Source organism: Liolophura sinensis, chromosome 1, assembly GCF_032854445.1.
Source record: "Liolophura sinensis isolate JHLJ2023 chromosome 1, CUHK_Ljap_v2, whole genome shotgun sequence".
Lineage (NCBI taxonomy): Eukaryota > Metazoa > Mollusca > Polyplacophora > Chitonida > Chitonidae > Liolophura > Liolophura sinensis.
This window is the reverse complement of record NC_088295.1, coordinates 22,481,812-22,610,662: the sequence shown is the minus strand read 5'-3', so window position 1 is coordinate 22,610,662 and position 128,851 is coordinate 22,481,812. Positions and strand designations below refer to the sequence as shown.

The window sequence follows — 128,851 nt, the reverse complement described above, 5'->3', positions numbered from 1 at the left end:
TAATGCTGGTCGCCGTCATATAAGTGAAATATTCTTGAGTACGGCGTAAAACACCAATCAAAAAAAAAAAAAAAAAAAAAAAAAATCTCTCGTGTATGAGTTGGGTACTGGTGTACATGTAGGCATCTTTTGTGTATGAGTTGGGAACAGGTGTACATGTGGGCATCTTTCGTTTATGGAATGTATACTGCTGTACATGTATACAGCTTGTGTGCATGAGATACTATCAGTGTAAGCACTATCTACCTCTGCGCGTGGGTGGGAATAAGATAGTCTAGGAGTTGTCTATCGTAATCCCAGGTCTAATCTTTGGTCTAGTGGAAAGAGCGCAGCTCACATCCCAATATGGTCGTCTTGTTGCCTCTGGTACTGCAAACTAAGTGTGGTGAGGAACCTTAAGACAAAGTACAGCCTTGGATGCTTTGGAGAGTAACTGTGGGCTATTCACAGCCCTTGTCATGAGGACATGACAGGCTGGAGGATCGAGTGGGCGAATGTAACAGGGTAATTTAAGCGCTATCTCGGAGTTACGGGGAATTTACCTTTAGGGTAGTGATAGGAGTGACTCGAAACTTAGGTTGATGGCTCAAACCCCAACAGGGTCATCCCATCATAACTCATAACACCATTTTATTTATTTATTTATGTAAATGAGGGGGGAGGGTTGCATATTGCGATTGCTTTTCCCGTGCATGCTTCCTTCCGTCCGTCCCTTTCAAATTTGTGCAGAGCATATCTCGGCACAAAGTCTGCGAAAGTTGTGCATTAAGCTTATTTTTTCACATTTCAATCGGTTTTAGGAGTTATTTGTCCTTGTGCATATTTTCCGGTCCAGTGATTGGCAGATTTGTGGTGGACATATTTTAACTACTATATGGGATATGACTCTGGTATCATATGGCACGTGTTTCTTAAACTCACACAAATTGTGCAAGATAACCAGAAGTTATGCATTGTCAGATTATTTTTTCACCTTTTGATTTTTTTGAGCAGTGGTCTGCACTTGCCCATGCGGCAGAATATACTTGTATTTGGGGTATGATATGACATACATGTAGGATTCTCAATATTACATATTTTGACCCCCTGTAGCCGAGTGGTCTAAAGCTCTCCTCTGACGATTGCTGTATTTATTTATTTGGTTTGTGTTTTACATCGTACTCAAGAATATTTCACTTATACGACAGCGCCCAGCATTATGGTGGGAGGAAATGGGGCACCATCTGCAGATTGCTGAAAGACCTTCCCATGCACAGCCGGAGTGGAAGCCAGCATGAGATAGACTTGAAGTCAAAGTGACCGCAACGGTGAGAGGCCCCTGGGTCATTGCGTCGCGCTGGCATATTAACCACCTTGTTCACAGGATTCCTTATTTATTTATTTATTTCACTTATACTTATTTCACTTATATGGTGACAGGGCACGTTAAGGTGGGAAGAATCAGGGCTTAACTCACGAACATCCGCAAGTTGCTGGTAGACCTTCTCACGTGCAACCAGAGAGGAAGCCAACATGAGCTGGACTTCAACTCCCAGCCATCACAACTGCATGAGGCTCCTGGGCCGTTTTACTGTGCTAGCACGCTAACCACTCAGCTATGTAAGCCCTACACATCATATTAAGTGTAGGAGTTTGGTTGATTTTCCATCAGTACTAATTAATTGGTAGCACAGTTCTAGGTTACTGTTTTGGTTTTACAACTGTGTGAATCACGTGTGAAATTTTCTCAAATGAATAAATTCTGAGGATATATTAAAGGAGAGATGTTCTTTTTTCAGCCCTTTCTGAAGCTTCCCAAAATTTGGACATCTGCAATATTGAAGACGCCAATAGGTCACCTTAGTTAAAAAAAAGCACTGACCCACTTCCTTTTCTTTTTATACAAACAAAAATCATTGCTGGGTCACCCAACATGCCTCATTACGAGAACTTTTTTCCACTACAGATTCTTCTCAAACTTGAAAATCTTCAACCTATTGGATCTTTCAAGCTTCGTGGAGCTTGCAATGCCATTGAGCAGTTATCTGCTGCTGAGCTTGTAGATGGTGTGTATACAGCAAGTGCAGGTAACTTTGCTCAGGGTCTTTCCTGGAATGCCAGACAACGCCACCTGCCTTGTCAAGTCATAGTTCCAGAGACTGCCCCAGCAGCCAAACTGGATGCTATCTCTAGGCTTGGAGGGATAATAACCAAGGTTCCTTTTGACAGATGGTGGAAGATCATCCAAGACAAACACATGGAAGGCATGATGGGACACTTCATACATCCAGTGGTGGATCCACACGTCATGGCAGGTATGCCCACATTTGTTTGTCTGAACTTTTTCATTGACTGATCGAGTAACACTATAAATCATGCAGAAATCAGACACTGTATGATACGATGATATTTCAGCTGGTTAATTTAACACTCAGTATGTAATACACAACATTTCAAAAGTTAAACTTCCCATATAAACTTTTAAATTCTTACATTAACCCTTTCCTTGTTACACAAAGTGAAGTCAGCCAGGTGGTAGCTCAAGTGACGTGGCAATCCATCCTATATTTTCCAGGTAATGGCACAGTAGGACTTGAAATACTGGAGGATGTCCATGGCGTGGATGCCGTACTAATTCCATATGGGGGAGGCGCTCTGTGTGCTGGCATAGCCACTGTTGTCAAGGCCATCAGTCCCAAGACTAAGGTGTTTGCTTGTGAGGTAGAGACTGCTGCTCCCCTGAAGGCTGCCCTTATAGCTGGTCAGGTCATTGAATGTGACTACTCACGCAGCTTTGTTGACGGAATAGGCAGTAAGAGCGTCTTGTCAGACATGTGGCCTATTGTCCAGGACCTGCTGGACGACTCTCTGGTGGTGAGCCTAGAGCAAATATCTGAGGCTATCAAACTATTGGTAGAGAGGAATCATATAGTGGCTGAGGGTGCTGGAGCAGCCCCTGTGGCTGCAGCTCTGGCTGGTCTTGCAGGCCATGGAAAAATTGTCTGTGTTGTATCTGGCGGTAATATTAACTCTGGTCATCTCATCAAGATTTTACAAGGGCAATTACCAAACTAGGCAAAACTTAAGTATTTATTCAGTGACTGTTAGAATCAATTAAAACTCCTTTGATTCAGCCAGACGTTTGCTGAACTAAAAACAGATGTAAAGATGAGAGCGACTCAAAAATCTCTGAATTAAAGGAAACTGTTGAGACATCGAATGAGGAGACAAATGAAGACGCACAAGTAAGAGGGGTATTATTTCCTGTCTATGGGAAAGAGGACGGCAACAAAGGGGAGACAACCAAAGAGACCATTTAGAAAATAATGGAGAATACTTCAGGATAAACTATACTTTGCAAATAAATGCATCTGATGTTGACACTGCTCACAGGCTGGGCTCCTATACCCCAGTCTGGGCCCCTATACCCCAGCCAGGGCCCCTATACTCAGGAGAGTAAATTCATGACGGTTAATGAAAAGACTGAAACCACCTGAAGGAGAAAATGCTGCAGGGATCGATTTGGAATTGTGATCAAAGAACTGACAGGACAGAATCGCCATCTTTTGAAAAATGCCATATCACACAGCCTGGCTGATTCACCATGGTCCAATGGAAGAACAGTCTGGGGCCAGATCACGCATTATTTGTTATTTGTTTTTGTCTTTCTTTTCTGCTCTGAAAAATAATTGAACTCTCTGTGGACTTTTTCATGTGATATAAAGCTTCAGATATTAGTGTGATATTGTTTTACAGAAACAATAAAGACAGTCTATACCGAGTACAGAAACACTGTAGTTTAATTCCCTGGAATAAATACCAGGATAAGACTTAAGTTTTATTTCTGGCCATTTCTCTCTTATACGAAAGATATATATCTGCACATTTTCTGACAAATGTCACATATACATATCCCTAACATTCAATTCTGGTGGTGTTGAAGGAGGAGAAAATCATATTGTGCAAAAATTACCCGAAGCATTTATTCTATAATCATTCTCTTCTTTACAAGTAACAACGTCAAGCCAGATAGATATCAGGAAAGCTTGATTGTATAAAGACATTGCTGTGTACTAATGTTTGAGTCAGATATGCATGTTTCATCACACATACGTGCACCCATCCATACACACATACATACCATGCATACATACACCCACCCATACACACATACATATCATGCATACATACACTCACCCATACGTGCACCCACCCATACACACATATATATCATGCATACATACACCCATCCATACACACATACATATCATACATACATGTACCCACCTGTACATACATACATACATACATATCATACATACATGCACCCACCTGTACATTCATACATATCATGCATACGCACACCCACCCGTACATGCAATGATGCATACATGCACCAACCCGTACATACATATATCATACATACATGTACCCATGCATACATACATACATATCATACATCCATGCACCCACCCGTACATACATATCACACATACATGAACACACCCGTACATGCATACATATCATACATCAACCCATACATACATATCATGCATACACGCACCCACCTGTACATACATACATACATACATATCATACATACATGCATCTACCTGTACATTCATACATATCACGCATACATGCACCAACCCTATATACATATATCATACATACATGTACCCATGCATACATACCCACATATCATACATACATGCATCCACCCGTACATACATATATCATATCATACATACGTGCACCCACCCATACGTGTATACACATCATGCATATGTGCACTTACCCGTACATACATATCATATCAGTTATACGTGCACCTACCCGTACATACATACATATCATACAGATATGCACCCACTCGTACATACACTGTATATTTGACCTGTGCTATACACTAATCCAGAAGGCCGCCAAGACAAATAAATGTGTTCCCGGTGAGCCAAAGATGATTAAAATATGTGTGGAACTAAACCATTTACATTCTGTCCAATCCATTCATTCAATCTGATCTGTTTTCTTTTCTGCTTCTCCAACTATCTGAACTATCCCACTGGGTCATGAGGTCAAAGTGAATGAATGTTGTGGAAAATGCATCTTGCACAGCTGTAGACGGGTTTAAACTGGTTTCTCCAAAGCTAACTCATTTTATTGTGGCCTAATTTGGTCGTCATGGATTAAGTATTTGGTCTCTCACCAGTGAACTAAATGTAAATAGTGTGGTGCTGAACACAGGTTGAAAAACGTTCTGACAGGTATTTCAAATGCCTGAACTACAACTTCTTTCAGTTTAGGCCAGCGGCCTAATGTGTTTGAATGTATGGCAGGGTCATTGCATTGGTAACATTCTTGGGTGTGTATACATGTATTTCTGCATCTGCACTTGGTGCGGTATACTGCCAGTTTTTGAGTACCGAGGTGACGAAGTAGCAAGGTAGCAATGCGAGGCAGTATTTCAGTACTAGGCAGTGACAGGAATCTGATATTTGATTTGTTCTTTATTTAAATAAATTTATTTATTTATTTACTTAATTGTTGCTTTATGCTGTACTCAAGGGCATTTCACTTATACCACAGTAGCCAACATTATGGTGGAAGGAAACCAGACAGAGTCCTCGGAAAGCCGACGACCACCCGCAAGTTGCTAACAGACCTTTTGAGTGACGTACAGTAGTTGTGTTGCGTGATGTAATACTTAATAAGGCACCAGGGTTGCTTATAGTCATATATTGACAGGTCTCCACAATGATGAGCACTGGTAAATTCATGAAGTTCCTGATTGTGTTCGTTGGGTGCCGAGGCAGCAGAGCAACATGGCAGCGAAACGAGATAACGAGGCAGTGATATCTTACTTTGCCGCCTCACTATCTCGCCACCTCACAGACTTGCTACCATGCTGTGCTGCTTCGCTGTTTTGTTGCCACATTACCTCGCTTCAAAACCTCTCTGCCTTGCCCGTTAAAAGAAAGATCAAGGTAGCGAGGTAACAAGATGTCCTCTATCAGCTTCCATACTTTATTTTGAGTGTTTTCTTCATGCTTTGAACCTTGGATTATCTAGTCTATTCTAGATCATATTATCACCAAATAAGGTTTTAGAAAATAACCCCTCTTCCCATGCAGTACTGGGGCCTCCGTGGCTCAGTTGATTAGCGCGCTAGCTCAGCGTAATGACCCAGGAGTCTCTCACCAATGCGGTTGCTGTGAGTTCAAGTCCAGCTTATGCCGGCTTCCTCTCCGGTCGTAAGTGGGAAGGTCCGTCAGCAACCTGCGGATGGTCGTGGGTTTCCCCCGGGCTCTGCCCGGTTTCCTCCCACCATAATGCTAGCCGCCGTCGTACAAGTGAAATATTCTTGAGTACGGCGTAAAACACCAATCAAATAAATAAATAAATAACCCATGCAGTACCCTGTTCTAATATATTTGGAGTATGTCTCCCAATGTACAAAATCGTAATGTGTCTATAAAACAGTCATCGACACCCCTTATAAAGATTGTTAGCTGTTCTTTGCGTGAACTGTCCGAACATTCATCACTTGTTAAAAACAGAATGGAAAAAACCTCAGCTCTTACAGAAGTGATGACTTCACGCAGAACTACTAACCCTGCACACTCAAAAAAGTAATCTGTTCATTTTAACAGAAAGTTTATGGTGTGAGAGTGATCAATGCTAGCATGTATTATGTTATTATGACAAAATACTATGTTAAGCTCAAAATATCTTGTTGGTCTAACACAATCTTAATGTTGAATTAACAGAAACTGTGTGCTACATTTAACCGGATAATATACTGCAATAACAGAATACATTCTAGTGTCTCTTAGACAACAGACTTTCTGGTAAAGTTGATACATTATCAAAATTATTGTTATTGTTATTGTTAAAATTTCGCTTTATGTACAGCTACATGACATGCTTCCGTTACATAACACATGTTCACAACACATGTTCATAACACTGTGTGGTTAGACTGAATGTTAAGCAGCCATGGAAAAAGAGATCATTATCGAAAATTTTGACAAATCTTGTCTATAGGCATATTACATGTTGTGATACGAAGCACAGAAGGGGTTATATATATATATATATGCGACAGGGAAGAGCGCGTAGGTTCTCTGTGTTCTCATGTGTTCTCTGCAGACATTTTGAAATTCAGCTTTAAGTGTATTTGACAGATCATGGTGTGATAATCAAAAGCATCATGGAACTATATAGTTTGCTATATATAGTAAGACTGTGGCGACAAAATGTTTGCCTTATGTGCATGTAGGCATATATTAATAACATAGAAGAATCTAAAAGTTCATAAATACACTTTTGCTGAGAAGTATGGAATGTAAAATTAGATGCAGTTGTTATTTTGAATTCAGGTTAGGCTTATACAGTTTTTGGTAATCTGTGGTAGAAGAAACTCATCCTACCCACGTATGACAATGAAATGCCACTAAGCATCGTCTTGCATGGAGATTGTAACAAGTTGTTTCCATGTGGTAAGCATTCTAAACTGCCTTCCGTGGGTCCTTCGATCCTTGGACTTGGCTTCACAAAGACGTGGAATTTGACTCCTTGCACAGGGGAGCCTACCTGCTATTATCATCTGTTGAATTTCAGCTACATTGCCGATTAGGCCCCTGTCTGTAGAAAATATTTTTTTGCAGACCAATTGTATATCTGCACAAGTCAGTCTTTGTACAGTTTTGAACAACACTGGTTATTCCACAGAGAAATTTCAACGGCTACGTTTACCGAGATGTGTGCATTCTCCATACAAAATCCGTCCACCAAGATGACAGTGCAGGGCTCAATGGCCCAGAATAATCAACAATTTCTTGGAAACATTGGGATGTGATCTACGCGTATATATTAGTCCACGGGGCAGATCTGATATTTATACCACCTGAGGTGGCCACACCTAATGGATACTGAGATTCTTACGGCCTCAGCAGAAGTAAATTAAGATACCTTTCGACAATGGTAGCTTTATCACGTATTTTGAGAAAGTGAAAAATCATCATTTTTGTTGTTGCGTAAATTAGGAAAATCAAGAGGAGCACCATATATCTCGCATTCTCGGTCAATAAAAAACTAAGGTAATGTCAAGAAAGCTGGTTTGCATTGTTTATGACGTAAACTTAACAATCTACTTTTTTTTCATAAAGAGTATATTAATATGAGCTGTTGGCAAACTATGGGTGTGGGTGGTACCTTTACAAGTAAAATCTGCGAGTTTTTCAGATCGTTTGGTGCAATTTGACGGGCTAGCCAAAGCTATGTACTTCTTTCCCTTACAGCTATAATTATTTAGGTTTTGATTAGCTCAAGTAAGCAAATGGTGACGTTATTGTCATAATATGACATAAAACATTTTTATGTTTGCCTTTGGATTCAAAGACAAACAAAATACTAACGTATATAATATATAACCTATAAATTGTATGAAAGGTCATTAAAAATTGTCCCTGAATAGTAAAACCAAGTAAAATACTGCATTCTGCAGTGACATGCATGATAGCCGTTTTGACTACATATATATTGAAACAAGTGACGTCACATCAGGTTTTTACTACTGCTATACTTCTGCATTCAAAATGTGTAGAAACATACAGCTATGAATGCATAATGAAGTATTTCAAGCAGAACATATGGATGTGCCGTCAATGATATAAACTGGGTCTCGGCAACATTTTACTGGTTGGGGAAAATGTAACAAGAAAAAATAATGACTAGTGATGTTCTGACTCCTAGGTATCGATGAGTGGAGTATGTCGAAAGCACTTCAACAGCAATGGTGATCAGACAACATATGCCCCACTTCTAGATGTAGCCAAGAGATTATAAGATTAACAAATTACAACAATGTAATTTCTCCTTCTGAAAGACTTGATTCTTTCAAACGGGGGCCGTTGGTGAACCTTCCACACACAACATTGCTTGATATGTCCCAAAATATCTGCCCCATCGTAATGAAATTTTGCTACACGTACAGATGAGAGTATATAAAATTATGTAGAGCAGCAAGACAATTAATGAATCCTTGCCCTAGTGAACAATTGGGCAGAGACGGAGTGATCAGAATCTGTCACTGTGCCTTATGACCGTGTCTAGTTCCGCTTAAGCTAGGACAAGGGCCGTATCTTCATCCTGTTCAACAAGATTTCCACGTTGGATTTACAAACAGTTGCATTCCAAGCGGAGCTGAAATACATGTGTTGATTAACAAATCCTAAGGCCTGTATTCATTCGTCTAGAACATTCCTTATGACTTTCCATCTTTATTGAAAACTGGACTATGCTTCTCTTTGCATGAGCCCGTCCTGATTTCTTACTTCATGACAACCTGATACAGAAACTGTATCATTTTTCGTTTTGTCATTTTCGGAATATTGCTAACGAATGTATAAGCGACCCTGTCCCTCTGGCAGAGTCAAAAGGTGATCTGCTGTTTGCTATTTCCTGTGGAATGATTGATTCTGTCCGCCATTTGAAATATGCGCGGGGGAATATTTTAATTTTATTTTCAGGTGTATGCTTGAAAAAAAACTAGAACAGAACGATTTATGTCACTTCGTGATCTGCCTTGATTTGACGGACACGCGATAGTCTTCTGAAAGGACCATCATAATCATTCCATCAGATATTTACTTGCGCTGGAGGCAAATAATTTATTCAAATAAAAATTTCAGGTGTATGTAGAGGCATGTAGTAACAACACTTAAATACATTGCGTCGGGCCAGGCGGAGGCAATCCTATGCTCTAGGAAGTATTTTTACAATTTGTCTATCTCCATCACTAAGGAAACTATTTTTTTGGATACCTTCATACTCATTAATATTCATCAGCTATAGGTTACTCCTAACTGTCAGGTACATGCGAAGTGTCTGACGATAAAATAAAGATGCATTTAAGGGGAAATGTTCCAGGTTACGGCTCCTCCCTCACCATCTCTCTTCGAAGTGAAGACCGGCCCCGATGGCTCAGCTGGTAGAGCGTCCGTTTCCGGGGCGGTAGAACAAGGGGTGGTCCTTGGCCAGGAAGTTGTAGCTCCTTCGCTTGGTATGCAGCATGAAGAGGATAGTGCAACGACTGGGTGAATGTGGGGCGCCTTTGGTAAGTGCGGTGGAAATCCGTACTGCAAAAAGGAGGCACATCATACACGCACAGGCACTCTAAGGATTCTTTCGTCGCCATATATCTTAAAAATTGATAAGTACGACGTTAAACCCCAAGCACTCGCCCACTCACTCCAAGTCAAGAAAGGCATTGAGCTCCATCAACAAAACTTATTCCATTACGTTTGACACGAACTGCTTGCATTAGTTGAGGAAGTATTCCAAAAGGTAAGAACATGGTTTCTGAGTTGACTGAGGATTTACAGAGCGATGTTATTGCGATGGATTTACCAAAAATTGACTCAACACATTGCCAACAAGGCCTACAGTGTGTGCATTAAAGGTGAGACAATCCCTACAAAGGTACCTCTTTACCAAGGTTATCATATATATAAATATGAACTAAAGACGTGTACCAAGTTAAAATAGCAAGGAGAATTTGCCACTTTTGGTGGCACCTATATGTGACCATATCGGATAACCTTCAAATTGCATATCATATTAACCCAATCAATTATAGAACGTTCTGATTGAAACTATAATTGTGCACTGGCAACCTGCGGATGGTCGTGGGTTTTCCCCGGGCTGTGCCCGGTTTCTTCCCACCATAATGCTGACCGCCGTCGAATAAGTGAAATATTCTTGAGGACGGCACCAAAACACCAATCAAATAAATAAATAAAAATAATTGTGCACTGTGTGACTCACCTGGCGGGAGGAATGCGACGCTTAAAACTACTCTTCAAAAAAGTCTTCCACCTTATTAACGGTGTATCTACCGCATTATATCCGTAGGCCTACACCTTACTAACCATTCTTTGGAACACTTAAATTATATCTCAAAAAATAGAAAAAAAATGTACGTTAGGACTGAGAATTTCATAAAACTGCGAATGAGCTGGCGATGGGGCACATTGCAGGCAGGTTCAGGATGCATTTTGTTTTCTATAAATTGTATAAACATAACCGCAAGATACTGGCATTTTCAGGATTATTTAACACCTCTTAACCCTTAGATAAAATGCTTTATGATGTTTGACAGAGAAATCTGTAAGAAAAATTATCTTCGGATAGCAGCCTGCTTACCCGTAGATCGTATACTTGCGCAGTCAGTTTGAGCATACTGCGCATATTTAATCTATATAAAGTAGGCCTCAATAAACTTCATTTTTAATACAATAAAGTTGAAATGACCGAGCGAATATGTCCTCTTCTGGTCTTTATGCGATACACTTACATGTAGCATTCTGCGTGCGTTGAGCCTACTTAGGTATATACAACAGCATGAAAGACGGGAGAACTTTACGCAAATTTATTAATTCCAAACAGAAGCTATAGTGGAGTTCTTGATTATCTAATCTAATGGATGAGGTATAAAAATTGACAAGTTTCAAGCCGGCCACACCGCATATCGGCTTGAGGCACAGCGGTTCAAGGGAGGCCACTCTTCAATGCACAAAGCAAATCGTTGCGCACTGAAATGCTGTCGTAGAAAGCATTCGAGTTACTCATTCGTAATTAAGCTATGTATTTTCGGTTTAGATGCATGTTAATGGTCCACATTATACAAAGCACTACACTGCAAAATGATTAACATTAATATGAACTAAGGTTTATAGACCGATATATATTTATGATGATGCAAGTAAATCTTAATTCGGTCATTCAATAACCTTATTACAGTAGACATACAGGCCTACTGAGGCACATGACAATTAAGCTGCATAATTGCCAGTATAAATGCACAAGACTGTTTATTCGGGCCATAAACCGGTCATTCTCGACTATTTCTCCTTGTGGAACTAAAATCGATCCCAGTACACCGTCATATTTATAGTGCTGTGCCAAATATGCCTCACTGAAACCTGGTTATCTTCACATCGTCTGAAAAGTTTGTTGACCATGTCTCTTTAAGCCATATATTTATTTAGCAGACATCTTTGCGAAAAAATCGATCGGCTCAGATCCTACAGAATTTTTGCTATCATTTTAGCATAATTTAAAGAATTTCACAAATTATCAGCTTTGTATACAATTCAGTAATAAATTTCGTAAAAGTTATGAAGTGGGTAGCATTTTAACGTTTTCAAACTTTAGATACGGTAAGTTAAACACTATATCAATAGTACAGGTACGAGTATGACACAGTATTTACTGAAAGGCAATGATTTGAGCTGTTCTTGGTGAATACAGAAAATTTGATTAGCGATTCGTATAAGCGCTAAAACACTTTTTTGACCGCCTGTAAAGATTCAGCTCTTCCAGGAAGGTTTTCATTAAGTATAGAGGAATACCCTATCCTGCATAGCATACAATAACGTAACACACATATACATACATACCCCGAAAATGTCCGTAAACCATGATCATTCATACATACGCCACTCGGCAAACTACATGTATACAGGAATAGACCAAAAGGCGGACATTTTTTTTTGATTGAGATTTGTGCATGTTGCCAAACAATAGCCACATAAAACTAGGTTTTCCAGCTGCATCCCAGACGTCATAACCGATGGTAATCTATGGAAGATGCACTATATGGGTATTTTTTTTATTATTCATATTTTTGTTACTAAACACTCGCCGCGTAACACTAGCTGAATCTCCCAGCTATAGCCCAAATATAAATCCTTCAAACCAATCAACGAAAAGCTATTAAAATATCCGTTCATGCATTCCTTTCCTGATTTCAGGAATTACACACTAATGCAATGTCATTATTTCGAGGAAGTGATGTTCACGGCTATATATATACGGTGTCCATTTAGAAAAAGAAAAGCACTAAAGAGATTCGCTTGTCTTGAAATGCCAGTCACATCCAAAATAGATTAATATAGTTTTTCTAGTTTTTCCTGCAGTTTTCGGTTCATATACTCAAATAAAAGGAATCCATGTTTACATGTAACGATTGAATCTGGCCCAACTGAATAGATGTATATGCTATAATCTACCTTGCACAGATCTTATTGTTTATTAATATCCAGGCCTGTATAGTTTAATGGTCACCTCCACAGTGGCAAGACGCAAGGCCTTTGATCCATCGAGTATTGTGTTCGAATCCAGGTCTCGCTAACTCAGCTGAAGAAGACCAGGAATGAAATGTTGGTCACCATGCATAGGCCTGTATAAGCCTATATAAATGAACTTGGCAATGCTTCACAATAAACGGAAATATTCTTGAGTAGCGAGCAAAGCCACAATCAATGAAATAGGCCCTAAATAAAAAAATTCGATCTTCTTCAAAAGATAATTCATTTCTACTCATTCAATTCACTTACGGTAGCCTATAAAGTTGTACACATAGTAAGTTATCTGTTTGGCTAGATCCTTGAACATAGCCCATTATCCGATCGATATTGGATAGAAAGAAAAGGTGACGGTCTTCACAAATTCGTGACACTTAAAACACATACCGGGGTAGCTCGATAAATTTAAATTTGACGTCCAAATTTATAAATTACCAGTTCTGGGTGGTTGCGCGCTCCAGTCGTAATTAGATTTAAGTTAATAATCATATTATCTCAAGTTTGGAAGGCAATTCACCACAGCTCTCGCTTAATGCACTCTCTATATATACCTGTCTGTCAATTTATGGCGTGCAAGGCGTCTCGTACGTCTTGCTTTGGAGATAAACAGAGATGTTTTGTGTTCTGATTTGCTATTTGACGTTGGGGAAGCCCTCTCAGCTGCAAACTGTCGGGGAAACCCTAGCACGTGACCGATCTGTCCAATCACATAATTGGCAATTCCCCTTGCGCAGTCAACATGCGCATGAGTCCCATATTGACAACAAAAATGCCGTCGGAGGCATTATCACTTCCATTACAGACGGAAAAACCACATCATTACATGTGAGTAACCTTTTTTCGCCAACAGCTTATGATTCTAAGTGTTTGAACATACGTTGTCAATGACAGTACTATGAAAATAACTGACATTTTTTCGTTTCTTGCAGGTACTTGAAGGAGTTTAGGACACAGCAATGTCCGCTGTTTTTACAACACAAATGCACTCAGCATCGTCCCTTCACGTGTTTTCACTGGCATTTTATGAATCAAAGACGGAGAAGACCTATACGAAAGCGTGATGGAACTTTCAATTATAGTCCTGATGTATACTGTACAAAATATGACGAGACAACAGGCCTCTGTCCAGAGGGAGACGAGTGAGTATTGCGCCACTGTGCTTCAATCCATTCAAATTTTGGTGGGAAAACACCATACGGGTATTTGACCACTTGCAAGAACTAAGAATCAAGTTTTAAGTTTATTTAAAGGACGATGCGTATTGTACATAGAATTTAGTTGGAAGTTTTGTTGTCTGTCTTTAGTTTATGGTGATCAAATAGTCTCAAAAAGTTTAATGATTGTCTGAGGATCGTTTTGACATCTTGTAAACAAAAATGGCGGCCATTCTAGTTCTATTTACATCTCCATGTTGGATTGTTAAGTGGCCGCCGATTTTGGCGGCAGTATCGACATGCTTATACTCATTACCAAGCAGAGATTACTCATTTGAACTATATAATTTTGTTGAGGCCCGTTGAGATCTAACTTGGTTTTCGCCATACCTTCAAATGGCGACGTTTCTACTTTGAGACGTTGTCTTGAACTTGCACGTAGTCTCAGCTGTCAGTGAGGCGCTTGACCTACTTTCTGCCCACTGGGTTTCTTTTTGCACCGCCTAAGCTTTTTCATCCTAATTCTCGTTCATGTGCATTTTCGATGGGGTGAGACATTACCACCTGTTCTTCTGCAATTGTTGGGCAGATTAATGATAAATGTTACCGGTACTTCAAAACTTGACAATCGTAAAAATATAGTGTCAAGTTGACATGACTGTCCTTGACCCAAGCTGTGTTGCCTGTGTGTGTGTATATATATATATATATCCAAGTTACAGTATATGTAGGTTGTGTTACATTAGGTGTAACTGTTATGATTGCATTTGATAGCTGCTACTTGTAATGTTAACAACATGTTGAATTCCAGAAATAATTGTATGTATTACAAACAAAGAAATGGCAAACATTTAAAGTTGTTCTACTACGGTGATCCAGATCTTTCTGGGTGGTAGTATTCATCTAAATTTCCTCACAGGAATATATAGGGCCAGTGAAAAGTTATTTAGTATTATTATTATTATTATTTTGTCATGGTTGTTGTGAAGGGTTTCGTGTTGTAGAGTAGTATGCAATATTCATGATTTTAGATGTTTGTATATACTTTTCTGAATTAAGTTAATTTGTGAATCTGTATTCTGTAAGACAGACGGAAGTTAGAGGCCTCCTCTAGTAACAAACTGTGTGTAAAGAAAATGGTCCTCCCAACGTTATTGCATAGGAAAATACCTATTTTTGTATCGCTGTCAGTTATATTGTATCCATTGGATTTGTGTAATTTTCAGCTTTTTAGATAGTCTGAGTATTTCTACTGAGCTTTTGTGATGTTATTTTTCACAACTAGTCCTTACTGTCCACTAGTGAAGTGGCAAAGAGTGAAAAAAAGTTCCCTTATGCTTTAACATTGGGCGACCATTTTGTTTTAGACACGAAAGGGTGGTCACGTGAGCCCCAACTTCTAACCCGTCTTCCAGAATGTAGTACCCAAACATTTAGGCAGCAGTAATATGAATTGTAGCAATGACTGAAATATGTATGAATATGTATGACGCATTCACACGTCTGAGCTATGGCAGCTGTTGTGAATATTCACTTTTTTTGTATGTTTTTTTTTCTGTTTTGAATAAGCAACATGATAATGAAAGTGTTTTTTGACAAATTACTCCTAACATTTTTACCATGGAACCTACCATTTTACTACTTTATTCCAATGATAGATAAAATTTGATAATGTAAATGTTTACATGGTCAGTATGTGATACAAAGAGGGAATTTGATTAAGGTTAGACACAGAACAGATTTATTTATTTGATTTGTGTTTTATGCTGTACTCAAGAATATTTCACACTTATAAAACAGTGGCCAGCTTTATGATGGGAGGAAACCAGACACATCCTGGGAGAAACCCACAGCCATCCAGAGGTTGCTGTTAGACCTTTCCACGTACGACTGGAGAGGAAGCCAGCATTGGTGAAAGGCTCCAGAGTTAATGCTCTGGCACATAACTGCTAACCACTCGTCCATGGAGGCCCCATCACAGGAAAGAGTGGGTTAAATGGGGCAAAAATTCCAATGTTGACAAACATGGTAAAATTATATAAGCTTGAATAAATACATGTATTAAGGCCAGTATACATTGAGCCCTTTGCTGTGACCTCCCCCGACTCAACTGTAGTCTTTGCAAGTCGGTTGGAGCCATGTCTAATTGCTGGTAGGTGTACACTGGGTAGCGGGATGTATACACTAGCGAGTGACGTGCCCAGTTGTCCTTGGCTATTAGGGACCGAATATAATTTCTGGATGGTGCTGCGCATGTTCCATTTGTTTTCGACTACCTTCGTTTACCCGCAAACAAATATTTCCTGACTGCACATACGTCTCTTCGCGAGTCACAGATTCAGCGCATAATAGCAATATCCAATGTTTTGCAGCTATTGCAGCAATCTGTATTATTCTTCTCAGAAGACGCTGTCAGAGACAGCCAGTCAGGAGTTGCTGGGTAAAGATGTGGCTACGGGGCTTTTCACAAGGTTCATCACTCCAAAGCTCGTTGAGCTTGACTTCTCCTCTGTCGTCCATTTGAACTCCGTGGGTGCCAACTTTTTGAATACCAACTTTTTGAATGTCGTGTGACTCTGCTCCCAGTTCTGATTGGCTGAAGGCTGAAGACTATCACTTACGATAGTCGTAGGAGTGGATACAGTAGTGGGAAGATGTAATAAATGAGAAATAACATTACTGTATCACTCAGATATCAATAGTTGCTCTGAATTTTGGTGGGTTGAACATGATATTGAAAGCATATAACTAGAAATATTCTTCATATGTATACTGTGGTTATGAGGTTGCGAATTTTCGCTTGCACAAATGCCTATGACTTTATGATGGTGCATGTAACCATTTTGTTGTCGTTTCACCATGTGCTTGTAGTTGAATTTGACAGATGATACAGTCCCATTTTAGAATAAAGAATCTAGGTCTGAAACTGTGTTTGGGACCATAAAAAAGTTTGTAAAAATTCAATGTCGTCATTTTGATCAAAATATACCCTACCCACAAATTAGCCCAGGTCGAGGCTGATACAATTTAATGGGCACCAATTTATATCCCGTCAGATACATGTATAGGAACAGATAGTTCTATTCAATATCATGGTATGGTATAATTCAACAGGGTAGTACAGCTTTTTATTGAATATAATGAACTGTGATAAAGCAACAAAATTTGAAAGACTTCATTAAAAATAAATGTAACTGTCAGCAATCTCAGGGAAATGTTGATAAACAAGCTGCAGAAACTATATGTAGCAGCAGTATGGAAGAGTAACTTGTCAAAGTGGGACCGGACGAAGACAAAGTGACAACAGCAACATATGTAAAAAAACATCTAGGTGAAAAGACGGGAATATCTACCGGTTCCAGAAAGTCAAAAAAAGTGACAGAATTGGGCTTAGATCTGATGACGAAGTGAACAAAATGCTATTTCACAATGTTATCACTTCACTGTATCGTGTGTGCATATAGAAATTGTGCCATGCATGGAGTTTAGATATTTGGATGTGCAATTTGCATGTACAAAAATTATCTGAATTTCATACCCCGATTGTCATTTAAATGTTATATTGTTCTGCAAGGGTCATTCTGATTTAGATGATTTGTATGACTTGAGTCAAGAAAATGCACATTTTACAATGTCCAAACATTTTGATAAAGTTTTTGTTTTTGCTTTGAATAGGTGCCCATATTTACACCGGACAGCTGGGGATACCGAAAGAAGATACCACTTAAGATATTACAAGACTGGTACTTGCGTCCATGAAACTGATTCCAAAGGACATTGTGTCAAAAATGGCCCTCATTGTGCCTTTGCACATGGTGCAGATGATTTGAGACCCCCAGTGTATGATGTGAGGGAACTTCAAGCTATGGAAACTACTGAGAAAACAAGTAACTTAGCTACTCCCAGCAGCTTAGAAAAGGAACGTATATTAAATGAAGACCCTAGGTGGAATGGTAAGTAAGGCTTTAACACATGTCTGTTTCCATCAAGGTTAAAATAGAGATCAGCACTCTTGAACAGGAGGCTGCATAAACATCACATATGTTTTTACTTTTCTCCAGATTTGCTCTTTGAAAGAGAAGAAAACTGTTGGATGAGTTACTCTGGAAATTAAATTACACTGCCTATACTCCCTGTAAGAAAAAGTCTTTTTCGTGATTATTGTATTATTATACCTCACCCCCATGGGCTGCAGGGTATGGCGAACTGGTAAAAGTCCTTCCCACCTGTAATAAAGCAGACAAAGCTAAGAACACTTTTGTTCTTTACTTTATGATGTCACAATTGTCAGTGTATGTGTGCTCATAAAACACCTAGGTACATGTGGTGCAGGAGCACAACAATGTCACAAAAGAAAATATGTTCTGCTGCGATTTGAAACCTTTTGTGTAGCTTGTCCCTGAGTCCCCCATTGTCATGACCCTGCCCCATTTTTGTCACAGCCATATCTGAGCATAATGAAAAGAAATTCATGATCTTTTGCTGAGATGATACATTTGCCCATTGGCCTTTTCAGATCATTTCTGATGTTAATTTGCATTCTTGAGTTTGATATTAAACAACAATCAAATAAATGAATAGATTAATTTACAAGTTAATCATTAAGAGGAATGCTATAAACTTGGTCAATCAGCACCACAGCGATGAAACGGGTGTTTATATGTATCATGTGTTTGCAACTAAACTTTAGCCAACAGAAAGCTGAAAATGGCAGTTTAGTATTTGATAAGACTAAAAATGTATTCATGACTTTTGCATGAAGATGTTCCACTTCAGTGTCCACATCAAATGTCTGCCACGTGTGTGGTGTGCACAAATGTAGTGGCACAGGGAAAGTTCCTCAGCAACTTCTTCCACCCTTAAAAGAAACCACTATCATGTTAAGTAAAGAAGTTTGGAGCATTACATTAAACATCAATGAAATAAATAAATAAATCACTCAAATGCAGTGCTTGTGGGATTGCCTGTTGCTTTGTGTCAGGAATATTTTTATCAACCTGGCCCAGGACAGTGGTTACTGTTATGTTTTACTGTGTTTCCTGTTATGTTTTACTGTGTTTCCTGTCCCAAATAACATGACTACTGTCTTAAAAGTGAAATACTCTTGGTCTTGAGTTTGGCTTAAAAAATCAAATCAGCTAAGTAGATGTTAAATTTAACATATGCATGTACTGTTACACATGCACAGTTCATGGATTCCTAAATAAAAGGACATATATGACTTGTATTTAAGTCATTTGGTGGAAAATGATGTACTGAAGTTTCAACAAACATCATCAACTCTTACTGACTTTTGTAAAACTGTAATACATTTTTTTTTTTCAGATACAAATTATGTTTTAGCTAATTATAAAACAGAACAATGCAAACGCCCTCCAAGGCTATGTCGGCAAGGCTATGCATGTCCACAGTATCACAATTCAAGAGACAGAAGAAGAAGCCCAAAGAAATTTAAATATAGGTATGAAAATATCCTCTTGTGTTGTGTGTTAACAGTGTTGAATTTCGTAACAATAATTATAAAAAAAACAAAGAGCTGTGTGACCTTTTGGGTTTGGGGAAATTCTTGTTTTGAACTATGAATGTAGTTCAAGTGTACATGTCAATTGAGGTGCTTTAAATTGTTATTTATGCCTCACACATGAAAAGAGAGGGTAGGTAGATTGTGGTCTAGATTGATGCCATTGATGCTATCAGTATTTGAGTGTAACTCATTTGTTCATTTTTCCCATTAATAGCAGTTGTGTATATGGACATGAATTTTTCATACTTCAGACAGTAAAAACTTGCCTATTATGGTACAGACATAATTGTTTTTCTTCTTTGATATGCTTTAGTAGTCCATTTGTTCCAAATCTTCTTTCAAGGTCTACGCCTTGCCCAAATGTCAAACATGGGGATGAATGGGGAGATCCAACACACTGTGAGAATGGGGATAATTGTGCATATTGTCACACTAGAACAGAACAGCAGTTTCACCCAGAAGTAAGTTGCAGATTGACATTATCAAGTTGAGATCACTGCTGACAGAATGCACTTGTGGCTTCTGCTGTAAATGCACATAGCCAAGTTAGCGATTCAAATCCAAGTGTGTTATAAGTTTGTCCGTTACCCAGGAGATATTATGTTCCATGGGGCTCTGCTTGGTTTCATGAATCAGAATCATGATCACTGTCATGTAAGTTTAATATTTTGGATTGTACTTTTGTAGTGTAAAACAATAACTGTATTTAGATAAGATCATGAAGACGTGCGTATAGTTATAGTTTGTGTGTTGCGTGCAAATGTTTTTCTTGAAAGATGATTGTGACTACTTGTCTACATGGATACCAAGCTAGCAATTAAGTATTTAGTACTGCTGCAGTACATTTTGTATACTAATAGATTCTTTTCTTGATGATTCAAAGACAAATTTATGTTTAAAGACATAGTCAAGATAACAGTTTATTAATTATTTTTTCTGTAAAATGTAAACATTTTTTTCAGATCTACAAGTCAACCAAGTGTAATGACATGGTGCAGACCAGCTATTGTCCCAGGGGGCCATTTTGTGCCTTTGCTCATGTTGAACGTAAGCATTTTGACCAGCCTCTTTTGTTTATCAAGCAGATACATACTGCATTAGATATTGCATTCATGTAGAAGCTGTGTAAGTAAATCAGACACAGAACTTTAGTAGAGAAAATACTAATGCCTAACTACATAGTCAGAGTAAAATAGTGAATCGCTGATACTACTGAAGGTAGCTTTGTCTTGGAGACTTTTTGTTAAATACTGAGGGCACATGTGGTGACAACTGTTTATTGCCTTTGAATAGCCAGAAAGCTAAATTGTTGTTTGAAGGGTTGAAACGAATTCCCAGTGTTGTGTTTGTCACGGAGACCGATGATAGTTTTTTTTCAGTTCACATGTTGGATCCCAGAACAAACAAGAATATTTGACTTTGGTGTGTGTGTGTGTGTGCTAGGTCATACAACAAAAGTGTTATCAATGTTAGTGACAAATAGTGTACCCTTAATAATTCCATTGTAGTCAGTATTGGTAGTGTGGCTGGAGATGCCTGAACAAATGTCTAAAGACTTAGAACCATGGAGTCTAGCCAGAACTATCATTGTTGTGAATGGGAAGTTTAGCCTCGTTAAAATTGATACAGCAGTATCTACACTTTTGTTTACCTAGAATCCATCTATATATTTACATTGTTTTGACAGGAGCTTCAAGATTAATATAAACCAACCAGATAATGGCTGTTAAATGGGTACTTAGTGGCTGATTAGAGATTGGCCAGAGCTGTAAATCTGTTTTTTTACTCGATTTATAAATTCACTGTATTTTGTTTCTGACAAGCCCTCCCAGATATATCATGTTTAAACATTTTCAAATCTTTGTAACATTGCCAAGTACCTGTATGTGAGCACTTCCTTTTTCAAGAAGTAATGTGATGGCTACAATTGACCGCTGGCATTTCATGACCCTTTTTGTTACTTCCTGTTCCTGGATCTCTTTTCTGAGGGTTTTTTTTGGCTGTGGCCTGCTCTTTACTGTATCTGTTATAGGTTATGTGCATTATGCATCATAGTCATAAATGTATGTCAAAACGAGGTGCCACTAGGGAGTGGGATAAACTGTACTATCCAAATGCATATATTTTAACTCCTGGAATATGATAACAATATTAACGGGGAAACACTTTTTTTGACATTGTGTGTTAGGGTGGAAATGATCAAATAACACTACTCAGATTCCCATAGACCAAAGTACACTCAGTTGACATCTAAGAGACCATTTTGAAGGACAAAGAAACATCTGAAGTAAGACACTTAATACCGAAAACACATTTGTAGGTATTGATTTTATGAATGTCAGTAACCTCAGAAATCACTGTATAGTCTCTCTGGGTGTCAGATGGGTTTACTTGGCTGTCGTTGACAGCTTGTTCTCAAATGTAGCAGATGGTCTGCTTTCCCAAGTCAAACAACTGTTATGTGACCTTTATTGCACGCAACCTGTGGAAGATGAGAATTATTCAAAACATGGTAAAACATGGCAGCTGTTATCAATATGTATAAATGAGGTGGTTGTATGAGTGCTATGCAGATGTGGTTTTCTTACATTTGAAAAGATATTTGTACTGTATGCATGTACATGTTATGTAACTAGATTGGGTTTTTGGCTGTCGTTGAATTACAAGTGTTTGGGGTGAGTGGCCTCGTAAAAATTACCTTGTGTAAGTCTGTCAAGTGCACACCTCTATTACATGTCTAACCTAAAGATAAATTGATAGAGAATTTGGTTAGGACAACTGAATGAAAGAGCATGAGGTTATTTTGTTGTGCTATGATTTAAGGAAGTATTTAAATCTTGACTACAATGTTGTTTTACAGATGAGATGACAACACAGAGGGAGCTGTCTACAAGTTCTGAGAATTCCCTGGCAGCTTTTGTTACAAATGCTCTACCACAATCAAATAATAGCAACAATAGTCCCTCACATATAGGCAGCTTTGACAGCAATACAGCTCAGCTTAATGAGGAAGTCAAGGTAAAGGTCTTTCAGTACAAGGAAAACTAATTTTATCTTGGTATTAAACAGTGAACTTAAAGACACTTTCTTGCAGGCCATGGCTATAATACTCACAATGCTAGGAAAATCTGGACAGAGAAAAGAAACTGCTAGAGAAAACTCATTAATTACAGATTTCAAGTACTTTTATTATTTTGCTGCAAACAAGTATTTTCAAGTTTTATGCCAAGAGTTATACATATTAATGTTGCTTCATGTGACTTCGTCTCTGGAAGGTTTGCCAGCAACCTGCGGAGGGTCGTCGGTTCTCCCAGGCTGTGTCTAGTTTCCTCCTACCATATTGCTGGCCACCATGTAACGTACCAATCAAATAAATAAGTAAATAATGTAGCTTGATTTGATCATGGTGATTTTGGTTGGTATAATGATGTCCAAGACCTTTACTTGGAGAGGAAACCTGGGCCCAAAGATGTCGTACATTTACAACAATTGCACATATAGGACAATAATGCGGTAGTAATGGCGTACAAAATACCATAAATGTCATACACCTCTTTGCGAAGCTGGCCTAGGCTCTATGTAAAGGCATTATTTACAGTTCTTCATAACATCAGACCCAATCACAGCATTATATACATGTATGTGTAATATTTAGAAGTATACTTGCTCTATTCCTCATTTACAACTGACCCTTCTGTGGTTTCTAATCAAGTTTCATGTGTGTTGAAAGGCATATTGTCTAGTTGGCAAACAAACTTTGGTTGATGCCATCATTTTGTTTATCATGTATATAGCAAAAGAAGTGAAAATGTATTTATGAACTATTTCTACTCCGCCAATGAGTCCACTATTTGGACATGAACGGTAAACTGCAGATGTCTATAAAACTAAGGAAGAAAATGAAGCCTGGATTATCTATTTTTCAAGAATTCAGAGGGTTCCAGATAATGAAGATTTAGGATAAAATTCATTATTGACAGTAACCAAAAACCATCTGTGTTAGAAAGGCTGAGATGACTTGTTTTCTTAAAAGAGGGGAAAGTCATCTCAAATCAGTATATATGGCGTTCTCTTCCCCCCCCCCCCCCCCCCCAACAAAACACTTCCATCAGATTGTAGGTAAGCAACGCAGCTGTTTTTAAGGAGGTATTAGTTTTTCTTGTTCTCATAGTGCTGTGTAAGCATCCTCCTGAATCTATGAGTGATGTAAATATAATGTCTGCAATGAGTGCCAAAACTTCACAAAATATCTGGTGAAAATGGTTTCTGTACCTGTTTATTTTGTTTTCAGGAATATATGGTTGGGGCTGATGTTAATAACAGATCATTAGGGCATGTGGGAAAGGAAAGATCAAATAGCATGTCTGGACCATATGTGAGTACAGGTTTATCATAGTTAAAGCATGTCAGAGTTACATGATGTGAGTTGAAAAATAAATAACATCTGGTGATTACATGATATATTTAAATTGTCAGCCTTTTATTTGAATTGTTGGCCTAGTGGACATTCTTACAAGTGCAAATGACTAGTGTATGTCAGAACACCCTTCTAAAGAACACTGAGAAAAGTTCTCCTGACAGCTGCATTTGAATGCCTGAGACTTGACGGCATATTATTATATGTACATTTGTTTCTTTCTGCAGACAAATCATTTGGGAAACAATTTGAACAGTAACCATAACAGTAACTCTGTGTTCCCGGAGCCAATAGGAAAGGGGCGATCCAGTTCCACATCCAGTAGTATTACATCTGATCCCAGCAGTTTCTATCAGCGGGCACCCGGCTCGGAGAGAGAAGACTCTCAGGTAACTGATCAGTCTTTCTGTCAGTCATTTTGTTAAAAAAGAATTCTCAAATGACGCCACACTACCCACAGTAAAATTTTTGAAGCTCTCGGTGGCTTTCTTCATTCTTCGTTTACATTGGACATGATGACAGTAGGTGAAGGAAGATCGAAGTCAACAATACTGCACAAATCTTGAGAATTTTATCCAATCAAACGCGTTGCTAAACTGTGATGTAGCCTTTACCCATTCACTCCATGAAGTGACATATGATAACACAAAACTACAGCATGAGACATCATTTTGGGATCGTTTATAACGATTTAGTTATTTGTAGCTGAAGGGCCATTTCACAAAGTGGTATGTGGCAGGTGTGTATCATTTACGGACCACCACAGAAGTAAAATCAGTTGATTTACAAGCTGTTTAATATTCAACGATGGCATCACAAATTATGTCAGACAGCGTACCGTCTCGGGCCAAACCGCATTCATCTCCCCAAATACAATTTTGTCGTTCATTTTAGCATTTAGTCAGCAGTTTCCAAATAACAAATATCAGAGTCCGTGCAATATTCATTTGGTTTATGTCATAGGTTTACGGGAATGAGAAGACAGCATCTCTCTGGACAGTGCATAAAATTAATTAAAAATCTTGTGATATAATTTTTTTTTCTCTGAATTTATTACAACTGAAGAATTTAAATTTTGCTCCTTTGTCTTTCTCACATACAAGGGATGTTTTTTTTCTGTTTTCTTTTATAAAATAGAGTAAAATTATTAAAACGCTGTGTTCAAGCCAAGGTGCTTTCTCTGACATCCACGATAACTAGGTCAGCACTGCCTTCAAGCCCCAAATACCTTTATGGAAAATACCTTTGACGTTAGAGACCTAGAGTAAACGTTACGTCGCCTTGCCCTCAATAATGGAGACGTGCTGAAGCTGTGTTAAGACAAAGATTCACTAAGCTTTTACTGGGTTGAAAAAAATTTTTAAAAAATATTTGATGCCGGTTTAAGACACTTTGAAAGGTAGTCTTTCAGTGGTCAAAAACAATATTCAGGTGCTGTCTTTCATTTTAAGCCGAATAAGACTGTAAACATACATTGAGTTTTTTCTTGATTACAGGTGAAACTTAGACAACAACTTCAAGCTATTGAAAATGACCCTACGCTTGACACAACAGAACGGGCAAAGCGGAAACAAAACTTGATACTGCTGCACAACCTTAACATTGGTGTCCCTCAGTGCGGTGTTCAGCTGGTCCCCTCACCCTCATCAGTCTCCTCCTCCTCCATGTCTCCTCTGGCACCCTCCTTCTATCCTCCAGGGGACACGGTCGAGTCTGTCGTTGGTGAGCAATTTTTTTATCTGTGATAAATAATGGAAACAGAAATGCATGTACATGTATTGTTTGTTTCCCAAGCAGGATTTCACTCTTGCCTTTAGATGATTGACATGTTTTATTACACAACTGTCAAATGCAGTGTGACACAGATGAATTTCCTGTGATACAATGCAGAACTTTGCTTAAGTTTGAATGACACAGATTGTTACAGAATTTCAGTTACAGATTTTATATATCTGTATCTCATTGCAGGAAATGCTCTGGATGACCTTTGCCTGGAAGACTTTGACATATCCAGCATAGACAGGGAACTGGATCGTGATAATGACACCAACTCAGTCAGCAGTTCGTTGAGTGCAGGTCTGTCAGCCTCAGGTAATAAGGCTGCTGGTATGAACAAACTTTTATTATCTCAATACTGTGAATGAATGAACGAATGATTATGGCTTAACACCATCTCTGCAATATTGCAGCCATATCATAGTGACTCAGTGACTCTATATTATAAATCCACTGGTACAAGCTTAGTTACCTAAGATGAATAAATGAATTACTGAGTTTTTTAAACCAGTATAATCTTTCATTCTTTCTCGAAGTTGGAAAAGTTTGAATTTTAATTTACGAAATCCAACAATTTAAACATGTATTACAAGCAGTGCCAGTGTGATAAATGTGGTCCCATTTTGCAGTGTTCTAAAACAGATAATTGTCAGTAAATAAAGGCAAGAAATAAATTCTGCAGGGCAGCAAAATATTTGAGTGACTCTTGAAAAGGCAAATATCATTTGTCTTCAGTCACATTGTATTTGACCAAGATGTTTGTTTTGTTTGTCTTCTTCAGGCTGCTTTGGTAGTGTTTCTGGACCGGTGAGTATTCCTCACAGTGGGGGCAGCATACAGCGCGGTAGTGTAGGCAGTCTGTCTCAGTCCCCACCCTCACCATTAGGCAGCTTTCATCACCCTCAGTATTTGGCTCTGCAAATCCAACAGCCCCCTGCACACCAGCAACATCATAAACAAGAACAGCAGTTAGAACAGGTACCTTCACAGTGTTGTCACAGGTTCTTCTGTTACACCTGTTTCTGATGAATCTGTTGCATACCCCCATAGTGTTTTTATTATCAGTTTTGGATGGTAACTTGTCAAAAATCTGTTTTGTCTTGCAAAATGTGGATCGCCCAAAATCAGATATGGTGACAGTATGTGGACATACTGATCATGCTTCAGCTGGATTAACATGAAGGATGTGATCAAACTACATGGCAGTGTTGAGTTACTGTAGGTTTACTGTAAAATTATGAATACTGTTTTGTGGTGCCTTATCTTTAATATATCTCTTAGGGAAAAAACAGATATTCTCAAACTTGATTTCAGTTTAGAAAAAAAGGCTGATTTTTTTTCTGAGTGAGAACAGATTTAGAGTTATGTGTCCAGCAGTGAACAATTGTGATGCTTCTGGTCTGAAAATAATATAACTGTCCCTATCTGGGCTTAAATTGACTTGTAGGAACTGTGAATAACTCTGTTAGATCCCTTTTGGTGGTGTGGATCTGGTGTTCCTCAAGAAACATTACCCAGTTGATGAGTGTGAGACTGTTGTTTTCACACTGTATCATGTCAAGGTTTTCAGCTTCATGCAAAACATTATACATGTAGTTGATAGGAGAGAAAATTGGCCATTTCATAATTTTCACTTTGAAGTCATTTATCAAAGAACATCAGGACAATAATAGTCTTGGATTTTAATGTTCTAAACTAGGGCCAAAATTGAAATATTGTTTGTTTGATGTTACAAGCCCTTTATAACAAAAGAGGCTAGGTTGGTGGGGTTTTTTTGTAGCAGAAGGGAAAAGCAATTGTAGAATCCTGTTCAAATGATTGATTGCCGTTAAACTTTCTCAACATTGATCAGAACACAATACTAAATTATATCATTCAATATTTGGCAATTCTCAAAATAAATATTCTTAGATCATTATTCCATCAATTATGTGAGCAACACAGCTAGACCGCTTGACTTGAAATTTTGCCGTAAATTTCCCCAAGGCCTGAAGTTGTTCACTGATTGTCTGATTTTTTTATGTCGTGGTTTGGCGACTATATTGGATTTTATATAAAATTGTTTAAGCATCTTCTTCTCAAGAATCACTGAACCGATTGTTTTGTAATTTGGTATGGAAATAGAATGTTGATAGTTACAATAAGTTTGAGAAAATCATTGACTTCCGGTAAAAACTTTGGAAGCTCGCCATTGGTCCAAGTTTTGACATCACAATTAGTTTTGAAATTTCTATTTTTTTTTTACATATTCTTGTATATTTCAAACCGCTGCTTTTATTTTTTGCATATCTTTGTAAGTTTTTGAGATATAGTCAAAAAACTAAAATTTAGTTTCATAATTTCAATGACGTGTAACTTGAGAACTATGGGAGCTATAAATGTGAAACTTGCACAAAATTGTAGCCCAAGACATGCTTTTTCTGTAGTATGCCAATGGATTTGAGCTACGATTAATGGTTTTCTCGTTAGAAGCATTTATGCGCCAACACTGTTTTTTCTTTTACGAATAGATGTTAATCCTATTGCCTTAACATGGAGTTAGATGGGAACTGGACTAGGTTTGTGGTATATGACTTAATGCTTTCTGCTGCACTGTCCATAATTTCCCAAAACGGTTGTGGGATTATATATATCTATGGTTTCCCCTGTTTGATGTCGTAGAATGATAACTACGACAACAGTGGACCCCGGCCAAAACTGCTTTGCAGTTCTAGTTTTAATTATGCCTAAACTTTGTGAGATTTTGGGGATTCTTCCTTCATGTGAAGGATCAAACATTTCATCATTGTCATTGTCTAAAAGTATGAAGAGTGTAAGCACCCAAGTGAGCCTCAGCTCAGATCACCAGCTTTGACAAGTTTAACAGTCCAAAACATTTATACATGAAGAAGAGGAGAGACATAATCATGTTGTGTTGCATAAAGGTTAAAGGATGCAACATAACAGCTTTGTATGTGAATTTCCCTGTATCCATTTAGAAATGCACCTCCCCTTTCCAGTGTCACTACCATTGTTTCCACTTCACAACAATGTAGCAGATACAGTTTCTATCCACCAAAGTTTTCTCAGCACCTGGCAATGGTGGTCTCAGTGACAGTTCAGGAAATTATACCAATATATTCCCAGCTACATGCTCCCTAGCATAGAGTTCTGACTGGGAAAAAGGTGTCCACATTCCTGACCAACCTTTTTTTAAAAAATTGTATGATATCCCAAAGGGGCTCACATGGGGGCCCCTGACACATGTGAAATGAGAGTAACGCAGTGGTGAATGCCAACAAAACAGGGTCTCTGTTGAGGGTTTTTTGATAACATAGGTTTTATAACAAAAATCATCTTTTTGATCATGTTTCAGCAGATATTCTGGTGTAAGGTTTTGATTTGTCACAATGATTATACCAATCCGTGACTGAATTAATTTGAATGACAAAAAATAGGGATTTATGCAATTCTCAGCAATTCATTTTCACAAGATTAGGTGTATTTTCAAGGGATAGCGTGGCAAAAAGGATTGGATCATGGAGAAGTTTAGGCCTATATCTTGCCGTCGAAAGATGCTGACAACTGCGATGTTTACTTTCTTTAAACATCTTACAATTATTATCTCACAAAATGAGTAATTAATTTGAAATTTTCACTCCCTATGGATAACAAGGACACAAGTCATCAGTTATATATATGTGTCCCCCCAAAATATGGCAACGCTATTTTACGGGTATCCAAATGGATATGGGTGAAAACACTTCACAGGTATTTCGATCTTCAGGTAACGTCTACCTGTCGAAGCGCTATAAGGCTGGCATTGTTCAGTAGCGGGAGAGAGAAATTGTTAGCCGAGAAATCGGTTGTGAACTTTTAATATAGGGCAAGGTCCAGTTCAGCTGAGAAGCTGTATATAGTAAAATATAAATTTGGGAACAGAGCCTTTCGCCCACTTTCTCGGAGGAACAGAAATATGAGAAAACACTTGTGTGTCCTCAGCAAAAGTCAAGTGAATTAGGCAAACATTGGCCGACGTCTTCGTGGGCTTCTGGACAAATTTTATCTCATTCTGTGGCGTATGCGAGTGGTAATTCAATAATATCTCGCTTTTCAACTCACAAACGTGCAGCTATTGTTTTTGTGTGTGGCACATGTGGTTGACGTTTAGTTGGTACAAAAAAAAAATTGCAGTCACAGTATCAATTTCTTGTCATTTTAAAAGCATCTGGCTCATCATACTTCTACTTCACAATAAGCTTTCAAAACAACATTGTTGTCCACCTTTTCGTGCTGAGCAATTCTCTACCTTGGAATACTTAAAAAACATTCTGGTATTTTTACATGATTGACGTACCAATTTAGGTCAGTCGGGTAGACAGCATCACACAGTGAGTAGCTCCAAGCAGACCTTATTTTTGAATTCGACAGATTTTCTGCGGAAATATCAAATAAAGGTCAGTGTCAGTGGTTGCAAAAGGTGCATAAATGTCTTAGCTTGTGGATAGACCATGTATTACGTGGATTTGGATATTAAGTATTGCGTAAGTAGTGAGCTGTTGGAGTACATTGTCATAATTGAGTGCACAAGTCGTCCGGGCTAAAGAGATTTTTGGGGTAAGGAAATTGTATGTCTCGAAAGAGTGCCTGTCACCTGTATAAACAGTGACATTTCAAACCATTGGCGAAAAAAAAAAAAATGAAATAAGGTAAACATGAAACATGAAAAACATCAAAAAAGAATTTCAGTTAGGGGCCTTTTGAAGCGTCGGTCGCGTAACATTAAATTTTAATTTTGGCCTAGTCAAAGCACATTTCAAGGGTAAATTAGTTATCTGCACTGTCGTCTGGAAATAAATTTTCATTTTAGTCTTGATTTTCTTCAGGATCCACTAGCATTTTTTTCGCTGCTTTAAGCAAAAAAAAAGCCATGAGATATTAACTAGCTTACACACAGAATCTGTTTAATCAGCCATTCCTTTGATATTTAAATGTGCATAGAGGTGGTAATGTGCAGGTCCAGTAAGCTTTTTGAAATGTTATTAGTTAGGAATTATGAAGCTGCAAGACTTTGATTGCCTAATCTGTCTGGTCAGGAAGTAGTGGATTCATAGGAGTTTAATATATATTTACTTCAGCTGCTAAGAAACTTCGTGTTTCTCAGTGTTTCATTGATCAGTGTTGCTTGAATCTGATTTATTCCTCCACCCTAAAGAGTATTTTAAAACTTGTGTGTTGGCATCAAATAAATTATTTTAAAAACTTAGTGCTTCTGAAAGTCTAGTAAACTGGTAAAGGTGAAGTGTAGTATTCAATTGTGTACAAATTCTAAATTCTTACCCCCAGGAGTCTCTCACCAATGCGGTCGCTGTGAGTTCAAGTCCAGCTCATGCTGGCTTCCTCTCCGGCTGTATGTTGATCAACCCAATCAATTATAGCATGTTCTGGTTGAAACTATAATTGTGCACTGGCAACCTGCGGATGGTCGTGGGTTTTCCCCAGGCTGTGCCCGGTTTCCACCCACCGTAATGCTATCTGCCGTCGTAGAAGTGAAATATTCTTGAGTATGGCGTAAGACACCAATCAAACAAATAAATACTAAATCCTTACCACTCCAGCCGTATGTGGGAAAGCCTGGCAGCAACCTTCGGAAGGTTGTGGATTTCCCCCAGGCTTTGCCGAGTTTCGTCCCTCCATAATGCTGGCCACTGTCGTAGAAGTGAAATATTCTTGAGTACGACATAAAACACTATCCAAATTAAAGCTGTTATCCAACAGCATTGCCGGAATCCACACCACTAGTCTTTTACAACTTTTGGTAGCCTCGTGTCTATACTGTTCATGATAATGGGGAAAAAACATGAAAAAAAAAATGTACCAGATTTGAACCCTAGACTGCTAGACGTCATTTACAATTGGCCAAGTACTGAAGACTAGCATAGAGATAAGGGAGATTTGATCTTCAGCTGCTGGCCCAGGACAAAAGACAGAAAGATTGCATTGTTGCAGAACTGTTGCCCATTCCCACCCTAAACTGCAGTCAGTGGTTTCATGCAGTCTAGCACGAAGCTCCCGTGTTATTTACATGGGCCAGTTTTATCAAATTTTTGTTGGTTTATTGGTGACAAGGTGAAAACAACATAAAGTACAAAAAAAATTCTTGCAGATCTGTAATCGTGACATCAGGGGGCACCAGATAGGGTGTGTGTTGTTAATTGACTTACTTTTGAGCCAAGTTCATTGGTCAGTTTTGGCCTGATTTGCATACCAAACTAAAAGCTTTTTACAATATGGGTAGGGCGATCCACCTAAAAACTGTAATTTGAAGTATCTCGATAGGATAAGCCGTTTAGAGAAGATGTTTTTAGCTTACCAATAAAATTCAAAATGGTTGCTAAATCATGTGACTGGTAAAACAGCACAAAATGTCAAAAGTTGCTTCATACGTTCCTCAGTAAGTCTCCAAGGTTTGGTTTTCTACCTTTACCAGTTTTCAAGATACTGAAGTATTGGAAAGATATTTTACGAGTTCACGAAGAATAACAATAATTCAAACGATTTCAAGAGGTGTCCCGCTAGGATACTTACATGGACCCCTATTAAATAAATATATTTTTACCAGTGTTTGAATTATTCTGTGTACCTCATTTTGAAGTACATCTTCTATTCAAGTTACTCAGCTTGGAGAGTTCTTCAGATTTAGCTGAGAAATGTAAAATTACACCAAAATATTGAATGCAACAAGCCTCAAGGCTGTCTTGGGGATTGGTGTCTGTATAATCTCCGGCTCTAGATCTTTGCTATTATGTCGTCGTTATGTTGCCACAAAGGCTTTAAAGTTTTCAAGGCTTCAAACAGATCCTATCTCGTATTGTGAGCTTAATAGCCGGTAATCTTTCATCCCAGATCCACAGACTACATGTTATAAAAACTAGGTCTTAAGCGTCATTAGATAATTAATTTATGTGCTTTTTGTTTTGTGTTTTGTTATTTCACAGGCACATGCAGCTTTTCTAAGTCAGGCAAACCCAGGCAAATTCTCAGTCCCAGCTTGCTCTGAGGGTAATTCAATGTCACCACGAAGTGGAGGTCCCCATTCACCTCTATACTCTGCCTCTAATCAGGGGATTCAAGAAGAATTAAACATGTACAAGAAGAAGCTAGCCTCTTGGGAAGATGGGTACTCACAAGCAAAAAGTGTAAGTCATCCAAGTACAAGTATATTCTTGTTAACCATATTAATGTAAGAGTTGGTAATTTTTCTTTACCGTTCGCTGGCATTTATTCAAACATTGTTGGTGATGACCTTTAATTTATTAGTTTGATTATTGTTAGCTTTTGTTATGTTAAGTACATCTGTTTACAGGCATGTGATGCTTGGAAGAAAGAGGCAGAAGAGTCAGTCAGAAAAGCTAAAGCTGCTGAGGAGGAGAAGCAACAAATTCTTAGGCAACGAGATGAGGTTAGTAGTTTACACATTTATTGATAAAGCTTGCAAGTAGCTTCTTGCTCATTCCTATCTTGTATAATATTAGTACATTTTAGGAGGGGCCCTCACTAGTTCAGTTGGTTAAAGCTCTGGCTTGCCATGACTGAGGGACTTAAGTAATGAGGTCACATATGATGTACTTGAATTCACCCTTTCTGCTTTGGCAGCCAAATCCAAGAGGTTTGTTGGGTAACTGGCCAAGGGTGACTTTACTCTTGGCTCACAAAACTTGTTAGATCGGTTTTTCATAACTTTCTTGTATATCACATCGCCTTATGGCGCTTTAACCCAGATCACGTCATTTATGAACATTTTTTGGAAGTGACCCGTGGTTTCCTCTACCCATAATTCCAACAGCCAGTATATAAATGAATTCTTACATTTTGGAAAGGATAAAAAAGAACGGCACTATAGAGACAGGAGAAAGGACATGTTATTTATGTTCCACAATGAATTATGTCCACTGTTAGCGGCGTCTTGGTGGAAGTAAGTTTATGGTGCTTGTGTCGCAGTGTAGGTGCATACATGCAGTTTGTTGGAGCTCACCAACATATGTTCAGTGTTACTTGGAAAATTTGTCAGTCACTTGCTAAAGGCTGATCATTGACTCTGCACACATTATTTTCCTTCAGTGGCCACCATCAAATGAGTGAAAAATTCTCAGGTTCGTCATAAAACCCCCATTGAATGGTATTAAAGTGTTTTGGGATAAGATTTTTTTCAAACATCACTATCATCTTTCCTTGATTAACAGGCTTTAAACCAGTTAAAGAAGGTTGAAGGAAGCTCATCTTTAAGGTCTCTACACTCAATGAAAGAATTAGAAAACTTGCCTTTGCCTGAACTAAGACATCTACAACAACAACTAAGAGTAGATTTGGAACGCGTAGAAAAGGTAATGTTTAACACATACGTGAGCAGTTTAGCTTGAGACAAGAGACCTGAATCAAGGAAAGTGTTTTATCCATGTGTCCATTTGCCAAGGATATTATTTATTTGACTGTTTAACTGTGTGTGTAATCAAGCTATCTGTAATGGTCATAAATATTATGCTCTGTTGAATAATTCTGAAGTATGTCCTGGGCATAGACTGCATGATCAGTACTCCCTAAAACTTGGTTACATATGGCTACAATCTTATAATAGCACACGAAATTCCTTAAGGTACACATATCATAGTGAAGTAAAGGAATTACATTTTATTTATTCTTAATTTACTGGGCTGCCCTATTATCAGAGCTTTGCGCCTAAGACTTTTTCTGATGTTAAAATTAAAAACATCCATTAAAAAGATCAAAAATTTTATGGAACATACTGTATGCTTCAGCGGTCTTTAATGTTCCATGAATTTGATACATTGCATTGATCAATTATAAAGGTTAACCAGTCGAAAAATTCTCATTGAGATGTTTCTCTTTTTGTTGTGTGCAGTTTTTATTTATTTACTGTATATGATACTATAGCCTGCATACCACCATGTACATGTCTTCAGGTAATTTATAAACTGTTTTTTATTTCAGATTGTGTTCCAACATGCAGCAAGAAAGTGTTTAATATGCCAAGATCAGAATCGCAATGTTGTCCTTATGCCATGTAGCCATTATGTGGTGTGTGATAGTTGTGCTGGGAACTGTACTAAATGCCCTTTCTGTCAGGTTCCTGTCACACAGAGGTCCAGTCTGCTCATGCCGCCCATGTGACTCTGGTCCTATCTTAGTGCTCCAACAAATCCAGACAGCAGTGCTAACATGTGTATACTCCAACACCTGTTCAATACTTAATGATTTATAGCTCAATTCTTATTTAAATAATATTTTTTTTTCAATTTGATGGACCATACTGTTAAATCAAAATTCATTGGCACCTGATTTGGAGATGCCTTACTGCTGTAAGGTGAAGTGAGGGTGTCCTACACTGTGATAACCACCCTCTCTAGTCTTGTGGCTGGTCATGGCTGTACAAGTGCACTTGGCTTTTACTGAGGACCAATTTGTTTTAGCTAGCACTGATCAGAGACTGAAAGATTGCCAGGATTTACTGTTGACTGAAAACTGCAGGTTAGAGTGTAGAATGGATTCCCATACACTTTACACCTACTAAAAATTTTGGTCAAAGGTACTATTGGTTGTTGTTATTAAAAATTTCTAAAATAGCCACTGAACATTTGTGTGCTTTTTCTTGCCGAAAGTAGTCTTAAATTGTAGGGTGTGGGGGAAGACACTCAAAAGGTCATATCTGTTGTTAGCTTAGTGGTTTGGTTCAAATTTCTGGTCTTTTAGCAGTTGTAAGTTTTTCTACTGAATCTTTGTTACCATTTACGTTCAAAGGAGCCATGATGGTGAAAAAAATTTTTAGAGTGTCATTCAGGATGTGCCATCATGTATCTGAATGTGGTTATTAATGTAATGAAATACTAAACATTTCTCAGTTCAATGAAGTGATTAAATTATGTAATAAAAGCTAAGATAGCCAAATTGTAGCAAGAAATTGAAATCATGTTAAATTATGTGTTTAGGTGTAATGTTTCATTAATACATGTATTAGAAACTTTCAGACTGCACACAAAGTTTCAAAGCCCTTAACTGTAGGGTTTACTACATTTTATAAATTAGTGCCCACATACTTATCAGAAATATATGTAGACTGAGTGACAAGTATGAGGATTGGAATACAAGTCTTAGTTTACTATGATAGTGCTGTTACTGATCACAATCTAGATAAATAATGATTGTATTAAATTTCCATTGTATTTTACCTTGAACATGTTTTCTAGATCTGCTCATTCTGTGTGTCTGTTGATATATGAGTTTATTTTTCTTTATACCACACAAATCTGAAATTTCTGAAGAAATATTAGAATCACTGTTGTTACTATTGTTTGGCTTGTTACCACCCATGATTCTTTTGAATAATGTTTACAAATTAACACATTGTTAATATTTCGACCCCCTTGTTACGCATATGTAACAGTTTGTATCGGTTTTATCAGCACTTGAGGAGCCAACCCAGTGGATGGCTCCCTTGACTTCTCCCGAGAACTTGTCAGTGATTCCACATAAAAAATGTTACAGATTTAGATCTGTTATTGGTAAAATGAAATGGATTTTTCAAAGTTCTATTTCATTTTAACGTGTGCTCTTCATAATCATTGTAATCTTCTGTTGAAAATGCATTTCAAACTATATTGATCAAATTTCTGTGCTGATTGTTTTTTACTTGGATCCCTTGTGGGAATGGTTTTAAATTGCATCAATGTTGAGCTTTTGGTGTAACTGTTAAGTGCTTCTGTGTGGCAACGTATTGTTTGTGTTTTTATTGTCTAGCGAGTAATCTTGTACTGCTGTCATGTTTGTTTTGACTGACTTTCTAATCTGAAACTTGTCAGTAGATCTGGCATGATGACTGATGGTAAAATAGATACATGTATTTGTTTTTTGGATCTGGGTAATTCCCACACTGAAAAAGGTATACTTTTTGGTTTCCTTTTATATTTCTAATTAATGGTGAATATATAGTCAACCTCTGATCAGTGTTCTGAAGATAGTAAATTTGTGACAGAATCTTAAAAACAGTTTAAATGGATGATTTAACTCAGGGCCATTTTTTTTCTCTGCCCTTGTCTCTTCAGAAACTTATTCCTAGTCTTGCTTATAAATTAAGCCTTTTACCCCATGTAGTGAATGAACACACCAGAGATATCCATGGATGGAGAAAGTCTCTTATCAGGTAGTTTGTACTGTTGTACACTATACAGTGCTGTGGAATGTGAATGGCCAGACCTGTAGACACAGTGGTTATTTTTATGGAGAAAAGTCTGAAGGAGCAGCTACAATGCATATATAGTTTTTATTGGCTGGAGGGCCAGTCACTTGGTGTTTATCACAGTATTTTCAGTATGGAAGAGAAACAAGCGTGTGGGGTACTTCACGTAAAGTGTCCATGGGTGTAAAAAGACTTTAAACATCTTTTGAGACCCCCCCCCCCTCCAAATGTATATAAGATTCACTTCACTAGACAGTATTTTAATGGTTCAACAATGCTTTGGACTGATATCAATTGTATAGCAACTTCATATGAATATTCACATGTAAAGATAAAATATAGTATAGTCTATATCTGTATCAAACCTGGTCTTTGGGTATTGTTTCTTTCCGGCTTTTTAAACCAAGGGTGGTGTTTGTTTAGTTCAAACTCTTTGCAAGCTTAGCACTTAAAAAACTGCTTCTGATAATTCTCCTGAACCCATGCACTTATTTATTTATTTTTTTTTTTTGATTGTTGTTAAAGGCATGTGCTGTGCTCAAGAATTTTCTCTTAATGCAACTTTTATGGATGGAAGAAACTGGGATCAACCATTGACCTTTACATCATCATTTCCGGTTGGCCCAATACTTCTTCGAGATATTTTCCTTTACTATCTGTTTCTCTAAAAGCAGAGTATTTTTGCTCAATGACAAAAGCAATGAAATAGGTTATAGTGAGTTGCAGGGCAAAAGTTTTGGAGTGTGGACATTGAGATTCTTACCACTGGCAAAGGGTAGTAGTTTACTCTCGTCTGGGTATTAAACACTAAACACAAAAAAAAAATAATAACGACATAAGGAGAATTCAGACTGTTAAATTCAGTTTTATAGCTGGTCCAATATGTATTTCATTTAACCGGTTTAAGCCAACAAAAAACAATTATTCTATAATATCTGGGGGACCTCTGGCTAACGTGGCGCACTCGGGAGCTTCTCACCAATGTGGTTGCTGCGCGTGCAAGTCAAGCTTGTGCTGGTTTCCTCTCCAGGCCTATGTGGGAAGGTCTGCAGATGGTTGTGGGTTTCCCCGGGCTCTGCCCAGTTTCCTCCTGCCATAAAGCTGGCAGCCTTATATATGAAATATTCGAGCGTAACATAGAACACCAGTCAAATAAATAAATGATCTATTACAGCCTTTCGACTTAAAATTCCCAACTCCCCCCCCCCCCCCCCCAAAAAAAAGTGAAAGTAGAACACGTGTTAAATTATCACTGGTGCCCCTGCCGCCGGCGGGGACTGTCCGTTCAGTGGGCTTGAAACAATACATTTCGTTCTAAAAACTGTGATCTAGATTTTATTTATTTATTTATTTTTTTTGGTCGAATACAACTTATATAAAGGGCAGAGAAAACCGGGGTGTCCCGGGAAAAACAACCAGTGGCAAGTAGCTGACAAACATTCACTGAGGTTGCAACACGCCAGTATCGTATGTCTACCGACTTTGACATAAAATTTTGTCTTTAATCAAGGCACTCATTAGCCTGGTTCTGAGAGTTTCACATTTTCTCTAGCCACTTTCAACCAGTACAATCTGAACTTGTCGATAGTAAATGTCTCACAGTCCAGTGGTTTATAGTCCGCCAAACATTCACTAGCTGTAGTGGGGGATAATGAGCCGTATGCAGTATGGCAAACCATAACAAATAGAACATGGCAAAAGGATAACCCTGAAGAATGATAGTAAATAACTTAGTAGTAGCCCCGACCGATACATAAAATAGACCCTATGCATCTCTGTGATTCGATACACAATTCTAAGTAAAAGTACATCATCGAGCAATCGAGACGTGCAGAGTCTAACAAAAACAAATGGGGATTGAGAGTATCATCGAATGAACGTGACTGCTATTGACAGCAACCAATCGAAACGCCAGGAAACTAACCAATGGAATTTATCAGAGCTGGCGGAATTTGACCAATGAACTACCAATAATTTGGACCAACCGTTTAACTAGGCTTTGTGTCGAATCTACCAATCAAATGTCATGAATGCTGTTACGTTGCTCCTCTTTTGCATACAAAATTGATTCATATCCAGGGTTCGTTGCGAATAGTGCGGTAAATTGTGAATCGCCTACGTTGAAATAGTAAGTAAATCGGGGTTTCCTCGTAGATTTGCCAATATGTTATGTCTCTACATGAGACACAAATATCTTTTAATGGTGTAAGAAAACAACACCAAGTAATCATGTAGAAGCAAACACCATATCTAGATAGAAACATCTTCTTTCGTTTCTCTCTTCACTGAGAAATACAGCCATGTTTTCAGTTCGTTGATTTGACCCATTTTCACACCCGGAAGTTGTCAGCAGTCAGGAAATTCCCTAATTTTACCTGTTAGACCTAGATCACCATTGTCTCCAAGACAACCATATCACCTTAACTTACTGTGGATGAAAATAAGTGTTGGCTTCTTGAGACTTCATTTCAGTATATGATAGGGGGCCTATAAAATCTATTCAGAGACCATAGGATTAACTGTAGAACTGAGAGTAGCTCCTATGTTCATAACATTAACCCTCTTTCTTTTTTTTTTTAAACGCATTCCCCAACGATCGCACTGAATATTTCCTAGGCACAGTATTTCTGCAATGATTTTCTGTCAACTGCCTTTCAAAGAATCTTACGTCTACTAGTTCTATTTTAAAAAATCCATTAAAATTGAACCTTCTGCCCATCTTGTCGACCGTGAAGCCCTGACTGGGTGACGTCATGCCAGTAAGACCAGCTTATGATTATGTTGATTCGTTAGGCCTACCCACTGTATGCTTTCCAGAAGCCATCGTATGACTTAATCTATAATTACCCGTATGTGTGCTCCTCTTAATTAGCACCCTGGAAATCATATAATTAAGACAGTTGTACAGCCAATATTTTGAAAAATAGGCTACCGGAGTTGTATTAGATCCTTGAAAAGTGTGTACAGCTTAGTGATTGTGTGATATGATGACGAATTTTTGCTGACATACACAAATGTGTTCCCGTCTGGTTTGTCTAATTGGACACAGCAATTGGACAATAATGGTATTATGGTGGTATCTGTGGAGAATTTGGCATGGTTTTTTAGTCCACTATAAATTTTTATAGCCAAGACAAGCAATGCCAGCTGCGACACGAGGATCCATGCAATCCGGCCAGGAGATTGTGAGTTGCAGTGAGTCTGTCACTAACACCTGTGAGAGTAATAATGGAGCTAATTGTTTATGTTTCAAAAAACTATCACCCGTATGTCTATCACCCGTATAAACTATCACAACTTTTACTTTCTTTGAGTGAAAATTCTGATGTCTTTTCTTTTTTGTTTGTTTTTTGGAGGGGGGGGGGAGGTGGGGTATTATAAGAATTGTTTTTCATCCTTTTCTTTCAGATGGTATGGCTCATACAGCTACGATTGATTTTGATCGAAATGAAATGGTGTTTTTAATGAGATCTGGTTCATATTTTGTCAGTCTGTGGCATTTTTAGACCATGTATGTAACTTCACAGTATCCTGCCTTGTGTTATTGGAGTTGTAAGCCACACATGGACATGGAATAATCTCAAAATTAGCTGCAAAAGTATAGCTATTGTCTGTTGTCCTCTGTGTTGCACACTTTGCGGAGACTCAGATGCCTGTAGCAAATGTACGGCTGTGACATCATAAGATCAATTGGGGCAGCACTGGGGATCTACCTTAAGATGTTCTGCTAAGCATGTTGATTCCGTCAGCTTTTTCTGATGTTAAACTTCGGGAAATGCGAAAATATTCTCAGTGCGCAGCATCAACCTACAACTTAAAATTACACTTTACACTCTAATACACTCTTAATTTAAGAGAGCTGGAATCAGTTGGTTGTCAGTCCTAACATGATGAATTTTCCATGGGGCATGTAAAAGATAGATCCACTGGGTTCTTTCATGTTCAAAAACAGGTAAATATATTTCCATATTTACTGGCTACTAAAGTGCGTGTTCTGACAGTTCTTGCTCGGGATGTCTAAAGCAACGTTTTGGAAAGAAGTAGTTTCCAATAACTGCAATACAAAATAAGGAAAACAGCTAACGTTTGTGTAAGTGATTGGCTTTGAAGTTATCTCCCTTAATTGCACACAGAGCTGTGCAGTATAGCAAACTGATGTCAGATTGCTAGATGGTGTTGTATCCAGCATAAATTGTAGGAAGCAGCCTTAAGTGTTTTTTATATGTTGAGCAAAAATAAGCTGAACTCCCTGCTCTACATTTGGCCGAGAATATTTCACCAGGCTATGGTGGAGGAGTTCAAACTAGGTGGGGCTAGTCAACGTTCATAGTAGTGTTTCAAAGGCATATAAGATTCCTGTGCTCTTTGATAATGATGAAACCTTTTTTACATTATACTGTCAGAGTTTAAGGGCTGACCGATACACATCACGTTCCTTTTAATTCATTAGGCTACTTTCTGTCGTTACCTGACTTAATCATCGTATTTGTGAAGAACATAATGTGTAGAAAATGATGTCCAAGACCTGAATTTGTGTATTTATTAAATTGGTGTTTTACCCTGTGCTCAATAATATTTCACTTATACGATGACGGGTGACCTGAATTTAGGCCATTGCAGTGGCCAAAATCAAGCCAGTTTTTAAATGAAAGTAATTTTCAGATGAATTTGTCACACAAGATTCTTTTTGATATTTTGGTCATTGTTCTCTTTCTCTTTTTCAGACAGTCTAGTGGTGTTGGTTTATTTCTGGCTCATGTGGCTGAATACAAATTTTAAGGATATTCATGAAAGAATATCAAAGTTTCCAAATGTTTAACTGTGATTTATCACTCAGAAAAGTTATATAAAAAAAATCTGTTGGATCATGTTTAGCTCAACTTAGCTGTGAGGTTGGTTGGTTGTGTTAGCAACGTAGCTTCCACATTAACCGTTCTAAATCGTTACATTCACCAACCTGAAACTCAGTCCTCTCGTCTGCTCTGTCCTCAAAGTGCCAACATTACACCACAAAAAGAGGTGTCCCGTGATTTGAGAGTAATTCTGAATTCATATCACCTCATTATGCGGAAATAATAAAGACCATAATGTTGCAATTAACACGATTGTAACTGACCCATCCGTGGGAGGGCATCAGAACTTTGCAACGGCCATTTTCAAATCATGTGATTATTATGCTATGGTGGACAGCTGCTTTTTGAAAAATTAGATCATTTCCTTTTTTCACTAGTTGATTGTAGTTCGTTCTGTTATTTATTAGCATGCACTGCCACACAGATTAAAGTTCAATAAACAAGATGTCAGTTGCCCTTTTAATGGTGTACATATTCTTGGTTTCGATCCAATAATTCCACAAGTTTATGTTTTGCCGGATGATAAGTGTGGCTGACTCGAATTGATAATGGCAGCTAGCAAAGTTTGGCCGGTGCGCCAGGTACAATAATGTGATTTGTTATAAATGTGACAAGCCATAAAATGAACAGCACAAGACCACCTCAGGAAGACTAAAAAGCACCTTTGATTTGAAATTTAGTATCACAGTTTACTAAATGTCTGAACTATCTATAATGAACAACACGTGGAAAGAAGATAATTTATGTACAGATTAATATGCAATGCAAACTGATAATTTAATTTTAATATCTGCTCCAGTTTTTGTACAAAATGTTGAATTTCAAAAATGAGAATATTGCTTTTAGGTGTGGTGACCAATGAAAGAAGAAAAAATGTGTTCTGGTCTCAGAGACATGTAAATGTGAAACCAGGTGCTTGTTTTTAAGACTTGAGGTATGTGAATTACAACATGACCAGACAATGACTGATTCATTGCTTGCAGAGATAAGTTTGTAGCTTCACAGATGTTGGTTATTTATGTTATTTATTCTCAGATAAAGGATGGCTCGTACAAAACAGACAGCGCGTAAGTCAACTGGTGGAAAGGCCCCAAGGAAGCAGCTTGCAACAAAAGCTGCCAGAAAAAGTGCCCCCTCCACAGGAGGTGTTAAGAAGCCACATCGTTACAGGCCTGGTACAGTTGCCTTGAGAGAAATCCGTCGTTACCAGAAATCAACTGAATTGCTGATCCGAAAGTTACCATTCCAGAGGTTGGTGAGAGAAATCGCTCAGGATTTCAAGACTGACCTGAGGTTTCAGAGTGCAGCAATTGGAGCCCTTCAGGTAAAGATTGTACACTACGTGTGAACAGTTTTTCGTGAAACTTCATTTTCCTTTATCCTCAACATAAATTCACCAATGCCTAATGGACTAACATTCCTAAAAATGTCAAAATTTGTATCTTCAATTTGAACTTCAACTTTTATGCATTTTGCCCATGTTCGCTTGGAGAACAATTGCTTTTATGTGATTCATGATACATTCAAAGTGCCCAATATTTCTCAAATTACTGATTACTGACGTCATTTAGAAACATCAGACCTTAATATAAAATCCACCTTGGCTGCGTTGGACGGCTTTTCTTTCAAGGCAGGATGTCTCCTCAACCCGAAAATGTGGCAACTATCCTGATACATTCTTGAGTATGGTATTCAACACTAATAAAACAAGGCAATCTGTTTCGAGTTAAACACTGTCTTTGTGAATGACAATGTTTATTTGTCACTAAACAAGTAATGGCGTGGTGCTTCAGTTCCAAGGAAATACATGTACCGGGTATTTAAATAAAATCATGTGAATTGATTTCTGGTACAACTAATATCCACATTGTCATCCCAAATGATGTACCTGTGCTTATGGGGGACAATGTTTACAGATGTGAGTAGTTTTGAAGTGTTCAGTCAAATTTAGATGTGTGTATGTCATTCTTATTATACAAACTGTGGAAATGTTGGTGTTCTTGTCTTGCAGGAAGCCAGTGAAGCTTACCTTGTTGGACTGTTTGAAGATACAAACTTGTGTGCAATTCATGCCAAGAGAGTGACCATTATGCCCAAGGATATACAACTGGCCAGGAGGATTCGTGGTGAACGTGCATAGGCACAACATTGACCTGTCCATTTCAGATGCATTGTGCAACTCCAATATGAGCATAACAAAATCATTTAACATCTTTAAAGTTCTTTCGGTTGTGAAGGTGTCCAAGATACTCCCAATACAGATAATTTTATACATGTAGTTAAAAGTGATGCAAATGTCCATGGTTTGTGTATCTTTTTAGCTGTCTTTTTTTTTTTTAACTTATGTCCTATCACTGTATGCATCTATGTTTTTAGTTTTTCATAAAAGGGTTTTCATAAAATTAATATTGTGCTTGTTCTTAAAATAACCATGTCCTGTGCAAGCTGCATAATCTGAATGAAGATTATATTGGAAGACTTATACACGTGACAGTGTGACCAAATTTTCTAACATGTTATCAAACAAAACTAATAAAAAACTGAATGACTGCCTTTTCTGAATATACTTGAAAGTTTTATGTTAATTTTTTTTCCCCTGGATCAGCAAAACTGTAGATAGATAGTCCCAAAAAATGATCCTGATCATTTAAAGCGGAATGAAAACCATAGAATTTGATGATGGGACATTACAAAATGTACTTAAATATAGTGCCTCTCCAGCCCTACGTGGGAAGGTCTGCCAGTAACCTTCAAATGGTCATGGGTTTCCCCTGGGCTCTGCCCAGTTTCCTCCCTCCGTAGTGCTGGCTGCTTTCATATAAAATGCATTGTTCTTGAATATGACTTAAAACAACAATCAAATGAATGAATATAGTGACCTTGTGATGTCGCAGTGACATGTTCATGGCAGGCCTATGATTTGGGTTATATAGACAAAAAAAGCCCACAGGACATTTTTACAGCTAATTTCGACATTGTGCAAAGTCCATATGATTGAGCAACTGATTGAGAGTATAATCAACCAGATTTTCTTGAAACAGGCATAGGTTAAGGTTAACGAACGACAACAAACTTTATTAGTAGCTCCTAGCTAAATTGTGAGGATGAGTTTTCTGCCACAATAATTTAAAAGTAAAGCAAAAAGACCAGGAACTCCAGCCTTTCCCTACCAGAGGGCAGAAGTTAGTTGATTGATGTTCTATGCTGCACTTGAGAATATTTCACTTTATATGATGGCGATCGGGAGGAACCTACAGTCATCCGCAGGTTGCTGCAGACCTTTACAGGTACAGATGTTCTTAAATGCACTTGGATGTTTAAAACAACCATGATGGCTGTATGTTGTGCCACTGAACATGCATCTTTATACAAATATAACACCTGTTGTAATTGTCAACGGTCTATTATTGGTCCTGAAGACTTTCACCTGAGGAACAGTGATCAGTGCATGTCCTTTAAGACTGCTAACAAATAAGCTTGCTTGGCTTTTCAGACTGTCAGTAGCTGGTCTGCTGAAGATGACCATTTATTGTCTGAGTGACGTGGGGTTGTAAATGTCCATTCTCATTATGAAGACAGCTACAATAGTGTTCTCTGAAGCAGAAGTCATTTATTTACGAGATCAAAGACCACATGCACATAAATCCCCTGAACAACATAGTTCACAAATGGTGGGTATTTGGAGTGGCTTCACTGAATGAGTGAGAAACAACTTTCTTCCTAACATAAAGCTGGCTGCTGTTGTATAAGTGAAATATTTTTGAGTATGTTGTAAAACTCCCATCAAATAACTATCATCAGGTCAGATCAGAAAGTTTGTTGGGTACCTGGTGAAGGTCAGTGGTGTACTCCAAGTACTCCTGTTTACACTCCATCATAGGGTAAAGTGGCAATTGCATTCATCTACATGTCACAAGGTTTAACATGTTTCAGGTGACACTCTGATTGACCTAGGGTGCTTTTGTGGAATTTTACTGACAAACCTTTCTGTATATGCTGTACAAATACACACACCATATTGTTTGAAGACGAGGTTTTCATGAAACAAAGTCTTCAAATTGTATTGTTTCTGTAATCTATTGTCACTCATATTCAATTAGACGTAGTACCATCATTATTATTTTTAAAATTTTATCCAACCCCTGTTTATTTCAATAAAAAAAAACTTTCTTAGACAAAATGTGTAATCCTTGGATTCAACAAGGATAAATTCATAAAAGCTGTAACAACCTAAAAATCAAAAAGTTTTGTCATCTGGCAATCAGGCACCTTGTAAAATGAATGCTTCATGTTAGATTTCAGAAACCTGAATGACCGCAGTCACTGAGTGTATAGCATGTTCACTCAGTGTCGGATGTAGTTTGGACTGCTAGCATTCAAAAATGGATCTGTCCTTTCAGTAGCCTGGACAACGGACCTGTTATGGTTGGGGAATCAGCCCCAGTGCAAAAACTGGACACCTCAAGAAGCAAAACATACTATAGATGCTGGCACCTTTGTGGGGTCACTTCTTTTCTCGGTTCTTTTTTTACTCCTCTTTCCCTGTTATAGGGAAGTGTGCTAGTTATAAGGCTCCAAACATGCACTGAAGCAAGTCTTTATCCGTGACGGCGATGTATAGGTCATAAAATCAAAACATGGTAGCCTGCTTTTGTCACACTGAAATATCTTTTTTTTTTCTGTTACACACTGTAGAGTGAAGATCACTGTGTCAGAAATGAAACTTTCTGAATAATTCTTGAGCACGCCATTAAACATCAGTCAAAATAAATATATGAAAAGTGTAACTTTCAGCCTTAATTTCGCTTCATATTACGTGTGAAAGGTTTCGTCAGTAGTATATGTATAGTCATCCACCAGTATCACAGAGAGCACTCGCAGTACTGCCTGATTTCATTCCAATCCGTACCACATTCCTAGGTCCGTAGTGTAAAGAGATGCCTGTTAGTTTCACACCCACTACTTATAGAATGTTCAGTGTGATAGTAAAGTTCTTCGCTAGTAGCTGTCTTATGTGAAAGGCGGTTAAATTGGCTGAATCTCCCCGTTTCCTTGTGGCTACGATATAAAGTATGGACATTGACGGTTTTCTAACTTCTTCGTGTTATTGGTGCGATGTCCTTGTAAGCACACGAATTAGCGTTAAGGCAGATTGCGTTGAATACTTCGTTCGTGATGGATTTCAGTATTTCTTATTGTACGCAGAATTCTAGCAGTCAACTCAGCATTACTATGTGACAAAAACTGAACACTCCATCAGATATGAATGTAAAGTGTTCCCGTGCATTTTTCGATGAACTTTCTTTTGTGAACGCAATGGAGTGTAAATACTTCCTTTAAGAATTTTCTGAGATACTGGTAGTTATATTGAAGCCATCAGGTGTGTTTTATATGGATTGCACACACATTTGTTAGGGAAATAGGAGTAAGCATTGTCAAACAGTATTACCGTGAATATCAGTATTATATGGTTTGTGGAGTGTATGGAGTATTTCCTGTTTGTTCACTCTAAAAGATGTGTGAAAGGAATTGCGGCTTCTATATGTATCTAAGTTAAAATATAGGAATAATATGTCGCCAAGGCACAGTTAATTACTCTTGCGATAATTGTTGTATTGCTCCATACGTCCATAACCATAGGATATGTTTCATCAAGATATACACAATGTATGATGGAATAACACTTCACTGCAGTGAATGACAGTATTTTTTTTCTGATAATGGACGGATGTATGCTAGGATGTGTGTAGTGGTTAACTGATAAAGGATGTCGTATTATCTTGTTTGTAGTATACTGTAATAAAGTACCAGTACCAAATGTTTTTTTTTTTTTACAGGTAGTTATCTTCCCTGTTTTTTTTCTCCTCATCAAGTCAGTCTTCGAGGTCAAGCATTGAATATGGCATTCCTGTGACAAAACACGCTATGTCTGCTGTGTCTTTTAATATGGCCGCCCTCACATACGCATAGCATTACAAGTTAATGACCACCACGTGATCTGCAACAGGATTCACTTTCAATTTCAGTCTAGTTGCCACTTGTTATATATTAAACTACCTTATCTATTAGCGATTCTATTTCATGATAACCCACAATTTGGCCTATATCTTTGCTGAAGTAAATGTATGTTTCCAAAAACAAAAAAAAAGAAAGAAAGAAAAGATTTAAACTCTATTTCAAAGTGCTACCTGTTCTTCACAGTGACTCCGATAGTTTGCTGTACTATGAAGTATGCCACATAGACTTCAGCTGAAATATGGATTCTGAAGTTGCCAAAATATGGCAAAACTGATCACAAAATAAAGATTATATTTTACATATTAAGACAAATGTTAAGCAAAACAAAACTATGTCAGCAGGCAGAAATACATAGGTGTCAAAGTTTCAGTAAAAATATTTTTCTGATTAATGTTGGTCTTTGAACCAAAAACTGGTGTTTTTGATTGAGAGTTTATTTTTGATGGGTAATAACTAAGCAACTATGTCTTTTATGGCTATGTGACTTTTATTGGTGCCTTGACCAAGTTTTATACTTTTGATTCCAAAATTTACAGAATAGTTGAGGTTTTGAAATTTGCACTGTCTTATTGTACCTGTCTGGAGCTGCTTACGCTCAAATAAGCTCAAATTCTGAACTTTTTGACCCCACTCCCCCACTGTATGCATCTTGTACAAAATGAATTGACCCCCCTACCCTCATGTACGCAGCACATAGATGCATGCAGATTTACAAAATGTAGATAGCGACCACATAACAGTGATGCAGTCAATAGCATTATATCACGGCTGGCATACACCCGTGACAATTCTAATTGCTCAACCTTTTCGCATATGAAAAAGCAACTTTCATTGCAATTTATGCACATTTATAATCAGACTTTGGAGACAAAACTACATTGGTTGGAATGGCCAATTTCAGGGCTTCACAAAACGTATAATTTTAGCATTCTACACAGAATAATGTCTTCAGAATATGTCTGAATAAACACCTTGCAAACATGCCAAAAGATGTTTTCCAGTTCTAGTCAGCCATGACTAAGAGTTTGGCTACACAGACCACATGCTATTCACTGACAAGCATCAGCGACACCTATCTTTTTGGGGGTGTTGCTGTACAGTGTATGGCGAATATTAGTACAATAGCTCATTTCTTATCTATACATTCACATTTTTCTTTTTTTCGTATCTTTAATGACAACACAAAACAAAATGGATGTCAAATCACTGACAAAACATTTTTAATGGAAAGTAATGAGGCATGCCAAAAAATTCAAGTCTAAGATTTTATTCTGTTTCAAATTTATTATAGTGTCACACATTTATAACATATATCACTGTTTCGCACTTGTCTGCAGCTCAGCTAACCTGGCTTCAAGCTCGTTGGTTGGTTTCCCATGCTCTTTGTTATACTTAATACTCAACTCAATCTGCTTTTGTTCCAGTCCTGGAATTCTGTCATACAGACTTCTGTTCAATCCCTCATCAAGATCATTTTCTTCTCGAAGGTATAAGAAGTATACCAGAAACACAATCAGACTGATGCCAACAAAGAAGGGCTGATATACTGGTACATCTCTCCGTGGTGTTGCATAGCTCTTGGAACTATTCCAGCTACCGGCTTTACTTGTAGAGAATTTGACAGGCTTATCCATTTCTGTGTCAAGATCTTCCGCTGATCTTCGCTGGAGCACAGTGCAGCATGTTAAATGAACACGTGCTCTCGAGGAACTGTAAAAAATTGAGAAGAGAGTTGCAAGATTTCTTGAGGTTCAACACATTACTGCAAACCTTATGACATACATGTACTTAATTTGTTCCACAGTGTCCACAAATTTCAGCTTCATTGCACTTAGCATTCTGAGCACAATTTACTTGTTAAATCAGTAAATGTTATTGGTCGGCCTGTCATTGAAAGTTTAAATTAAAGTGAAATTTTGGTCAACGCATAGGTAGCAACCTCAAACTGATCACTCAGCATGAAGGGGATAGTGCAACGACTTGTTGACCCGTATCAGTATAATGGCTCAGGCGGACCGCTTACTTGCCTTCGGTAAGGCGTCTCAGAGAAGCAGCACTAGATAAAAGAGTGGTGGAAATCCTGCAACAGGGAGGCACATTACATACACTCTGAGGATTTCTTCGTCGTCATATGACTGAATAATTGTTAAGCACGACGTTGAACCCCAAGCACTCGCTCACTCAACTGATCGCCAACAGAGCATGCACTCGATCTCTAACATTCACTCAATACATTCCACTGCAAGAACAAAACAAGTAATATATACCGTAGATGAACAAATTCCAATATTATCTTACATCAATGCCTGTTTGTGAGCCAAGAATCTTGTTAAAGGTCGATGGCTATATTGACCGATCGGTTTCGTAATAAAAAATGTCATCTTTCGTCAATACAGAAAAACAGCACAAGTACGGTTTGTGCCTGTACCCGCTCACACCTAACTTGGCAAAGGTTTGATAATGTTCGAATCTACACAGCAATGGCTAGTACTATGGTGGTTTACAACTGACAGAATATGTTTCAGGATAGAGCATTAGCTCGGAGCTGGAAAGCCTTCTAAAAATGAGCGATCCAACACTCTTACATCATAGAGTTGAAAAATGTATGATCTGGAAGGACTACGGAAAGCAGTGAGTGTTCACCGAAGTGCCTCACACAACGTGAATGGTGCTGATATATTTTAAAAAGAAGAAACTATCAAAAAAGAAGATTATCAAAAAGATTGCCACTGAGTTTTAATGATTCAATGTGTCTGCCAAGAGCGATAAATGTCAATGAACTGATTAACGTCCGTTTTCATTTAAATAATAGTTTCTAAAATTGAATCTTTTCTAACGCGCTGCTAACACCACAAAAAATGGCGGCAAATATTCTACTTCATGGAAGTCTTCATGATACATTATTTTAATTTAAGCGTAAATTCATTGTCAGGTATTTCTTTATTTTATATAAACGATGGATTTTGGAATCAAGTAGCAATGTGTAGGTTACATGCATTATTACCGTAATATACGCCTGCTGAGCGCAGCAGTTCGCTCGGAAAAAATGGTGCGAGTTTTAAACGTCGCCGAGAAAAACGACGCAGCCAAGTGCTTGGCTGAAGTCTTGTCACGAGGCAGTGTGAGAAAGGTAAAGTGTAACAAGTGAAGACCCATCCCCTTGCCACACAGAAACGCCATTAGCTTTGTTCTAGCTCCACGATAAAAATCCAAAGGCTCCCAGCTTCTCCATTCTTTCAAGTCCTCTTCATCTTGCCAAACACAAGTGTACCTAACTGCACTAACTTCACGTAATTGACACTGACAGCTTAATTAGGCCTTAAGTTTTAAAACAGCCTAGTGATTAGAGAACCTCTCTTATTTAGTAATCGTGGAATTGAAATAAAATAAGAGTTACCATATTCCTTCAAATTTATAGCTGACCCAGCTGTAGGTCAGATTGCACTGAAGCACTTGCAGCGCCCCGTTGAAGTTTTAGGGAAACTTAAATGCTGGTTGGTCGTTGGCCTACCGTGTTAGAAAGAAACCTGAAGATAAACATTAAAATTCTGACTGGATGTTTTCCTGGACTGCCATGTTTGGCTTTCTTTTGATGTCAGTATATCTACTTAAGGAAAACGTCAAATTCTACCACCTCCTACCATTTTACCAGACTGTCATATGCCCTGTCACAATTGGAATTCTATGGAAAGTCATGATGAGCAGTGAAATCTGCTAGAGCATGTTGTGCTGTATATTTGAAACATTTGTTCCAGGAGTAGAAATCTGCTAGAGTAAGTTGTGCTCTATATTTAAAACATTTGTTCCAGGAGTAGAATTCAGTCAACGTTTGCCTGGAGTAAATGTATAGACGTAAAAATGAAGTCATAGTAGAGGAGGATATCGTTAGAGTTTTGATGTGTATTTTTTTTTTTAACAAGGTACATGTTGACCAACAACCAAATCGCATTTAAGTTTTACTAAAAATACATATAAGAACACTTGGAGCATAACTTTAATAAAGAGCTGCAAGCGTTTCAGTGCAATCTCACCCACTGCTATGTTAAAGCCTAGCAAGGTGGTAAGGCTAGGCTGAAGACTAAGTAGTTTAATCCAGGCCTTGCACAGGTTGGGGTTTCAGGATTCCTTCATTATTACTGTTCTTGGGTGCGTAGTAACAATATGAAATGGTTAACAGACTTCTCTTCATTAAAGACATCAGTAGGCCATTCATGTCTCGTGCATATGGTACAATAATTGGTCAGTAACTTGCCAAAGGTTTCCCCTGGGCACCCTAATGTCCTCCATTCATAAAATTGACTGTCATCATGTGAATGGAAAATTTTTGTTAAACAACCATGAGTCAGTCAATCAGTGTATTAGTGTGGATGGCATGAGCCTTTCTGATGTCTACATTGGTGTCAGAAAATTTTTCAAGTTGTGGGAGCTTAAACAAGCTTGGCCTCCACACCAATACTTTTTTATGTGCCAGGATGGATTTGACATTGTAGGAAATACAAAGCATATTGTAAGGTCACAACCATGTCATGCATTTAAAGTCGGTGCCCTGATCAGGATAGAAAGACCCAACAGTTTGCCAGAGACGCCCTTCTGTTGGTGTTTACAAACTCAAGTCCTGATTTTTAACTTAAAGTCGCGACTACCCTGATTCTTCTAAATGTGGGACAGATGTATGTAGTCTTGGTAGTAGAATGTTACACTTTTTAATAGCCTTTTGGAAAAGTAAAGATATGAGGATTTTGTTCATTAGATGGTCTAACCATGTGAGAAAAAAGGAACTCAATATTCCGGCTAGAATTAGATATATCTTGGCTAAAATGAGCAGACCAGATGTCCCAAATTGTAGAAGAAATAGGGTAACTTGGGTCCCAATATTTAATCTTCTGAAGTTTTTTCTCAAAGTGTCACTTTTAAAGTTCTATACTCTTTACAGCCCATGTCTCACTGCCCCAATGGCTGAGAACGCTTCCAAGGCAATTTAGGCTCAGAGAGTGTAAAGATTAATGCCTTGTGTTTGTGCTGATAAATCTCAAATGACTTCTGTGTTACAGAGAGAAGGTTTCTCCAGGTTTAACAAAATTTACGAATTCGAGTATGTTTTGATGGGACAAAATGTTACCATGACGATGACTTCGGTGTCAGGTCACCTTCTGGCACACGAGTTCACAGGACAGTATAAAAAGTGGTGAGTGATATACCGGGTAAATATGTGTTTGTGGCTGATGTAAGCTTGATGAAAGATTTCATGAGTTGGGAGAATTAACAATTGTACATCTCATGCCTGAAGAAAGTTATGGTTTTAATTACAGATATGATGATGTTCTCGTTCTATCTTTTCTTTTATTAGACTTCAACATATAGCTATAGTTAGTGAGTTTCATACACCTCAGTGAGATTTTTATGACAGTAATGATTGCAAAGTCTAATTGAAAATGTTTTTTTCTATACCACCAGGTATGGCTGTAACCCAGTATCTTTGTTTGATGCACAGGTCATCAAATATTGTCCAGACAACTACAAAGATATCAGAGTGAGTATAGTTTATTCCAAAATCAGTGATGAAACTTGCAGGTTGAGCCATGTTCTTAATTAGCTTTAAACATTCAAAATGTGGTTAAATTAAAAGCTGCTCGTTGTAATATTTTCCAGCGGACATTAGAGCGAGAGGCCCGGGGTTGTCAAAAGCTGGTCATCTGGACTGACGGTGATAGAGAAGGGGAAAATATTGGCTTTGAAATCATAGATGTTTGTAAAGCAGGTATACACATTGTAGCTGTATGTTATATTTTAGGACTTTGTTTGACCACACTTTCAAAACAATCTTTGATACATTTTTTTGACATTTTAATCCATTGTAATCTCTTTATAAAGACACATTAAACCAGTTACAACAACTTGCCATCATGGATTAGAAATTGAAATTAATACAGTTGTGTTTTTATTATTTTTTCACATTAATGTAAAAATAATTTGAAATAAAATTCAACGAGACAAACAGTTTATTATCGTAAATGATCTAAAGCTTCGCGTATTTGTCTGAGTTGGTGACAGGAATCTGAGAGAAGGTAATTAGTAACCAACCAAACACCACGAGTTTTAATACCCTGCAAGTCAGCTCAGGTTGCTATTTCATACCACATGTCCAGTTATTGACAGGGAAGCTTGGTGATTTTCTGATCAGTCACAGGTTAATTTTTGCCTATGAATTATTTCAAAAGAAATAATAAGTTATGAGGCTGCCCTAGCTATACAATATCCATGGAAAATTGTTTTTCAATCATTGCTGTCAAAGATAAATGTAACAGATCAGCTTGCAAATGTATAGCACAGATTTCAGTGATGAGAATCTGTTATCAGCCTCCTGTAAATCACTGATGAAGTTTGCCACTCTCAACAATCCTTACAATTGAATGGAACAGTTCTGTTTTTTGTCCAGAGCCTTCGTTATAATAAATAAAACATATTCAGGGCAAGGTTTCCAAAACTACCACATGTTCAAACCTAAAATCTCACATTGTGGCAGCTGATTGTCATGCGTTTATGTCAGTAAATTTTCATCAAAGACTTCTGTTTTAGTTTATTTGAAAGTTACATTTGGTGGTTTTGAAAACACAAGGCTATTACACAACTATTACTGAGCTCTACCTTATGCTTGATGTACATGTAGGGCTAATATTAAACTGGATGGATAGGCTGTCTGTTGTAAATGGCTTGTGTCTTGACAGAGAATTTCTCTCGGAATGATCAATGACTGAAATGGCTGGTTATGGCTAATATAAGTGTAAAGCTGTTGCTTTTGTCATCTTTTGAAAACTTCCTGGTAGTTTACTGGTTGTTACTTTTGTCATGGATTTTCAGTGTGTTAATTGTCTTTACTATGGCACTTTACATGGATTTGTCCTGCTAGCTTAGAACCACAACAGCATGCAAAGAATCATGAGACAGTCTTGTTATAATTCAGGTTGAAACTATAGGTGGAAACTTTACCACCTTGTAAACCTTATGCATTTGGTAATCCCTTTTTTTGTTATTTTCAGTGAAAGAAAAAATTCAGGTCTTTCGAGCAAGATTTTCGGAAATTACTCCAAGGTACTGTAATTGCATGTGACATAGTGTGACATACACTGATATCTTCAAAGGTCGAGTAAACTGTTGAGGAAATTGTATTACGGTTGGTGGTCAGGTTATCTAGCTTGAGTGGAGGTGGCGGTTCAGCCCCTCTTTCAGGCAAGTGGGACATGCCCATAGTGCATAATTCTTATATAATTTTCAAATCACATTACTCCTATCAAAATTCATTTCTGTATAATTCACTTGTATTAAATTTAATTAGAAATTCATATTAATTGTTTATTCAGTGTCGGATTTAATCTTATTCTAAAGATTATGTCTTTTTATTAAACTGTCAAAAATATGGCCTTAGTCGACTCATCTCCATTGTTATCTCCCTTTATTTGTTAATGCGTGGAACACAAATTGTATTATGGTTGGTTGTATTTTCTTCTGGAATCACCTTGTATGGAAATGGTGCATTACCACTGTGAGATAATTTCATGCGTCACATCTTAAATATTTATTATTTTATTGATGTTCTATGCAGTATGCCAAAGCATCTGTCACATTTTTTATGAAGGAAAACTACACTGTCCTAAAGAAATTTTCTTCCCCTTCATTTGTTACCTTACCAGCTTCCTGACCTAAAAACGAGGCTGATCTTAAACCGACCTCTTTAATCGGGGTTAGCCACCATTCCAAAGAACCTGTGGATGTCTCAGCTGTTGAGGGCTCTCACCCTTTAAATACCACAATTTCTCAACATTTTTTTATGTGAAAGGGCAACTTTCAATAGATCAGTGTGATTTATCCAACTTTTAAATTTGATTTTTAATATAAAACTACATTTAGATCGGTTGAGTTGGCCAATTCCAAGTCTTCACAAAATGCATAATTGTATATGTGGACAACACAGAATAATGATCTCACAATATGCTTGAATAAACATCTTATGAGCATTTGAAAAGGTCGAAGACTTACAGTAGTGAGTACAACCTGGTTATTATTTGTTATGCCATGATATTTGTAGTGGAGGTAGGCCAAAAGTAGCCAGTTTAGTTTAGTTAAGATTGTACATGTATCAAGTTAATTTGAGAGGTTAAAAGTTTACTGTCATGTGCGTTAATTCTTCAGGTCTGTGGAGCAGGCTTGTCGAAACCTTCAGCAACCTGATCGTAATGTGAGCGATGCTGTGGATGTGCGCTCAGAACTGGATCTAAGGATAGGTGAGTGTTTAATAAACTTATCCAGCCTGATCAGTTTTGTATGTTACACATATTTCAGTCCTGGGAATTGAAGAAAAGTATATAGTTGTCAGCCCTCACTATGAGTTCTATGTTCAAAATTTGAAAATGTCATTGAGATCTTTAAGTCATTCTATGTGATTGTAGATAGGTCACATGTAAGAGGTGCTCAACATGGGATAATGTTCAACATTAATTAGGTCAAACTGAAACAACAAAGGGCGTCAGTTATATCATTAAACACGTTTACTTTTTTTTGTCTAGTTCACATGAATACAATTTATCTGAAACTGCAAAAGGATGAGTTCTTTGACTAGATATTACTTTGTATCTTCAGGAGCATCATTTACACGTTTCCAGACATTACGCCTACAGAAGAAGTTCCCAGAGTTACTTGCAGATCAACTGATCAGTTATGGAAGCTGCCAGTTTCCAACTCTAGGCTTTGTTGTTGAACGTTATAAACAGATCCAGGCTTTTGTGCCAGAACCCTTTTGGAAAATCAAAGGTTTGCTTCATGATGTTCGTGTCACAGGAGTGGTTAGCTTTATAACTTACAAATCAATATCAGTACCCCGTGTGTGAATTTTCACACAGGTGGTATGTGGAGCTACTTTCTTAGCTTTTTTTGCTGTTTGTCGCAATTGTTTTTTTCTTTCAATCTCATGAATTTGAATTGTTGTTATAACATAATTTTTAATTTAAAACATTTAGTGGCATCAAATCATTTCTTTAAAATCAATTGTGTTTCCACTGTGATTTTCAGTTTTACATTGTGTTGAGGATACACACGTTGAATTTTCATGGAAAAGGTAACTACTAAACATTCAGTAATTTGAAGCTCTTAATTTTATATCATTTCTTTTGTAAATTTAATGTCGTGGTATTTTTTTATATCTATGAAAGAAGTATAATTCAGATGAATGGTAGATCTCTAAGAAATGTAAATTTTCACAACTGACATAGAACTCATCTTACATTGAAGAATAATTGATAGAAAAAATGGTGCATCAAATATAACCTGTATAATGTATTTGTTCTTGGGATCCTCACTGGCATAGGTGCAAAACCCGTTATTCATGAAGGCTGTTAGCCTTTGAAGTAACACATGTTGATGATATGACACAGGTATTGTCTCCTTTCACAAACCAGTCAGATAATTGAAATAAATAAATCTGTTCTGATGATGTAACAGTGTGCATCTTTCTGCAGAAAGTAGTACGGTCAGCCTAACTACCCAGATATATAAGCACCATACTTCAGCCTGACTGATTTCATACTAGTCATATGTTCTGTTCTACTTTTTGTAATAGTAATTAAACGAATGCATTTATTATAGACTTGACTTGTCTCTTTGAAACAGGAACCGATTGTTTAACGAGCTGGCTTGTTTGGTTCTGTATGAACATTGTATTGAGGTAAGTAATGATTGAAAGGTTCATTAAGTCAGAACCCCCTTTCCTTAGCTTACAGGCTTAATAGGATGGTAAGAGTGTAGTCTTTTCTGAAAGAATTAATGGCTGAAGTTGCAGTGATTTGGCATGTTTGAATCCCGATCGTGCTGACTTGGCATTGGTCTTTGAAGAATACTTGTGTACTTTGAGAAGCATGAAGATCTCCTTCTTGCTCTGTTCGGTTTTCTTCATCCAATATTGCTGTCATGTAAATGAAAAATGAATGAGTACCAATAAAGTTATTGAATAAAACGTAGCATGGGATTCAGTCTATTAAAGCAAAGAAGTTATAAACATTGTGTCCAATGTCTTATCTGTCAGGTGCTTATTTCATATATTCCAGCTGTGTCATACCAGAGTAAATGTATTATATTTATGCCAACCTTAATGAAATTTGAAATTCAGGGTAGATGTTCTTTTAAATATTTTCATTGTTTTATTTTTAAGAACCCCCTTGCTAAAGTAGTGGATGTAAGAAGTAAAACAAAAAGCAAATGGAGACCCCAGCCTTTAGATACTGTGGTAAGTAAAAGTAAAATCACTACCAAAATTCTGGAGTAAAGATTTGGCAGATTTTATAACAAACATGATAATTGTATTTCTCATGATGTTTCAAGGATGATATACCAGTTAGGTTAAATTTCAGTGTTTCTTTTTTCACTGCCCACCTTTTGGCTTCATGAATGTCTGGTGAATCTAATCTTACCTGCATCACCCTCCAACAAGTTGTTTGTAAGTCACGTTGCTGACCGCTATCTGCCATGGTAGTACTACATAGCCCATTAATATTGTGATTGTGGTTCTCTTTACCTTATCCTGGGATATGGTTTTGTATTGCCCCATTAGCATGATTAGGCTCTGAAGACCTTTCATTTATTGCTTTTTAGAGATAATAATGCATTTTTTCCTTTCCCTTATCCTGAATTTTATGAACTCTTAGTACAAAGCTATATGTAAATCACCATTCAAAGACTACTGAAGATCTCTGTTTGTATTTGTTCATGCTGCTGTTTAATTTTGTTTTTTCAATTTTAAATGCTGCTATTTAAATTAAGCACTTTTACTGACCATTGCTATTTGTATGTCACGATCTTAAGAACTCATGATTGGTGCCATTGAACATATCTTTGTTGATTGATATTCTGAAACACTTCTGTGTGTGTTTATTCATAGCATAGCTTTTGACCACCGGGACACAAGGTATCATAGCTATGGGCTATGTTTTGTATGTGTCATTCATTGCCAGTGCTATATCATCCTTGACAAGCAATGTAACCAAATGAAATCTGAAATCTCTGCATGCACATTTATGACCACAAAGGTGCTCTTCTGTCTCAAAAACAGAGAGAAGTTTGGTTATAGCCGAGTAAAACTGAGAGATTTTCATGGCATTTTGTCTGTCATTCTCCTATAGTTACATGTATTAGCATTCTACCAGAGGCATGGATTTTCAGAAGCTAGATTGTTTGCTCCCATGGCAATAGCTGTCGGCACACTGACTATTCAAGTTGACTTTAGTGTTGGACTAGTCATGCTCCATGTCAAAGGATTGAGTGTGTGGGGAAATACAGTCGGAAGCGAGCTAAGCATATTGATGCTGATACCTTTTGCCATGACATCCCTGTGTTTGAGTTACACTTCTGTCTGTATTTATTGATATCCTGGAACGCCTTTGTCAGTACTTACCTAAAACCTGGAAGACTTCCGTTTGTATTTATTAATAGACTAGAACATGTTTGTTCGTATTTATTGATAGCCCGGAAGACTTTCGTTTGTATTTATTGATAGATTGGAACACTTCTGTCTGTATTTTTGGCTGTTATTTTGCAGGAACTAGAAAAGTTGGCTTCCAGGAAGTTAAAAATTAATGCCAAGGAGACAATGAAGATTGCTGAAAAACTGTACACCCAGGGCTATATAAGCTATCCCAGAACAGAAACAAACATGTTTGCAAAGGACATACACTTGGCCTCCCTTGTTCAGCTGCAGACAAATGATCCCAACTGGGGAGGTAAGGTACTTGCTAGGGCACAGAAGCTGTATACCAGGCTATTTAATCTTGTGTTTCATTATCACAGGCCATGTACATGTGGCGTTCTTTTCCTGTGCAGTACTGGCATATTTCAGTGCAGACAAGTTTTTGGCAGCAAAGAAGATTTGCATAAACTGCATGTGAAATGGAGTTTTTTGGCCCATCATCAACATGCCCATTTGTAAATTCAGTTATGTTTATTTTTAACTGTTTGAAAGTTTGCCAGGATATTTCATCTGAAGATTGTACTTGAGCAGCTAAAACATTCAGATGCACATGTGTTTGAGATTATGATTATTCACAATTTTGTTTTATCAGCTTTTGCCGGCCGCGTTTTAGAACATGGGCCAAACCCTAGAAATGGGAACAAGACTGATAATGCCCATCCTCCAATACACCCCATCAAGTATGCAGCAAATTTACAGGTTGGTAAAGGGTTGATAGTTAAAGTATTTTATTACAGCTGATGCTGTCTTTGAAATTTGCTTACCAAATTGTTATTGTTTTGTGTTGAAAGTTCTGCCTGTTGAAGTATCAGCTGCTAAAAGTACATGACCAAAAACTTAAATGTTGCAAAATCTGCACATCACAGTGAAACAGTTTCTTTGTTTTCAAGGTGTCATTGATTTTTAAAAGATCTTGTAAACTTAGAACTGACTGGGGACCTCCGTGGCTGAGGTTGTTAGCACGCCAGCATGGGGCATTGACCCAAGAGCCTCCTATCAATACGGTCGCTGTGAATTCAGGTCCATCTTATGTTTGCAACCTACGGATGGTCGTGGCTTTCCCCCAGGCTTTGCCTGGTTTATTCCAACCATAATGCTGGCCACCATCGTATAATTGAAGTATTCTTGAGTACAGCGTAAACACCAATCAAATAAATAAATGAAATAGAACTGACGGTGGTAACATTGATTTGGCAACAGGGTAATGAACAGCGTGTATACGAGTTTGTTGTCCGTCACTTCCTGGCGACCTGTTCCCAGGATGCTCAAGGACATGAGACCACAGTGGAAATAGATGTGGCTGAGGAGAAGGTCAGTGAGGCTTTATTTTAACCAATCCTGTAGCTCATATATGTAGCTTAGTCTGACTACCCTGGGCAATGTATGGAAACTTCAAAATACTATCCTGAGCTTGTGTTTTGGATTAGCATGTTATTGTAGTCTTCTGTAATAAGTAATTTTACAAGAAAAAAGATTCTTGTAAAATTATTTTATATTTACTGATAAAATGGATGATAAAAGCTAATACATAATGCCTTCGGTCATCTGTAATTACTAGAAATCCAGATATCTGATTCTCAGATATTTTGGGTAAAGAAATAGTAAATCAAAAAAAATAAAAGAAAGATGTGAATCTGATTGAAGAATTCAGTATTTATCTCTAACACAGCCCAAATATATGCCTTGAGAAAAAGGTTTTAAGAACATCTTGAATATATGAGAAGCCCATATTGGATTCCTGTGAGACAAACTTACTGGAATCCGTTTGATTTCTGGCAAAATTTGACAAAAAAATGAGCCCTGCAGTTAAGGAGATACAGATTCGACACTGATTGACTGACATTTGACATAAACCTTACTCGCTTAAACCTTGCGGCTCTGGTCACACTTGAATAAATCTGCCATACCTAAAATTCAAGTTAGGCTGGGCATTGCCTGGACTTGCCTATCTTACACTCAAGCCAAGATTCTGTATCCCTTTAATGGTTGAATCAAAGTTTATGATATGCGCTTGTATTATAACAAACATACATTTTATATATTAGAAAATTATTTCTGGCATTTGTAGTTCAACACCTGTAACATTAGTGTGTTAACTTAGTTTTCAGCCCAAGGGTTAATGATAGTGGCACGTAACTACCTGGACGTGTATCCATATGACCGGTGGAATGCTAAGGTAAGAGCAGGTGCATGGTTCACACAACATTTGTAACTACCACATTGACATGATGCCTGTGGTATTAGCCTTTTGACCAGAGTTACATAAAGTGAATTAGGCTACACTTTCTTGATATGATTCCCAATCCATGACCTCCAATACAATCACAGGTACAACCTTCCTCATGGTTTTTGGTGTCTGCGAGCATGGGGGCATTTGTAAGCATGTCAAAATTATCACCAACTTACCGAAGTAGTTCCACAGAGTGTACTGCAGCGGGGTGTTTTAACGTCTCCATAAGGTTTTTTTGTATTTGGGTATGTAAACCTGACTAGAGCATCGTTATTGTGAATCACAATGCTTAGCTCATTAAATACTGCTCAAATTATGCTGCTTTACAATAACAATTTAGTGTTGTCTGTCCACACTGTTCAACTGATACAAAATGGTTGTATTTCCAGTGATTCATCCAGGCCATGATTAAAAAAAAATGTTTTTTTTGTGGGTTATGACAGACCTTGTGGCGAGTCAAATAGCTGCTGGTTCTCTTTGGCTAAGAAATATTTTGGTAGGAGTACATGTTGTAAACAAGTGTATCTCTTTCACTAAACTATTAAGATTCTTTTATTAGGCGAAGTGTATTATGTTATGGTGATTTTGCCTGTCCGTCTGTGCATCGGTGTTTGTGTGCGAGCTATATCTCTAGTTATTTTCCACTGAGAGTTTGAATTTTTGGTGGTTACATAGATACACAGATGTATCCCTACTCACATTTGTCCATTTTCGTGGTTGTCTTGGTAAACAGATAGCCGTTTTCCTTTTATATACTATATAAATACATATGATTTGGTATCCGGACTACTGTTTGTCCTTCTTTTGGTGGACACATTTGTCCACTTGCGGGGTTGTCATGGTAACCTGTTATCAACACCCATAAAGATTTCGCTCGGGTTACTCACACCACAGTGCTGCTGATATTCTTTTATACATTTAAAACAGATGCATTTGTTGAGGTGTATGTTGTGTTCACCTGAACTTTTGTTGTGAGCTTGTATATTTTTCAAGGAAGTGTTCATCAGTAGGCATCCCTCGCCCTGCCGAAAGTCGTACACTAGGCTGTCCTCATACCTTGTGTAGAAAATATATATGGGTAATGACCATTAAGCTTTTATCAAGGTACGACGCTGTCTAGTCGTAGGCTTCTGGCTTGCTGTTGCTGAAGCTGTGCTGCAGTGTTGGCCCTACTTCGGTTGTCCCAACAGCACGATTTGCAAAGTCTGAGTAAAATTACATGTGGCGTTTTATTTATTTATCAGAGGGGGAGGGAGAAGTTATTTACAACAGGAGCATAAGTGTCAGTAGGACAATGTGACAGGGTAGATCGCACATGATCATTTAGTATGATGATCAATGTTATGCGGTGTCTGTGTTTGGCATGCTTTCAATTTCTCTTTGAAAGCTGAATATAAACTTCCACTCCAACTTCGTTATTGCCGAGATCATCATTTGTTGCTGGTTTCAATAACATTGAATTACAATTGTGTACCCCAGTCTTAGGTCAGGTCAAGTGGCTGCTGGCTCAGTCAACTCAGCAGTTTCCAGAGTTGGATAGAGGACACACCCATCAAACCATTACACTGTTTCTCTTGGGTACATTGAAATTTTTATGTATGACACACATACAGTTGACCTAAATTGATTTACAGGTGTATCTCAAGCGATATTTGAATTCAGTTCTATCCATGAGTAATCAAAATTGTTAATTACAAAAGAAAAGTGCAAAACTGTATGCATAGAGGCCTACTAGGCCTACACGTACTTTGGTGTATAAATCGAAGTGAAATTTTAGGCTAGTGAAATTTGATGAGTCACTGTAAGTCTCAGGGTCACCTTAACTTGCCAAATCACCACTTGCCAAATCACCACTTAACAAACCCACCAACTCTTCCCTGGTGTCAAGACAGCCCGATGAAGTGTGGTTTGACTGTTAGATGCAAAACCAATATGAAAAATTATTTCCCATAATTCCTTGTTATCTCGTCATGTAATTTTATTAAAGTTATCTGTGACATGTCTATGACTTGACGGAGGTACCAAAATGCAATGTAGCAGAGTGACATACTCCTGTTTACTTACATACTTCTGGTATGATCTAACAAGACCATATCAAACTGTTCCACAGCCTGGAGCATAGTACCATATCAGGACAACATAGATTGTGTAGCTCAGTTCAGAATAATAATAAATATCCAAAGCGCATGTGACATATTTAATTTTTTTTTTTTAGATTTATTTTTTAGATTATTTTAGATTTAGATTGTGCTCTTTTTAGATTATTCCAGTGTACAATAAAGGGGACTCTTTCCAGCCAAACTCAATACAGGTAGGTTTTTGCTCCTTCCCTGTTCATATATCTATTTCATATTTTTTAATAAGCTTTGTAGTTTCTAATGGAAAAAAAATATTTCTAAATGAAGACCTGACTCAGACCACACTGCAAATGTATTGTTTCATTGATGCACTATAAAAGAATAGATTTGATTGATTGGCTCTGGTGCATCCATGAATTCTTGACTTCTTTACAGAACATTGATCATATTTGAGATAAAGCGGTAAATCTGCAGAGCCAGGAGGAATCTAAACTTAATGCATAACCAAGAGATGATATTTTAACAGTATCTCCTTTCTTTGCAAACTGAAAATAAATGTATTTTGATGTTGTGTTTACACAAACATACCTCACGCATGTGCATAGTTTTTGTTTCTAGATTTCACCCCAGTTATGTATGGGAAGAGTGATTGTGGTTGTGCTGTGTTTGATGTGTCCATTGGCATTTACCATCTCAGTTTAATTAGATTGAAACTGCAGGCTTTTGTTAATCAAGTAGCATTTCTACCAATATGTGTCTCTCCTTATTTTTAAAAGTGCCTTTTGCTTTTGCATTTACTGACTTGAGCATGTGACGTGCACAGTACCATAGAACAATCAGATTCGTGCAGGAGCCCCACATATATCTTTGTCCCCAAACTTTCCTTATAGTGCACCTTGTGTTTCCAGCTGAAGCATGCATGATGACATGTGTATATGGTTGTGTCAGGAGACATTACATTGTACAAACATCACGCTGGTTTTATTTCAGATAAATGCAGGAGAAACGTCTGCCCCTCCCTTACTGACTGAAGCAGATCTTATTGCCCTTATGGAAAAACATGGAATAGGTAGATTTCCCGACCAGTATTAATATAATCAATTATGTCATGATACACATCTGTGTTAATTCTAGGAGATTTTATTCATGATGTCACTCATGATCAGCATGAGTATGTGTGTCGTTTTCAAAACATCATATAACAGTATTGATTTTTAAAACCAATCACATACATATACATGCATTTGTATGTGCCCCCGCTGTTTGTGGGGCCTTCGTGACAGTAAGCTGTTTGTGCAGTTTAACTTTCAGTGTTGTTGGAAGACCATGAGTCTTCCACCCATGCGATATATACATCTATACATCACACTTTGGGGATTACGTCTGTGGTTTAATTTGGTCAGTCCAGTTTCCTGCACCCATAAAACTGACTACCAATGAACATGGCGCTGATCAACAATAAAATAAATGCATGATTTATGGCTGTGTGAGTGTTTAGTTTGTAAATATAAAATATGCTAAATTTATGCCACAGAAATCATTATACTGCCTTTGTGACCATTCATGAATTGAAGTTATAATTTCAAATTATATATATATATATAGATATTATTTGAATTCTAAACTAATGGTAACAGTTAACCTCTAACCACATTCTAGTTTACCAAAACAATTGTTTTGTGCTTTTTTCTCTCTCTCTTGGACAGGAACTGATGCAACTCATGCTGAACATATTGAAACTATAAAATCCAGGATGTATGTGGGTGTAAGGCCTGATGGGAAATTTGTGCCTGGTCAGTTGGGAATGGGGTTGGTAGAGGGTGAGTCTGTGACATCTGAAATATAAGATTGTACCCCATGAATTTATATAAGCATCTGCTTTAGTTGATGAGTTTAACTTTCTCAAAGTGCATGTAATGTTATTTCTTTGTGGTAGAAACATCCCAAGAAAGAATCACACTTCAACTGTCTATAATGTATCACTTTGGAAATTATCAATGACTGCTCATTCCAAAGTAGTGAGCTGACATACCCATCTACACCAAAAGATGGGGAAGAATAAAAATGGAAAATGAAAGAAAATGCATTTAAAACAAAACTGTGAGTAAAAAATTCTATAGCCATTTCTACTTATTTTATGTTTGTCCAATACAATACAGTATAAAAGAATGTGTTCTCTTATTGACATGGAATTGGTTGCAAAGGTTATGATGCCATGGGGTACGAAATGTCCAAGCCACATCTGAGAGCAGAACTTGAGGCTGATCTTAAAAGGTAAGTAGCAGATCTGTTCATCTCACATGGGAAATTGTCCTGCATATCACAGGATTTACGTAGATGTTATAATAATCCTGATTGATTCAGAAATAGACACTAAAACTGAGGGAATGTCAAGCAATGAGCCACATGCATTTCGGGATGAGCACCACTACCCTCTCCACAACTGAGCGTTTGTGGTCAACTAAACACCCACTCGCGGACAGTGGCCTTTGAAGTTTGAGGCTGCAGCTGCTATTCACAGCCAATAAATGGCATCATTTCAAAGTAACTCGTTCTACTTGGCATTTTCAGTTTCTCCATTGTTTTTACTGCAAGTTACTGGGAATATGGACGCAATTTTAAATGCAGAATTTCAACGAAACAGACATCTAATGTAGTAAGCATGTCCCTGCTGCATGAAACCATAGACTGTTGAGTGCAAATTAGCTCCCAGCTTCCGTGTGCTGTGGCATCTCTGTGAATAAAAGTGGTGGCTGTCTGACAAGTGAATTTAACATATAAGTATATATGTATCTTATAGATCAAACATTGGTAACTACTCTGTTTAATTTCATTGAACACTCTTCTGTTTTGACAGTTAAATTGATTTGTATCCATAATTTCTAAGTTACACTTGACATAGGGTTAAAAGGAATAATGCCTAATAATGGCGATGTCCTGTAATTAATTTTCAATCAGAACACAATAAATCATATTCTTTTGTCTACATGTAAAACCAGTCTAACTGTAAGTGATGCTTACAGGCTCATTAAGCTGTAGCGTTCCTCTCACAGCAGCTAATCAACCTGAGGGCAATAAGGCCAAGTGGTGCATGTTCTCTGAATTTCATCCCCTTTGTATGGATAAAATATTTTTGAGACCAGGGTTGTCAGCCTCAACTAAATAAGTAAACACACCTACGGAAATTCTTCAACCTTTTCGCATGATTGCAAAGTGTTTATTCAACTCTTTATTATTGTTTGTAGCCTGTTAAAGTTATACTTTTTGCACATATGGTTGACATAATGGAAGTGAAAAAAAAAAGAAAAAATCCCAGTCCGTTTCAATTTGTTGTCATTTTAAAAGCATCTGGCACTTCACACTTCCACTTTACCCTAGTATAAGCTTTCAAAACAACATTGTTGTCCACCTTTGCATACTGAGGTGTTGGAATACTTAAATAAAGTTGTGACATATTTTTACGCGATGTCAGATTCTTATCTTGCTGTACCAATTTATATAGGGTAGTCAGCATCACGTCTTGATCAGCACAAGACGGAACTTCTTTTTCCACTGAGATTTTCTCAGGAAATATCCAAAAAAGGTCAGTGTCAATGGTTGCAAAAGGTGCATCAATGTCTCAGCTTGCAGACAGATCATGAATTAAGTGGATTTAGATGTTAAGTATCGCATGAGGAGCTAGTTTTGCCGAGGGGGTAGCTAAATACAGATACAATGTCACGATCATGTGTATGCGGAGGTCGAGTTAAATATAGCGGCGATCTTCCTTTATTTGTAAGTATAAGCTATCATTAGACCAGATTTTCAGGCTAGTTTAGGGCCTATTATGGCCGCTAAAATTTTTTGCTCAACCTAGTGTATGACAATCAGGATATTGATTGGTAGAGAATGAGAAAGAGCTAAAATTTATGTTTTAAGATAGTATACAAAAGGTTTCATTGTAGTAAGCCTTGTATTTGACCCTTGCTAAATTATACATGGATGACATCTAAGTCAAAAAAGTTAACAAGTATGGAAGGAAAAAAAGATTAAAGCTCTTTGGAATTGTATATATAGGCTTTTATTAGCAATTGTATAATTCTCAACAATGAAGCAGACATAACAGTGAACAAATCTGCTAGAAATGTAAATTACAAATGCACATTGTTTGAGAAGGCACTAAATTGATGTGTACAAAAAACAGTCATTAAAGAGCTATGGGTGTATGTTCCATTGCACCGTTACTTCTCGGCTGTGAAGCAAGAAAAGCAGCCAGTTCAAGAGAGTCTCTCAAACGACAGAGAAGATCATAATTTTCCTGTCCACGCACGGTGAGAGTAAAGACGTCACTGTCTGGCTTGGATTGCTTCCTTCTCTTAGTGTGCATGAGAGAAGTGTCCTGGTTTAGGGGGCGTTTGCACTGGGCTCTTTTTGTCACTGTAGAATTAGAAGACAGAGAGTTTTCATCCACCCTTTTGTCGCGACCGGGGCATGCACAAATTCTGACATCAACGGCTGCTCGGCCCAGCACTGTGTGTTCATACTCCAGTGTGAAGACGATTTGCATTGGCCGTCTGTTTGGACCTCCTACGCAGGAACCCAGACACATGAACTGGTAGAGGTTAACTGTCCATTCTGAACCCACCTGCGCTGTTTGATGGGGGATGACCACGCTGTGCCTGTTGGTAAAGGGGTCTTCGACATAGGCAGCCAGAGGATGGTCAGAGCGAATGAGATGACTGGGTGCAGGGTGACTCTCATTGTGTTGCAGACAGCTTGCATGGTTAGGACATCTTGTGACAACATGTTGAATGTGCTGTGGCTCCTTGTAGATGGCTGTTGCTCTGATGAGGGTGCCAGAAGGTGGTGGTGAGGCGGTTTTGAATTGGATAGGGCAAGAAGTGGCCATGCGAACATAGAGCTTGTTGAAACTGTTGGAGTATGTCCAAGTGGTAGATTTGGTGTCCTTTTTTGGCGGTGAAAACGCTATCTGAAATCCGTAGTGGCCAGGATAGTGGGTAGAGGATGGAACAGAATGAGGATTAGTCTGCCTGAGAGGTGGACTTGGTGAGGCCAGTGGACTGTGCTGCTGAGAGAGATTGTCGTCAATCAAGCACTCGAGACTAGAGTTTCCGGTACTGCTTTCTTCGTCACTTTGGTAGTGATGGACAAGGTCCTCAAGACTTGCCCACAGGCTGTCAAATGATTGGCCTGCATTTTGTAATGAGTTTTCAGCCATGGCAGGATAGGAAAGGAACATGTTGTCAGACATGGTTGTTGTGGTGGTTAACCGAGAGAATGAAGACATCTGAGAAAATGGAGTCCTTTTATTGCCCGCAGATTAACTGTGCAGTATGGTAAATGAGGAAAGTAGTGCTCACTTTAGTGGGGGGTCCTGTTTGATGTATCTCCTGTTGATTGTTTGACCAGTGCTCTACCCAAGCTGATATTTCCGAGTGGGATAATTAGTTTTTGTATGAATGTGTTAATCAGTTTGGATCCCTGTGGTGTAAAGAGTAAGCTGAATGTAGAAGTTGTTGATAGTAGCTGGTAATTGATTGGTACATAATGACAAAGAGCTGTTTTGTGCAAGAGATGATGTTTGATGTTGAGACAGGGAGGTGTTTTCAGAACATCAACTATGAGGAAATGTAGTCTTTGTGTTTAGCTTATTCAAATCAGATGAAATGAATATGTAGCTTTAGAAAGGCAAACAAGAAAATAAATGTTTTGAACTTGTGCATAATAAGTGGAAGAGCATCATGAACAAGGGGATTATTTCTTTGTGATGGTTTGGGTAACAGAAAGCTGTAAGACAAAGCAGCCTGTACATCTTGAGATATAGAGTAGTGTTTGTGTAGGCTTTGATAAAGAGATTTTGAAGTACTCCATGAAAGTGAATCATGCCTTCATCAAGCATTTTCTGTAATCGAGTTTGGTAATAAGACAAAAGACAAACTGTGAGGAGTACTACTTATTTTATTGTGTAATCAGTTGGCGGTACATTTAAATGTGTTTTTCTTGACAATCCAAGAAAAAATGGCAACCTAAGCTCATTGTAATTAATATGTTGGCACAAATCAGTACAGGGCCAGTCAGCACATCATTGAGTTGGCAAAATTTATATTTCACACAAAGGAAAGAGAAGAAATAAACAATTGGTTTGTTTGTGGTATTGCTTTGAATTTGAGCCTTGCTAAGTTATAGGTGTATGAGACCGGTGTGAAAAAAATCGATGGGCATTATCGCAGTGATTCTGAAAGAAAGCATCCACTCTGAATGGTAGTGCAGAAAGAATAGCCTTCATGTCAGACACATCATAGACAGGGTAACTTTCACTGTTTTGCAAAACGTTGCCTTTTTTTCTTTTTCTCATGTATGGGAAGAAAGAAAGATTAAGAATTTTTGGAATTGTATATATATAGGCTTTTATTATCAGTTGTATAGTTTTCAGCAATGTAGCAGACATAACAGTGAACAAATTTGCTTACATTGTTTCACAAGTGTACACAAAAAGATCATGGAAGAGCCATGGGTGTATGTTCCATTGCAGAACGACCTAATCTCAGCTTAATACATGGGTACATATCCATACTGGACCAGTAAGCTCAAGGTTGAGTTTGCAAAATTTATATTTTTTGAAAGTAAACAAAAGAAAGTAAACAATTGGTTTCATTGTAATACTCCTTGTATTTGATCTTTGTGAAATTATAGGTGTATGACACCTGTGTGAAAAAAAGTTAATAAGCATTATCGCAGTGATGCTGAAAGAAAGCATCCACTCTGAATGGTAGTGCAGAAAGAATAGCCTTCATGTCAGACACATCATAGACAGGGTAACTTTCATTGTTTTCAGAAACATTGCCTGTAGTTTCTTTTTCTCAAGTATAGGAAGAAAGAAAGATTAAGAATTTTTGGAATTGTATATATAGGCTTTTATTAGCAATTGTGTAATTCTCAATGAAGCAGACATAACAGTGAACAAATCTGCTAGAAATGTAAATTACAAATGCACATTGTTTGAGAAGGCACTAAATTGATGTGTACAAAAAACAGTCATTAAAGAGCTATGGGTGTATGTTCCATTGCACCGTTACTTGTTGGCTGTGAAGCAAGAAAAGCAGCCAGTTCAAGAGAGTCTCTCAAACGACAGAGAAGATCATAATTTTCCTGTCCACGCACGGTGAGAGTAAAGACGTCACTGTCTGGCTTGGATTGCTTCCTTCTCTTAGTGTGCATGAGAGAAGTGTCCTGGTTTAGGGGGCGTTTGCACTGGGTTCTTTTTGTCACTGTAGAATTAGAAGACAGATAGTTTTCATCCACCCTTTTGTCGCGACCGGGGCATGCACAAATTCTGACATCAACGGCTGCTCGACCCAGCACTGTGTGTTCATACTCCAGTGTGAAGACGATTTGCATTGGCCGTCTGTTTGGACCTCCTACGCAGGAACCCAGACACATGAACTGGTAGAGGTTAACAGTCCATTCTGAACCCACCTGCGCTGTTTGATGGGGGATGACCACGCTGTGCCTGTTGGTAAAGGGGTCTTCGACATAGGCAGCCAGAGGATGGTCAGAGTGTATGAGATGACTGGGTGCAGGGTGGTTCTCATTGTGTTGCAGACAGCTTGCATGGTTAGGACATCTTGTGACAACATGTTGAATGTGCTGTGGCTCCTTGTAGATGGCTGTTGCTCTGATGAGGGTGCCAGAAGGTGGTGGTGAGGCGGTTTTGAATTGGATAGGGCAAGAAGTGGCCATGCGAACATAGAGCTTGTTGAAACTGCTGGAATATGTCCAAGTGGTAGATTTGGTGTCCTTTTTTGGCGGTGAAAACGCTATCTGAAATCCGTAGTGGCCAGGGTAGTGGATGGAGGATGGAACAGAATGAGGATTAGTCTGCCTGAGAGGTGGACTTGGTGAGGCCAGTGGACTGTGCTGCTGAGAGAGATTGTCGTCAATCGAGCACTCGAGACTAGAGTTTCCAGTACTGCTTTCTTCGTCACTTTGGTAGTGATGGACAAGGTCCTCAAGACTTGCCCACAGGCTATCAAATGATTGGCCTGCATTTTGTAATGAGTTTTCAGCCATGGCAGGATAGGAAAATAACATGTTGTCAGACATGGTTGTTGTGGTGGTTAACCGAGAGAATGAAGACGTCTGAGAAAATGGAGTCCTTTTATTGCCCGCAGATTAACTGTGCAGTATGGTAAATGAGGAAAGTAGTGCTCACTTTAGTGGGGGGTCCTGTTTGATATATCTCCTGTTGATTGTTTGACCAGTGCTCTACCCAAGCTGATATTTCCCAGTGGGATAATTAGTTTTTGTATGAATGTGTTAATCAGTTTGGATCCCTGTGGTGTAAAGAGTAAGCTGAATGTAGAAGTTGTTGATAGTAGCTGGTAATTGATTGGTACATAATGATAAAGAGCTGTTTTGTGCAAGAGATGATCTTTGATGTTGAGACAGGGAGGTGTTTTCAGAACATCAACTATGAGGAAATGTAGTCTTTGTGTTTAGCTTATTCAAATCAGATGAAATGAATATGTAGCTTTAGAAAGTCAAACAAGAAAAATAAATGTTGTGAACTTGTGCATAATAAGTGGAAGAGCATCATGAACAAGGGGATTGTTTCTTTGTGATGGTTTGGGTAACAGAAAGCTGTAAGACAAAGCAGCCTGTACATTTTGAGATATAGAGTAGTGTTTGTGTAGGCTTTGATAAAGAGATTTTGAAGTACTCCATGAAAGTGAATCATGCCTTCATCAAGCATTTTCTGTAATCGAGTTTGGTAATAAGACAAAAGACAAACTGTGAGGAGTACTACTTATTTTATTGTGTAATCAGTTGGCTGTACATTTAAATGTGTTTTTCTTGACAATCCAAGAAAAAATGGCAACCTAAGCTCATTGTAATTAATATGTTGGCACAAATCAGTACAGGGCCAGTCAGCACATCATTGAGTTGGCAAAATTTATATTTCACACAAAGGAAAGAGAAGAAATAAACAATTGGTTTGTTTGTGGTATTGCTTTGAATTTGAGCCTTGCTAAGTTATAGGTGTATGAGACCGGTATGAAAAAAATCGATGGGCATTATCGCAGTGATTCTGAAAGAAAGCATCCACTCTGAATGGTAGTGCAGAAAGAATAGCCTTCATGTCAGACACATCATAGACAGGGTAACTTTCACTGTTTTGCAAAACGTTGCCTTTTTTTCTTTTTCTCTTGTATGGGAAGAAAGAAAGATTAAGAATTTTTGGAATTGTATATATATAGGCTTTTATTATCAGTTGTATAGTTTTCAGCAATGTAGCAGACATAACAGTGAACAAATTTGCTTACATTGTTTCACAAGTGTACACAAAAAGATCATGGAAGAGCCATGGGTGTATGTTCCATTGCAGAACGACCTATTCTCAGCTTAATACATGGGTGCATATCCATACTGGACCAGTAAGCTCAAGGTTGAGTTTGCAAAATTTATATTTTTTGAAAGTAAACAAAAGAAAGTAAACAATTGGTTTCATTGTAATACTCCTTGTATTTGATCTTTGTGAAATTATAGGTGTATGACATCTGTGTGAAAAAAGTTAATAAGCATTATCGCAGTGATGCTGAAAGAAAGCATCCACTCTGAATGGTAGTGCAGAAAGAATAGCCAACATGTCAGACACATCATAGATAGGGTAACTTTCGTTGTTTTGAGAAACATTGCCTATATATTTTTTTCTCAAGTATGGGAAGAAAGAAAGATTAAGAATTTTTGGAATTGTATATATAGGCTTTTATTAGCAATTGTATAATTCTCAATGAAGCAGACATAACAGTGAACAAATCTGCTAGAAATGTAAATTACAAATGCACATTGTTTGAGAAGGCACTAAATTGATGTGTACAAAAAACAGTCATTAAAGAGCTATGGGTGTATGTTCCATTGCACCGTTACTTGTCGGCTGTGAAAGTAAGAAAAGCAGCCAGTTCAAGAGAGTCTCTCAAACGACAGAGAAGATCATAATTTTCCTGTCCACGCACGGTGAGAGTAAAGACGTCACTGTCTGGCTTGGATTGCTTCCTTCTCTTAGTGTGCATGAGAGAAGTGTCCTGGTTTAGGGGGCGTTTGCACTGGGTTCTTTTTGTCACTGTAGGATTAGAAGACAGAGAGTTTTCATCCACCCTTTTGTCGCGACCGGGGCATGCACAAATTCTGACATCAACGGCTGCTCGGCCCAGCACTGTGTGTTCATACTCCAGTGTGAAGACGATTTGCATTGGCCGTCTGTTTGGACCTCCTACGCAGGAACCCAGACACATGAACTGGTAGAGGTTAACTGTCCATTCTGAACCCACCTGCGCTGTTTGATGGGGGATGACCACGCTGTGCCTGTTGGTAAAGGGGTCTTCGACATAGGCAGCCAGAGGATGGTCAGAGCGTATGAGATGACTGGGTGCAGGGTGGCTCTCATTGTGTTGCAGACAGCTTGCATGGTTAGGACATCTTGTGACAACATGTTGAATGTGCTGTGGCTCCTTGTAGATGGCTGTTGCTCTGATGAGGGTGCCAGAAGGTGGTGGTGAGGCGGTTTTGAATTGGATAGGGCAAGAAGTGGCCATGCGAACATAGAGCTTGTTGAAACTGCTGGAATATGTCCAAGTGGTAGATTTGGTGTCTTTTTTTGGCGGTGAAAACGCTATCTGAAATCCGTAGTGGCCAGGATAGTGGGTAGAGGATGGAACAGAATGAGGATTAGTCTGCCTGAGAGGTGGACTTGGTGAGGCCAGTGGACTGTGCTGCTGAGAGAGATTGTCGTCAATCGAGCACTCGAGACTAGAGTTTCCAGTACTGCTTTCTTCGTCACTTTGGTAGTGATGGACAAGGTCCTCAAGACTTGCCCACAGGCTATCAAATGATTGGCCTGCATTTTGTAACGAGTTTTCAGCCATGGCAGGATAGGAAAGGAACATGTTGTCAGACATGGTTGTTGTGGTGGTTAACCGAGAGAATGAAGACATCTGAGAAAATGGAGTCCTTTTATTGCCTGCAGATTAACTGTGCAGTATGGTAAATGAGGAAAGTAGTGCTCACTTTAGTGGGGGGTCCTGTTTGATGTATCTCCTGTTGATTGTTTGACCAGTGCTCTACCCAAGCTGATATTTCCCAGTGGGATAATTAGTTTTTGTATGAATGTGTTAATCAGTTTGGATCCCTGTGGTGTAAAGAGTAAGCTGAATGTAGAAGTTGTTGATAGTAGCTGGTAATTGATTGGTACATAGTGACAAAGAGCTAAGATGTTTTGTGTAAGAGATGATCTTTGATGTTGAGACAGGGAGGTGTTTTCAGAACATCAACTATGAGGAAATGTAGTCTTTGTGTTTAGCTTATTCAAATCAGATGAAATGAATATGTAGCTTTAGAAAGGCAAACAAGAAAATAAATGTTGTGAACTTGTGCATAATAAGTGTAAGAGCATCATGAACAAGGGGATTGTTTTTTTTGTGATGGTTTGGGTAACAAAAAGCTGTAAGACAAAGCAGCCTGTACATCTTGAGATATAGAGTAGTGTTTGTGTAGGCTTTGATAAAGAGATTTTGAAGTACTCCATGAAAGTGAATCATGCCTTCATCAAGCATTTTATGTAATCGAGTTTGGTAATAAGACAAAAGAGAAACTGTGTGAGGAGTACTACTTATTTTATTGTGTAATCAGTTGGCGTTACATTTAAATGTGTTTTTCTTGACAATCCAAGAAAAAATGGCAACCTAAGCTCATTGTAATTAATATGTTGGCACAAATCAGTACAGGGCCAGTCAGCACATCATTGAGTTGGCAAAATTTATATTTCACACAAAGGAAAGAGAAGAAATAAACAATTGGTTTGTTTGTGGTATTGCTTTGAATTTGAGCCTTGCTAAGTTATAGGTGTATGAGACCGGTGTGAAAAAAATCGATGGGCATTATCGCAGTGATTCTGAAAGAAAGCATCCACTCTGAATGGTAGTGCAGAAAGAATAGCCTTCATGTCAGACACATCATAGACAGGGTAACTTTCACTGTTTTACAAAACGTTGCCTTTTTTTCTTTTTCTCTTGTATGGGAAGAAAGAAAGATTAAGAATTTTTGGAATTGTATATATATAGGCTTTTATTATCAGTTGTATAGTTTTCAGCAATGTAGCAGACATAACAGTGAACAAATTTGCTTACATTGTTTCACAAGTGTACACAAAAAGATCATGGAAGAGCCATGGGTGTATGTTCCATTGCAGAACGACCTAATCTCAGCTTAATACATGGGTGCATATCCATACTGGACCAGTAAGCTCAAGGTTGAGTTTGTGAAATTTATATTTTTTGAAAGTAAACAATTGGTTTCATTGTAATACTCTGTGTATTTGATCTTTGTGAAATTATAGGTGTATGACATCTGTGTGAAAAAAAGTTAATAAGCATTATCGCAGTGATGCTGAAAGAAAGCATCCACTCTGAATGGTAGTGCAGAAAGAATAGCCAACATGTCAGACACATCATAGATAGGGTAACTTTCGTTGTTTTGAGAAACATTGCCTATATATTTTTTTCTCAAGTATGGGAAGAAAGAAAGATTAAGAATTTTTGGAATTGTATATATAGGCTTTTATTAGCAATTGTATAATTCTCAATGAAGCAGACATAACAGTGAACAAATCTGCTAGAAATGTAAATTACAAATGCACATTGTTTGAGAAGGCACTAAATTGATGTGTACAAAAAACAGTCATTAAAGAGCTATGGGTGTATGTTCCATTGCACCGTTACTTGTCGGCTGTGAAAGTAAGAAAAGCAGCCAGTTCAAGAGAGTCTCTCAAACGACAGAGAAGATCATAATTTTCCTGTCCACGCACGGTGAGAGTAAAGACGTCACTGTCTGGCTTGGATTGCTTCCTTCTCTTAGTGTGCATGAGAGAAGTGTCCTGGTTTAGGGGGCGTTTGCACTGGGTTCTTTTTGTCACTGTAGGATTAGAAGACAGAGAGTTTTCATCCACCCTTTTGTCGCGACCGGGGCATGCACAAATTCTGACATCAACGGCTGCTCGGCCCAGCACTGTGTGTTCATACTCCAGTGTGAAGACGATTTGCATTGGCCGTCTGTTTGGACCTCCTACGCAGGAACCCAGACACATGAACTGGTAGAGGTTAACTGTCCATTCTGAACCCACCTGCGCTGTTTGATGGGGGATGACCACGCTGTGCCTGTTGGTAAAGGGGTCTTCGACATAGGCAGCCAGAGGATGGTCAGAGCGTATGAGATGACTGGGTGCAGGGTGGCTCTCATTGTGTTGCAGACAGCTTGCATGGTTAGGACATCTTGTGACAACATGTTGAATGTGCTGTGGCTCCTTGTAGATGGCTGTTGCTCTGATGAGGGTGCCAGAAGGTGGTGGTGAGGCGGTTTTGAATTGGATAGGGCAAGAAGTGGCCATGCGAACATAGAGCTTGTTGAAACTGCTGGAATATGTCCAAGTGGTAGATTTGGTGTCTTTTTTTGGCGGTGAAAACGCTATCTGAAATCCGTAGTGGCCAGGATAGTGGGTAGAGGATGGAACAGAATGAGGATTAGTCTGCCTGAGAGGTGGACTTGGTGAGGCCAGTGGACTGTGCTGCTGAGAGAGATTGTCGTCAATCGAGCACTCGAGACTAGAGTTTCCAGTACTGCTTTCTTCGTCACTTTGGTAGTGATGGACAAGGTCCTCAAGACTTGCCCACAGGCTATCAAATGATTGGCCTGCATTTTGTAACGAGTTTTCAGCCATGGCAGGATAGGAAAGGAACATGTTGTCAGACATGGTTGTTGTGGTGGTTAACCGAGAGAATGAAGACATCTGAGAAAATGGAGTCCTTTTATTGCCTGCAGATTAACTGTGCAGTATGGTAAATGAGGAAAGTAGTGCTCACTTTAGTGGGGGGTCCTGTTTGATGTATCTCCTGTTGATTGTTTGACCAGTGCTCTACCCAAGCTGATATTTCCCAGTGGGATAATTAGTTTTTGTATGAATGTGTTAATCAGTTTGGATCCCTGTGGTGTAAAGAGTAAGCTGAATGTAGAAGTTGTTGATAGTAGCTGGTAATTGATTGGTACATAGTGACAAAGAGCTAAGATGTTTTGTGTAAGAGATGATCTTTGATGTTGAGACAGGGAGGTGTTTTCAGAACATCAACTATGAGGAAATGTAGTCTTTGTGTTTAGCTTATTCAAATCAGATGAAATGAATATGTAGCTTTAGAAAGGCAAACAAGAAAATAAATGTTGTGAACTTGTGCATAATAAGTGTAAGAGCATCATGAACAAGGGGATTGTTTTTTTTGTGATGGTTTGGGTAACAAAAAGCTGTAAGACAAAGCAGCCTGTACATCTTGAGATATAGAGTAGTGTTTGTGTAGGCTTTGATAAAGAGATTTTGAAGTACTCCATGAAAGTGAATCATGCCTTCATCAAGCATTTTATGTAATCGAGTTTGGTAATAAGACAAAAGAGAAACTGTGTGAGGAGTACTACTTATTTTATTGTGTAATCAGTTGGCGTTACATTTAAATGTGTTTTTCTTGACAATCCAAGAAAAAATGGCAACCTAAGCTCATTGTAATTAATATGTTGGCACAAATCAGTACAGGGCCAGTCAGCACATCATTGAGTTGGCAAAATTTATATTTCACACAAAGGAAAGAGAAGAAATAAACAATTGGTTTGTTTGTGGTATTGCTTTGAATTTGAGCCTTGCTAAGTTATAGGTGTATGAGACCGGTGTGAAAAAAATCGATGGGCATTATCGCAGTGATTCTGAAAGAAAGCATCCACTCTGAATGGTAGTGCAGAAAGAATAGCCTTCATGTCAGACACATCATAGACAGGGTAACTTTCACTGTTTTACAAAACGTTGCCTTTTTTTCTTTTTCTCTTGTATGGGAAGAAAGAAAGATTAAGAATTTTTGGAATTGTATATATATAGGCTTTTATTATCAGTTGTATAGTTTTCAGCAATGTAGCAGACATAACAGTGAACAAATTTGCTTACATTGTTTCACAAGTGTACACAAAAAGATCATGGAAGAGCCATGGGTGTATGTTCCATTGCAGAACGACCTAATCTCAGCTTAATACATGGGTGCATATCCATACTGGACCAGTAAGCTCAAGGTTGAGTTTGTGAAATTTATATTTTTTGAAAGTAAACAATTGGTTTCATTGTAATACTCTGTGTATTTGATCTTTGTGAAATTATAGGTGTATGACATCTGTGTGAAAAAAAGTTAATAAGCATTATCGCAGTGATGCTGAAAGAAAGCATCCACTCTGAATGGTAGTGCAGAAAGAATAGCCAACATGTCAGACACATCATAGATAGGGTAACTTTCGTTGTTTTGAGAAACATTGCCTATATATTTTTTTCTCAAGTATGGGAAGAAAGAAAGATTAAGAATTTTTGGAATTGTATATATAGGCTTTTATTAGCAATTGTATAATTCTCAATGAAGCAGACATAACAGTGAACAAATCTGCTAGAAATGTAAATTACAAATGCACATTGTTTGAGAAGGCACTAAATTGATGTGTACAAAAAACAGTCATTAAAGAGCTATGGGTGTATGTTCCATTGCACCGTTACTTGTCGGCTGTGAAAGTAAGAAAAGCAGCCAGTTCAAGAGAGTCTCTCAAACGACAGAGAAGATCATAATTTTCCTGTCCACGCACGGTGAGAGTAAAGACGTCACTGTCTGGCTTGGATTGCTTCCTTCTCTTAGTGTGCATGAGAGAAGTGTCCTGGTTTAGGGGGCGTTTGCACTGGGTTCTTTTTGTCACTGTAGGATTAGAAGACAGAGAGTTTTCATCCACCCTTTTGTCGCGACCGGGGCATGCACAAATTCTGACATCAACGGCTGCTCGGCCCAGCACTGTGTGTTCATACTCCAGTGTGAAGACGATTTGCATTGGCCGTCTGTTTGGACCTCCTACGCAGGAACCCAGACACATGAACTGGTAGAGGTTAACTGTCCATTCTGAACCCACCTGCGCTGTTTGATGGGGGATGACCACGCTGTGCCTGTTGGTAAAGGGGTCTTCGACATAGGCAGCCAGAGGATGGTCAGAGCGTATGAGATGACTGGGTGCAGGGTGGCTCTCATTGTGTTGCAGACAGCTTGCATGGTTAGGACATCTTGTGACAACATGTTGAATGTGCTGTGGCTCCTTGTAGATGGCTGTTGCTCTGATGAGGGTGCCAGAAGGTGGTGGTGAGGCGGTTTTGAATTGGATAGGGCAAGAAGTGGCCATGCGAACATAGAGCTTGTTGAAACTGCTGGAATATGTCCAAGTGGTAGATTTGGTGTCTTTTTTTGGCGGTGAAAACGCTATCTGAAATCCGTAGTGGCCAGGATAGTGGGTAGAGGATGGAACAGAATGAGGATTAGTCTGCCTGAGAGGTGGACTTGGTGAGGCCAGTGGACTGTGCTGCTGAGAGAGATTGTCGTCAATCGAGCACTCGAGACTAGAGTTTCCAGTACTGCTTTCTTCGTCACTTTGGTAGTGATGGACAAGGTCCTCAAGACTTGCCCACAGGCTATCAAATGATTGGCCTGCATTTTGTAACGAGTTTTCAGCCATGGCAGGATAGGAAAGGAACATGTTGTCAGACATGGTTGTTGTGGTGGTTAACCGAGAGAATGAAGACATCTGAGAAAATGGAGTCCTTTTATTGCCTGCAGATTAACTGTGCAGTATGGTAAATGAGGAAAGTAGTGCTCACTTTAGTGGGGGGTCCTGTTTGATGTATCTCCTGTTGATTGTTTGACCAGTGCTCTACCCAAGCTGATATTTCCCAGTGGGATAATTAGTTTTTGTATGAATGTGTTAATCAGTTTGGATCCCTGTGGTGTAAAGAGTAAGCTGAATGTAGAAGTTGTTGATAGTAGCTGGTAATTGATTGGTACATAGTGACAAAGAGCTAAGATGTTTTGTGTAAGAGATGATCTTTGATGTTGAGACAGGGAGGTGTTTTCAGAACATCAACTATGAGGAAATGTAGTCTTTGTGTTTAGCTTATTCAAATCAGATGAAATGAATATGTAGCTTTAGAAAGGCAAACAAGAAAATAAATGTTGTGAACTTGTGCATAATAAGTGTAAGAGCATCATGAACAAGGGGATTGTTTTTTTTGTGATGGTTTGGGTAACAAAAAGCTGTAAGACAAAGCAGCCTGTACATCTTGAGATATAGAGTAGTGTTTGTGTAGGCTTTGATAAAGAGATTTTGAAGTACTCCATGAAAGTGAATCATGCCTTCATCAAGCATTTTATGTAATCGAGTTTGGTAATAGGACAAAAGAGAAACTGTGTGAGGAGTACTACTTATTTTATTGTGTAATCAGTTGGCGTTACATTTAAATGTGTTTTTCTTGACAATCCAAGAAAAAATGGCAACCTAAGCTCATTGTAATTAATATGTTGGCACAAATCAGTACAGGGCCAGTCAGCACATCATTGAGTTGGCAAAATTTATATTTCACACAAAGGAAAGAGAAGAAATAAACAATTGGTTTGTTTGTGGTATTGCTTTGAATTTGAGCCTTGCTAAGTTATAGGTGTATGAGACCGGTGTGAAAAAAATCGATGGGCATTATCGCAGTGATTCTGAAAGAAAGCATCCACTCTGAATGGTAGTGCAGAAAGAATAGCCTTCATGTCAGACACATCATAGACAGGGTAACTTTCACTGTTTTACAAAACGTTGCCTTTTTTTCTTTTTCTCTTGTATGGGAAGAAAGAAAGATTAAGAATTTTTGGAATTGTATATATATAGGCTTTTATTATCAGTTGTATAGTTTTCAGCAATGTAGCAGACATAACAGTGAACAAATTTGCTTACATTGTTTCACAAGTGTACACAAAAAGATCATGGAAGAGCCATGGGTGTATGTTCCATTGCAGAACGACCTAATCTCAGCTTAATACATGGGTGCATATCCATACTGGACCAGTAAGCTCAAGGTTGAGTTTGTGAAATTTATATTTTTTGAAAGTAAACAAAAGAAAGTAAACAATTGGTTTCATTGTAATACTCTGTGTATTTGATCTTTGTGAAATTATAGGTGTATGACATCTGTGTGAAAAAAAGTTAATAAGCATTATCGCAGTGATGCTGAAAGAAAGCATCCACTCTGAATGGTAGTGCAGAAAGAATAGCCAACATGTCAGACACATCATAGATAGGGTAACTTTCGTTGTTTTGAGAAACATTGCCTATATATTTTTTTCTCAAGTATGGGAAGAAAGAAAGATTAAGAATTTTTGGAATTGTATATATAGGCTTTTATTAGCAATTGTATAATTCTCAATGAAGCAGACATAACAGTGAACAAATCTGCTAGAAATGTAAATTACAAATGCACATTGTTTGAGAAGGCACTAAATTGATGTGTACAAAAAACAGTCATTAAAGAGCTATGGGTGTATGTTCCATTGCACCGTTACTTGTCGGCTGTGAAAGTAAGAAAAGCAGCCAGTTCAAGAGAGTCTCTCAAACGACAGAGAAGATCATAATTTTCCTGTCCACGCACGGTGAGAGTAAAGACGTCACTGTCTGGCTTGGATTGCTTCCTTCTCTTAGTGTGCATGAGAGAAGTGTCCTGGTTTAGGGGGCGTTTGCACTGGGTTCTTTTTGTCACTGTAGGATTAGAAGACAGAGAGTTTTCATCCACCCTTTTGTCGCGACCGGGGCATGCACAAATTCTGACATCAACGGCTGCTCGGCCCAGCACTGTGTGTTCATACTCCAGTGTGAAGACGATTTGCATTGGCCGTCTGTTTGGACCTCCTACGCAGGAACCCAGACACATGAACTGGTAGAGGTTAACTGTCCATTCTGAACCCACCTGCGCTGTTTGATGGGGGATGACCACGCTGTGCCTGTTGGTAAAGGGGTCTTCGACATAGGCAGCCAGAGGATGGTCAGAGCGAATGAGATGACTGGGTGCAGGGTGACTCTCATTGTGTTGCAGACAGCTTGCATGGTTAGGACATCTTGTGACAACATGTTGAATGTGCTGTGGCTCCTTGTAGATGGCTGTTGCTCTGATGAGGGTGCCGGAAGGTGGTGGTGAGGCGGTTTTGAATTGGATAGGGCAAGAAGTGGCCATGCGAACATAGAGCTTGTTGAAACTGTTGGAGTATGTCCAAGTGGTAGATTTGGTGTCCTTTTTTGGCGGTGAAAATGCTATCTGAAATCCGTAGTGGCCAGGATAGTGGGTAGAGGATGGAACAGAATGAGGATTAGTCTGCCTGAGAGGTGGACTTGGTGAGGCCAGTGGACTGTGCTGCTGAGAGAGATTGTCGTCAATCGAGCACTCGAGACTAGAGTTTCCAGTACTGCTTTCTTCGTCACTTTGGTAGTGATGGACAAGGTCCTCAAGACTTGCCCACAGGCTATCAAATGATTGGCCTGCATTTTGTAATGAGTTTTCAGCCATGGCAGGATAGGAAAGGAACATGTTGTCAGACATGGTTGTTGTGGTGGTTAACCGAGAGAATGAAGACATCTGAGAAAATGGAGTCCTTTTATTGCCCGCAGATTAACTGTGCAGTATGGTAAATGAGGAAAGTAGTGCTCACTTTAGTGGGGGGTCCTGTTTGATGTATCTCCTGTTGATTGTTTGACCAGTGCTCTACCCAAGCTGATATTTCCCAGTGGGATAATTAGTTTTTGTATGAATGTGTTAATCAGTTTGGATCCCTGTGGTGTAAAGAGTAAGCTGAATGTAGAAGTTGTTGATAGTAGCTGGTAATTGATTGGTACATAGTGACAAAGAGCTAAGATGTTTTGTGTAAGAGATGATCTTTGATGTTGAGACAGGGAGGTGTTTTCAGAACATCAACTATGAGGAAATGTAGTCTTTGTGTTTAGCTTATTCAAATCAGATGAAATGAATATGTAGCTTTAGAAAGGCAAACAAGAAAATAAATGTTTTGAACTTGTGCATAATAAGTGTAAGAGCATCATGAACAAGGGGATTATTTCTTTGTGATGGTTTGGGTAACAGAAAGCTGTAAGACAAAGCAGCCTGTACATCTTGAGATATAGAGTAGTGTTTGTGTAGGCTTTGATAAAGAGATTTTGAAGTACTCCATGAAAGTGAATCATGCCTTCATCAAGCATTTTCTGTAATCGAGTTTGGTAATAAGACAAAAGACAAACTGTGAGGAGTACTACTTATTTTATTGTGTAATCAGTTGGCGGTACATTTAAATGTGTTTTTCTTGACAATCCAAGAAAAAATGGCAACCTAAGCTCATTGTAATTAATATGTTGGCACAAATCAGTACAGGGCCAGTCAGCACATCATTGAGTTGGCAAAATTTATATTTCACACAAAGGAAAGAGAAGAAATAAACAATTGGTTTGTTTGTGGTATTGCTTTGAATTTGAGCCTTGCTAAGTTATAGGTGTATGAGACCGGTGTGAAAAAAATCGATGGGCATTATCGCAGTGATTCTGAAAGAAAGCATCCACTCTGAATTGTAGTGCAGAAAGAATAGCCTTCATGTCAGACACATCATAGACAGGGTAACTTTCACTGTTTTGCAAAACGTTGCCTTTTTTTCTTTTTCTCTTGTATGGGAAGAATGGAAGATTAAGAATTTTTGGAATTGTATGTATATAGGCTTTTATTAGCAGTTGTATAGTTTTCAGCAATGTAGCAGACATAACAGTGAACAAATTTGCTTACATTGTTTCACAAGTGTACACAAAAAGGTCATGGAAGAGCCATGGGTGTATGTTCCATTGCAGAACGACCTAATCTCAGCTTAATACATGGGTGCATATCCATACTGGACCAGTAAGCTCAAGGTTGAGTTTGTGAAATTTATATTTTTTGAAAGTAAACAAAAGAAAGTAAACAATTGGTTTCATTGTAATACTCTGTGTATTTGATCTTTGTGAAATTATAGGTGTATGACATCTGTGTGAAAAAAAGTTAATAAGCATTATCGCAGTGATGCTGAAAGAAAGCATCCACTCTGAATGGTAGTGCAGAAAGAATAGCCAACATGTCAGACACATCATAGATAGGGTAACTTTCGTTGTTTTGAGAAACATTGCCTATATTTTTTTTTCTCAAGTATGGGAAGAAAGAAAGATTAAGAATTTTTGGAATTGTATATATAGGCTTTTATTAGCAATTGTATAATTCTCAATGAAGCAGACATAACAGTGAACAAATCTGCTAGAAATGTAAATTACAAATGCACATTGTTTGAGAAGGCACTAAATTGATGTGTACAAAAAACAGTCATTAAAGAGCTATGGGTGTATGTTCCATTGCACCGTTACTTGTCGGCTGTGAAAGTAAGAAAAGCAGCCAGTTCAAGAGAGTCTCTCAAACGACAGAGAAGATCATAATTTTCCTGTCCACGCACGGTGAGAGTAAAGACGTCACTGTCTGGCTTGGATTGCTTCCTTCTCTTAGTGTGCATGAGAGAAGTGTCCTGGTTTAGGGGGCGTTTGCACTGGGTTCTTTTTGTCACTGTAGAATTAGAAGACAGAGAGTTTTCATCCACCCTTTTGTCGCGACCGGGGCATGCACAAATTCTGACATCAACGGCTGCTCGACCCAGCACTGTGTGTTCATACTCCAGTGTGAAGACGATTTGCATTGGCCGTCTGTTTGGACCTCCTACGCAGGAACCCAGACACATGAACTGGTAGAGGTTAACTGTCCATTCTGAACCCACCTGCGCTGTTTGATGGGGGATGACCACGCTGTGCCTGTTGGTAAAGGGGTCTTCGACATAGGCAGCCAGAGGATGGTCAGAGCGAATGAGATGACTGGGTGCAGGGTGGCTCTCATTGTGTTGCAGACAGCTTGCATGGTTAGGACATCTTGTGACAACATGTTGAATGTGCTGTGGCTCCTTGTAGATGGCTGTTGCTCTGATGAGGGTGCCAGAAGGTGGTGGTGAGGCGGTTTTGAATTGGATAGGGCAAGAAGTGGCCATGCGAACATAGAGCTTGTTGAAACTGCTGGAATATGTCCAAGTGGTAGATTTGGTGTCTTTTTTTGGCGGTGAAACCGCCATCTGAAATCCGTAGTGGCCAGGATAGTGGGTAGAGGATGGAACAGAATGAGGATTAGTCTGCCTGAGAGGTGGACTTGGTGACTGTGCTGGTGAGAGAGATTGTCGTCAATCAAGCACTCGAGACTAGAGTTTCCAGTACTGCTTTCTTCGTCACTTTGGTAGTGATGGACAAGGTCCTCAAGACTTGCCCACAGGCTATCAAATGATTGGCCTGCATTTTGTAATGAGTTTTCAGCCATGGCAGGATAGGAAAGGAACATGTTGTCAGACATGGTTGTTGTGGTGGTTAACCGAGAGAATGAAGACATCTGAGAAAATGGAGTCCTTTTATTGCCCGCAGATTAACTGTGCAGTATGGTAAATGAGGAAAGTAGTGCTCACTTTAGTGGGGGGGGTCCTGTTTGATGTATCTCCTGTTGATTGTTTGACCAGTGCTCTACCCAAGCTGATATTTCCCAGTGGGATAATTAGTTTTTGTATGAATGTGTTAATCAGTTTGGATCCCTGTGGTGTAAAGAGTAAGCTGAATGTAGAAGTTGTTGATAGTAGCTGGTAATTGATTGGTACATAATGACAAAGAGCTGTTTTGTGCAAGAGATGATCTTTGATGTTGAGACAAGGAGGTGTTTTCAGAACATCAACTATGAGGAAATGTAGTCTTTGTGTTTAGCTTATTCAAATCAGATGAAATGAATATGTAGCTTTAGGAAGGCAAACAAGAAAATAAATGTTGTGAATTTGTGCATAATAAGTGTAAGAGCATCATGAACAAGGGGATCTTTTCTTTGTGATGGTTTGGGTAAACAAAAAGCTGTAAGACAAAGCAGCCTGTACATTTAGAGATATAGAGTAGTGTTTGTGTAGGCTTGATTTAGTAGGTTTGATTTAAGTATTCATTTATGAAGGATTTCTCCTTATTTAGTTAGTAAGAAAGACATACTTTCTTGATTTGTTTTTGTGTAATGAATTGTTGGTAGATTAAAGTTCCACAGCTCAAAGAAAACTGATGATCTGTAAAGTTTAGGATCAGCACGTCTTTGAAATAGCAAAATTTTTACTTGAAAATATTTCAATTAGTTGACTAAGATGTCCAGTTTCTCTATTTAAGTGAGGTAGTTACGAAAGGGACATTAAATGTCTGTGGAGTATTAACCTTCCTATGTAATGGGCTGGAGGTAAAGTGTTTTTCATGCAATATCTATAGGGCTGATGATTAATTGACATAGCAAGTAATAATTCAGTTTTAGCTTAGTTGAGATCAACTGACTGCATGTAATTGATGAGTTGTTTATCTTGTATTACATTTTTGTAGCTCCCCTTTGCAAAGTAAGGACAAGTATTGTGGGGAGTGGGTGATTGTCGGTGTCCAGTTAAGCTTTTTTAATAATGTAAAATGCGCTCAGATACACAGATTGAAGGTTAAGCTTTTTCTTTTATCCTCATGTATATGTATAATGGTCTTTCATTTTTTGATTGAATGTTAACCTTGTATGTTTAGCTCTCTGCTTTAAGCTGTAGTGTGTAAGTGCACATACTTGGATGAAGGTTAGGCTTATTTTGGTATCTCTTTTATATTGGGCTATGATTTTTTTTTTTCCTTATTTGCTCCCTTGTTTAAGGTATGGTGTGTAAATACACATTCTCAGATCGCAGGTTAAGCTTCACTAAGCAATCATTTGTTAATCTCCAACATACAGCAATAGAAAGTTTTGTTTTGTTTGTGTTTTTTTTATACTGCTTTTCGCCTGTGTACATCCACAAAGGGCCTACTGATAAAAGGTTGTATTGGTTTTAGTTTTATAAGCTTTGGGAATGTTTTTTAATCATTTTAATTGATATATATTCAATTCAGAAATTTTCTAGTTGTATAAACTTCAGTTTGTTTTCTGTATTAAACACGTTCTCTAGAAATTAAACCTCCATGCAGGGCAACAGTTTCTTGTACACAGGGTTTCTCTGATTTTATTGCTCATGGTATTTATGGACTTTGCCAAATTTGCCTTTTTTGTATTCAAGAAAAGTTTCATGTAGGGCTACAATTTTTATGGACATACCTTCCTCCATGTAGGAGAAAAAGAAAGGTACTGGGTTCCATTGGCAATTTTACCAGGTTTGTCACCATTTTCCTGTTTTGTGGACACACATTCATATTGGCTTCATTCTGTTCTCCCGTAAACACTTATTTCTGCAAGCCTTTCTTGTAGGGATACAGATTCTTATTCAGTCATGTAACTAGATAAGCTTTTTGTCTCTCTAGCTACTTTACCAGATTTGTAGAGTGTAAGAATTTACTTCGGTATACCAGTTTATCTGGTATACACAGTGTCTGTAGAAAGCTTTCCACATCTGTATTAGTACTAGAAGCCTGTGACACTAACTGATGTATGTGCTGATGATACTGTGACAGAATGATTGAATCATCCGTGCAGACAGTGACTGTTGTCAGCTGAGTATTTGCTCAGCCAGTTACAGTGCTGCAGTGGCCACTTTTAGTTCATGGATAGCCAATGATGGGAAGCGATTTGCAGAGAAAAGACCATTCCAGCAAGTTGATACTCGAACGTCCCAGGTTGAAGTTTTTTAACTGCCATAGCTCAGCATTTGCTCAGCCAAATTGCAAATGTGCATATCAAAGTCCCTGCCTTAATTTTGTGCACAAACTCCCCACAGTGATGTCTTTACTACCACAACACTTCAGAACTTTTATCTTTATTCCAATTTCATTGTCTAGTTGACTGCTATAGCAGGTGAGCTGGTGGGATTCTGTGAATGCCTTGTTAAACAGTTGTTGTTTTTCCTCCATTTCAGAATATGTGATGGCCATAAGGATAAAAATGGTAAGTGCAAAATATCACAGAGTATATTTGAGTATGATTGGTATGTGTGTTTTCATTGATGACAGAAACATTGGGTTAAATAGACAATATAATCCGTTTTCCTTGTACATTTAAAATAATCATGTCCCACCTTTTTCTTTGGTAATAATCTCTGGTGCGTTGTCTGCTTTTTGAATTTCTTTTTTGTTAACCCTGGAATCCTTGCATGTTCAGAATATTCTCTTAGCACTTATGATCCTGTTTTAAAGATTTGTTTTTGGGCTGCACAAGTAAATGTCATTTTATTATACACTGTTCCCCCAGACTTTGTCCCTTTTCCTCCCACTATAATGCTGTCCTTCTGCATATAAGTGAAATATTCTTGAGCTTGGTGTAAACACTAATCAAACAAATGGATATATTTTATACATTGCAAACCAGATTAATGAAAATTAGGAGCATTTTATAAGCTTCTTTTTTTTTTATAAAGAGTACAAGTTGTAATTGAATGATACATATGCAATGGAATGACTGCAAGTTACTTGTATGCAGACAAAACATGAGCCTGTCATCACCCCTGTATCCACATGTACCATACGTAGTGTAACTTTTGTGTAGACAAAACATGAGCCTGTCATCACCCCTGTATCCACATGTACCATACGTAGTGTAACTTTTGTGTAGACAAGACATGAACATGTCATCACCCCTGTATCCACATGTACCATATGTAGTGTAACTTTTGTGTAGACAAAACATGAGCCTGTCATCACTCCTATATCCACATGTACCATACGTAGTGTAACTTTTGTGTAGACAAAACATGAGCCTGTCATCACTCGTATATCCACATGTACCATACATAGTGTAACTTTTGTGTAGACAAAACATGAGCCTGTGATCACCCCTGTATCCACATGTACCATACATAGTGTAACTTTTATGTAGACAAAACATGAGCCTGTCATCACCCCTGTATCCACATGTACCATACATAGTGTAACTTTTATGTAGACAAAACATGAGCCTGTCATCACCCCTGTATCCACATGCACCATATGTAGTGTAACTTTTGTGTAGACAAAACATGAGCCTGTCATCACCCCTGTATCCACATGTACCATACATAGTGTAACTTTTATGTAGACAAAACATGAGCCTGTCATCACCCCTGTATCCACATGTACCCTATGTAGTGTAACTTTTGTGTAGACAAAACATGAGCCTGTCATCACCCCTGTATCCACATGTACCATACATAGTGTAACTTTTATGTAGACAAGACATGAGCCTGTCATCACCCCTGTATCCACATGTACCATACGTAGTGTAACTTTTGTGTAGACAAAACATGAGCCTGTCATCACCCCTGTATCCACATGTACCATACATAGTGTAACTTTTATGTAGACAAAACATGAGCCTGTCATCACCCCTGTATCCACATGTACCATACATAGTGTAACTTTTGTGTAGACAAAACATGAGCCTGTCATCACCCCTGTATCCACATGTACCATACATAGTGTAACTTTTATGTAGACAAGACATGAGCCTATTTTATGTAACATACATAGTGTAACTTTTATGTAGACAAAACATGAGCCTGTCATCACTCCTATATCCACATGTACCATACATAGTGCAACTTTTATGTACACAAAACATGAGCCTGTCATCACCCCTATATCCACATGTACCATATGTATTGTAACTTTTATGTAGACAAAACATGAGCCTGTCATCACTCATATATCCACATGTACCATACGTAGTGTAACTTTTGTGTAGACAAAACATGAGCCTGTCATCACCCCTGTATCCACATGTACCATATGTAGTGTAACTTTTATGTACACAAAACATGAGCCTGTCATCACCCCTGTATCCACATGTACCATATGTAGTGTAACTTTTGTGTAGACAAAACATGAGCCTGTCGTCACTCCTATATCCACATGTACCATACGTAGTGTAACTTTTGTGTAGACAAAACATGAACATGTCATCACCCCTGTATCCACATGTACCATATGTAGTGTAACTTTTATGTAGACAAAACATGAGCCTGTTATCACCCCTGTATCCACATGTACCCTATTAGTGTAACTTTTATGTAGACAAAACCTGAGCCTGTCATCACTCCTATATTCACATGTACCATATGTAGTGTAACTTTTGTGTAGACAAAACATGAACCTGTCATCACCCCTGTATCCACATGTACCATACATAGTGTAACTTTTATGTAGACAAAACATGAGCCTGTCATCACTCCTATATCCACATGTACCATACATAGTGTAACTTTTATGTAGACAAAACATGAGCCTGTCATCACTCCTATATCCACATGTACCATACATAGTGTAACTTTTATGTAGACAAAACATGAGCCTGTCATCACTCCTATATCCACATGTACCATACATAGTGTAACTTTTATGTAGACAAAATATGAACATGGCATCACCCCTATATCCACATGTACCATACATAGTGTAACTTTTATGTACACAAAACATGAACCTGTCATCACTCCTATATCCACATGTACCATACATAGTGTAACTTGTGTAGACAAAACATGAACATGTCATCACCCATGTATCCACATGTACCATACATAGTGTAACTTTTATGTAGACAAAACATGAGCCTGTCATCACCCCTGTATCCACATGTACCATACATAGTGTAACTTTTATGTAGACAAAACATGAGCCTGTCATCACCCCTGTATCCACATGTACCATACATAGTGTAACTTTTGTGTAGACAAAACATGAGCCTGTCATCACCCCTGTATCCACATGTACCATACATAGCGTAACTTTTATGTAGACAAAACATGAACATGTCATCACCCCTGTATCCACATGTACTATACATAGTGTAACTTTTGTGTAGACAAAACATGAGCCTGTCATCACCCCTGTATCCACATGTACCATACATAGTGTAACTTTTGTGTAGACAAAACATGAGCCTGTCATCACCGCTGTATCCACATGTACCATACATAGTGTAACTTTTGTGTAGACAAAACATGAACCTGTCGTCACTCCTATATCCACATGTACCATACGTAGTGTAACTTTTATGTAGACAAAACATGAACATGTCATCACCCCTGTATCCACATGTACCATATGTAGTGTAACTTTTGTGTAGACAAAACATGAGCCTGTTATCACCCCTGTATCCACATGTACCATATGTAGTGTAACTTTTATGTAAACAAAACATGAGCCTGTCATCACTCCTATATCCACATGTACCATACATAGTGTAACTTTTATGTAGACAAAATATGAACATGTCATCACCCCTATATCCACATGTACCATACATAGTGTAACTTTTATGTACACAAAACATGAACCTGTCATCACTCCTATATCCACATGTACCATACATAGTGTAACTTGTGTAGACAAAACATGAACATGTCATCACCCATGTATCCACATGTACCATACATAGTGTAACTTTTATGTAGACAAAACATGAGCCTGTCATCACCCCTGTATCCACATGTACCATACATAGTGTAACTTTTATGTAGACAAAACATGAGCCTGTCATCACCCCTGTATCCACATGTACCATACATAGTGTAACTTTTGTGTAGACAAAACATGAGCCTGTCATCACCCCTGTATCCACATGTACCATACATAGCGTAACTTTTATGTAGACAAAACATGAACATGTCATCACCCCTGTATCCACATGTACTATACATAGTGTAACTTTTGTGTAGACAAAACATGAGCCTGTCATCACCCCTGTATCCACATGTACCATACATAGTGTAACTTTTGTGTAGACAAAACATGAGCCTGTCATCACCGCTGTATCCACATGTACCATACATAGTGTAACTTTTGTGTAGACAAAACATGAACCTGTCGTCACTCCTATATCCACATGTACCATATGTAGTGTAACTTTTATGTAGACAAAACATGAACATGTCATCACCCCTGTATCCACATGTACCATATGTAGTGTAACTTTTGTGTAGACAAAACATGAGCCTGTTATCACCCCTGTATCCACATGTACCATATGTAGTGTAACTTTTATGTAAACAAAACATGAGCCTGTCATCACTCCTATATCCACATGTACCATACATAGTGTAACTTTTGTGTAGACAAAACATGAACCTGTCGTCACTCCTATATCCACATGTACCATACGTAGTGTAACTTTTATGTAGACAAAACATGAACATGTCATCACCCCTGTATCCACATGTACCATACATAGTGTAACTTTTGTGTAGACAAAACATGAGCCTGTCATCACCCCTGTATCCACATGTACCATACATAGTGTAACTTTTGTGTAGACAAAACATGAGCCTGTCATCACCCCTGTATCCACATGTACCATACATAGTGTAACTTTTATGTAGACAAAACATGAGCCTGTCATCACCCCTGTATCCACATGTACCATATGTAGTGTAACTTTTGTGTAGACAAAACATGAGCCTGTCATCACCCCTGTATCCACATGTACCATACATAGTGTAACTTTTGTGTAAACAAAACATGAGCCTGTCATCACTCCTATATCCACATGTACCATACATAGTGTAACTTTTGTGTAGACAAAACATGAGCCTGTCATCACCCCTGTATCCACATGTACCATAGGTAGTGTAACTTTCACTAACATGGAAGTAAACTGAGTAAAAAAAAGTGTTAAAAATAAATCAAATAATAAATTTTCCAATTCACAAATATTTTTAAGTTGGGCAAGGTGTGAAAATGTGATTGGGTGATATAATAGTGGATTATGCCAAATAATCTAGGGATTTATGAAATCAAGAAAAACAGCCTTCTTTGCCATATGGCCAATGATCCGCATTTCGCTTTTTCAGTTGTGTTAGCTGAACAAGTACGTAAATACAAAGAAGTTTTCATTGAAGCCTCCAGAAATGTAAGTATCTAAAAATAGTTTCAGTTCAGATATACCTATATCAGTAACAAACCACAGTAGATATTTTCTGTTATGGTTTGTTTCCTTCACTAAATGTTTGATATTTACTGATTTTAACTCCTAGCTTTTCTCTCATACTGGCTTTCTCTCCAGCTGTGGGAAGGTCTAGCAGCAAACTGTGGATGGTCGTATGTTTTCCCTGGACTCTGCAAGGTTTCTTCCCTCCATAATAAGCATAAGTGAATTATGTTTGAGTACGGGGTAAAAATCAAATAAAATGAATGAATCTGAACTTTTTCAGTGCCACAACTGAAATTGAATTATCAGTGTTACATGTAGTGTCATAAATGGAGCAAGTATGTGTCAAGCCAACACTTTGCAATTGGACCACATAGGCTTTTTCAAAATCACTGAAATTACCCCAACATAATCAATGTGGGCATTGGGTAGGTGTAGGCAAACTGTGTAAAAACTGCCATAAAATTTGAAGTAGAGTAAGTTGAATCTCAGTTTGTTCGTCATTATGGACTTTATTCAGAAAGTTCTCTCCCCTTCAACATCCATTTAATGAGGATCAGACATGATTTCTTTTTTATTCATGAGATACATTAGGTAAAACAAAGCTTTGAGTTTCGCTATATACATGTACATGTATTTGCTTGAATTTCTGTTAAACATCTTCAGAATTAATTTTCAGGCATTAAAACTTGATGAGGCTTTGTCACAGTTTCTTGGTGCAGAGGCCCAACCAGTTGTAGAGCAAGGTATGTTGTTCTGTGCAGTGACCAGATTTTGAGTTGTGTTATTTTTCTTTTGGGAAAATAATTATTGAACTTTGAAAATTTGAAACATGACTGGTCTGAAATGGTCAGACTATTTTATACAGATTTATCAACTGTTCCTCAAAATGTAGCTTTTTATGCTGACTATGATTGATTCTCTATGAGCTCTACATGTGTTACATTTCTTCACAGATCAGACTCAAATGGAAGTGTCCACTGTAAAACCTTGCCCGCAGTGTGGTCAAGAGATGACTTTACGGTCAAAAAAAGATGGAAAAGGGTAAAAATGCAATTTCATACATTTAGTAGTGGTAATGAGGCAAAGTCCCATGAATTGCTCTAGTTGCCATTTGCACAGTCTTAAAAAGACGACACTAGACCATATGTATATATGTATCAATAAGGAGTCATATTTAAAGTTCAGAAAGCAGTATTTTTCATTTTTGTGTCGTAGGATAAGCGAAATATCGCATTTCAAAGTAAGCAAAAACGCCCACATAGGGAAAATTGAATGGGCTACCTTGCTCTCATTTTTAACCCATCACGGGCCAGATTTGTACCACCCAAGAAGGAATCCCATTTGCTGTGATCATCCATTCCTAGTTAATCATTTTACCTTGTAAAAGTAGTGTTAAATCAGCTGTATTCCTTCTGATTATTGACAATTCTGATATACATTAAAGCTATTTTCGATGAGAAAGTGGTATTGGAATATGTCTGGCGGTTATTCTCCAAAGTCTCAACCAGGAGGCCTTCAGTCGTGATATTAAGGGGGGCCGTAGTTCGCATGACAAAGCAGTGTCTCATCTCTAATAATGAAGAGCATATGGTATGGAGCACGTGACATCGTGTTTCCGATTTCTCTAAAATGGCATGTCCCATGGCCTCATAAGAATTCCAGATTAAAGGGTGATTTATAGAGTTATTAAGCAAGTAATAAAAAGATGCCTTTGCCTGGCTATGACTGTATGGACCCCTCTTTTGAAATAATTTTGGTTATATTTTTTTTATCTGGTTATACATTTCAACTTTCATTGAAGACTACTCGTGTTCTAACAGTATGGTGTGCATATCTGTGTATCACATGTGGAAAAGTTTGTTACTAACTCGCCTCGTGTCAGGTATCTTACCAAAAACTGACTGCCATCTTACATGTGAAAAAATCTTGAGTATTGCATTAAACAACAATCAACAATCAAGTAAGTATATTGTAGTGGTCTGGCTTTGCTCCATGTTGTGGCAATCTCGTGTTTCTATGATATTTGCTGTTTGTATTTTATAGCAAGTGTGTTTTACGTGTAGGTACTACATTGGTTGTATGGGCTATCCTGACTGTAGACAAGCTGTCTGGTTCCCAGATTTCGTGCTGGAGGCCTCAGTGGAAAACCAGACTTGTATTGTGGTAGGTTTGTGGATTTTAAGATACGGTTAATTGCCTAGTGGTTCTGATACAGTTTATACTGATTGTAGATAAAGCCATTGGTTTGCTGATGAAATTATCCATCACAAGTCATGTTATGTATTGCTGTAATGAAGCAAAAACTTGTCTTTGCCTGTTAGACCATCAGAATAATATTGTGTGCGTGTTGGAAAACTTTATTCAGTAAGGAAACCATGTTCTGCCGACTATCATCTTCTACTTTTGAGCTGAATGTTTCGTGTTATCTCTCAGAGGGTTCTCTTTTTCTTTTATGTGCTAAAATCCACTGCCTTTTTGAGAGGCCTTGCTGGCTCAGATGGTTAAAGCACTTGTGTGCAGCAACAATCAGGCTCTTAACAAATAAGGTCGCTTGTTTGAATCAGTTTTATCTGTTACTGATGCAGCTTTTTGTCCAGAGGCTGATCAGGTACATGGCAAATGTAAGTGGGTTGCTCAGCACATTCAGGTTTCCTCCACCCATGCACCATCCAGACTGTCATCATATACGTGAAGATTTCTTAAGTACGGTGTTAAACACCAGTCGAATAAGTATAAAATAATGTGCAATGTTTAGTCTGTCAGACTCGATGTTGATTGATTAGAACTGCCAGTCTCAGAACCAGAAGTATCATTCATGTCTGTTATCTGTTTAGTGTCAACCAGGGCCAGTTCATCTGATCAAGTTTAAATTCAAGAGAGGATCAGTAGCTCCAATGCTTCCCAATGAGTAAGTCCTGAATTCAAGATGAAATCCCTTGGCCACACCTCTGTAGGTGATTTCATCCTGTGATATTTAGAAAATTCAGCGACAACCCTTCGTTCTGTGATCTTTACTGTATATGTATGTGTTAAGAAAACCAGCTGCCAGACATTCAGTTGTTATTCCAAGTGCCATTAGAGAAGATAAGTCAGCATTGTAATATTCTTAATTTTGCCACTCTACTTCGTCATTGTGTCCTCCAGAAATTATTACAGTGTTTTCAGTGTGATTGACCTTTCACCTTTTCTGTCAGAATTTATATTCCACCTGAAACTATGTATATTTCTATGTGTTGTCAATGTGAGTGACCTTCCACCTTTTCTGTCAGAATTTATATTCCACCTGTAACTATGTATATTTTTATTTTTCCAGAATACTTAGTCAAATTCAATAAAAATTAATTCATGGATGCTCCCCCAAGGAATGCTGCATCTTGAAAACTGCTGATCCAAATTCCATTGTAATATGCATCACTGGCTTTCAACATACGTATACTTTCTTAGGACAGATTACATATTTTGTGAGAAATTCTAAGCTAAATTCAGTTAAATTTTATATTTGGGGAATCACTGCTTCATTATATAGTGATCATTGCCATAAGCTTTTGACTCATGTCAGAGTTTAGATTTAGCTTGTTACCATGTCTTCAAGGTAAACTATGGAACCAGTTGTGATGAAACTACATGGCTTATCTTGAGTATGGTGTTAAACAATAGTCAGATAAAATAACTTACACAAAATCACAAATCTATTGGGTCCCCCATACCTGATTAGATAGTTGTTAGTGCTAATGATTTTTCACCTACTTTTCAGTTCGTACGTTCATATTTGACTTTTTTATCCATGTAAAGAAGGCCTCCAAAAACAGATTGTGAAAGGGCATTTTTCTGATTGGGTCAGAAGGTTGAGGGAAGATTAGATAGGGTAACTTCATGCTGCTAATTTCCATTACTGATCCTACGATATCATAAAGTGACAACATATTTTGCAATGCCACAACATGTACTGTTATTTTAGTCCTGTCTTTTTAGTACTGAAATCTTTTTCAGAAATCTAAGATTAAGTTGATGATTCTTTACATTCTTTTACAATAAATGTAGTAAAGGATAATACTCTTTGACAAGTAGATGAAGATGTTCACCATCACTGTTGATACTTGTATTTGTGATTTCATGGTAGATATGTGGGATGTATTGGTGGATGTGACCAAATGTTGACAGAGACACTGAATATTAAACCATTCAGACCCAGCTCAACTTCACAGTCTGGAACATCCTCTGTCAGACCAACACAGTCTTCTTCACAGTCAACATTGAGAACATCTCAAGGTTTGTCAACTCCTCTGCAGTTTTATGTGGGAAGGCACATGTATGCCATCAACTTGCAGATGGTTCTGTGTTCCCCTGGGCTTCGACTGGTTTCCTTCCACTATATTATATCTTATAAGAGAAATATTCTCTTATAATAATGCATGAGTGAAATAACTGAATGAATAAGTGAATAAAGGAGCTGTTCCCTATTTGTGAATTATTCTGTAATGCCAGTGGCTTAGGGAATGAGGAATGTTTCTATGAACAGAACTTTCATTCCAAATGATAGATACATACATGTGATTCCTGTCAAGTCAGATGACTAAGGTACTGTCCACGATATTTGTTACAGTTAATGATAATGTCATATAGTTATTCAAGAGACATTTCATCTTCAAATTTATCAAGATTGGCAGAAAATGTATTCAAATATTGTCAGGTGTCACCCCTCGAGGCAGTAACCATGTGGTAAACAATGGAGGTGTGAGAGAGTTTACATCATCAGCCAGCTCAAACTTTGGAGACAGCGGTTATGGGAACAGTTTTGGCCTGACCCAAAGCCTCTCCTATTCCTGCATGGACATCAGCAACTCCACATCCTTCAGGACTCCACAGACAGCCCGTGCGAACATGCCTGGGGGATCCAGCACCAGTGGACATAGGGACAATACCCGTAGCCCCCTGTCTGAAATGAACGGCTCTCTTAACTCTACACACAACATGACCTCTGGGGGAAGTCAGATTGTGTGTAACTGTGGGGAAGATGCTGTCCTACTGACTGTCCGTAAGGAAGGACCAAACACGGGCAGACAGTTCCACAAATGTCCTAAACCCAGTGGATCTGGCTGTTCTTTCTTTCTGTGGGCTGACCAGCGCCCAGATCAGTCTGCTGCACCATCATTCAGGTATAGCCTGTAGTATGGGTGTGCTATGGTGTTTTTAACTTTTGTGTTCAGACTCAGTGTCCTCATACTGTTACTCTATTTACCGCTCAGCCAGTATTGGCCTGTGGGTATTGTTGCAGCAGTTACCTGATAGCTCCGCTTGTTTTCTTCAACATGTTATTGATAAGCTGTTAGGTCTGCTTGTTCTCCTGAACATGTCATTGGTAAGTTGTTAGCTCTGGGTTTCATGAACGTATCATTGATTACTTGTCAGATCCAGCAGCTTGGCTTTCTGAATATATCAGTGATTACCTGTCTGCTCTGCTTGGTGTCCTGGACCTGTCAGCGATTGCCTCTCAGCTCTGCTTGGTTTCCTGGACCTGCCAGCTATTGCCTCTCAGCTCTGCTTGGTTTCCTGGACCTGTCAGCGATTGCCTCTCAGCTCTGCTTGGTTTCCTGGACCTGTCAGCGATTGCCTCTCAGCTCTGCTTGGTTTCCTGGACCTGCCAGCTATTGCCTCTCAGCTCTGCTTGGTTTCCTGGACCTTTCAGTGATTGTCTCTCAGCTCTGCTTGGTTTCCTCAATATTTCAACGATTAGCTATCAGTTCTGAACATACATATATCAGTGACTACCTGTCAACTCTGCTCAACATGTCAGTGGCTACCTACCACTTACAGTATAGCTGCTTGGTTTAAATGGCGTGTCAGTGGGTTACCTGTCAGCTTTACTTGGTTTTCAGAACCTGGCAGTTGTTAGTTGTTACCTAACTCTGCTTGGTTTCTTCAACATATCTCTCCTTTGGTGATATGTTTGCCATCCTAAAAATGAAAAAAGTTTGCTATAATAGTTTCCTACAGTGTAAATCACCAATCATACTGCCAATCAGTATGAAGTCTTTGTACCAGTATTCTGTCTTCACAGTGGACATTTTAATGCTGCACCCTCCCATCGGCAAAGTGGCCCTTCTGGAGAAGGAAACTGTGTATGTTCCTGTGGACTGGATGCCAAACTGTGAGTCTTGTTGAAAGTTTAATACATGTAATCATCAATAAATCAGAACATACCTCCACACAAGTTTAAAATGTGACCTCAAGCTCATGTCATTGATGACAGGCATTTTGCTGGAATTTATAGGATGTTATGTATTTTGAACCTACATAGAATCTGGTACTTTTGTTTCTTGTGTGTGTCAGTTAATTTAATTTCAAGACTTTACTGGGTATGTCGTAGCTGTTGTTAATAGTTCTAAATCTCTTGATTTTATAACATTGTTAAATTGTATTACATTGTTAAATACTCATGCACTGAAATCCAAACAATTATTTTTTATCATAAGCTTAACTGTACAGAAAGATGGCGCAAATAAAGGAAGACAGTTTTATGTCTGCCCTAAGCCCAGAGAGGAGAGCTGTAAATTCTTTCAGTGGGCCGATGGAGAAGGCAAGTTCAATACAATATGGAGGGGATTAGTCGTGGTAGGGTGGTTAAGATGCTTGTCTTTCAAGGAACCGCCAGCTGTTGGCTCAGTCCCAGTGTCAGACAGGGAATCCACAAGATTGGAATTCTTTTTATTACATTTTGGAGTTTTTTTTAGTGTCAGCACACTCGTAAAACACAAAGTAATATGGGGCTTGCCTTTGGTGAAGCACATTGGAGATCTATCCAGATAAAAGTAATTCAAATGAGTGATACACTGTGGAGAAGTTTTGGCAAGCATAGCTGTTAATGTATTGTGTTATTGTATTGTTATGACATTGTTTTAAGGCTTCAAAAGGTATGTGTAGACAACTACACTTGTATATTTATTTTTTAAATTTTAAGACAGAGATTGGTTAGGTTCTGTCTATGACTGTATGTGTGAAAAGTGTATTATTGTGCTGCTTTGTTGAGTGTACATGATAAGTGGGAGTTTCCATGGTACTGTTGTAAAACAAATGAGAAAGTCTTTTAAATAGGAAATTTGCACCAAGGCAGTATATCCCATCTGAGACAGCTAAATCATCAGTTTGGTGTCATTGGATTGGATTCATTAGTACTAAGGATGGTATGCTGCAGGTAGTGGTGTAAGTTCTGGGCGTGCTGGTGCAGGAGGGGGTGGTTCAGGGGCTGGTCGTGGTGGCGGAGCCGGCAGCTGGCGGGAAAATCAGCCTTGGGGGGCAGGTGGCCATGGAAAAGGCCAGAAAAGGGGCTCAAGTTCATCAACAGGAAATGCTCCAAAGAAACGCAAATGTGGCATTTGTGGAGTGGAAGGTGCATGTAATAGTTTTATCTTAAAGCTAGATGTATTAATACAGAATAGACAAAATGTTATTTGTACAAAAGTTACATGAGGAACTCTATAACTGATGAGAAATATGTGTGCTATTTGTCTGAAGCTTAAATTCATTGTGAAACTTACATGACAAAACTAGAGACAAGAATAAAATGTTTGAGGCAGCAGCATCCCATAGCAAACCTTTTTGGGTACTTGACACCCTGCCCATACCAGGTCTCCAGCTTTCAGAGACCACATGGCCGATTGGTCCTGTGGTATTTAAAAGTACTTGTAGGTGTGTCAGGTACTTGACCAGGTGTAGTGGTTTTACCTGGTTTCATCTAACCATAATGCTTGACCAACTTTGTGTAAGTAAAATATTCTTGAGTACGACATGAAATTCCAATTAAGTAGGTCAGTAAATTTTTACTAAACAACTCGCCTATAGACTGATGTGCATTAACCAACAACTGATAATTTGTGTGACAACAGGTCAAATTCTAAAATAATCACAGCAAAGATTTATCTGCTATGTCTTTACTGAATGGTTCTATTTGTGTCATATGTATTATTTTAATTATGTGTTTAAACCTATTTCTCGTTTTATTTCAGGTCACATAAGAACCAAGTGTCCTCAGAAGGATATGTAACTTGTAAATACTGTTAATAGTTCTGGAGTTAAGAACAGCTGGAGAATCCTTGTTCCGGGATATACATGCAGACCTTCATTTACAGGACAGCTAGTTGTCCATTGTGTATTATACCAGGTGAAATCTAGAACCATGTGATGCCTTGTCGAACAAGACTTGTGCTCTATTGCTGACATGTAATGTGTATGGTTGTTCACACTGATTATCCCCAGCTGAGATTGATTTCATGAAATTTATGCTACCGTACGTTAACAATAATTTCAGATGCATTTTTAGAGAATGTATACCATGATGCGTTGCAGGGACTGTTGTCTTTAAGTGGTGCATGCTCTGTGGGGAGCAGGGAATTACCGGTAGTTGGTCAGTGACCGTAGTTCACATCTCAGTCACGCCTCAGTGAGCCTCACCAGCTTGGCAAGACTGGAAGAGACGCTGCCGGGTTTTGAAAAGATTTAATTTTTTGTGTGTTTGAACGGCTGTTTTTCAATCATGCCAATGTCGTTTAAAACTCTGTACACATTGTTAGACCTGTATAAACTACAAAATTGCAGAAAAACAGACATTTCTGAAATTTTCGCTTGGAACACGTGGTCACATCACATTTCATAACAACTGGTGGTATTTACAACTTACAAGAAGACTATGAGAAAAAATTAAGTTTATTTTAAACATCGTTGTGTGAACCGGCTGGCTGTAAAACATTATACGAGCGCACGTAGAAATAATTTTGGAGAAACGACGACAAAAAGAAAATCAGTGTATGACACGGTCTGACATATATACACAGGTACTAACTTATTTCATGCTATTCCTGAACTCATAACATCAGCTTTGATATGTGCTGTGACATACTTTATGGACGTAGGCCTACATCAGATACGGACACACTTGTTTCCAGGCATGCCAGACTTGGACAGACTTTGTCACATTACACCCAGTGTTGAATTCTGTACTGTGTAATGCGTATTTGCCAAAATACAAGGAAATCTTGGCTTGGAATCTAATTAAGAATACCAGTGTTAATAGTTCGTGTCCATTCTTGGGACTTGATGTGTCAAGAGGCGTCTGGTGTTGGCTTCTGCTGATCAGACCCTGTGTAAAAGCTTTTATTGCCACATTAAAAATAAAACCTGCTTCAAAAGTTTTTTTACAGTAGGGAATTGTTTATTCATTAGCCATTTCATGTACCTGTAAGCCTGCTGATGATTTGGGAAGCCTCCTTAGAAATATATTGTCAGTGGGGTACATACAAGCAGTGAAATTCTGTACTTTAATCCTGCTTCTTCTTGTGAGTTTGTTATCTGGTAGTAATTTGTAAAACCAGTACCAGTAGTGGGTATTGTGCATGGGGTGTTGATTTTTGTAATCCATGTACAAATTGCATATTTTATCTAACTCAGGTTCAGCTGAGGAGTTTGTCGAGATACTTCAGTGTAATGTAAAGTCAGAATGAACTGAGTGAGATTTCCGAGGGATGGATGTTGAGGTACCTGGCAGTGTATTTACTGAGGCCGTGATATACTGTGCATCATTTGTAACTTATGAACATACCTTTAGAGTGATTAGTAGATAAATACACTTGGGAATTTGACAATTGTTCTCTTTAATCTAGACAATCATTAGGACACTGAACAAATGGTGTGTATGGTTTTGTCTGCAATTGACCTTCCAGAGCCTCACATGTCCCAGACCTGCAGGTGCCATGTGAAATCTACATGGTTTGTATTCTCGTCGGGGAACTGGGAAATTAGGACTGTCATCTTTTCATTTAGATCTAACCACTTGAACTTTGTTTTCTGAGCGAACATTGTTTGTATATTTTCCGTGAAATTACCAAAGCCATTCAGAGCAAAATGTACACCTCAGGGCTTGATATTCTCCCAAGGTCGTCTGGTACGTATATCAGTGGGTTTTGATGGCATTTGTATGGTAAAGTTTAAAGCCCGGTTTAGCTAATTTAATGACATATATACATGAATGTACATGTATTACTAACTTTTTCTTAAAATGCCCATGGCAATATGTTGTAAACTATCTTTTTAAAATTAAACTAAAAAATAACATCGTGAGTTGCCATGTACAAGCTTTCAGGAAAGACTGGCTTTATAGGCCACAGTAGGCCTATACTCCAGCTGAGCCAGCTGTCATGGCAATATCACCCACGGTGAACGCTTTGCGGGAGTCTTTTCTGATCTACCCACTTATTTTCAGTGTGTCTCAATTAGTGAATGTTTGTAAATATTGAGAAGGTACGGTAGATTCTATACCATGTAAAAGCACATGTGAGCATGTGTAAAATGTACTACTGATCAATTGTTATTACTGGATAAGTGGATAGCTTTAAAGGTAGATGAAAGTTTTGAAATTACAACATTACAAACACTTTACACATCAGATACTTACACGTACAGTGAAATGTATTTCTGTTGTGTAACTTATTTGAAGAACTGTACATGCAGTTTAGGCAAAAACATGGAAACTTTTTTCATCAAAGAATGTGTGAGAGTGCATGAGGACTTCCATTATACAGACAAGACTGTTAATTGTAAACAGGAGCTGTAAATATGAAAATACTGTTATGTAAATAGATGTCATTTTCAGCATTGTCATCCATATAAAAACTGTTTCCTCGCTGTATATCAGTGTACAGAGATTCCCATGTTAACTTTTTAATGAAAATTTTACACTCACAGATGTTACCATGATATTTTTAAGAGAAAATCAGTAAATACAATTACATGATACACTTATACCAGCTTTGTCTTGTTTTATATGACTGAATGTGAAACAATCAATATGCCAGACCTGTGTTATTTTACTTACACTGTATCTGTGAGAAAGCAAAAGAAACAGTTATATTTCCACGAAACTAGTTCAGTTTAAGACTGAACAGGTCATACTTATTTTCAATGTGTGTTGAACATTCATGTGGACTCCTATGTACTATTTATCACCTGGTGCGACTGTTTAGCTACAGTTAGAAATGTCTGTAGCATGATACTTCAGTGCGGCAGTAGTGTTGGCTCAGGGCACTGTAACTTTTGTTCATTGGAAACATAGATATTGTTGACATATTAAACAAATGGCTATCTACATCGTATGACAGGGTCCCCACTGGCCAAGCATATGTTGAAGGCACTGGCTTATTGTCAAGGTCTAGGGTTAAGGAAATTCCATCACTGAGTCCACCTCTTGCTGCTTTTTTGACGAAAGATTTTAGTTGACAGGTTTGTGAGGTAGGTGGAAAGTTTGGTGGCTTACACTGGGCAGTCTGGTTTACTCCACAAACAGACCTCCCCTTCCTCTGCGGCCAAGGTGGTTAGTAGGCCACTGACTCGGGAGCCTGTCACCAATGCAATCACTGAGTTGAAGTCCAGCTCATGCTGGTTTCCTCTAGGCCATATGAGGGAAGGCCTCCAGCAACCTGCAGATGGTCGTGGGTATCCCCCAGGCTCTGCTCAGTTTCCTTCCACCATAATACTGGCCTCCATATGAAGAAATATTCTTGATTACGGCGTAAAACACCAATCAAATAAATAAGATACATAAATTGCAAAGTTGGTTGGGTGTAAGCAAGATGGCAGTTCTGAGTGATTCCTCAGTATCCTTGTGTTAAACGAGTCATATATGACCAACAAAAACACATGGAAATCGACGTCTTCACTACACACATTGTTTTTGCTGTTTATGACCAAGATGCAACTCAAAACTGCTATCCCTAAGTGGGAAGGTCTTCCAGCAACCTGCGGATGGTCGTGGGTTTTCTCCCACCATAATTCCGGCCGCTGTCATACAAGGGAAATATTCTTGAGTATGGTGTAAAACAACAATCAAAGGAATAAAAAAATCAAAACTGCTATCTGGCTTACACCAGGTTTCCTCCATCTACAAATCCATCTCGAAAGGATCTCACAAGGCATGACCTTAGTGGCTTCTTAATACTGAAATTGTGAACTCCTGCTGCAGGGTCTCTAATCAAACTGTCATGAAGAATCACATTAATCTTCAATATTATGCTAAACAGCAACTAAATATACAAACGTAAACCTTAGGTAATATCCAGAACAAAACTTTTCAACAAAGTTTGTCAAACAATATTTATAAAAATTCTTTATTTAACGATATTCTCCTCTGCACATAAAACAAATCCTATGATGAGACTGTACATCAAATCCCATTAAGTAACTAGCTGTAAGAGTGGTTTTAGTTTACAATAACCCTCTTCGTCATCAATATATGAATGAACGGAACATCATGCTAGTAGCAGCATTTTAGCAAGATGAGTGCCAATAACTGGCCGAGTTGACGAACAAAAGTTCTACTGTACTAAGTTTTCTCTTTATGTTATACCTACCATTTTAGATGTTAAGTGTTAATATGCATGCAAGATTACACAATGTTTGACTCTAAATTTCTAAGTCTACAAGTAGCTTTAACTGCACATACTTCTGACATTTATGAAAAATTCATACATGCACTTATTTTTCATAAGATACAATTTTAGAAAACACTGACCTTTTCTGCATCAATTCCCTGTGATGTTCCACCCTACACTTGCGGGCGACTTTCACAAAGCTTCGTAAATCAATTTTTCGTAAATGACCTTCCTTTATGGCACTATAACCAGGACAACATATTTTTCAAAAAAAAAAGTTACGAGAAATGTGACTTAAGAAGTTTACAGTAAGTGGCTCCATACCGCCAAAAGAAATTCAGAATTTTTTAGTTGGTTCAGCTAAGTACAAAAATAAGTTGAACATAACTCTTAAATAATCCCCTTGAGCCTATACTTTGCGAAAAATGTCAATTAAGAAAATCATAAGGGAAAATCTGTCACTGGTCTACACTGTCCGCCGGATGAGATAACATGCAACACAAAGATTCGTGGATCTCACATGTAATCAATAGACTGAAAGCAAGTTGTAAGCCAAATACGATCTTCATTTCTATCGATAATGTATTATAAAGTATTTGTCATTCCCGACGGTCTGTACGACAGAACCAAAGTTACAATTTAGGCTGCATATTTACAACACAATACCATGTCTTACATTTCAAAGTTCGCTGAACATCTCCCGTTGTCTAGACATCAAGTGGGGGAAATCCACTCAAAGTCTAACCATAATTCTAACCATAGCGAATTGAGTGAGTTAATGTTCGAAGGGAAACCCTGGATAAAACCGAATCTTTCATTGTTCACTCAAAGTCAGATACATGTCAGTAGACATCTGGAAGTCTCAACTTTATGTCCATAGCGTCTAAAATAACAGCACAATTTGTTTTGTCGTTGGCAATATGTCTCCTTATATATTAACTCATATGTCATTGTCATCAGATTTTAACAACAGAAACTGGACACTAAACTGGCCAAATGCTTGTATCATATATGTTATATAAGCATAACCACAGTAATCCCCTTGAAACACTTACAATGTGACTACCATGTATTTCTTCTGCACGTGCACACTTTGTGAGTTCCTCTGACATTGCAGACCTGAGTTTCATATAGTAAGATATTCAGGACAGATCGCTTGAGTCGTGAAGCTTTCACACTCCCTTCCATACAACAGTTTGTGTAAACATTTGTCAAAATTCCTGATGATGACTTTGTTGGTTATCCAGAGTTTCACATATCACAGTTGTATCACTAGTTGTTCCATGTCGACATGAATATACAACAGTTGTAGTTCATACATCTTTCAGACTTTGTTCACTTTCTCCCTGACTTCATCCAGGATTTTAGCTGCGTAATTTCATTCTCTTGTAGATGAACTTCTGCTGTAGATTCCGCCAACTGAAAAATAAATGAATTGTCTTCATAAACTACATGTAAGTTTGCTTTGAATAATGACTTAATTAATACCTAAAACATATACATATAATGCTTTAGGATCCTAGTTGTATGCGAGTTCAGTGAAAATAATGAAGAAGGCTAAGCATCACCATGCAAATTTTGAGTGGTACGTAGAGCAGCTGGGTTTTTGCAGACTCAGCAGTTGCTCAGAGTTATACACGCTCTACTTCTCTGTGACCGAAGCATAGTTTTGCCCCAAGTTTGCCCAGTCACACGCAACAGGTCAATTTGCTACGTCAAAGCTGACATTTGATGTAGTTGACCTACTTAGGTCGAGTTGGACCCAGTTGCTTAAGCTTAAAATGCTTAACAAGTTTTCGACCCTCTTGCTGGGATCTTTGTCTATTTTTTTCATTCACTTGACAAAAATCCCAGCAACAAGATCAAAAGCTTGTGAAACCTTTCACAATTATGTGGTGATGCCTTGGTTTCAACATAACTGGATAATTCTATCGCAGGAATGTGGAACTGACTTGAATATGGGATGAACTCGAATCTGGATGTCTGAAATACCCCTTTTCCATTCCCCCAACATTTCCAAAAATTAAAAAAAAACTATGAAAACCTTAAAAGAAATGACAGGATGTCATATTGCTTAGTTTAAGTTCATATAGATTGTTTCATCAGCCATTCGTGGATAGGCAAAATGGATGGTGGATTCCATCAAATTTGGGGTCATTGTGGTATGAAAACAAATTACATGATAAAGACAAAAACATACCATATCTAACAAAATCTCAATTTTTAACTTGAGCAAGTTATTCTCTTCTGTGATCTGTTGATTCTGCTTCCTTAACCGGATGACATCTCTGTGACTAGATCCTCCATTATCAGAATCTGAAAGGACACATGAGCAGAAAGTTTACACAATACATGTAATCTCCATATCTATCATTTACACGTAATGTCTCACTACTCTTCAATGTATACCAATACTGGCAGTCATAGGCTTCAGTCTGTCTGATTTATACATCAGAGAATCTGTTGAAGGCTGTAGACCTGATTTATACATCAGAGAATATGTCTTCCACATATCTGCCTCGTGCAAATTAGATCACACAAAGTGGTGATGTACACTACTGGTACTGAATGTGTGCCTGAATAGCGAGAAATAGTTGGAATTTTCATCTATGCTGAGTTGATCAGATAGGCCTACCTGGAAAGCCCAGAGTTTCAATTAAACTTGGCTGAAGTTGTTGCCCGAAGAAATGTTACCACGTGGGCTCACAGCTCAAGGTCAAACCACATCAAATTCCAGCACAGACTGCAACTGACAATGTGACTTTTCAAGTACCGAGTTCAAGCTAATGAAAATCGTGATTTGGCGCACCAACTTTCCTTCGTCACCATTTTGTGTCATCTGATTAGCATTTGAGTCTGATATGCAGAAAATAGGTTATCCCATATATATATATCGGGCCTACAGCCTATGATAGATTCTCTGATATATAAATCTGAAAGACTGAGGCTTATGACTGCCAGTATTTGTATATGTTGTAAATAGTGACTGGCGATTTATAAATGCTTGCATGAACTGTTGCCTTTGTTTCTTACATTATATACAAATAACCAGCGAAATAAACTGCGAAAATGTGGCTGTCAGATTTATAAATGCAGATATTTAGAAAATTTATGGAGTTAACCACTTTGACATACATATATATCTGACAAACTGGAAATGGAAGGATTTATTCATATTGATTTATATCAAACATGCTTTCTTCTAGCTACACGATTTATATTTGTTTAAAGATGGCAACTTTTGGAGGACAAATTCCATCAGATCTGTTAAAAGTTAAGGTGAAAAGGTAAAGAGATATAAATAATGTAGGTAAAATGTAGAAAGTGACACATGAGTCTCCATAATCATTAGCTTTTCTTATCTATGTAAGTTTGGAACACTCACAACAAAATATGTTCTCCTCACATATATTCATTTGAAGAAAGAATAATTCCTTATCATGTATCCTTGGTCAGAAGAGAAGAATGACACTAGATCATGTTATAATGTACATGTGTTACAAAAAAATGGGACTAAACTTACAATGAAAATGTACTGTTACACATATTTTATAAGAAAATGAGACTAAACTAAAATGTACCCTATGCATTTATTTACTTATTTGATTATTGTTTTAAGCTGTACTCTAGAACATTTCACTTATACAACATCGGCTAGCAGTATGGTGGGAGGAAACCTGGAAGAGCCTGTGGGAACCCACAAACATCCGCAGTTTGCTGCCTGACCTTCCCTTGTATGGAGAGGAAGCCAGCATGAGATGGACTTGAACTCCAGCTACTGCATTGGCTGAGTAAACATGCCTTGTCACGGAAACTCCCCTCCCCCTCCCCCCAAGGATTTATCAATTAATAAGTTGCTCAAAATGATATATCAGCTCAAGCAATGCCTACATGCCGAGTTTTAACAATGTTAATTTCACTAGTTTGCTAATAAGTGTTGCTTCTTGGGTTGCATTAATTTTAAAATGCTTTCTCATCAATTTCACATGCAGTAAAAGCAGAATATGTACATAAATGACAGTTAACACAGCCAAATTGCTTTATAAACAACTTGTGAAGACAGGTGCAACATCATTTCATTAAATAGTGTTTTTGTGATAATATTTACAGGTAGACTCTCAAGTACAGTTTGAGAATGCAGACAGTTCTTTTACAGGGTTCCCACTATTTCAAAAAAACAAAATTCCCTGATATTTCCCTGACTTTTCCCTGATCAATCCAGGATACAATCTTCTCTCTAATTATTGATAAATAATGATTGCTTTTATGTTACAATGTACTTATGACTACACTTCATGAAATGACCACAGATTCCAGTGCTAAAAATTGACGGAATCCCTATTGGAGTGGGACGTAATTAGTGAGGATTAGGTCCCAGAATTAGGAATCCAATCACCCTGAATAAATCTTCTGATGATTGGGACCACCGTGTCACCACTTCCAGCATGTGATATCATAAATACTGAAAATAACACTTCACTTTCAAAACGATGATTATTCTTATAAAAAAATAATAAGTAGCTCTAAGTTGTATAGAATATAAAGAAACAAAAGAAAGCTATGTTACTATATTCATTGTATGTATTCAGTATTTTTCGGTGTGCTCACAGGCAGGTAATGGCCTCCCTTCTTCCCTTATAGCCATCCTCTCCTCACCAAATGCCTGCATGAACATAATCTGAGAAGTATCTGATTTCAGCAAGAACATTATGTGAAAAATATCTGCTTTATTTTGACACAGTATACAACTGAAAGTGTCTGGAAACCTCAATACTTAATTGTACATGAACTTTGATAAATTCAACATACATGTAAACGTGAGCACAGAATCAAACTTTAGCTGTTGGGAGCACATGTGTGTATTTACACATTGATTTGTTGTCCACATGCACAATGTCACTTCACATGCACAAATCTTCACATTACACCTGATGTAGAGAAGCAGATAGGTTGCTAACAAAGTCCTTCTGTTGCTGAATGTCTCTCTCCAATTCCTTGGCTTTGTGTCTCAGAGCATTTGACTTTGCTAGGAGAGAGAAGTTCTTCTTCTGTTCTGCCTGCAAGGCAGGTTTGTCAGCATCACAGATTAGTGAACATCTTGAGTTTCTTTTTAGCATCATGCATCTTGCTTTCATCTGCTTGTCTCTTTTGCAGTTTGCGCTGCTTCTCATGCTCGTCCTTCTCTGCCTGCAGGTGAGCTATGTATCTGGAATGCGCGTGACTGCAAGACTGCAGTAACCCAGGGGTAACCTCAAAGTCGGAAACTTGAGTTTCCCCAAGGGCAAGGGTGTCATAAATCATTCTCTGCGCCACAAGTGTCTGGGTCTTCAGATTTGGAGCCAGGAGGTCACTGTTAATAGAAAAACCTCGTTCTACAGCAGCTTGACCATGAGACAGTGTAAGAAGGAGTTTCATCAATTCCCACAGCTCCTTTAGTTCTGGCTTGTGGGGGAGGTCAATCACTGAATTGAAAAAGTCGTCAACTCGATCAGTGTGAACTGCAAAGTTCTCACATTCCAACTTGTGGTGTCTCTGGACTAACCCAAGGAGTTCTTTATACTGACGTAGGATCTCGTCACATTCACTGTCTTGTCGCCATTTGTTGTCCACAAGTTTGGTTAGCACTTTTTTGAACTTCTCTTCAGCAGACTGCCGGTGAGTAACCATCAGGATCAAGAGCCTGGAGTGAATGCACGAAGGAATACTTCAGTGGGCATCTCTCCAAGATCTTGTGTGTCATAGCAAGGTACAGTTTCTGGCAAGCCAAAAGAAATTCCTTCTTGGCTAGGGGAGAAGCAGCATTAGATTTTAATGCTTCATCAAGATGCCTTTTTGCTGCAAAGCCTGGATCTACTTTGTCAGGGTTTAGCAGGTTTGACTGGTCATCAACATGAACAGATGCCAGTTTGTAGGATGTAGTGGCCTCTGTTAGAACTGATGGCTTGATGAACCTGCCCATGAGGCTTCTCAAGATATCACACAGATCTTCTGTAATAAATGGTACCATTGGTTTGTCCGTCTGGTATTTCTTCAGAAATGGCTGAACAAGGTTGCCTGTGGAGATGAAAACTTCTAGCTTTGCCAGGATGAGTGGATCACTCACCACAGATTCCTGGAGATTAACAAAGGATGCAACCGTTGGTATTTGCCGCTTGGGCTTCTTGAGTTTCCTTCACATACGTCACCAGGTTAGGCCATATCTTTACAGCTCTCTCAGCGACACAAACATCTTCCACCCACCTTGTGCTGCAGAACTGGAGCCCAAATAACTCGGTCTTTGTGATGTCTTTGAAGTCTGCTCGCCTAGCAGGAGCGGAGAAGTTTTTTCAAATTCCAGTCAGTTTTCTGGATGCCTGTAGTGAATGCCCCATGGATTACATGTAAACTACAACTGCCAAGCTGAAGGATCCCAGGGAGATCTGGATCTTCTTTCTTCCTGTCATCCAATAAGTCATTTAGAAACATGAAGTTCACGTTTGGCCCATCCATAGATACTTGTAGCAGCTTACTTGGATTTAGGTTTGATGTGCCTTGTTTGAATGCAGACAGAAGATCTTTTGCTGTTGCATGCTCCAAAAACTGACTGTCTAGGTACTGAGAGACAACTTTACCATTATAGAAATAGCGGACTATGATATCCATCTGTCCCATCCTAATCACAGAGTTAAAAGATTCATGAAAGCTGACAACATAGCCTACTGCTGCTCTCACATTATTTAGTAGCTTGTCCATAAAGTATGGAGCAATACCAAAGCAAATAAGGTATGCCAATTTTGTTGGCCCACATCTGAAGTTCTTAGCTATGCTACTGTCAGGAAACATTGCCTTAAACACATCCCCAATGTCTGCATTACTGTTGTAGGAGAAGTGAGACATAATTGTTTTCAGAGCCCATATGATCTCTACTTTCTTGACATCCCTAAAACTGATGTAAGAGGTTATCAGATTCCTTCCAGGAGTCTCAACATCCATTGTTGCTAAGTCATCATCCCTCGCTTCGCTTGGTTCAGATGACGTTGACGGTACTGTATCAGAGGGATTGTTGCCTGCGCAGAACAGTTTTATAGACGGCTGGGATGTTGCTCCAGATTTCAGGGAAAGAATTTGAACATGTTTTTTCCCCTTCATGTGAGATGTGAGTGCTGTCTGACCCATGTTGCTTAAATCAATTGTCTTCTTGCAGACTTTACAGAAGGCCTTGCTACTATCTTGAGGAACTTCCTTCATCCAGTTTTTATACTCTTCCTTTTGCAACCAATCCTGACGGAATTTGCAACGACATGATGATTGACAGACTACAGGATAACAACACATATGTAGCAAGCAGTAAACAAGCTAATAGATAACGAATGAAATTCTAAATAAGTTCATCCTCTTGTTGTTATTTCATCTTTGATTAAAACACATAAATGGAAGTTTATACTTTAGAACGGTCAGGATCGTGTCTCAATCAGTGTTATACGCAAGCATGGTGGTTTCAGCAGGTTTTATAATGATCTACTGGGCATTTCACTAATAACTGATCATATTTTAAAGACCAAATATCAGAAAGTAGAAAATAAATTTACAACCTATATAAAAAAATTGCATCCACTCTTCTCAGCAATCTTGGTTTGACACAGAACCAATCAAAATGAATGGGGTCATTAGATATGCAAAACATGTAACTCTTCTGTTTTCAAACATATTGTGAGGACTCCTGAAATAAATGTGGATACCTATTTTAGTCAAAATGAAATAAGTTGGGAAATTGCATGTACTGTTTGAAAACAGAAGTGTGAAATCAGGGTGGACAGACATACATATGTAGCAAGAATGATGGGTGCATGGACAGACCTACATGTACTTGTAAATTAATATCCCTGGCCCTGCTTTCACAGAAGCATGGGATATAATTAACATAATCAACCTACATGTAAGTCATTCTCCATGCATATTGGCATTAACGCTTTGTGACATGTAGTATTTTTCACTTACAATCTCCTTACGCAATGATGTAGGCCTAGGCTACATCATATATGCAGCAGGAGACAGCAGCTGCAGCTCTGGAGGCAAGGGGCGCTACTCCCTTTTGGACTTTTAGTGTTAGAAGATGTTGATAGGTTATAATCTCCCGAAAGTTCATGCAACACAGCCATCAAGCAAGAAAGAAATAAATGTAGAGAGGATCAAGTTTCCACACTAAAAAGCCACCATAACCAAGCATACAATACGGGACTGTGTGTGTGTATAATGGGGACTTCAGCATTATGCAACCTCGACACCTTCAGCAAACAAAATTCCCTGATTTTTCCCTGATTTTATTCATTTTTTTTTAAATCCCTGATTTTTCCCTGACTGGAAAAACTGAAATATTTTTTCCAGGTTTTCCCTGATTTCCAGGTAGAGTGGGAACCCTGTTTTAGCTTTAATGCGACACACCTCTGAACATTGCCCAAAATCAACATCAGAGCGTGCTCCATTTAAAAACATGAAGTAGCTAACTAGCCTTGTCAAATATGTCTTGGCTGTCAGTACAGTGGGATTTGTCAGTTCTTTGAGCATAACCAAGAAAACTCGGACCCTTGTTGCTGAGGAAATAACCGATCAACGTTGCGCTTTTGATAAACTGACAGGCAAAAAGATAAGGAACATATCAGGCTCTGGAGAAGTATTTGATGGGTAATTGTTGTCTCCAATACTGTGACAATCTGCAACGGCAACTGCATCAGCCTTTTAAATAGAGCTCAGCATGCTCTGAGACTGACAATTTTTGCCATCATCAGAGCAACCTTGGATTATTCTTGCTTGTGTTTTTTGCAGTCCATCACAAATACCTGCACAAAACTTACCTTGTATCCACATTCCATCTTCAACGCCACTTCACTTTCGCCCAACTTCAGTTTGACAGGTCCCAGCTCTAACCCAAACTCTTGCTTTGATGTAGTAGCATCAAGGTTCAAGTTAGACAGTGACTGTGCTCTCCTTGGTGGCGTTTTCTTGGGAGAAAATTTGTTGGCAAATGGGAACGGCATTCTTTCTATCTGAAAATCGAACACATAAATTTAAAACAACATGATGTAAACTTCTTCTGGGCTATGGCTGAGATGAGTACGAAACGACTGCAAATAACATTTGCATTCATTCATCACGCCAATTAACACAACCAGAGTCTGAGGAGAGTGAATATCAGAGCAAGTCAAAATGACAAATGAAGGCTAGATTTATCTGTTGCACAACTCTCCGTAAACGTTATACTTATACACTTGACATATTCAATATTAGATACCGCTCACCTCTACTTGATGTAACCGTTGATTGATCTAGTCAGCGTTAGCTTAAAATTTGCTTTTGCGTTTTGACAGGTTCTGTCTTGTCTGTGAAATGGCTTGTCTTCAATCCATCTACACTTGGGATGTTATCCTTAGCCGCCTTTCGTATATTATTGCCTTTTAAAAAAGACAACCCCAATATTGCTATATCAAAATTTGAAAGTACAGAGCACAAAATTACCTAACACAAAGTAAAATGAATAGTTTACAATGTAAATTTATGGTATGTAGTCCGTTAACAGTACGTGAAGAAGTCTGCAAGTAGCGCTCCTAGCTTTGCACCTCGTGTTGCCATCCATCCTTTCAAAATGGAGAACTTTAATAGGTTGGGGTCGCCAATGGAATTATGTGAAGAAACATTGGATAAAACTACAGCAGTGATAGAAAAACGGAGAAAATGCTTGGAGGCTAAGCAAAGAACAAAGTCTCGTATCCTTTATATCGTCCATACCATCTGCGCTGTCCTGGCTTTTAAAAATTGGTCGTTGCCATGTACGCCGATGAGCTCAACAACAACAACAACTACACTCAATATCATGGCAGACACTATTTACGGCGGTGAATATAAGCTGAAACTATTTTCTTATGTACCCATCGGCTGTGGATACAGCTGGAATCCATTTTTATATATTGTATTAGATATAATTCATAAATGGAAGTTGGTACTCAGTTTATCACATAAGACGCAGCAACTGTGTACACAAGAAGCGAAAGTTAGGGTTGGCAAAATCTTTCAGCCATTATTAGATCCAAACCAACTAGCGCGCTCCATTTAAAAAATCTGCTGCAGTTGCTGAAGCAGTTTATCATGGGGTGTGAGACAATATTAAGTTATCTGTCAATATATATATATGTCTCCTTTAGCAATAGTCCAGGAAGACTCCAACTCCTTTTCTTATACTTGACTAGAGCCATTGGAGTCGCAACACTAACAGGGTTAATTTCGTATTCAATGAAGATCTAGGCCAATTGTTTAATTTGTCGTTGTTATGGAACAAGCCTTGTGCAAGTAAAAGTGCACCCACCACACTACCATCATATGTCCCTACTCGCTTTAGAACATTTTAATTATAGTCATGAAAGCTTCCACGGCACACACACTCTTGAGATTCTTTGGTAGTGCTTAAAGCCCTCTTCGACATATTCAACAAAGGCTGGTAATAATATCTGGTCTTAAAATTAAGCGCATCTTAATTTTCGGGCCGTCCTTGGTGAAAATCAAAGTTTTGCTGAACTGGTGTTAGAGCTACCAGCGACAAATGAAACACTTCCTTGTATACCCACTGGCTGTGGATATAATTTGAATCAGTGCATTGTCTATATTTGGACAGCTTTGGGTGTAACTTGAATCCATTGTCTGGGCCAACCTTACCAATTTCTTTGTTGGGGGTAACCCAGCCCAATCAGGGACACTATCGTCAGGTGTTTGGGTATTGTTTTATTTTATTTTATTTTTGGCAAATGAATGAGATAGGAAAATATAGGAAATTAACATTTAAGAGATAAATAAAAAACAAATTTCACTGTTACAGCTAAATTGTATAATGAGTGTATGTTATAATATTGTCTTGGTATTGTCAAAGTACAGGGCTCCATTTTAAAGTTGATGCCATATTTTATTCAATTTGAAATATCGGTTTAGATTACATTTCGCGAACAAGGGGTATGTGCAGTGATTCACAGCGACTGTAGTGTTTTTTTGTAAACTTAATTTATTTTTTTCTCATCAGTTGTGTTTAATTTGGGTCATTTTTCAGCAGCTGTCGAGATAACCCAGTGTTGATGAATATATACACAGCGACTGGATATGGCCACTTTATTTTATTTAAAAGATGGAATGTGATTGTGGCCTTAACTTCTGAGAGCAATACAGGCTTGTATAGCAGTTTCCTTGCAGCAGCTGTTTTTTTTTTCACCCTTTTTTTCTTCTGTTATCTTCAATATGTAAATGTTTCTTTTTATCATATTACCTGCCTATCAGTATCATTTTTCATTCAGTTGTTGATGGATTGGTCTTAACACTGACCAGCTTTTATGATTGGTTCAATTGATGATTTGAATCACAAAATTGCTCATCTTGACCGTCGACTACAAAATTACAACTTGCTAGTTGCTGACAGCAGAAATTCAGATCGTGATGACTGGCGAGATCGACACCCATCTAGTGCTAAAAACAAGCAGAAATCAGAGCAGTTGGGTAAGGCATTCATGCTATGATAGTTATATCAGGGATTAAGCCTGTGAGTCAACTCATAAAAACTTATATATGACATACTGTATCAGGTCACTTTTCCCAAACCACGTACTAATGTAGATAAAGCAACACCGTAGCATACATTCGTGAGACCACACAAGACTTGTTAGATTAGAAAGACTACATGTTCATGTGAGACTTCTTTGTTACCATATTACAACAGTCATAGATATTTTGAACATCTGTGGCACCTTGTTTCCACATTCACACATATCCATGATAAAATATATGTTGAAAACTTAAAGGCAGGAGTAAAGTAATTAGTCAGTTAATATGTTCTAATATACATTGTATTTCAAAGGGGTAATGCCTGAAAAGCTTGTACGGTTTTAACAGAAGCCGTGTGTAAGATAAGGCTTGCAGAATGATAGTATGCCTAGATATTTTGAAATATGGTTATGTGGCGCTTAAATATTTATACTGTTCGAAGTTATGGTGTTAAGTACTATAAATATTTCGGGTACAAAATTGAAAAGACTGGAATCCATGATTACTAGGGCTAGGTTCCCAGGATGCTCTATGATATGAAACATAGGTACCATATATGTTTCATTTACCATTTTATGACAGAACAAGTCCCTTAATATATTATTAAGTTAATGAGACATCCAGATGTTCTCTTTACTAATGGAATTTCGTCATCATATGACTGAAAAATTGTTAAGTACGACGTTAAATCCCAAGCACTAATGGAATTCAGAAATATTTTTCAAGTGTGACATATAATTTTATTTGTTTGATGGCACATTTGTCTTCATATCTTCTGATTGCATGGTTCAGAAAAGGAGAGGAAGGAAATTAACCAGTTTGCTGGAATGTATTGTGTAAAATCCAGTAAGTATCAGTAGATTATAAAGTTTACATTCAAGATAAGATAACAGCGGCATTCAAGTATAAACATTGATCCCCTGTCACCTAAATATCTCAATTATTCCTAAAAGTTTGAATACTTGTTTCCCATTCAAAATGTACTATTTGTAGGACTAAAAATAATGGAAGGATAACACTCATTTATTTTCATGCCTGAGATTTTTAATTATGCCCTTGAAAACACTGAGAAACATGTTCTTTAATGTCTTTTCCAATTTTTCATTGCAGCGTTCACACCTGGATTAAGTGAAAGAGCCAGAAATATATCTAAAATAACTTTTAACCACAACAAACACCCAGCTCCAGTGAGTGTAAGTTTGTTTGTCTTTTTGTATACACACACAGGTGATTCTTTCATAGTAGGAGACATGACTGAAAAGGGTTGTTGACAGATATAGGTTCAAGACTATCCTGATAAGCAGTATAATAGAGTTCCAATGAGATCATAGGATCTCAGGACTTTGCTTTAGGCAATAACAAGCAAGTCTGTAGTATTTAACCATACTCTTTGCAGACCATGTACCAGTCTCTACATTCACTTTACATCGCTGCCACCACTAGACAAGCTTGATAGTTGAGGCTTATGAAACACACGCAGGCTTGTTTAGTCTTAGCCTCTTCACTGGTGCAGTTGCGCTTTGTCAGGTGTTGATTAGAGTTATGCTGTGCATATTTGATATAAAGAGTTTGCATGTGCATGAAGTACTAATAGAAACAAACATTAAAACAGAGTTTTTGTGTTTCCTAACATCACATGGCAGTGATGTAAAGCAAGCATAGAGAGCAGTGCATACGCTGAAAGGAGAATGGTATTTGACGCTTGTTGGTTTTGGTACAAGAGAATTGAAAAACATGTCAAGAATTTTACATCTTATTTCATAGGAATCGTAACAAAAGTGTGAATATTTTTAATCTGGAATGGGTTTGTCATTTTCAGTAGAAGTGTCGGCACATACTGCTGTTACAAAGATTTCTTTGACTTACATGTACCTCATTTAGAGTTTTGTGTTGTACATTTCATCATGTAACACCTCTGTGGCCAAGGTTATGATTAGAAGAAACAAACAAACCAGTCGAATGACCTGGAGTTGGATTCCAGCATATTTTTTCATTTTTCATATGGTGATAGTAAGGCCTTAGATGACTAAGCTACATGTAGCCAGGGCTCTTTACTGGTAACCTGATATAAGGTAGTCTAGGTTATCATCCCTGCAAGGTACAAGAAATCTCTGATGGTATGCCACTTTGTTTATTAAAAGACTTTTTTCTTGTTTATAGCCCAAAAAGGAGACTGGAAAGCCAAAATTTGTTGAAGTAAGTATGACTTCTCTGCTTGTCTGACAAATAAAAATGCCACAGATATGATTAGAGAGTAATATAAACAAAGTGGGTGTATAGAAACAGAAGTTTTCCAGAGTTTGTCAGTGATACAGTTTATTTTTTGTCATAGGGAGTATGGTACTCTTGAAGTTGAAAGAGACCGAGTATGTTACTTCCGATTTTTCAAGTACGTGGTACCGCAGAACACATTTTTTTTTTTATTCCATTGCATTAGCTTCTGTCTTTACGAAATCATATGTACATGTATATGTCAGGAACTGGACCCTTGATGATACTTTAACAATGCAGAATGTTGATTCATGACGAATTGAAATCAAATATTTGGGATGGTTATTATTATGATTTTGTGCAGTAGAGGAGTAGGGTTATATTTACATGTTCATTTCTACACGCCTGTAGTGTAGTGTCTGACAAGGGGTGTGATTTGGGCGGGGGGTGGGGGTGGGGGGTGGGGGTGGGGGAATGGATGACCTTTGTTTTAGAGGAAGATTTTATTGTCCAAATGATAGGGCAAACATATTTAATCATCCTCTCTTTGACAGTTGCATCAATACCCAGGGTATGAGTTAACAGAAATCTGCCCTTTGCCAGATGATATCCCTGCACTCCAGATCTTGCGCATGGTTACAGAAGCCTCTGTTAATTTAAGCAAAAAGGTAAATCAGTATGCAAATATATTTTTGTCTTGTGTTTACTGGGGTACTCCTGACAGTAATATTAGAATGAGTTCTGATGAATGAGTGTAAGTATGTGTTTACTGTGTGATGAAGGTTGGTGGTTTACCCCTGATTTCCTCCGCCCACAAACCTTACCACTATCATTATATAAGTCAAAATTTGGTAATGATGCTCAACACTAATCAAATAAATATTATACACATTAACTGCATGGATCATTTCCTCCTTAATTCCCTATTGGGACTTTCCAATGAGGAAGTGTTACTATTGATGTAATGTGCTTGTTTTCTGCAGCCTGTATACCAGCCCGTGTTTGAAAGACTTTTCTATTCTGACCTGTCCCAAGCCTTACTGTGTGTAAGTAGTAGTGTTATTCTCTGCAAACTTGTGTGCTTTATATGTATTATATGCATTCCATTGGTCATGATGCTTGAATGGCCTTGGTGACAATAGACAGTCTAATGTTCATTGAAGGCCACTTGTCTTCCACTGGTATGGTGTACATATGGGAGAGTTCATGAGTAATTTGCCAAAGGTCGGTAGCTGCGCATGGGGACTTTGCTTTCCTCCACCCATAAAACTGACAGACATCGTATTGGTGAAAAATTCTGGAATATGGCATTAAACAACAATAATCAAATGAATAAAGTATTAAAGGCATTACACAAATGCCATATTAGGTCGTGAAAAAGTTTAGACAGCTCAATTAAAATGGATTCATTATTGCAAATTTATTTTATTTGTTGATGTTTATATGTTTAGACATGTTAATTAATCACATTTGTTTTCTGACAACAGGATCTCTTCTGGTACATTTTTCTGGAGAAATTTCAGCCGAGCCAGCACTCTCAGCAGAGACTATTTAACAGGGTTGCACATAATTATGTGAAGTTGCTGATGTATGCAAAATCTCCAGAGTATCGAGACACTTTCTTCAAGGTAACACATGTCAATTAGATAAAAGTGCTGGACAAGAATGTAGCTGGTGCTGTTTTCTTACATCAGGGAGAATTTTAATACAGCAGCGATATTAAAGCTCAGTGATAATTAACCTGTTAACCTGTTACTTAATATGTAACTATCAATATTCATTTTCCAACTATAAAGGTGGAGTCACATTTCAGCAGAAAATATTGTACTTGACCAAAAATTTCGCCCCTTGCTAAGTTACTAATTTTGCCAGATTCTGAGAGGTTTATTGATCATGGAGAGGTGTTTTCAGGTTTCTGGTGGAGAAATGTAAGTTTCAGCATCAAAAGTAATATTTTATGAATTTCATTCAAATGCACTTTTTGTAGTGAATTTTTAGATCAGATTGAGTATATGGATAGGTTAGATTCTTTACCCTTTAATCTAGGCTGAAAGTTAAATGTAGAATAGAGTCAAACTGTGGAGGTTTCATACTGGCTGTGTAATTTCTTTTCCTCAGTATTACCCCAGCCTGATGTCACAGGGAGTATATGCTGCCTACTGTGAGGCCTTTCCTGATTCCTACAGGCAGTTTGGAGAAACCTTCAAGGAAGATGTGGTTTGTCTGGTGACTGAGTGGATGACAGGTAATGTCCACAGCAGAGAAGCAGCTAGACCATCGCCAAGGTATTGATTACCTAAAACAAAACCTAAAAAGCATGTGTATGGAAACAATCTTTTTCAACTCAGTTGTCCGTTGTGTATTATACCAGGTGAAATCTAGAACCATGTGATGCCTTGTCTAACAAGACTTGTGCTCTATTTCTGACATGTAATGTGTATGGTTGTTCACACTGATTATCTCCAGCTGAGATTTATTCTTGAAGTTTTATGCTATTGTATGTTCTCAGTAATTCCAGACGCATTTTTAGGAAATGGATACCATGATGCTTTGCAGGGGCTGTTTTCTTAAGTCGTACACTCTCTGTGGGGAGTAGGGGATTACTGGTAGTTGGTCAGTGACAGTAGTTCACATCTCAGCCACACCTTAGTGAGCCTCACCAGCTTGGCAGAGACTTTTTTGGGTTTTGAAAAGATTTAACTTTTTGTGTGTTTGAACGGCTGTTTTTCAATCATGCCAATGTCGTTTAAAACTATGTACACATTGTTAGACCTATATAAATTACAAAATTGCAGAAAAACAGACATTTCCAAAACTTTTGGTTGGAACACATGGGCACATCGCATTTTTGGCATGTATTGATTAGCTATGTTCAACTGAACGTCAGCCAGCAGAATCTCTCGTTGGATAAATATGACGTGTTGTCAAAACATGGTAAGTGTTTTGGGAAAGGACATAGCAAAGGCCAGGGTCGGCCTATACTGCAGCTGGGTCAGCTGTCATGGCGATGTCACCCGCGGTTAGAGCTTTGCAGGAGACTTCTGTGATCTACCCGCTTACTTTCATTGTGTCTAAATTAGCGAGTGTAATTCTTGAGAAGGTACAGTATAAGTCGATGGAATATTTGATTGTTGTTTAATGCCGTATTCTTGCTAGTAGAAGGTATATATAGAAATCTTCAATAAGATTGAGACATCTGAAACATGATTTAATTGTGATGTCACCAAATGCATTTAAACTGACTGACAAGTTTGAATGCAAATTTTGAAATGCTTGCCAACAAAATTCATGTGCACGTTATATTAAATGCCTGTCCAGTATGTCTTGATGATTTTCAGGACACATTTCCCATTCATTCAGATTGTGCAATCAGATTTTTTAGACAAATCAACATGAACTGGCATATCACAAATGTTTTTGTTTATATATTGTAGTACTTGATTTTGCTTTTTCAGGATCTGTAGTTTGTTCTGGATGAAAGCAGTCCTTTACAGTCATCATTTGTCAGTATGCTCTTAGATTATCTTATTTTATTCCCCTTCAGGAACAAAACCAGCTCATAGAAGTTGGATGAAATGGAATTTGGGTAAATTGGAGCCAGAAAACATAAAGATGAGGGAAGAAATATTAAACCAGCAGAAGAATAAAAAATGTAATTAGCTTTTGGTTGAGATCTGATTTTCTGTCACTGTGCATTTGTTTCATGAAATCACTTAAATTACATAGGTCAAAGCACAATTTAGAAAAGAATATGGATCACCTTGTGTATAAAGGCTTTTGAAACTCACCACAAGCAAATGTGACCATTTTTTTAGTGTATGTAGCTGAATTTTTTTCTCTTAAAGTGAACATAAAGTCTGCCATTATATATACATAGGAAAAGGATACAGTTGTGCTGTGATACTTTGTTATCACAGCAAAATATGTAAAAAAAAAAACTTTTGAAGTTTTGAAAGCCGAGAAGATGAAGTTCAATATTGGGGACATAGCACTGACCGACAATTCACTCTGAGTATGTTCTGGAAACTTTTATGAAGTAGGCCAGTCACCAGCACTGAAAGCGTCACGTGATAATTGACTGTCACAAATAAAATCTATTAGCTCTCCATTTTCAGTTTGGTTTCTTATAGTGGACAGACAAATATTGATGCAGTAAACTGGATTTTGGGGTTAATTTAAGTGTTAAACGGGTGCATTTTGAACCACACGCAGTGAGCAGGGAACTGATAGTGGCTGCTCGTGTCACAATATGTAGATGTTGGGCAGCAGATTGCAGCTAGAGTCATTGCTTGAACAAAAATATTGTGGCCTTGCATTATTTTTCCATATCAAAGTCAGATTTATCATGAAAATATCTTCCCAAATCTGAATGAAAGAGTCTGTTATATATCAGAAGGTCCTGTTATGTTGGGTAACTTCCCTGATGTCAGTATAGCCAGGTAGGCCTAATACTTCCACCCATGCAGGGCGAGGATGAGCACGGCTGCTAAAAAAACATGACGCTTCTGTCCGCGAACATCATCCTCACTGAGTGTCAAACTAAAAGAAACATCAGCTCTTTGAACATGGAACATAGCTGATACTCTTTGGTTGGTGTTTTTGTTTGTGGTTTATCATAGTCACATTGTTTAATGCCGATGAGAGTACGGGAGAGCTCCTAGATTTTGTGACATCACTCTAGATAGCAAAAACATGGCAAAATGACACCACCGAGTGGCTAGATACTGACGATTGTTTGCTATTTATTTTGTTGATAAGCGGTGTAGAGTTTTTTTAAATATGTTTAGAACATCTCTGAATACTACTTTATTAATTAATTCAGATTTTATGTTCACTTTAAGCAGATATCCACAGAAGTTTTCTGATGCACACTTTTATAGTGGCTTTGTATTCTACAGTTTTACCATTTTCATTGCTGATAGACTTTATATTTCTCCATTTCCAGCCAGCTCTGTGAGCTTTGATTTCTTGGATAACCTGGGAGGGACATCTAACCCCAACTTAAGTATACACAGCTCCAACTCTAATCTCAACCAGTCCAGCTCCATTTCATCTCTGAGCTCTAAAAAACCACTGAAGAAACATCTCAGCATGCATAACAACCAGAGAGTGAAATTTTCGAGCAAGTCTTTAGAGAAAGAGTCGGGCCAACCCCATGCAGCCTCCACTCCAAGGAGCCTGGTAGAGGGCAAGTCCGTGGAGAAACCCCCAAAACAGAACGGGGTAGACCCTCACCAGCTCACAGAAGCACTCACACCAATCCGTGAGCAGACCACTGAGGACAAGGATCACCAAGATAAGACACAAAAGAAGTGTGCGATATCTGTCAACACATCAAATAGCTTGACTGTTAAAACACGCATCGACCATGCAACAGTCAAGTCTGAGGTATGTACAGAAGGAATGAGAAGTGCTGTTAAGGCTTCTTGCCAGCTAAGCTCACGTTTAACCAGTAGGACTTCATCTACACAATAATTAATTTGGTTAGGAGTTCCATTTTGAACTGCAAAAGTTAATACATGTACGAAAATTAATAAGTAGTGCCATATTATTACATATATGGAAATTCAGAAAATGATCTGCCTTATAGCTGGATATTCAGGAATTTATGTGTATCACAGAAAAATGCTGAATTCTAACTTAATTCGTCTTCAAATACCTATATTTAAGTCAGCAGCATGCAAAATGATATAGTTTCTTATCAGAGGGTTGTTATAGATGTTTTTCTTTGCAGTCACACACTAATATAGCAATATTTACATTTATTATTAAATTCATGATATGTTAATATATTTATTTATTTTATTTGATTGGTGTTTTACGCCTTGCTCAAGAATATTTCACTTATATGACAGCGGCCGTCATTATGCTTTGTCAACAGGTTAAAGGTGTAAAAGTGACATGCTGAAAATGAAAGTTTTAAAAGGTTACCCCAGCACATGAGGCCAGGGTCCAGGTTCCAGGGTTCGCTTAGGGCCAGGGGGGCTTAGATTGACACTGACGTATTTTTGAGCAAACACTGGGGCTCTGAGACATGGTTAAAAAATTTTAACAATTAAAAGAGTGGGGGATGGCAGTTTAAAAGTCTATTTAAACACATTAGGTCAGTTATCAACCATTCCAAATTAACTGATGCCCTGAGACATATAGGGTCTATAAGAGTACGTAGCCAAAAAACTGATAAAAATTTAAAAAGTGGAAGTCAGTGCGCCGAGTTTAGGAGTCGTGCTTCCAAGTGTAACATTGTGGCCTCAACTTTTATATGACAGCCACATATGAGCGTCTGTAGCAAAAATTTACTCACTATTTAAAAAGGCTTTGTAAAAGACCCAATTTTGATCAATATAGAGTACAGAATTTCAAAATTCTTACCCTAATTCCTCAACCTTTTCACATGTGAAAGAGCAACTTTCATTACAATTTATGAACATTTTGAATTTGATTTGAGAGATAAAACTACATTGCTTGTATTGACTAATTTTAGGGCTTCACAAGAAGTATAATTTTACAAGTCTATGCCGAATAATTTCTTCAATCAAAATATGCTTGAATAAACACCTTATATACCTGCGAAAAGGTTAAGAATTATAGTAATATAATTCTGATACTTTGTTACTTCACGTTAAAATTAGAAGCCAGTGTGCTTAGGTTAGGATCGTACCTCCATGCTTAACATTGGTGCCTCAACTTTTATATGACAGCCACCCAGATGTGCATCTTTGGCAAATTTTTTTTCAGAGTAAAAATGCTTCATAAAAGAGCCCATGTTGATGGACAGCAAATAAAGAATTTCGTAATTCTCAATTTATAAGCTTCAATATTTTCACATTGTTTGTGAAAATCAAAGAGAATCTAGCTCTAATTCGTATGAATATCCAAAATTGTATATTTAGCCAGACGCAGTTATAGATAAATATGAATCAATCATGTAGGCACTTCATCTGTTTGATTAAGACATAATAATTATCAAGTATTTGTTGTTCATTTTAGTGCAGTAATGTGGAAGAACTGAAATCTTAGAATTTAGGGGCTTGTATATACTTTAAATTTCTCCCTTGCACATAAAAAGTGGGGGCCCCAAGCACTTTAAAGTGTCTGTACCTTGTGCCCCCGATTCCAACGTCACTGATCCCCGTAAAGCTAACAAGTATGCTGGACGTGATGCTGGCCTGAATATTATTCGTCCAAGCAAGGTAATGATACATGTATGTATTTTCAGTCTCATCCTGCTTGTAAAGGCCCCGAGTTTGTGAGAAGCGTGTTTAATGTACAGGGGCAAAGTCCACTCGTGGCTCATTTTCTTAGGATGAACCATTTGGAATCTACCTCCGGCACGATATTGAAGGTTCAGAGGACAGAGCTGGAGAATCTGCCATCATATCCTTTTGATATACCATACTTTAATAAAGTTCTACAGTCAGTAAGCCTTTTCAGGAGTGTGGTAGGTGTTGGTTTTTGTGTCGGAAACTGTTTACTCCCACGAAATGCTTTTAGAGATCAAAGAAAGGCGTACAAACCCAGCATGTGATCATTGAAAATTTGTGATATCATTGGATGGCTGTAGAGAAAATCAAAGAACAGACATGGAGGGATTCCTGACTTTTAGGGTCAAATATTATTTCATTGAAAATAATCTAAGAAAGAAAGTTTCAGCATGTGTTTTGGATATTGAAGTGTACATGTTGATGAAGAATGTTCATTACCTTTTTAGTTAGCTATTTACCTGTGTGCCATATCATCCTTAACAGCTGTTTACTCTCGATGCCCCGACATACCGTGATGTCATCAGACAGTCATACAAAGTTGTTACTGACATTTCAAAGAGACATCAGCTGTAAGTACTTATTCTGGTGTATATCCTTTCCTGGAGTTCAGTAGTGTCCAAGTATTACGCCACTGTTTCTTCCTGGTCAAAAAATTTATCATGAAGCAGCCAGAGTGATGGTTCTGAGTTTTGAGAATAGACTGTTCACAGTGTTTTCTGTTGCCCTTATTTCAGGCTTTTGGACAAAGCAAACAAGGAAAGTTTAATTTGTCACAGACGACAGAGGAAGATTTTGCGTGATCACATTAACAGAGAAGCTGCGTTATTATCTAAACCCAGGGAAGTCAAGAGACTGAGCGATCTACTGATTCTAGAACAAAAGGTAACCAAAATGTTTATTACATCAAACAGTTTGTCTTGCGGATTGCAAATCTGCTAATAAATATGAAGTGAGTTTTCAGTAGGCAAAATTACTTGACTGTTCATTACGCGACAATCCGTATCAAATGTCTAAAATGAAAGTCTATATATTCCTCTTATCAGAAATATGTAAATTGAACCTTATAAACTGTAGAATACCCATTAGTTTGTACTTTTACAAGTTAATACTTTTATTTGACAGAAAGATCAGGATTCCATATCAGCTGGAGCAGATGCCGCCATTGAGGCCGCACTGGTGGCAGGGGAGTGAACTAGATCTGAAATTCTTTTCATTTAAATATTTTTGTACCATTTATTTTTCTGTCTACTTTAACACTCCAAAAATTGAGATTTACATATTTTGGATCATATATTATTTCTGAGAGGTTTTCTTCAAACTGGTGTGATATTGCATATTTTATAAAATACATTATGTTTGCAGGATTGATAGCAGTGTTTTGTTTTTTGGGATGGCTATTACTTTTATGGAAGGAGAAAACCAATCACTGCTCAGGGTAATCCACTGACTTTTAGTAAGATACAAACTTTTTCTGCATGTGATTTCCACACACACCAAATTAGTGACATACAAGTGGTCTTCGAGGAAGGTTCGACTGCGCACATGGCCACACGGGTGTCACAGACTGCTTATTGTCCCAAAGAGTCCAATACCAACTGTTGACAGCGAGATC

At 38.1% G+C, this 128,851-nt stretch overlaps 13 protein-coding genes across 16 annotated transcripts; 5 read left to right on the top strand and 8 right to left on the bottom strand.

The window, feature by feature from the left end:
- Nucleotides 1–1,912: 1,912 nt before the first annotated feature.
- LOC135471556 (L-threonine ammonia-lyase-like) lies at nucleotides 1,913–4,437 on the top strand. The gene is made up of 2 exons (XM_064750873.1): nucleotides 1,913–2,294; nucleotides 2,555–4,437. Exons 1-2 carry the CDS (start codon nucleotides 1,913–1,915, stop codon nucleotides 3,052–3,054), a joined length of 882 nt encoding a protein of 293 aa, XP_064606943.1. The 3' UTR covers nucleotides 3,055–4,437.
- Nucleotides 4,438–13,894: 9,457 nt separating this feature from the next.
- LOC135472553 (RING finger protein unkempt-like) lies at nucleotides 13,895–37,587 on the top strand. 2 transcript variants are annotated; one of them, XM_064752119.1, is made up of 16 exons: nucleotides 13,895–13,955; nucleotides 14,060–14,269; nucleotides 17,960–18,237; nucleotides 19,610–19,745; nucleotides 20,152–20,269; nucleotides 20,771–20,855; nucleotides 22,669–22,826; nucleotides 24,100–24,183; nucleotides 24,453–24,614; nucleotides 25,722–25,947; nucleotides 26,194–26,316; nucleotides 26,783–26,979; nucleotides 32,979–33,179; nucleotides 33,347–33,442; nucleotides 34,224–34,364; nucleotides 34,990–37,587. In XM_064752119.1, the coding sequence occupies exons 1-16, from the start codon at nucleotides 13,900–13,902 to the stop codon at nucleotides 35,167–35,169; spliced, it is 2,451 nt and encodes an 816-aa protein (XP_064608189.1). In that variant the 5' UTR covers nucleotides 13,895–13,899; the 3' UTR covers nucleotides 35,170–37,587. The 2 variants fall into 2 exon arrangements, with proteins under 2 accessions (XP_064608189.1, XP_064608181.1); XM_064752111.1 differs by having other exon boundaries at nucleotides 26,194–26,331.
- Nucleotides 37,588–39,272: 1,685 nt separating this feature from the next.
- Nucleotides 39,273–44,360, top strand: LOC135470093 (histone H3.3A). Its single transcript, XM_064748846.1, has 3 exons — nucleotides 39,273–39,359; nucleotides 43,120–43,408; nucleotides 44,096–44,360. The coding sequence occupies exons 2-3, from the start codon at nucleotides 43,127–43,129 to the stop codon at nucleotides 44,222–44,224; spliced, it is 411 nt and encodes a 136-aa protein (XP_064604916.1). The 5' UTR covers nucleotides 39,273–39,359; nucleotides 43,120–43,126; the 3' UTR covers nucleotides 44,225–44,360.
- Nucleotides 44,361–50,978: 6,618 nt separating this feature from the next.
- On the top strand, nucleotides 50,979–102,253 carry LOC135467713 (DNA topoisomerase 3-alpha-like). The gene is made up of 29 exons (XM_064745537.1): nucleotides 50,979–51,232; nucleotides 53,154–53,287; nucleotides 53,557–53,632; nucleotides 53,752–53,860; nucleotides 55,140–55,191; nucleotides 56,290–56,381; nucleotides 56,737–56,907; nucleotides 57,166–57,211; nucleotides 57,763–57,817; nucleotides 58,301–58,375; nucleotides 59,684–59,864; nucleotides 60,204–60,310; nucleotides 60,812–60,922; nucleotides 61,713–61,787; nucleotides 64,102–64,152; nucleotides 64,910–64,988; nucleotides 65,626–65,739; nucleotides 66,124–66,193; nucleotides 88,810–88,838; nucleotides 93,715–93,773; nucleotides 94,471–94,537; nucleotides 94,748–94,835; nucleotides 95,858–95,957; nucleotides 96,629–96,702; nucleotides 97,915–98,063; nucleotides 98,485–98,950; nucleotides 99,853–99,942; nucleotides 100,268–100,371; nucleotides 101,798–102,253. Exons 1-29 carry the CDS (start codon nucleotides 51,095–51,097, stop codon nucleotides 101,833–101,835), a joined length of 3,000 nt encoding a protein of 999 aa, XP_064601607.1. The 5' UTR covers nucleotides 50,979–51,094; the 3' UTR covers nucleotides 101,836–102,253.
- LOC135482220 (cellular tumor antigen p53-like) lies at nucleotides 68,106–69,610 on the bottom strand. The gene has a single exon (XM_064762095.1). It carries the CDS (start codon nucleotides 69,204–69,206, stop codon nucleotides 68,106–68,108), a length of 1,101 nt encoding a protein of 366 aa, XP_064618165.1. The 5' UTR covers nucleotides 69,207–69,610.
- On the bottom strand, nucleotides 70,913–72,022 carry LOC135482212 (cellular tumor antigen p53-like). The gene has a single exon (XM_064762083.1). It carries the CDS (start codon nucleotides 72,020–72,022, stop codon nucleotides 70,958–70,960), a length of 1,065 nt encoding a protein of 354 aa, XP_064618153.1. The 3' UTR covers nucleotides 70,913–70,957.
- On the bottom strand, nucleotides 73,654–74,874 carry LOC135482183 (cellular tumor antigen p53-like). Its single transcript, XM_064762049.1, has one exon. The coding sequence runs from the start codon at nucleotides 74,872–74,874 to the stop codon at nucleotides 73,843–73,845; it is 1,032 nt and encodes a 343-aa protein (XP_064618119.1). The 3' UTR covers nucleotides 73,654–73,842.
- Nucleotides 76,500–77,720, bottom strand: LOC135482177 (cellular tumor antigen p53-like). The gene has a single exon (XM_064762040.1). It carries the CDS (start codon nucleotides 77,718–77,720, stop codon nucleotides 76,689–76,691), a length of 1,032 nt encoding a protein of 343 aa, XP_064618110.1. The 3' UTR covers nucleotides 76,500–76,688.
- On the bottom strand, nucleotides 79,346–80,566 carry LOC135482169 (cellular tumor antigen p53-like). The gene has a single exon (XM_064762029.1). The coding sequence runs from the start codon at nucleotides 80,564–80,566 to the stop codon at nucleotides 79,535–79,537; it is 1,032 nt and encodes a 343-aa protein (XP_064618099.1). The 3' UTR covers nucleotides 79,346–79,534.
- Nucleotides 82,206–84,421, bottom strand: LOC135461297 (cellular tumor antigen p53-like). Its single transcript, XM_064738314.1, has one exon. The coding sequence runs from the start codon at nucleotides 83,460–83,462 to the stop codon at nucleotides 82,395–82,397; it is 1,068 nt and encodes a 355-aa protein (XP_064594384.1). The 5' UTR covers nucleotides 83,463–84,421; the 3' UTR covers nucleotides 82,206–82,394.
- LOC135482158 (tumor protein 63-like) lies at nucleotides 85,072–88,065 on the bottom strand. Its single transcript, XM_064762014.1, has 2 exons — nucleotides 88,056–88,065; nucleotides 85,072–86,087 (listed from the first exon to the last, which is right to left on the bottom strand). The coding sequence occupies exons 1-2, from the start codon at nucleotides 88,063–88,065 to the stop codon at nucleotides 85,252–85,254; spliced, it is 846 nt and encodes a 281-aa protein (XP_064618084.1). The 3' UTR covers nucleotides 85,072–85,251.
- A 5,026-nt stretch (nucleotides 102,254–107,279) lies between the features above and the next one.
- LOC135480036 (protein chibby homolog 1-like) lies at nucleotides 107,280–115,607 on the bottom strand. Its single transcript, XM_064759819.1, is given in 5 exon segments — nucleotides 107,280–107,629; nucleotides 108,411–108,526; nucleotides 115,042–115,065; nucleotides 115,068–115,233; nucleotides 115,486–115,607. Coding segments are annotated over 4 exon segments (381 nt in total). The 5' UTR covers nucleotides 115,225–115,233; nucleotides 115,486–115,607; the 3' UTR covers nucleotides 107,280–107,545.
- Nucleotides 115,608–115,821: 214 nt separating this feature from the next.
- On the top strand, nucleotides 115,822–128,605 carry LOC135475104 (protein FAM227B-like). Of its 3 annotated transcripts, none has more exons than XM_064754856.1 (15): nucleotides 115,828–115,950; nucleotides 117,551–117,718; nucleotides 118,556–118,609; nucleotides 118,874–118,950; nucleotides 119,924–119,959; nucleotides 120,529–120,642; nucleotides 120,958–121,020; nucleotides 121,462–121,602; nucleotides 122,093–122,219; nucleotides 123,519–123,626; nucleotides 124,920–125,362; nucleotides 127,194–127,351; nucleotides 127,731–127,808; nucleotides 127,974–128,121; nucleotides 128,362–128,605. In XM_064754856.1, the coding sequence occupies exons 1-15, from the start codon at nucleotides 115,830–115,832 to the stop codon at nucleotides 128,428–128,430; spliced, it is 1,905 nt and encodes a 634-aa protein (XP_064610926.1). In that variant the 5' UTR covers nucleotides 115,828–115,829; the 3' UTR covers nucleotides 128,431–128,605. The 3 variants fall into 3 exon arrangements, with proteins under 3 accessions (XP_064610934.1, XP_064610926.1, XP_064610918.1); XM_064754848.1 differs by having other exon boundaries at nucleotides 118,874–118,956; XM_064754864.1 differs by lacking the exons at nucleotides 118,556–118,609; nucleotides 118,874–118,950 and having other exon boundaries at nucleotides 115,822–115,950.
- Nucleotides 128,606–128,851: the final 246 nt, after the last annotated feature.

Coding starts and splice junctions, on each gene's coding strand:
- LOC135482169 (XM_064762029.1), bottom strand. CDS start 80,566: ATGTCTGACAACATGTTCCTTTCCTATCCTGCCATGGCTGAAAACTCG.
- LOC135472553 (XM_064752111.1), top strand. CDS start 13,900: ATGCCGTCGGAGGCATTATCACTTCCATTACAGACGGAAAAACCACAT. Junction 24,184..24,452: donor ATAGCATGTCTGGACCATAT/GTGAGTACAGGT, acceptor TTCTTTCTGCAG/ACAAATCATTTGGGAAACAA. Junction 26,980..32,978: donor AAGAACAGCAGTTAGAACAG/GTACCTTCACAG, acceptor GTTATTTCACAG/GCACATGCAGCTTTTCTAAG.
- LOC135482220 (XM_064762095.1), bottom strand. CDS start 69,206: ATGTCTTCATTCTCTCGGTTAACCACCACAACAACCATGTCTGACAAC.
- LOC135461297 (XM_064738314.1), bottom strand. CDS start 83,462: ATGTCTTCATTCTCTCGGTTAACCACCACAACAACCATGTCTGACAAC.
- LOC135471556 (XM_064750873.1), top strand. CDS start 1,913: ATGCCTCATTACGAGAACTTTTTTCCACTACAGATTCTTCTCAAACTT. Junction 2,295..2,554: donor GGATCCACACGTCATGGCAG/GTATGCCCACAT, acceptor TATATTTTCCAG/GTAATGGCACAGTAGGACTT.
- LOC135482177 (XM_064762040.1), bottom strand. CDS start 77,720: ATGTCTGACAACATGTTCCTTTCCTATCCTGCCATGGCTGAAAACTCG.
- LOC135482183 (XM_064762049.1), bottom strand. CDS start 74,874: ATGTCTGACAACATGTTCCTTTCCTATCCTGCCATGGCTGAAAACTCG.
- LOC135470093 (XM_064748846.1), top strand. CDS start 43,127: ATGGCTCGTACAAAACAGACAGCGCGTAAGTCAACTGGTGGAAAGGCC. Junction 43,409..44,095: donor CAGCAATTGGAGCCCTTCAG/GTAAAGATTGTA, acceptor CTTGTCTTGCAG/GAAGCCAGTGAAGCTTACCT.
- LOC135467713 (XM_064745537.1), top strand. CDS start 51,095: ATGCATTATTACCGTAATATACGCCTGCTGAGCGCAGCAGTTCGCTCG. Junction 57,212..57,762: donor GTTGAATTTTCATGGAAAAG/GTAACTACTAAA, acceptor TCTTTGAAACAG/GAACCGATTGTTTAACGAGC. Junction 99,943..100,267: donor TGTGGACTGGATGCCAAACT/GTGAGTCTTGTT, acceptor TTTTATCATAAG/CTTAACTGTACAGAAAGATG.
- LOC135482212 (XM_064762083.1), bottom strand. CDS start 72,022: ATGTCTGACAACATGTTATTTTCCTATCCTGCCATGGCTGAAAACTCA.
- LOC135475104 (XM_064754848.1), top strand. CDS start 115,830: ATGGAGAACTTTAATAGGTTGGGGTCGCCAATGGAATTATGTGAAGAA. Junction 118,610..118,873: donor AATGTATTGTGTAAAATCCA/GTAAGTATCAGT, acceptor TTTTCATTGCAG/CGTTCACACCTGGATTAAGT. Junction 127,809..127,973: donor ATTTCAAAGAGACATCAGCT/GTAAGTACTTAT, acceptor CCCTTATTTCAG/GCTTTTGGACAAAGCAAACA.